General features: G+C 40.2%; 5 protein-coding genes and 1 non-coding gene across 9 annotated transcripts in view; 3 read left to right on the forward strand and 3 right to left on the reverse strand.

The window, feature by feature from the left end:
• Positions 1–865, forward strand: part of LOC134207913 (IWS1-like protein) — a 3,232-nt gene extending 2,367 nt beyond the window's left edge. Inside the window, exons 5-7 of the mRNA XM_062683980.1 lie at positions 1–157; positions 224–338; positions 404–865. The exon at positions 1–157 is cut by the window's left edge and continues 136 nt beyond it. Of these exons, the coding sequence (XP_062539964.1) occupies positions 1–157; positions 224–338; positions 404–526 (395 nt within the window). The 3' untranslated portion in view covers positions 527–865. The remainder of the gene's footprint in view (positions 158–223; positions 339–403) is intronic.
• Positions 866–7,770: 6,905 nt separating this feature from the next.
• Positions 7,771–9,345, forward strand: LOC134217752 (uncharacterized protein K02A2.6-like). The gene is made up of 2 exons (XM_062696563.1): positions 7,771–8,034; positions 8,421–9,345. The coding sequence occupies exons 1-2, from the start codon at positions 7,998–8,000 to the stop codon at positions 9,107–9,109; spliced, it is 726 nt and encodes a 241-aa protein (XP_062552547.1). The 5' UTR covers positions 7,771–7,997; the 3' UTR covers positions 9,110–9,345.
• Positions 9,346–24,145: 14,800 nt separating this feature from the next.
• Positions 24,146–65,983, forward strand: LOC134207919 (carbonic anhydrase 2). Its single transcript, XM_062683990.1, has 5 exons — positions 24,146–24,922; positions 49,481–49,698; positions 65,011–65,350; positions 65,416–65,471; positions 65,534–65,983. The coding sequence occupies exons 2-5, from the start codon at positions 49,549–49,551 to the stop codon at positions 65,759–65,761; spliced, it is 774 nt and encodes a 257-aa protein (XP_062539974.1). The 5' UTR covers positions 24,146–24,922; positions 49,481–49,548; the 3' UTR covers positions 65,762–65,983.
• A 3,220-nt stretch (positions 65,984–69,203) lies between these two features.
• LOC134207565 (uncharacterized) lies at positions 69,204–71,454 on the reverse strand. Its single transcript, XM_062683273.1, has 2 exons — positions 69,374–71,454; positions 69,204–69,321 (listed from the first exon to the last, which is right to left on the reverse strand). Exons 1-2 carry the CDS (start codon positions 71,452–71,454, stop codon positions 69,204–69,206), a joined length of 2,199 nt encoding a protein of 732 aa, XP_062539257.1.
• Positions 71,455–77,805: 6,351 nt separating this feature from the next.
• On the reverse strand, positions 77,806–105,893 carry LOC134207922 (RNA-binding protein squid). 4 transcript variants are annotated; one of them, XM_062683992.1, is made up of 7 exons: positions 105,486–105,893; positions 102,017–102,057; positions 101,476–101,750; positions 101,001–101,265; positions 90,884–90,952; positions 79,482–79,556; positions 77,806–78,597 (listed from the first exon to the last, which is right to left on the reverse strand). In XM_062683992.1, exons 1-7 carry the CDS (start codon positions 105,590–105,592, stop codon positions 78,506–78,508), a joined length of 924 nt encoding a protein of 307 aa, XP_062539976.1. In that variant the 5' UTR covers positions 105,593–105,893; the 3' UTR covers positions 77,806–78,505. The 4 variants fall into 4 exon arrangements, with proteins under 4 accessions (XP_062539976.1, XP_062539975.1, XP_062539978.1 ...); XM_062683991.1 differs by having other exon boundaries at positions 90,824–90,952; XM_062683994.1 differs by lacking the exon at positions 79,482–79,556 and having other exon boundaries at positions 105,486–105,891.
• Positions 101,340–101,423, reverse strand: LOC134208448 (small nucleolar RNA snR61/Z1/Z11). The gene has a single exon (XR_009978675.1). It is a non-coding gene; the product is annotated as a small nucleolar RNA snR61/Z1/Z11 (small nucleolar RNA).
• Positions 105,894–121,084: the final 15,191 nt, after the last annotated feature.

The following is a 121,084-nucleotide window of genomic DNA, read 5'->3' on the forward strand; positions in this document are numbered from 1 at the left end:
TCTTCAACTTGAGTACCGACTTTAAGGCAATGACTCGCGAGGAACGCCGAGAGCGAGAAATGAAGCAAATGCCCAAGAAGCGTAAGTCGGCGCCGGAGCAGCCCAGCCAGGGCAGTTCCACATCCAAAAAGGGGCTGCCGTTCACCGAAGCGGATAAGTGAGTTTCCGATGCATAATGTCGCGATAACGGAATGAATCTAACTGCAGATTTGATTTCTTTTAGGGGAGCCCTCCGACCGGGAGACAAAGGTTGGGTACAGCGAGCACGTGTCCCCATGCCCTCCGATAAGGAGTACTTTGTAAGGCCGCAATCGACCAGCGATGTCGACATGAGTAGGGTAGGTTGCAAAATTGTCGGGTTACAAATCAAATTGAATTTAATCGCTCTTTCGCTCCACCGTAGATCACCAAGAAGAAAATGAATCGGTACGAGCAACATCTGAAGAAGTTCATCGATGCTAAACGACTGAAGCAAAGTCGACGAGCCGTGGAAATATCGATCGAAGGTCGTAGAATGGCACTATAGGTGCCTGTCCTTCTTTTGATTCAGTTTTGTGTAGGTAATTTTTAACTACTCTAGTTGAGCAACAAGCCAGGTATGTACAGTTGAATTCGCTATTCTCCTTTATTGCCCATAATTGTATGCAACTGTCTTAAAAAATCATAACAACTACTGGAACTACTGCAATCATCGAGAAAAATTCAGAAATCCTAATTTAAATCGATTATTTACTGTTTTGAATGGACACTCAGATTCATTGAATACATGGTTTTATGTTTTCGAACCGGACAAACTCCATGGTGGAATACGAATAAATGCAATAAACTAGCAAGTGCTGTTCGTTGATTGTGTTTTGAAAACAAACGCGATGCAAAGTTATTGATCCGAAATGTGCCCAGTGCCGTCTTTAAAATAACAAATTGATAAAATATCATGATTTATAACAAAAATTGATCATCTTATTCTTATAATTATATTCGGCATTTTCACCTTTTTTTTTCTTTTTTTTTAACTAATTTTATTTGCTAATTATCTAATACATGCATTCATCTCTTAGACTAGGTGTTCCGTGTTTTCTTAACACTATCATCCTTATTTGCTATGTTATATTTTTAGTTATTATTAATACATTTCAACTGCCTCTGGCAGTTAGAATTTTTCCTCTGGTTGAATTGAACCATGTAGGAATTACAATGTTTTCAACTTAAACTAATCTTAACTTATTTTATACTAAGGGTACAAGGAGTTAATCGTTGCAATAGAAGATTGCAACGATTTTTGTCTAAAATTGGAAATTATTTTGTTGGACATTTGTTGCAATGTCTCAATATTAAAAATTCTATGAAGTTCATTGGTACTATACCACGGAGGCAACTTCAGAATCATTTTCAGAATTTTATTTTGAATCCTCTGAAGTGCCTTCTTTCTGGTATTGCAGCAACTAGTCCATATTGGCACAGCATACAACATGGCAGGTCTAAAAATTTGTTTGTAAATCAAAAGTTTGTTCTTAAGACAAAGTTTTGATTTTCTGTTTATAAGTGGATATAGACACCTAATATATTTGTTACATTTGGCTTGAACGCCTTCAATGTGATTTTTAAAAGTTAATTTTTGATCTAGCAGAAGTCCTAAATATTTAGCTTCGCTAGACCAGTTAATTGGAACCCCATTCATAGTGACAATATGTCTGCTAGAAGGTTTCAAATAAGAAGCTCTCGGCTTATGTGGGAAAATTATAAGCTGAGTTTTGGAAGCATTCGGGGAAATTTTCCATTTTTGCAAGTAAGTGGAGAAAATATCCAATTTTTTTTGCAATCTACTACAAATGACACGAAGGCTACGCCCTTTGGCTGAGAGACCTGTGTCATCTGCAAACAAAGATTTTTGACACCCTGGTAATAAATCAGGTAAGTCAGAAGTAAAAATGTTATACAAAATGGGCCCCAGTATGCTGCCTTGGGGAACACCAGCTCTTACAGGTAATCTATCAGATTTAGAATTCTGATAGTTTACCTGCAGCGAGCGATCTGATAAATAATTTTGGATCAGTTTAATGATGTACAGAGGAAAATTAAAATTCATCAATTTTACAATCAAACCTTCATGCCAAACACTGTCAAATGCTTTCTCTATATCAAGAAGAGCAACTCCAGTCGAATATCCTTCAGATTTGTTGAGCCGAATTAAGTTCGTAACTCTTAATAACTGATGAGTGGTTGAGTGCCCATGGCGAAAACCAAATTGCTCATCATCAAAAATAGAATTGTCATTAATATGAACCATCATTCTATTTAAAATAATCTTTTCAAACAGTTTGCTTATAGAAGAAAGCAAACTGATTGGGCGATAACTACAAGCCTCAGCTGGATTTTTGTCCGGCTTCAAAATTGGAGCAACTTTGGCGTTTTTCCATTTATCTGGGAAGTATGCCAATTGAAAACATTTGTTAAATAAATTAACCAAAAAGGATAAAGAGCTCTCAGGAAGTTTTTTGATAAGTATGTAGAAAATACCATCATCACCTGGGGCTTTCATATTTTTAAATTTTCTAGTAATAGATCTCACTTCATCCAAATTAGTTCCCAACGAAGGGTCAAAAACATTATCTTGGTTGAGAATGTCTTCGAAGCTTCGTGTAACCTGATCCTCAATTGGACTAGTGAGACCTAGACTAAAATTATGGGCACTCTCGAACTGCTGAGCAAGTTTTTGAGCCTTTTCGCCATTTGTTAATAAAATTTTATTTCCCTCTTTAAGCGCTGGAATTGGCTTTTGAGGTTTTTTAAGAATTTTCGTTAATTTCCAAAAGGGTTTCGAACTGGGATCCAACTTTGAGACATTATTCTCAAAGTTGGTATTTCTCAGAATAGCGAAACGTTTTTTAATTTCATTTTGCAAATCTCGCCAAATAACTTTCAACGCGGGATCGCGAGTTCTTTGGTATTGCCTTCGCCTCACATTTTTAAGACGGATCAGTAGCTGAAGATCGTCGTCAATAATAATGGAGTTGAATTTAATTTCACATTTAGGAATTGCAATGCCTCTGGCTTCGACAATTAAATTTGTCAAAGATACGAGCGCATTATCAATATCACTTTTGGTATCCAAAGGAATATTAACATCAAAATTCCTATCGATATATATAAATTATATAAATTATTGCGATTTATATAAATCCCAATCAGCTCTTTGATAATTAAAAGTAGAGCTGATTGGATTAAAAATGGCTTCTTGAGAGATTTCAAATGTCACAGGAAGGTGATCAGAGTCAAAGTCAGCATGAGTTACCAATTGGCCACACAGCTGACTGGAATCCGTTAAAACTAAATCAATTGTAGAAGGATTTCGACTGGAAGAAAAACAAGTAGGGCCATTGGGATATTGAATAGTATAATATCCCGCAGAACAATCTTCAAATAAAATTTTGCCATTGGAATTGCTTTGAGCATTATTCCATGAACGGTGTTTGGCATTTAAGTCACCAATTACGAAGAATTTTGATTTGTTGCGAGTCAGAATTTGAAGATCAGCTTTCAACAAATTCTTTTGCTGCCCATAGACTAACGCAAAATGAACTCCCCCAAGAAATTATGACGTTTGAGCGGGTCGCATAATGAACGCAAAATGAACTTTTGTTCTAGAAGACGACCCGCTCAAATGTCAAAATCCATCGAGTGAGTGAATTTGATGAACTCCTGCACAGGTCTATTGCATTGAAAAGGCAAATAGGCTGCAATGAAGGAAAATTGACCAAAATTTGTTTCAACAGAAACTCCCAAGGTTTCAAAAACTTTGGTTTCAAACGAAGAAAATAATTTATGTTTGATACGTCTATTAATGACGATGGCGACCCCACCACAGGCGCTGTCAAGACGATCATTTCTGTAGATAAAATAGTTTGGATCTCTTTTAATGGAGAGTGTTGGTTTTAAATACGTTTCATTTATAATGGCAATATGCACATTATGAACTGAAAGGAAGTTGAATAATTCATCTTCCTTACCCTTTAGAGAGCGGGCATTCCAATTTAGAACTTTCACACAATTATTTGGATCCCTTGAAACGGAGTTGTATCGGTTATTTATATGTTAGTGTGACAACATAAGCGGTATATTCGGGTTACACATGTGTTGGTTTCAGTGAACGGTAAGTGCTGGACGATATATACCGAACCATGGTTTAACACGGGGTCAGTCGAGATGTAGCGCCTACCGGAGAAGGTTGTCCCACAGAGTTTAGTGATACGCAGTGATAAGTTCGGCCGGTGCGGAAAGACAGTCGATACAAATGGCGACGAGGATCAAAATCGGTGAGTATCAAGAGCGAAACGATATAAAAAATAGCGATAGCGTTTTCGAAAGAATATTTTTATGACCTGCACAAAAAAAGTGAGGAGTTTGAAATTTAGTAGTCTGGAAAAAACAAAATGGTTGACATCAGAGGAAGTGTGCTTGGAAATATGGGATGAAACTAAAAGTGCCGCCATTTTTTTTCTTTGGAGCAACCTTAACCGAGCAAACCGCATAGAGAACGAAAAGAAAGAAAAAGTTCAACATTTAAGTGTTGTGGTGAAATGAGTTGAGCTACGTGCCTCGCTGCGTGTTAGTGGAATACTTTTGTATGTTATATTGTTGCATCGTTCGAATGCTATGGAAGTACTCATGAGATGAACATGCATTGGTGTGGTGGTGATCGTGTCACTAAACGAAAGAGAAAGAAAGAGTTTCTTCGTGATGTTGATAAGTCGTTGTTCCGTACTAAGGAACCATTATCAGCGTTAAACAAAGGCTGTTGCTTCGTGCTAGGCTACATACTGCACGATGTTGATTGTGTACGCTCTCTTCGTGTAAGGAACACATTCGTGTGTTGTAGATATCGATGCGCGACATATACGAGATCAAATTCGGTGTATGAGTGTAGGTTATATGTAATTAGGAATATTACTGAAAACATCTTGAACCGTGCCTTCGTGTGAAACGAAATGATTTTTTTTTAATTTAGGTTTACTATGCGTGGGTGGATTGTCTAGTTTCGTACCATCTATCAGAAGTTTGTTAGTAAGCTAACCACTTTTCATGCATTTTTCTCTCTTCGTGAAAAACAAAAAAACAGATGCGGCTGCTCTGCCGGCGTTCAAAACCGGATCGGATCCAAGAAATGATTGGTTGAAATGGCGTAAAGCATTTGAACGTTTTATGGTGGCGAACGGCATAGAAGACGATGACGAGAAATACAATTTGTTGCTTGTGTTAGGTGGTATCGAACTACAAACATACTATGATAAAATCGAAAAACTTCATGTTGGTGTCCCAACAACAGAAGAGGGTTCGGACGTGATAATACTTAAATATGAGTCAGCGGCCCTATCGTTAGAGAAATACTTTGCACCACAGTTGAACAAGCGTTTCGAGAGGCATTTATTTCGAGCTCTGAAACAGGAAGTAGGGGAAAGTTTTGAGGATTTCGTTTTCAAGCTGAAAGAACAGTGCAACTCGCTTGAACTTAGAAAGAAGTTATTAACGGAGGAGAAAGACTTTTCCGAAGCACTTATGATAGGTCGAACTATCGAAAACGTGCAGAAACAAGCGAAACAGTACAGCAATCCTTTGCCATCCGGACTGGAAGGAACCTCGTTGGTTCAGAGAGTTGCTGATCGACAAATGCCTTCCACATCTACCAAGCCTTGCTCGAGCAATGCAAGAAAATGTTATAATTGTAGCCGATATGGTCACATCGCAAAGGACATTCACAAATGTGCCGCAAAAGATGCAAAATGTCACAACTGCGGAACTAAAGGCCACTTCAAAATCTGCTGTAATAAAAGGAAGTCGACGGAGCCACGAGAATTTACGAATCCCAAACGTAAAGTTCACGCAGTTCTGGATGGGAAATCGGAGGAGGTACTGGAAAAAGGAATTTTTCTTGTAACCTCAGAAACCAAGGACGACGTATCCGAGATCTTAACTTTCTATGTCGGGGGTGTGTCTACTAACATGGTTGTGGATTCCGGATCGCCAGCTAATATCATGCAAGAGTCTACATACAAGCGGCTCAAGAAATCAGGGGCACAGTTTTTGAACGAGAGAGATGTGACTGACTTCAACCCTCAGTTCGAAGCATTTGCGTCAACGGAGAAAATTTGTTTTTCTATTGCATTTGAAGCAGAGATCAAGACACCACAAGATAAAAACAGAGTATGGGCCCATTTTCTTGTAGCGCCCGGAGGACAAACTGATCTGTTGAGTAAGTCGACGGCATTTGCGCTCGGAGTTCTCAAGATTGGATACAATGTGAACAGAATCGAGGAAGCTGGTCTGGGAGCCATTGAAGAATTCCCGAAAATTAACGACGTACAACTGAAGATCCAAATTGATTCATCCGTCCCTCCCGTAGCACAGGCTACTAGACGTCTACCTATTGCTATGGAGGCTGAGGTAGAGAAGGTAAGTGTTCTATAACATCAACGATGTATCGATTGTATTAATAAAAAAAAATCAATCAAATAGGCCATCCAAGATTTACTTGAAAGGGGTATAATTGAACGAATGGACGGTCCGCTGACATGGGTTTCCCCATTAGTTCCAATTCGAAAAAGTAACGGGAAAATTAGACTTTGTGTCGATATGCGAGAAGCCAATCGTGCTGTGCTGAGAGAGAACTACCCTATGCCAAATATTGATGCGGCCATTGCTTCAATTCACAAGGTTTCTAAACTTTCCAAGATTGATTTAGAATCAGCCTATTATCATTTCGAATTAGAACCTCGTAGTCGGCAGATAACGACTTTTACGTCAAGGAGTGGAATTTACAGATTCCGTCGACTTATGTTTGGAATTAAGTCAGCTCCTGAATTATTCCAAAGAGAAAGAGCTATGGAAAATTTGTTTCGAGGCATTAAAGGGTTGGTTATATTCATGGACGATTTTCTTATTCACGGAGAGACAGACGAAGAACATGATCGAACGTTACAAAAAGTTTTAAAACGACTTAATGACTTGAACTTGAAGATCAATAATGAAAAATCATTGTTTGGCGTAGGCGAATTGACGTTTCTAGGTCATATACGACCTCCCAACAACTTGACAGAACTAAAATCTCTTATGGGTATGATCAACTTTGTTGGTAAATTTATACCTAATCTGTCCACTTTGACAGCAAACATTCGAAAACTTATGATCAAAGATACCCAATTTGCTTGGCAACAAGTACACAATGACGAACTAAACGCAATCAAAGCAATACTGGGTAAAGTTGGATCTCTGGGGTTTTACGATCCTACGGACAAAACTTTCTTAGTCACGGATGCTAGTCCGGTCGGAGTTGGGGCCATCTTGTTGCAAGTGGAAAATGGTGCTTCTCGACCTGTATATTGTGCATCAAAAAGTCTCGCATCATACGAAAGGAAATATTGCCAAACAGAAAAGGAATGTTTCGCAATAGTATGGGCGATGGAGAAGTTTTATATGTATTTATTTGGACAAAGATTTACTTTGATCACAGATTGTAAACCATTACAATATCTGTTCAACCGAGTTCGTGCGAAACAATCAGCAAGGATTGAAAGGTGGTGGATACTGCGTCTACAGGTGTTTGATTTCGAAGTAATGTATGAACCCGGAGACAAGAATTTGGCTGATGCTTTTTCTCGAATGGCAGTTGTTGATTCCGGACATGATGGAGAAAATGATGTGATTGGTTGGTTGATTAATGAAATGATGCCATCATCGTTGACCATAGGGGATTTAGAAAAAGAGAGTCTTAAGGATGAACATTTAAGTTTGGTTCGTGAAGCTATTTTATCAGGAACGTGGGATAATGTCCCAATACAGTACAGAACAGCCACAATCAAAGATGATTTAAGTGAATACGGTAATATGATATTGAGAGGAGATAGAATAGTCATTCCACGGAGCCTACAGGAGAAGACAGTTCAGTTAGCTCATCTAGGACATCAGGGTACTACAGGAATAAAAGCTCACCTTAGATCAAAAGTATGGTTCCCGGAAATGGACAAGCTGATCGAAAAAGTGGTAAATAATTGCAAACCCTGTAAAATGACGTCGCTACCGGATAAACCAAACCCAACCATTCGACGAATTCCAACGCAGCCTTGGCAAGATCTGGCAATGGATTTCAAAGAAGGGTTACCTTCCGGCAAATCTTTGTTAGTTGTAGTGTGTGTCGTGAATTCAGCTTGGACAATGTCCAAGCCGAATTCATTTTAACCGAGCGCAATTAATTGCCCACCACTTTTCTACGAATCCATTATAAGACTGCCTAAAAGAAAACAATCATTTTGACATTTTGCAAATCCATACACGTTCTAAGCAATTCGATCATATTCGAGTATTGTACACATCTAACAAAATATCACAAATATATTTAATTTGTTACCTACTATTCTTATTCTCTACAGTGTGTTATACTAGCCGATTCATTCAAATCGAGGCAATGAAACCAGCAACGTCACAGCGGGTGATTAGTGCATTACTTAAAATGTTTGCCAGTTTCGGTGTACCACGCTCTATAACTGCAGACAATGGCCCGCAATTCAGGTCGACAGAAATGAAGCAATTCTGCAAAAGTTACGGCATCCATTTGAATCTATCTACTCCTTACTGGCCGGAACAGAATGGAGCAGTAGAGCGCCAGATGAGGAATTTGGGGAAACGTGTGAAAATTAGTGTGATCCAGGACACAGACTGGGAAGCTGATTTGCTGGATTATTTACTAATGTACCACTCTACACCTCAGGAAACAACGGGTGTCTCACCAGGCCAAATGATGTTTGGCCGAGAGTTGAGAAATGCAATTCCCACTGTGGAAAAATCCGATGTTTTGAAATGGGAGGAGGCGAAGGACCGTGATATGATTACGAAGGAGCGAATCAAACAATATAGTGATGAACGTCGTGCCGTTAAACACCATTCACTACTGCAGGGAGATACTGTCATCATGAAGAATTGTAAACTGGGGGCGCTAGAGCCTCGATTTAGAGCAGAAGAGTTTGATGTAATTAGTGTAAATGGAGGTGAAGTGAAAGTAAAATCTAAGGACAGTGGATGTATATATGTACAGTGGTCACTTGAAAAAGCTAGGAAGTGATGAGGTAGGATCAGGCCAGCAGGGTGGTAAGAGATCAGATGTGGAGGAGGAAGAGAAGCGGAAGAAGACGAAAAAGCGAAAGGTACAGCTACCCAAGCGTTCTGACGGTTTTTTACTGTGAGGAAAATTTCACAAAGTAATAGTCAATATCCAGACAGTTATAAATAAATGTCAAGTAATAAAAAGTGGACATGCTTTTCATTTTCTTAAAACAAGGAGAGATGTATCGGTTATCTATATGTTAGTGTGACAACATAAGCGGTATATTCGGGTTACACATGTGTTGGTTTCAGTGAACGGTAAGTGCTGGACGATATATACCGAACCATGGTTTAACACGGGGTCAGTCGAGATGTAGCGCCTACCGGAGAAGGTTGTCCCACAGAGTTTAGTGATACGCAGTGATAAGTTCGGCCGGTGCGGAAAGACAGTCGATACAGGAGTCCGATAACAATTTTTTGTGTGTACTTTATACCAACCTGAACAGCTTCAGGAATGGTATCTGCTTTGAACATTGCATCAATCATGTGGTGCAATTGTTCAGTTAAAAAATCAAAATCGGAAGCAGTCATGCTACCTGAATCGGCAACATGACCGTTATTTTCCGTTGGGACATGGGTATAAACCTCATTTTGAGAAGAGAAATTTTGTCTACCAGCAGCGATGTTTGCATACGTAGGTACATTGGAAAAATTGGAATTTACTGAAGTGCTTGCTACCCGTTGACGAGCGGCAAAATTTGTTTGTGAATTGTGGTGGGTATGAATTGCTCGACCGGTAACTGGTTTCGAAATTTGAGCGTTTGAAAAATTTCTACCCGTCGAATCTGGGATCCGATTGGAATTTCCGTCATCAATTTTGCACGGGAATTCAAAACTTTTGCGTGAAGGGCATTCCCAGAAATTGGATTTATGATTGCCCCACAATTAGCACATTTAAATTTATTGGAATCTTCTCTCACAGGACATGCGTCCTTTGCGTGAGAGGTTCCACCACAAATCATGCATTTAGCATCCATGTGACAATGTTTGGTTCCATGACCCCACTTTTGGCACTTACGGCACTGGGTGGGGTTTTGGAAATTTCCCCCAGGCCTGCGGAAATGTTCCCATGTAACACGGACATGGAACATAATACAGGCCTTTTCCAAACTTTTCATATTATTTAGTTCACTTTTGTTAAAATGAACTAAATAGAATTCTTGAGAAATGCCCCTCTGGGAAGTACCAGAGTGGGATTTCTTTTTCATCTTAATTACTTGGACTGGTGAAAATCCAAGTAATTGAGAAATTTCAATTTTAATCTCACCCAGTGATTCATCATCACTGGGGAGACCTTTCAAGACGACTTTGAACAATCGCTCAGTTTTGTCGTCGTATGTGAAGAATTTATGGCGCTTCTCAGTTAAATACTGAAGAAGACGTTTGCGATCGTCAAAGGATCCCGGCAAAACGCGGCAGTCACCCTTCTTAGCAATCTGAAATGAAACCTTGATCCCCTGAAGGTTACTCAAAATCTCATTCCGGAAGCCAGAAAACTCGGCAACAGATACCACAATTGGCGGAATCCTTTGCTTTTCGCATGAATCGAATCACCTGGGCTAGAGGTATATTCGATTTGCTCAATTTCATCATTAATCAAATCGAACTGATTGCTCAGTTCGATTGGAGAAGAATTATTTCCGATATTAGAGTTAGAAGGAATATCTGAATTCTCCAGCTTCCTTCTATTTTTCCGCGCTTAGGCAGGACGGTCTTGAAACCTTGTTTCTTTGAAGGAAGTGGAGAATTCAGAGACTCCCCCTTCCTCTTGTTTTTATTAATGCTCATGGCTGAGCGTGGAGACGTGACCTTCTAAGAGGTTTTTTCCCAGAACGGTGTCCCTGCAGGATTACCACCGCTTGTCGGAATTTTACTTCCGCAAACGGGTCCAACGTAAAACGAAGGCACGAGTCCTTGCAAAGATCGTAACGGGATCAGTGGGTACAATTTTCACTTTTTTCCGGCCTGCATTCACCGTTCTTCAATTCTTTTTAAATACCTATTTATAAATCTACACGATTCGAAATTTTTCGATCGAATCTACTCAATTCGAAGACCACAGTTGTTGGAAGATCAAATGGATACGACACAGAAGAATGCTCAGGAAAAGAAAGTGGTGCAGCAGAACCTTCAAGAAGCGCGTTGCAAGTTGTGGTTGTTGGAAACGATCGCAGAAATGGATCTGGACAACTTGACAGAACATGGTCATGAACATAATGAAGAAAGGAATTTTCGGACGGTTTTACTTGCTGAAGCAACTGCCCGATATGAATTACAATGAACCGGATTCGATGGAAGAGCTGATACGTTTCGAAATGATCATATGGAAGTTGGCTTCAGCGGACACAGTCGTAGATCAGGTGATAAATTTCAAACGATTCTTGAAATGGGAACATCTCAAAGCATAGTGGCATTCGTGCGTCGTCTCTACGATAAATGTATGCGAAAAGAAACAAAGAGAATCAATGCGTCTTACACCAACTTTGTGTCGTAAATATCTGAGAACTGCGGAATTCACTATTTGGAGGCTCGCTCAACAATAGGCTTAACCGGATGAGTTCCCGATACTACTGAAGAACTTACATGGACAAAAGTAGCAGAATTTACGACAAATCTCAGACTATTGGCAAAGGTGGGTACGACGTTCTGCGACGTTTCACGCAGTACAGAATCCGAATGGATTTCCAAAGATGTTTTTTTATTTTTTTTATAGAGGGATGAAGGCAAATCTGCATACAGACACCTGAAATTATCACTCAGGGAGTGGGGTTGGCGCGGAAGGCAGAAGGCCAGCCCGCCGGACCCACTAAACCCACCCAAGCAACAGAAGGTTACTTGAGTTACCCTCTCTACTAATACCCTGGTTCCCCCAGGAACTGCCTCCCAGCATTACTTCTGGGGGATAGGCAGTACTTAATGTACTCGCTCATTCACACTCACACAGGTACTCATCCCGTATGAGTCTTACTTGGGTGCTCTCTCTAACACACCCTCTGACACACCCTGACACTCTTTCTGACGCACCATATGAGCCTTACTTGGATGCTCACCACTGACATACCATGTGAGTCTAACTTGGATGCTCACCCAACCACCTGATTCACGCTCTAGCACACAAATCTGAGCCTTATTTGGGTGCTCACTCTAGCACACCCTGCCACTCCTCCTGACACATGCTCTGACACACCATGTGGGACTTACTTAGGTTCTCACTTCTGACATGCCATGTGAGTCTGACTTGGGTGCTCACCTCTAACATGCCACGCGAGTCTGACTTGGATGCTCACTCTACTCATCTTTGCCATGCCTTGAGGTGTCGATAGCGATAGGTACCAACAGTTCTACGCTACGACCCTCCTACCTCGGCATATGCAGTCCATACTAACACCTATGCGGTCACTCTTCTGCCATGCCTCGTGGTGCGACACTCTTACCTCGACATGTGCAAACCTCTCATTCACTTCCCCGCGCTCAGCCTGTTTTCGCTCTAACTAACCAGGCAATCTGAGTGAGTGGTTGCAGTCGAAACTGCGTTCCACTTCTCTACCGCTTGGTACATCCTCTGGATAAGGGTATCCGGGGTTGTGTCCTGACCGCAAACGTCTAGCATAGCTCTTCTTTCGACGGCGAAACGAGGACATACGAACAGTATGTGCTCTGCAGTTTCGTCAAAACCTGGGCAGTCAGGGCAGACCGGGCTCTCCGCGTGCCCAAACCTGTGGAGGTACTGCCGGAAGCAGCCATGGCCTGACAGGAATTGTGTCAGATAGAAGTGAACTTCTCTCCACCCAGCTCGATATGTTAGATATCAGCCGGTGGGTCCACCTACCTTTAGAAGAGTTATCCCACTCGCGCTGCCATATGGCAACCGAAGTCACCCTGATGCGTTCGCGGGGTCCTCTGGTGCCACGTAGCTCAAAACACTCCTCGTCTTCCCGGATGACCAGCCCGACTGGCATCATGCTCGCAATCACGCAAGCTGCATCGTGTGATATCGTGCGGTAGGCAGATTTTTACTGTTTCATGGTTTGCATACGTTTTTGAAGCAGAATGTCCAAAATTTATGTTGAAACACAACGAAAAAAAAATCCGTTTTGAATCGGTTAAGCGGTACATGCTCTCCAGCTTCCGCAGGTAACTGGTTACCCCCAGAGCTCTCGCCCAGGACGGGTAATTGTACCTAAGAATAGATACGGCAACGCCTGCCAGTAGCCTACGTCTACTGGTACACACCTTGGAACTGTTGGACATCATCCTCGATAATGCCGCAACAGCAGTCGAAGCCCTCTTGCACGCGTAGTCGACATGGCTGGCGAAGGTCAGTTGTCGTCTATTACGACCCCGAGGAGATTCAAACTCCGCTTTGATGCGATCGCGACTTCCAAAGATGTGAAGAATATTAAGTGCCTCTTTGCCAATAGATTTTCATCATTGTTTACACCACTTTGCAAATGCAGAAATCGTATTAAACGAAATAGTAGGTCCAAAAGTATTCTATTTCTGCCTAAAGAATGCTCGTTCGTAAAATAGCTGCTCGCTGTTATCAATGTTAAGTCTACAAATCGAAGGGTCAAATACCACGAATAGGACCGCTTCCAACGGTCCGTCTGTCTCGGCAGAAGCCCATATGGCATAAAGCCGTTTGACATAATACCATGTGGCACAAGGACTTAAATGTCATAAGGAGCTTACACAACCTCACTTGATCAGTACAGTTGCTGATGAAGAATGTGTATAGCCGCCAGACATTCTAAATACTCACGCTCCTCTAATGTGGACGTGTACTATACAGATGTGGAAGTATTGGCTTGAGAAATGGATTGCGAGTGATTTGACTATGCGTCCAATATGGGAATCTCGAGCTCGTTCAGTAGCCTCTAGGTTGCGAAGGCCGACGGAGGTCCTTCGTAGCTTAGTTGGTTAAAGCACCAGTCTAGCGTACTGTAGGGTTATGGGTTCGAGTCCCATTGAAGGGAAAGTGGTTACCTCCAATACATTTTCCAAATCAATATCTTCCACATAACGTACATATTTACATATGAGTTTCATAACATTGTAAATTAACGTCCAAGTCGGGTGGTTTAATCCCCGGAAATAGGCAATTAACTTTGATTGAACTGTCATAAGGACTTTAGCATAACGACCATTTGGCATAATTACCACAACAAAAAAAAAGAATCTTATAAATATACACACTTAGTTTTTATTTATGCAGCTCGGCAAAAATCCGCACAGCCGTGCGCCAGCAAAATGAAAAACTGATATTCCGACAAAAATGACGTTTGTTAGTAAAACGTTTTAACTCTGGTGGTCAAAAGCCTAAAGAGGCTCATCGTTTATTCACTCGTTCTATTATCTTCTAACAGAGATTTACAATATAGTTTCTTCGATGTTGGTAATAGACACATTGGTTCGAAAGGGCTAACTTTGTAGACCCGAATGATATAACAGAAAATAACAGTTAGCTGAATTTCGCAAATTATTTGCTGATTTTCAGCAATTTTGACAGAAATCTCGGCAAAAAACATGTTTGCTGGGGCACGGCTGTGCGAATCTCGGTAAAAGTTCAACATTTTGCTGAGATCCCGGTTAAAAATATTAAGTGTGTATGATTTCCATCTTTAGAAGTATTTTTCATTTAATTTATTTAGTTTAAATCTAAACAGATAACACTGAATCAACAATCTGACGCCACAATACACGGTTCGAGGCCGCATCTCTCCATCCTCGAGTACGCTCCACGCTCGCCAAGTCGTTTTGCACCTGGTCTGCCCATCTTGCTCGCTGCGCTACACGCCGTCTCGTACCTGCCGGATCGGAAGCGAACACCATCTTTGTAGGGTTGCTGTCCGGCATTCTTGCAACATGTCCTGCCCATCGTACCCTTCCGGCTTTAGCTACCTTCTGGATACTGGCTTCGCCGTAGAGCTGGGCGAGCTCGTGGTTCATTCTTCGCCGCCACACATCGTCTTCTTGCACCCCGCCAAAGATGGTCCTAAGCACCAGTCGCTCGAATACTCCTTGCATACCACTTGCAAGTCCTCCTCGAGCGTTGTCCATTTTTTGTGTCCGTAGAGGACTACCGGTCTTATCAGCGTCTTGTACATAACACATTTGGTGCGGTGGCGAATTCTTTTTCACCGCAGTTTCTTCTGGAGCCCCTAGTAGACTTCCACAAATGATGCGCCTTCGTATTTCATGAATAACATTGTTATCAGACGAATTCCTCGACCACCTCGAAGGTATTCCCGTCTATCGTAACACTGCTTCCCAGGCGTCCCTGTCGCGCTCGGTTCCGCCCACTTTGTCTTTGACGCATTCACCGCCAGTCCAACTTTTGTTGCTTCGCGTTTTATTCGGGTGTACAGCTCTGCCACCTTTGCAAATGTTCAGCCGAGAATGTCTGTTGAAAATCGTACCCGGCTGTTACACCCGGCTCTCCGCATGACATCTTCTAGCGCAATGTTGAACAACAGGCACGAAAGTCCATCACCTTGTCTTAGTCCCGGCGCGATTCGAACGAACTGGAGTGTTCGCCCGAAATCTTCACACAGTTTTGCACACCATCCACCGTTGCTTTGATCAGTCTGGTAAGCTTCCCAGGGAAGCTGTTCTCGTCCATGATTTTCCATAGCCTCACACGGTCTATACTGTCGTATGCCGCCTTGAAATCAACGAACAGATGGTGCATTTGGGACCTGGTATTCACGGCATTTTTGAAGGATTTGCCGTACAGTAAAGATCTCGTTCGTTGTCGAGCGGCCGTCAACGAAGCCGGCTTGATAACTTCCCACGAACTCATTCACTAATGGTGACAGACGACGGAAGATAATCTGGGATATCACTTTGTAGGCGGCATTAAGGATGGTGATCGCTCGAAAGTTCTCACACTCCTCACACTTCTCACACTCACACTCTCACACTCCAGCTTGTAGATGGGGCATATAAATCCTTTTGACTATCATCTGCATTTCGAATGAAGATCGTTAAAGGGCGTGTGCAAATCAATATTCAGTCGATATCATGATGAGGTTTGGGTTCAGTGTACCAATGATATGCTTTACCCAGCATTTGTCGTGCCATTATCTATTGCCGTGTTCGTTATCTTTTTTTTATTATTTAGTTCGTTTATTTGAAGGCTCACTCGCCGTACCGTATTCAGCATTACAGAGCCAATAACATTTTCACTCTTTTACTAGTGATTATTAAAAACTATTTACTATTTAATTTTACTACGAAAACATTTTTGCGCAGACGGTTTTTCAACAATCATTGCAGAATCTGTTTTCCGGGAACACTAGTCAGAGCACACTTTTTTGATTGCATTCTCCTGTTGCCTTGACCGCCGTCGTTTGTTTGCCACTTCGATGTAGTCAATAGAGGTAATAAACTATAGAGGACGCTTGGCGCTGTCGTCTCTGGCGAAACATCTTTTGCTGGCGAGGATAGGGCACTAAATGTCAACAAAGGAAAAATCAGTACGTTTTGACAGATAGGTACCCAACATGTTTGGGGACGATAACAAAGGGAACTGCAGCGACAATCGTCCTCTATAGTTTATTACCTCTATTATGTAGTCAGATGATGTATTATGGAATGTACACACGGTCGAGCAGTTTGACCAACATTGACTCCACCTCTCGTTCATTCAATCATCCATCAAGTTTTACCAACAGCGGCACGAACAACCAACAATATCACACACGAAAGACCGAAGCGCCAACTTGAGCACCGACCATCAAAAAATATATGGGGGTTTGTGCAACTTCACTCCAAATGCTCAAACATGTTCGGCGAACCTTGACTCCACCCCCGACAACTCAAACCAAAATCAAACAGTTTTAATTTTTTCCAACCGAGCCGCCAACTGTCAAATGGTTGTTCGAACAACTTCACACACGTTCAAACAAAGCAGCAACCGAAGCGTTTTCTTGGGGGCGGAGTCAAACTGCTTGACTGGTGTGTACGCTGCATAAGAAGGCCTGCCTGTCGAGTTTCTGCCTTTTGTGATTCCGCCTTACGTTAGGGACCGTAAACAAGGGAACAAAGCGCCAATCATACTTCAATCCTTTTTCCCAACATGCGTGATCACTGATGAGTCTAGCAAATAAATTAAATGGTCGTGCAATCCTTTTTATTTATTTTTTTTAATCTTTCGTTTATTTTAGAGGCTCAATTGTCGTGAAGCGTTACGGAGCCGAAATCAAGTTTAACAATTAATTTCTTAAATCTTATACATAATGTTAGTTTTGGGGAACCGAAAGACTCGCGGTTTGGTCGAGGTTAATGAATACAATAATAAAGTAGGAAATGAAAGGAATTTAGGGTGCTTCAGGCCTAGTAGCGGGTCAGTTTTTAGTGACTTGGTCACTTTTTTCGGGCAAGTCACTAAAAAGTCTCTTTTTTCGACCTCAAGTCATTAAAGTCACTTTTTCTCACAAAAAGTCACTATTTTCAACTATTTTGAAACTATTGACTATTTTTGAATGAAGCTTTATATGGTCGGGGTTCAGCCAAACCGCACCAAGCGGCTTTTCGACTGGCTTATGATATTTTATTTGTTCAAAGACAACGGAATTAGTTTCATACAAAATTAAGCGTACACTTGCAGTAGGATATCCTCAGTTATGGGGTTGAGGGATATCCGATACGATTTGCGACTAATTAAATCTGCTAAACGAAAGTTTGAGCAGAAAAATGGATAATTTTTCGTTGGCGCTTGTTGTGATTTGGCTGAACCCCGACCATATATAAGTCGGATGATGCTTTGTTCATGGCGGAAATGAAATTACGGATCTTGGAAAAATGATCGCTTTGAAACTTCGCTAGCCATTTTACTCGCTGCTCTTATTGGCATTTCACCAGTAGCTAATTGACCTATCCCGTCAAAAATTTGCTCAATTAATTCTTTATTTTATTTAAAGTCAACTTTCCCAAAGAACCCATATATTTTGACGCCTCTCTTTAAAAATTTGAAGCAAAATATTTTAAAAGTGTTGTTTTTCAAGATTGGGCTAAAATTCGCCTGATTTTAAACGAACAGCGGGTGAATTTTTCAGACCGGTTTACACGTGCAGCATTTTTTCAACTTTTGTTTTGGATTTTTGAAATATTTAGAAGCTTGAGAGAGAGTTGAAAGAAAAAGAAAGTTGACCTTAAATAAGCCAAAGAATCGATTGAGACAATAAAACGAAATGCAATATTTGACGGGAAAGGATATAGATATTATATCAAGGGGATAAAGTCTCCCCTATTTTGAAGATTGCATGCGCTGAGAAACATCGAATCATTGTAGCGAATTGCGGTAGTTTGCCGAAGATTGAATGGTTTGGTGTGATTAAGAATGATTGTAGGGGAAAGTGGGGCAAGATGGCCATCCTAAGCGGTATCCCTTGTAAAATAGTGACACTCCTTCAAATTCTTTTGATTTGTCCATGAAACACCTTTATGGTGACCCGTCTTTGACATAAGTATCAATAAACACTGATTATTAACGTTTCAGTATCTTATAAACTGGTTTTAAAAAAGGTGTTTTATGATGCTTATATTTACCATATGGGGCAATATGACCACCCCGTCGGGGCAAGACGAGCATGGACCAAAAACTACATCAAAAGTGTGGTAAATTTATTTAGAATAGGGGACACATTTCTTGCACTTCTATGGATTATGTTCAAATGATGCTTCGTTCAAAAATGGCGTATTTCATCTTGTCTTGATTTCTTGACAACTGGCACTACGACAATATCAGAATTTGCCTAAAACTAAATTACTGTTAAAACCATATCCTTTGTTTTAAATCATCTCTGATTCATGCAGAAACTATTTTGATCATTTTTTAAATGCATTTAAGGGTTAGGCGACTCTTAATCATGGAGATGACCTTGTTCCTATATAGTTGGCAATACCGCCCCAGGCCGACGTATATCCAAAGATTTATATCCTATCGAACCTAATTACTGTGAATCTCCTCAAATTATTATTGTATATAGGCTATAGTTATATAAAAGCTTCGGTAAATATCAATTTGTCCTGAAAAATGATTAATTTAGGCTTCAATTGTTAAATTATGGAACTAGAAAATTATAAGAAAATTCGAATTTCAACTAAACCATCTTCAAATCAATATTACAAGAACAAGTGAGTTTGTCAAAGTGCATTTTTCAGTTGTATAGCCCTTTTACATTATTGTGAACCATCCCTTGTAATAATAATGTGAATATAATGCTAACTTAAGGCATAATTAACGTTGGCTGTCTTGGCCCCATATGGCCATCTTACCCCACTTTCCCCTATCTTGCACCAGACGCAACAATCACGGTTGTGTTGTAACTATTGAGTTATTAACGAAGTTATGATTCTCAGCGCGTGATATTTTGGTAAAATAAAAATATTTACATATTTTCAAATCGAAATAATGATAATTGCATCTATGATTGTACTGCAATCGAATTGAAAGGCGATAATTTAAATATGTGAGGGATCCCCAAAGTAAGAACATGAAAAAAAAACCCGACTTTATCCACCTACAGTGAACGCAACCCTTCTTACACTTTTGAATGGTTGTGTGTGCCCAGTGCATATTACAATTTCTATGCATATGACCTTCAATTGAATATAAAATAACTGATATTATCATGCTTTTATCGATTTCAAAATAAAAAACCCAAATTAATCCACCTAGCGGTGACGATGCCTTTCTCGATTAAATCAAGATATACTGAAAGTGGTAACTTCGTTTTTTTCCAATTCCTATCCACCAAAAATGTTGGCAATTTTGTTTTTTTGTAAAATAAGCATAATACATTATGTCATAATCAAGTTATGACGATCGTGAAATTTTCTTTCATCCATTTTTGACAGAGAATTTATAACAAAATTATTTCAAGTACTTCTATAAAAGTGAAATTTCGGAGTGAAATGTACACGAACATTTTGAAAATTGAGCCAATAATTCTCAAGGCCGACATAAATATGACGTCAAATACATTTCAAGCAAAATTTTTCATAACGACGTATGTAACAAAAGTAAACAAAACGGGGTTTTTAATACAACGTGACAATCACACGCGGCTTTATATAATACGCATCGATTTTACTGATTTCAAATCTTAAAATTCTTTAATTCGATCTTTTTTCGAATCGACGTATGTAAAAATTTCTATTTTTGAAGTCTCACTGTTACATACGTCGCTTTAACATATGGGAACTGAGAGCGACCTATGTAACAAAAAAAGCAAAACAAAACAAAACTGCAGTTGCGTCAATCGTGCAACTATGGAAAACCGACCAATGTACACCGACGTACGTGTAGCATACCGGTGTATGTATAATTTTATCGTTTTTCACAGTGAATTTGAATGAACTGAGCTTTGCTGTGAAGCACGCTTATTACGTGTCATGTAATGATGCATGCCAGCGGAAAAAAGTATTGAAAAAAGATTTAGTTTTAAAACAGTTTTAGAAAAAGTTTTGCCAACTTTCTGCAAAGGATTTCTCGAATCCTCATAATTGTTACATACGTCGTTATGAAAAATTATGCTTGATTTAAGATTATTCAACCAACGACACCCCCACCCCCCTTCGCCAAGGCCCCGATGCCATTTTTAAACGATTCCTAAATATAAATAGAAGACAAACAAAATAAAAATAAGGAAATGTATAAAACGAAAACTATATTCAAATTTGCTCTTGAAATCACCCAAACTTCACCATAACTCCACACCACCCAAACCAAACAGCATGTTGAAGCATCAATGAAACCCCTCTTTTCCCCTTACAATGTATGGCACAAAACAAACGCAAACACCACCATGGCCACGAGCGTACGAACCAGCAGTTAATCGTACCGTTATCGAGTGCAATTTCTGTTGCCAACGATGAAACTTACAACTGTGTTGGTGCGAATGCTCCGATAAAGTATAATGGCAATAAACATCATCGAGTCGGCTCTCAGCCTAAAAGCGCGTGCGTTGTTCGTCGATTAGTTTTCGTGTTGAACACGTTCCACATTGCAAGCTTTGAAAAGCTTTGCTCGTTGCGTTAGCGTTATCGATATTGCCGTAGCGAGGATTCTAACCCATCGTGCGAACGTAATTTATATTATTGCATGGTCGCTGCTCAATGCTCGTAGTCCCGATTATATGGGAAAACCCAGATTAATCAACCTAGCGGTGATGGCGCCTTTCTCGCGTAAAAAGGTAATAAATGTAGCCTTTACGCTTACACCTCGATGATGTACAAGAAAGGAAAAACAGTTACACCGTCTAATGTTATGATAGAAAATTTACACTAGTAGACGACAGATGGCGCTGCCAAAAGTTTCTCGAATTTCCTATGTTCGAATTTTGACTTTCGGACAATTTCATGGTACTATGAAACTGAACGAAGAGCATACTTACGCCTAAATGCGTGCAACACGAGCATCTTTATAGTACGATGAAACGCTTAATGGGAGCAAGCCACGGATAAACTGTAAAAATATTCATAGATGCACACACTTATTCTCGACTTTATTGTTCGGTAATTTTTTTTACGGTTTTGCACCGTAAACCATAAAAATTACCGAGAAAATCAGCAATTCCACTGGAAATTACTGATTTTCTGTAATTGTTTTCATAAACTATAGTAAACAGTAATTTTTAGTACTGAGTTTTCGGTAATGCCCGATGTTTACAGGCGCTGCGCCATAAGTCAGTAAAAATAATTACTGAGTTTTCTTCAAAAAAGAATGACAACTGAAATATGTCAAATCACTTTCCGCACATTTTCAAGTTTATCGCGACGACATCATGCAAGGCATTTTTCATAACACATTATTGTTCTATGTGACTATGTCTCATCACTATTTTAATATTATCTATTTTTTGCAATTTGCAATTATTATGAAATTCAATAGTGATCAACAGCGTTTTAGTATCTGTCGGATGCAACTTGTTGCAAGAAAATCGGTTAAGAGTTTCTATGTGAAAATTTGGCTAATGTTTTTTATGGCATTTTGTGCACACACACACGCACACACATACACACACTCACACGCACACACGGACAGACAGACATTTGTTCAGCTCATCGAGCTGAGTCGAATGGTATATAACACTATGGGTCTCCGGGACTTCTATCAAAAGTTCGAATTTGGAGTGAAATGATAGCCTTTCGGTACAACTTTGTTGTACGAGAAAGGCAAAAATGGAAAACTGCCTAAACCATTTTCCTTGTCAGCTGCGAACGCATTAATCAATCTTGATGAAATTAAATAGTATGTAATTAGAAGAGTGGCTCTACGGAATGCACCTTGTTGCGATAAAATCAGTTAAGTCTAAGTACATGAAAATCGTGTGAGTTTTTGAGGTTGAAAAAGTGACCATACAGACATACAAACATACACACACACATACATACACACATACAGGCATCATCTCGATTCATAAAACTGAGTCGAATGGTATAAGAAACTTTACTATCAGATGTTCCTGTAAAAAGTTCGTTTTCAGCGTGAAATGATAGCCTTTCGGTACAACTTTGTTGTACGAGAAAGGCAAAAAGGATATTTCTGGAAATTTAACAATTTTTAAAAAATACAAAAAGACTGCAGATTTGAGTTGCCGCCTTAAATGGCAATATTACAGCTTCTGATTAAGCCCAAAAGAGTTCAAATCGGGTCATAGACGGCTGAGATATTGGTGTGACAATTCTTCATTAGTAGTCTGAAAATATGTCTCATATTCGTATTTCACAGATATCTCTGAAACCGAATTTCCGATTGCAGAAAAAAAATTAATGGGTCCAATGACAAAAACATAGCTTTCGTTTAAAGATAAAATCGCACAAATCGGTCCAAGGACGACTGAGATCTTGATGGGACATATTTTACCAATGTGTGAAGTTGATACGTCTAATGCTTTATGTTCGTATTTCAAAGATATCTCCAGAACCCAATGTCTAATTGCAAAATCAAAATACAATGGGTTCAATGGCAAAGTCATAGCTTTCGTTTAAAGATAAAATCATGCAAATTGGTTTACAGATGGCTGAGATATTCATGTGACATTATTTTGTTAATTTTCTGAAAATGGAGACAACAATGAGAGGAAGACATACGAAAGGGGTTAACGACAGACATTGAAATGGACAACAAGAGGAAGACATTCGAAATGGGGTACGACAGACAAGGGGGTGGACAGACTAAGATTACAATCGTACATCAGCAACATTCACGAATTGGTGAACAAGGGACATGTATTCGAGATCAAGGCCCGCCAACACTTCTCTAATAGGCTTTGGTTGTTTTCCTCGGACCCGGAGATGTGCAGTTAATGCAGATCTGGGACCGCGATTCTCCTCGCACGCTCACACGACATGATCAATGTCCTGATAATCCTCGCCGCAAACACAGAGATTGCTTTCCGAGAGCCCCACTCTGAAAAGATGTGCGTTTAAAGTGTAGTGATTGGACATTAGACGACACATGGTTCGAATGAAGTCTCGTCCTATATTCAATAATCCTTTTTATTTAATAGGATACAATATGAAGAACCGTCACAGTAAAACATAGTTTTTTAAATCCCCAACATTACTTATCTTAATTAATTTTTCATTTCAGACTAGCACCACCCTGGTGAACATGCTGTTTCGAGCACAAAACCATGCAACGCATAAAGTGTATGAGACACACAACTATCTGGATAGATTGCAAACTCAAGCATACATTACGTACCATTGCCAAAATTGGAAATTTTAGGCCTTTTGGATAACACATTTAATCATTCATATGGATTCTATCGCTTCGACAGATCTGCTCCTATTTAAAACGGTGGCGTAATTTGAGGACGGCATTTAACAGCGATATAGAGCTGTTGTAGCCATGTGCAGCACCGAACGCACTGACGGCTACATTACCTCGCATGGCTGAAGTTATTGATGATGGGCCGGCAGTATCCCCAACCAAAAAGGGCAGAGACGAATACTGCAGTCGCAACGATCGATACATCGTCAACAACATCCACAGAAGGCGGAATTCTATTTTTCAACATTTCAACTGTCTGCGTTTGCAAACTTTAATAGTGCCGGACCGGAGCAAAAGTGTATGGATGCCGCAGACTAAAACTATCGCACACACAACCAAAGCATCTTCATTAACTGTTGCTGTTGTTGTCGTTCAGGCGGTCGGTCATTCTGCACTGTATTGACATCAGACAACATCCCATCTTATCGGAGGGTATCAGTAGTCTAGCAGACGACTACACCAAGAAGGAAGTGCACGGTTGATCGGTCGCTACGGTGACATCAATAGTTTCGAAAGCCAAACATTGAACTCGATTGATACGACGTGTATCATGCAATAAGGATAGTGAGGAAGTCGATAGAGATCTTTGTTCAATTGGTGAAGTGATTCCTCCATCCTTGAACTTGATCTGCCAGTGTGTTAGCGAACCGAACGCATCGGAGCAGTGCACTGCAATGCAAGAAAGTAGCACGGAACGCATCATCATTTCTTCTGTTCGCAAAAGATTTCTCGTTCATGCTGTGTAGGATTTTCGCCAGGTGAATGGCTGCCAATCGTGCGCAAAATTCGGTCATTATCATCGTTTTGCGAATGTTGTGTACAATCGGCAATAAATAAATAATCTTCATTGAGGCTGCCCGACTGCTAATGCGACCTTTAATATTCTGTGATTGTACGTCGAAACGTGAGCAAGGTTCTCTACACGGGCTGCTGATTTCTTGCTTATTCGGTTTGATAATGGCTCCCTGTTAATCATTTATAATAGAGGTAAGTGCTATTCACTTTTTTATTCACTCAGCCATGTTTTTTGTTGATATCTACGTATTGATGTTTAGTTTTATTGTTATGTGTGAATGGAAATATTTGGTCGTGGCAGAGTTACTGATGGAACATCATCCGTAGCTTATGACGTCATTTACGTAAACAGGTATGTGAGCACGTGACTCTACACTATAATAAAGTAGTCAAAACCGGCACAATAAAAGATATCTCACAGTACCGTCCATGAGCCATACTTGGTAAAGTTGGATAATCTGGAGTTATTTTTCACTTAACATAGCAAATGTATCTAATGTTAGTCCCTCCTTGGGATAGTGATAGTCAATGTACATCGCTTGTGGCGATGGTTATTAATAGAGGCCAACAGAAAATCAAAAATCCATCGCCAGAATGAAGTGCGCAACAGCTGATTGAAGATTATGGATTAATAATGAGTTTACTTAGAAAATTGTGTACATAGTAAATTCTTTTTTACTCGATATTGAAGGAATTATCGATTGAGGAAGGCTTTCGCATAGGCGTCGCGTGATCGTTTCTCCAACCTGTGTACTGTTGTGAGACATTTTTTTTGTTCGCCATACAAAGGTAAAAACAACCTGCTTAATGCCCCTAGCGGTGTTGGTGCCTTTTTCGTGCAAAAAAAAACTGAAAAATATGAATGAATGTTTTTAGCGTGTTTTGCGCATAAAAATAGTGTATTGGTCATAACTTTTGATCCCATAGTCCGATCTGGCCAATTTTCAATAGCAATAAATGAGACGGGATTCCCCGTCGAATGAATACTTCCAGGGAATCGAACAACGCAAGTTCCCAAAAGTATGTTTAAAAAATGTGTACACATACATACATACATCACCTTAGTTCGTCCAGCTGAGTCGATTGGTATATAACACTATGGGTCTTCGGACCTCCTATCAAAAATTCGTTTTTGAAGTGATCATATAGCCTTTCGGTGCAACTTTGGTGTACGAGTAAGGCTTTTGCCTTGTATCCTGTACTCGGTTTTAACGAATAAAAACTTTACAATGTTCTGAAAACTCATATGTGAATATAAATATTATGTGGAGGATTTTGATTTGAAAAATGTATTGGAGGTGACCACTTTCCTTTCGATGGGACTCGAACCCACGAGTCCCACGACCCTCAGTACGCTAGACTGGTGCTTCAACCAACTAAGTAACGAAGGACCTCCGTCGGCCTACGCAACTACTAAATGAGCCCGAGATTCCCAAATTGGACGCATAGTCGAATCACTAAAAATCCATTAAAGCACCAGTCTAGCGTACTGACGTCCTGAGGGTCGTGGGTTAGAGTCCCATCGAATGGAAAGTGGTTACCTCTAATCTCTTCGTCTTCTTCATTGGCATTACATCCCCCACTGGGACATGACCGTCTCGCAGCTTAGTGTTCATTAAGCACTTCCACAGTTATTAACTGCGAGGTTTCTAAGCCAAGTATAATTTTTGCATTCGTATATCATGAGGCTAACACGATGATACTTTCATGCCCAGGGAAGTCGAGACAAGTTCCAATCCGAAAATTGTCTAGACCGGCACCCGGAATCAAGCCCGGCCACCAGCATGGTCTTGCTTTGTAGCCGCGCATCTTACCGCACGGCTAAGGAAGGCCCCCAATACATTTTTCAAATCAAAATCTTCCACATAATGTACATATTCACATCTGAGTTTTCAGAACATTGTAAATTAATATCCAAGTCCCCGGAACATAGGCAATTAACTTTGATTGAACTGAACAAAATCTGTTCATCGAATCTGTTCAGATAGAGTGGTCTCTGCATAACAGTCGTCTCCATGTACGTCGCCAGGCGCGCATTGTACGGAAGGGTCCAGAAATCGTCCTCCACCTAATCGATCCACCTTGCTTGCTGCGCATCTCGCCTTCTTGTGCCCGTCGGATCGTTCTCGAGAATCATTTTCACCGGGTTATTATTCAACATTCAGGCTACGTGCCCACTGCAGTCTTCCGATTATCGCGGTGTGAACGATGGCTGGTTTTCCCAACAAGTGCGCGTTGCTTCTACACATTGGTACCGATCTAATGAGCGTTTTGTGGATAGTCAGTTTGGTACGGTGGCGATCGGAGCGTTTTTTGGAGTCAAAAGTATGTTTGATTTCCTGCAACGATGCTTCTCCGAATTTCTCTGTTTAAGTACACGAATTCTTCAACCGATACAAACTCATGATGGGTGGCTTATGTTGTCTTCTCTTGAACCTCTTCCTATCATGTAGTTTGTATCCGACATGTTAATGACTAGTCCAATCAGGTTCCCTCTTTAGTCTAGTGTAAGCTTCCTCCATCTTTGAATGTTACGTGTCATAATAGCAGTGGGCCCTCCTTAGCCGTACGGTAAAATGCGCGGCTACAAAGCAATACCATGCTGAAGGTGGCTGGGTTCGATTATCAGTCTAGGTAATTTTCGGCTTAAAAAGTATCATAAAAGTATCATCGTGTTAGCCTCATGATACACGAATGCAGAAATGGTAATTTGCCTTAGAAACCTCGCAGTTAATAACTGTTGAAGTGCTTAATGAACACTAAGCTGCGAGACGGCAATGTGCCAAATGGGGGATGTAATGTAACAGGCCCCACGTTGGGCGCCAGTGTAACAAGCCCCACGTTACAATTATTTTATAAGAACATAAAAATACTCAATCAACATATAACAAATACCAAATTAAAATAATGCACGTTCTTTCTTGGTGCCCTGAGAGAGATGGCTAGGTGGTGCCCACTACGGGAAATGACGAGGTTTCATATAAGATTTTGGTCCATCAGCCAAATCCCGCAGATATATTTTTATTGCGCATCGCGCTTTTTGTCTACAGCAATTAGTTTGCTGTATTCATAGCTGAGCTTTTCGGTGTAGGATTCAGATCCTATTTGGGCACCCCGAATCAATTAATGCCATTTGGCATTAACGATTCGATGTCTGTGTCTGGAACGAACTTGGGATAAATCACAACTAAACATTTTATTGCCTACTTTCAGACTTACCTCTCGAGTCCAGACACAGACTCAACAAATAAAACAGACACAATATAGCACAAACGATACAGACTCGATCGAATATTTACAACCAGAGCTTTAATATCAGTGGCGTCGCGTAACCTCACTTTTTACCTGTGCACTGACCCAAAAAATGAAATTTTTGATATTTTGACAGCCCAAAAGGAAAATAAAATTATCAGAGTCGTTTAAACTAATCAAAATCTTGTTATTGTATGCATTTCCGCACACTTATTCCTTAAATTTAAGTCCAGTGCACAGGTAGATTGAGGTTAGGGAAACGCCACTGTTAAATATTCGATTATTTTTTATGAAGCCCACCGGTCTTCTTTGTCACTTCACTTCTACACATATTCATATTCGGCTCTGTACCGTCAATTTTCAGAATGAATATGGGTCAGTGAATATTTATTTGAATATGACAAATTATTAAATAATCGTAAAACTGAAAACATGTTTGATGATTTAAATAAATACACGCATAGATCTAATCCCGACGTTCAATTGAGGGGCATTTTTAGCGCCAAATGTCAATATAATCAAGGCTAATTTTGTTTTTTTTCGCGCGCAGTTACCATACTCAGTGGGAATCAATGAATTATTGGCAGTGGCTGATTTTCTACTCGCCGCTTCCACATCCAGGCGCTATCGTATATGCGCAAATAGCCAGCATGAGTTAACCGCCAGAAATTTGTATGGCGAAAGACATCTAACGCGGGTTTTCTCAAAATTAGGAACTTTTCATGAAAAAATATTTGGTACAGGTTATGTAGGAAGGTGTCCGCTACTACGCCTACCAAATATTTTTTCGATGGAGGTGCTTAATTTTGAGAAATCGAGCCTTAGATGCCTTTCGCCATACTGATTTCAGAAAGTTAACTCCTAGTGTGCCGCTGTAATTACGCTCAAAGCAGGCGATTCATTAAATGAATTTATGAAGAAGTAAACTGAGTAAGTCATTCTATGTTTTGAATAATCAAAACACGAATGTCAAAAGTCGGAGTGAATGTGCTTCATGAAAGTGAATATTTTATGCTCTGTTTACAACTATTCGAACAACATAAAACCAACTGTAACAGTAATGCCAATGAAGAAGAAGAAGTGTCATAATAGCAACGCCGTCAGCGAATCGTACCTGCCGACCCTAAACGTTCCGAGGAACTGGAGGAATATCGCTCAAGACCTATTGACACCCCAAAGAAAGTTAATAGCAACGATATTATCAAAACAAGTATGTCTTCAGCTGTGGTTCGATAGGAAGTAATTTTATTAAGGCTAATTAAACATTAACTGACATTCGAGCAATGGTTGCTTCAATGCTTCTGCATTATGCTACGTACACACCAGTCAAGCAGTTCGACGAACATTGACTCCACCCCCAAGAAAACGCTTCGGTTGCTGCTTTGTTGGAACGTGTGTGAAGTTGTTCGAACAACCATTTGACAGTTGGCGGCTCGGTTGGAAAAAATTAAAACGGTTTGATTTTGGTTTGAGTTGTCGGGGGTGGAGTCAAGGTTCGCCGAACATGTTTGAGCATTTGTAGTGAAGTTGCACAAACCCCCATATATTTTTTGATGGTTGGTGCTCGAGTTGGTGCTTCGGTCGTTCGTGTGTGATATTGTTGGTCGAATAAATTGATTGTTCGTCTCGGTGTTGATAAAAATTGATGAATGTTTGAATAAACGGGAGGTGGAGTCAATGTTGGTCGAACTGCTTGACCGTGTGTACGTTCCATTACGGAGCTGCGTTGCAACTCAATTACTCATCCTAACCGCTGCTCTTCTACAACACACTGCATCCGTAGTTTCTCAAGACGAACTCGAGAGAGTGGTATAGTCAGCAGGTCGGCCAGGCGTCAGCATCTCTTCGGTCGGACAATACAGATAATTGATGGTTTCAGTTGGCGAAGTGGAATTTTGTCGCAATATGTTTGGTGCGATTGCTGAACTTCTCCGAATCCAACATTTTGAGGCAGCTTTGATTGTCTTCATGCATGGTAACGGTTGGCTCTTCTTCTCCTAGATCTTTCAGTAACCGCTGCAGCCAGAGTGCTTTTTTATTATTTTATTTGGCTTTACTTATATACAAATAGCTTGCCAAGTGAAGTGTGAATGGATCAATAAGAGCCGATGCCCACGTAGCGTTTTTTCAACGCTGCGTGCACGTGGCGTTGAAAAAACGCAGGTGTGCATCGGTGCGGCGACGCTGCGTTACCGCTTTTTCCCGATGCACACATACGGCCTTTTAACGCCGTGTGCACGCAGCGTTGAAAAACCGCTACGTGGGCATCGGCCCTAAAGGTAACTCATTTAGCACTCACCACATCTAAACAACGGCGGCACTGTATACGCATATTTCTATTCGTGTGCTTTTGACAGAACATATATACGGTGGCACAATCTGTTCATTTCTTAGCGGCTTATTGACTGATACATTACAACCTATTACATATCAATATCAAACTAAATTATAAAATTTGTTAAAGTAGTAAAAGAATGTCAATGTCTTTTCCTTAAGCATTATTTGCAAATCTGGTATTACATGTTTCCTAGTTAGAATTGCCCAAAGTTTAGGCCTCTGGTTTGCAAATATGATCAACACGGGCTTAGCCACAAGAACCCGTATCGTCATCTATAATTTTGTTACGTGTGAGATGCGCCGGGTGGCGAGAATGATTGTTGATAAGCTTATTGAACGGATCGTCTTTAAACTTTAAACTATAATTGCTGAAAGACAACGGGCAGTATACTATTGCCGAAACCACTTTTTTTTTGGGAAATCGGCAAACAGACATCTCAAATGATCACTCAGGGAGTGTGGTTGACAGGTGGCCTACCCACTAAACCCACCAAAGTAGCGGAAGGTTACTTGAGTTACCCTCTCTGCTAATACTCTGATCCCCTCAGGAGCTGCCTTCCAGCATTACTTCTGGGGGATAGGCAGTACTTAATGTACTCGCTCATTCACGCTCACACAGACACTCATCCCGTATGAGGCTTACTTGGGTGCAGGGATTGAATCCTAAAGAGAATGAACAAGTCTCTCACTTATCATCTCTGTATACATATACGATATGTCATACCACGAGATACTTTTTTCGCAGGCTGTCATGATAGAGAACTGATTCGGGAGGCTATACCCCATGATAAATTTATTTTAGAAAGCTCCAAATGCGGGGAGCACTGGCTCTGATGATGTATTTCAACTTGTTCTACACAGATGTGCGGTTCCCAACAAAAACTGAGCGAAAACAAAGCTAAAATCACCATTTTTCTGTGGGGGCTGCCTATCCGATTCTGTTTGTTTGCACTTGTATACTGCCGTCATACGCATATTTGTCCCATGTTTGCCGGGATTTCCTATGTAAATGGGGCAAATATGCGTAGAACGGCAGTATACAAGATTGATAAATTTGTTATCATGGCTTGTTATGATTCGGAACAGTTTTTGCCTCTCTTTTATCGTTGTTCGTTATCTATTGAGAGCGATTTCTGCAAACCCTGCTTGGGTGCTCTCTCTCGCTAACATACCCTATGACACACCCTGACACTCTTTCTAACGCACCATGTTAGTCTAACTTGGGTGCTTACACTTAACGCACCATGTGAGACTAACTTGAATATTGGTGAAACTTCATAGTGGGTGAAAATTCAACACGGGAGTAAAGGCAGAGTACTCACCGGATTTTTTCGCATTTTACTTATTTTTGGCTTCTTCCACGCAAGGTCGGATTTGAGTGAAAGGAACCGTCAAGTGAGTTGTTTCGCGGTTCCGTGTAGAGTGCAAGGACGGAAATCTTCGTTTTACTATCAGTTGCATCGACGCTCAGTAGGCAGCTTCGTCATTGATTCGTGTTTGCTTTGATCAGACGCTCGGCAATGCAGGCACGAACATCTCGCAGCATGCTGTCAAATTTCTATACCTTTTTTACCGCCTGATCCTCAATAGCCGATTGATAATCGAGCGTAAAAAATGAATATCTACCGGGGCTGAAATGAATATTTTGAATTGCGGTTGATTTGCACCGATAAATGATGATTATTTTACTTTATATACTAAACAGATGGATGTATTTTAGGAATCTGACTTCAAAATGTTGAATCCATGTACCGCAGTATGAAATGATATTCATATTTTGAGATTTCAAATTGAATATCAATGTGCCAAGCTGAAGATTCATTTTGACACCGCACAAAACAACGCTGACACCGAGAGTCGACGCTTGCTGCTGTTCGTGCACATGCCGTCCTATCCATTCGCACATTCAAATTCGGAAAGGACTAGCAACTTGATTGTGTGTTGGATGTCAGCTATTTGAGTGTACTTTTTCTGTCCCTGCTAGAGTGATTCCAATTTTGAACTTTTTGTCCCCCGATGCTTAAACGATTGCATTTGTCATTTTAATAATCCTCCTAAAATTTGAGCTAATTTGAGTGAGCACGCGCAGTTTGAAGTTTGTATAAAAATTACTATGGTACAGTAACTTTTATGCAAAACCGTTCTCCAACGATAAGGGAATGAATCGTGGGAGATTTAATTTAACACGTGAGGGGGTCAAAAATTTTCGTTTCATACAAATTGTATGAAGGTTCAAAAAAATACTAATTTTCTGTGAATGTTTCACATTTATTATAAACATCGTCCAAACTATATCAGCATATTGGCGCAAAGCTCTAGAACCAAAGAATTTTTTGTTATAGTCAACTCAATTTTGACAAAAATGTCACTTATACCCCTCTGCTTCTAACCCCCTCACGTAAAAGAATAACATCAATATCAATAATGAGCATTTTTGTTTTCTTCGTAACTTTGCTTCTTATCGACAAATCGCTTCGCCATTCAGCTTAAGAAAGTGCTCTATGTAGTCAATGTGTTGATTATATATAAATAGTTAATGCGCCATTTCACGTAATGGTATTTTACATAAGGGTCGATTTTCACAGTAATTTCCATACAAACTTTAAATGACGTGTGCACAATCAAAATACATCCAAATTTGTTTAAAATTTACGAGGATGATTAAAATGGCAAATGCAATCGTTTAAGCATCGGGGGGCAAGAAAGTCAATATTTGAATCGCTCTAATACTCACCCTACCACCTGATTCACGCTCTAGCACACCCTGCCACTCCTCCTGACACATGCTCTTACACACAATGTGGAACTTACTTAGGTTCTCACTTCTGACATGCCATGCAAGGCTGGCTTGGGTGCTCATGCCTCGAGGTGTCGATAGCGATAGGTACCAATAGTTCTACGCTACGACCCTCCTACCTCGGCATGTGCAGTCCATACTAACACCTGTGCGCTCACTCTTCTGCCACGCTTCGTGGTAGCGACTGCGGTTGCCACCCGCTGCGCCACTCTTACCTCGTCATTCACTTACCCGCGCTCAACCTGCTTTCGCTCTAACTAACCAATCACAAGTTAGTCATGCTTGTCGACTGCTGTTCGGCGCGCCAGATTCTCTACAAGCTGCAGGCAATCTGAGTGGTTGCAGTCGAAACTGCATTCCATTTCTCCACCGCTTGGCACATCCTCTGGATAAGCGTATCCGGGGTTGTGTCCCGACCGCAAACGTCTAGCATAGCTCTTCTTTCGACGTCACACGAAACGAGGACATACGAATACCCTGGCAGTCAGTGCAGACGGGGCTCTCCGTGTGCCCAAACCTGTGGAGGTAATGCCGGAAGCAGCCAGCGCTGTTCGGAACTCCATCTCTGGAGCTTTGTTCGCTACCAGCCATTTAGCCACCGCGAGTAACTCTTCATTCGTTACCGAAGCCACCATTTCGGCCGCACCCATATTGCCTTGCGGTGCAGGAGGCCAGGGACTTGTGGCTCGGGACGGGAAGAGTACCTCGGTAATCCTCGCCAACCTATCCGGGGACTGTGAGGGGGGGGGGGGTGAAGAGCTCCCTTTGTGCTTGGGCATCACTATCCTGTAGACGTCACCCCACGTATTCGCGTTGGCTTCTTCGCATAGGTTGTCGAAACACGCTCTCTTACTGTTCTTTATGCCCTTGTTAAAGGCCAGTTTCGTAGTTCGAAACACTTCACGGCGGTCCGCGCTTTCATCCACGGTACGAGCACGTTGCATCCTTCGTCTAGCCTTGAGGCAGGTGATCAAAGGGCCGCAATCTCGGGACTCCACCAGTATACCGGGCGTCTGCCATTTCTCGGTAGGGCTTTCCTCGGCATGGTGACGTCGCACGCGCGTGGTAGGACAGCTACCAACGCATCCCCGCTTAGACCTTCAGCGTTGGCTTCCAGTCCCAGTGTCGCGGTGAAAACATCGCTGTCGAAGTGATTGGCTCTCCACCCACAGACCTGACATGGATCCGCGGATCTCGGATGTTGCACGCCATAGTTGATCTTAAAGCGAATTGCTAGATGATCACTATGGGTGTAACCCTCGTCCACCCTCCAGTCCAAGTCTGGTGCCAGACCAGGACTGACAAACGTTACGTCAATCCATGACTCGACCCCGTTCCATCTGAACGTGCTAGCGGAACCATCATTGACTACCACTGCGTCGAGCTTTCCTAGCGCCTCTAGTAACGCTTGACTGCTTCGATTGGTGCAGGGGCTGCCCCACTCCACTGGCCAAGCGTTAAAATCTCCTGCTGTGACGACCGGCTTACGACCCACTAGGCCTATCGATCATCTATCGACTTGTGCTCCAACTTTAAGCACCGATAGTACCTGTCCACTGAAGGCGGCTGGAGTTTCCTCAGCCGATCTTCAACTTCCCTCGCTCCATCAACCGGTGACCTAAGGTAGGCTACGCCACGCCAAAGGGATCGCCTCTTAGGCCTACAGAGGTCTTCTTGACATCTGTACCGCACTGGTCTCTAATGGCAGAGATGACGTCGTCCGCGTTCGTGACCTCATCTAGTCGCTTGCACTGGAGGGTAACCGACCCCCCCCCCTCCACGACATCACCTCGGCGTCGTCACCCAAGACCTCTTGGGCCAGCTTCCTGTAGTCAACCCTACTAGCCTGCGCTCCGCGTTTCAGAACCAAGATCATTTCACCGGTCTTGGTGCGTTTGACGCTCCGCTCGTCCTGACCCAGCGCCGAAAGCTTTTCGGCCGCCCGCATCGATTTAAGGACTTCAGCGTACTTTGCCTTATCAGTTTTCACCAACAATGCCTCGCCTCTGTCATTAGCTTTCTTTGCGAGTCGAGATACGTTCGACTTCCGCTTTGCCCTACTGATCAGCTGCCAGGGATTTCCCACGTCGTTTGGCTTTGCTCTGAGCGCGCCTTCGCCGGATTGCTGCCTGAGCCGTTTCTGGTAAGGCGCAGACTTTTCTTCATTGGCCGTCAGGGCGAAATCAATCGCCTTTTGGGCCATGGTCGCTCCTCCAAGGAGTAAGAAGGTATCAGTTTGAGCACATTTGTCAGACTTCTTTCTTCCCACCACCTTGATGGTGTATGTAGCTGGATACAACCGTGATAACGCCGATACTAGTTCGAAGTTGATAGGAAATATGCTGTATGTCCACGTGGGAGTTCAGTTGAAAAGCTAAAGGGTTTAATACTTCTCGAACCGTGCAACGAACAGTGCAACGCCCATTGAGTTCCTAAAATGATCTTTACGAAATATAACATGATGGGGGATTACTTGTCATAAGACGAGTTTATACAATCCCATTGAATGCCACCACTTAATAGTATCTTGACAGATACGTATTTCGACCTCAACAGTAAGGCCGTCTTCAGGCCGTCTGTTGAGGTCGAAATACGTATCTGTCAAGATACTATTAAGTGGTGGAATTCAATGGGATTATATAAACTCGTCTTATGACAAGTTAAGACATTCCACTAAAAAGCTCCAAACTATTTTTCTTAGCATGATGGGGGATGTTTAGATAGGTTGTTCGATCGAGACGAGTCTCACTTAAGAAGACGATGCTAGATTGAACTTCGTTTGCTGAGCAACCCTCGGCAGTTTCATTGCAGACAACGTATTGATTCAACCGCCATTGTGTCAACTAGCGTGTATTATTATCGTAAGCGTAACGTATTGAGGTATTGCTTGACGTGATCGTTGACCATCTCGGATTTTTTTGCACGAATTTTGATTCTGGATTCCACATCTCCAGGTGCGACCTCCAGGACTGGAGTTAGGGCGTGACGGAATTGTTGTTTGAAGTAGGTGGTGAGACGGTTATCGACGACGGTTACTCCAGAGATCGAGTACGTTGATCGTTGTTTCTCTGATGAATAGTAGTTTCGGTTTCTTCCGGTATCACGGAACAGAACCAGTAAATGCATCCTTGGGAATGAGTGTGTTGACATTCAGCATCCTGCTTCTTCTTTGTTTATCACATTGTTTATCTCGATATGGGATGGGAGAACTAGGCTATCGAATGTAAATATCACAGTATACAACGATTTAGTTGAGCCACCATTCGCTTTTTTGGTTTGATACATTTTAGTTCTATCGAATGACACACCCGTACCCAATTCCTCCGTATGAACTTCAGGCTTGATGTAAGCCACACCGAGGCATTCCACTAAACGTTGCGGTAATGAAAATTTCACGTTTTCTTGCTCTATTGCCACCAGAAGGTTAGCGGCCCGAGCGCATCAAGGTGCTTGTCTTCTTTATTGAAATGGGAAAACTTTTGGATCAACATTTTTCCTATTTTTGTAGTAACAATGTTGACTCTGCGATTATCAGAAACGGAATTTGCCTCGTTGTATTTTCTTATTCGAGCATCCGGGTCCGGGGTCCGGCATTTGCCGCACAATTGTTGTGAGCGTAGGTAGAGGAAAAGATACGTCATTCACTTGCTTCACAGAGCGAACGATATCGGTGTGATACGAACCAGTGCCTAAACAAGACGGCAGAGTGCTTCCTGTAAAGCTACTGAGAGCGCGACAAACTCTGCCTCGGCTGTGGAGAGTGAGACACACGTCTGCTTACGACACGCCCAGGAAATTGTTCCACCGTTGTACTTGAACACCAATCTGCTGTTCGATCTGCTCAGCTCAATCTGAGTCCGCAAATCCGATTAGTACTGAATCTTCTCCACGGTGGCTCAGTCGCTGCTACAGATTGATTGTTGCCTTCAGATACCGATTCATACGTTTCAGCTCCGTTAAATCTTACTGGGTGGGACAGGAAACCTTTCGAGACATCAATGTTGGACATCATTTGGAAATCGCTGCAGCTATATCTGGGCGAGTGTTTTGCGATATACAGTATTTGTCCTACCACTTTCTGATGTACTGCTCCTTGTCCGGAAGAGGAATGGAATGTTTGTTTTGCTTACCGTATGCAGTGTCCAAAGAAATGTTCGGCGGCTTTGCATCTTCCAACCCATCAGATTTCACCACTTCGTCGATGTACATGCGTTGACTTAGGTAAAAGTCTCCAGCTTCATCTCGCACCACTTCAATGTGCAAGTAATGTCGGACAATCCCAAGGTAACTTGCTTCCAAGGTTTTGATGTTCGAGGTTGCCATGGAGAAAGGCCATCTTTACATCGTGCTGCTTGAAGATCATTTTTTGTTTCGCCGCAACACCAGGGTCCGGAACGTAGTTTGACGGACCACCGGCGCGAACATCTCGTCGTAGTGGGTATCTTAGCGTTGTCTAAAATCTTGAGCTACCAACCGCGCCTTGTGCCGGATTACTTCGCCGTTCTGGTCCCGTGTCATCTTGAAAAGTTATTCACAGCCAATAGCACGCCTTTCTTCAGGAAGGTCAATCAGATCCCATGTGTCTAGAATTGATTGTGTCCTTCTCCTCCAACATCGCTTTACTCCACTGGTTGCTTTAAGAACAGGACATTGCTTCTTTGAAGCTCTTCGTCTCCTCCAAAATCAGCGGTCCAGCAACGCACACACACCGGTTCGGTGGCTTATCTCGATTATTCTTTCAGACCTTTGGATTGGCATCATCTGGTTGATCGTTATCCGATAGCACTTCATCCACTGGTTCCTTTCATTCATTGTCGTCATCGGATTAGACTTCGTCTGGTTCGATGGATTCATCATGCACTTCAATGTTCGCTGGATGCTTGAAGAAATTACCAACTCATTTATTTTAGCTTCGTATAACTGTTGGCAGGTATCCAGGAACTTGTCATCACGACTCTCGAGTCACGACTATTTTTCCGCTTCTTGGATCCAGAAAACGATAAGCCTTCGAAACATCACTGTATCCAACGGACTTGAACTTAATTGTTCTGCTCTCCAGCTTGGGTTCCTCACCAAATCACAATTCATACGATGTACCGGAGCTTGAAGGCAGGCGATTTTGAAGGTAGTTTACTGTAACTACCGCCTCTCCCCAGAATCGATGATCCATGTTGGTGCCAATCAGCATACAACGGGCCATTTCCACCAAGTTCCAATTTTTGCGCTCGACCACACCTTTTAGCTGCAGAGTATATGGAGCAGTGAATTTGGCTAACAATCCGGTTCCACTTTAGATACGATCTCACACGTTTGTCAGTATACTCACCCCCATGCCAGGGTCCAATAAGATGGTTTCTGATTGAACTGAGTTTTCGCCATCTCCACATACTCTTCCAACTTCTCCAGTGCATCGGATTTATTCCGCAAAATGTAAACGACCGTATATTTGCTGTAGTCGTCGACAAACGTCGGGAAATATATCCGCCCTCCAATGATTTTCGTCCACATGGGTCTACAGATATCGGTGTGAACGAGGTCCATCACTAGCGAAGTCTTAGAATCGGACGCTTTCGGGAACCGCTTTTGCTGCATTTTACCATTTTACCTTGAGCACATGCTTCACACACCTTCTTGAAACTGAATCCCTTCACGTGCACTCCTTAGGCCACATCTTCATGACAGCTTCATGATAGCATCACAACCTCTCTGGCCAAACCACTGATGCCAAATATTTCTTCTCCAACCGCTTGACCGAAAAGAGGTTGGATTTCCTTTCAGGAACATTCTTCTTCTTCTTCTTATTGGCATTACATCTCCACACTGGGACAAAGCCACTTCGCAGCTTAGTGTTCATTGAGCACTTCCACAGTTATTAACTGCGAGGTTTCTAAGCCAAGTTACCATTTTTGCATTCGTATATCATGAGGCTAACACGATGATACTTTTATGCCCAGGGAAGTCGAGACAATTTCCAATCCCAAAATTGCCTAGACCGGCACCGGGAATCGAACCCAGCCACCCTCAGCATGGTCTTGCTTTGTAGCCGGGCGTCTTACCGCATGGCTAAGGAGGGCCTCATCACCGTGTCTAACGTAATCACCCGGCGGTTGCCGGCACAATCCTGTACTACCATCTTATCAGTTCCGCGGGCGACCTTTTGAATGCATCCTCAAGCCATTGGCAATACTTTGGCTTCCAGAACAGTCTCATCCAGGTGGTCGAAAAACTCGCATCGATTAGAGATGTGGCACGTTGCTCCGGAATCCAAGATCCATTGATCCGCACGTTGTAGCGCATTTCCCGTACAGAACGCCTTGTTCCCCGGCTCGTTGATATTTTTCACCACACTGTTGACTTTCGCTTGCTTGGTCACTGTTGTGGGAGGGTTGTTCGTGGGTTGAGTTTCCCTTGTAGCATGCATACGTTGTGTAGTCCCCAAAGAATCGAGGTAAAGTTTTTTCTCGTCTCCAGATCAATGTTTGTCCACCTTTAAAGTGATCTCCGTCCACTAGCACAGTCCCTGTCTTCCAACTAAGCACAACACACTGATCAACAATTCAACTTCACTTTTATTAAACCCCGTTTAAATGTACGTAAAGCAAAACAATTTTGTTCTCCAATAAGAAACCTTACGCGAGTACACTAACCCAAGTAACAATTGAGGTTGTATCTGAGTTTTATAGCGTTCTTAAAAACCTAATGTATCGTCTTTATTGGCTATATCGATTGGCTACTGGTTGTGCGGTTCGTACTGACCGATGTACGTATAATATGTGGTCAGTGTTCATTTGATACATTGTGTTTGTGACTTTGTGAGTGTCTTTTTGGTGGGATGTATAATAGTCAATTATTAGGGTGACCGTTTTAAAAATATAAGATTAGCAACATAGGATTAATTATTTCAAGCTAATTTCTTAGATCATAAACAGTCACCTTTTTTGCTTATCCACCCTCCATGCCTTGAATTTTCCGCAATTGATCTTTATATGGCCTGGTTTCTTGCAAAAGACGCAACCGTCTGAATCCGCCTTCGATCTTACCTGCAATACGGTTTCCGATTCGTCGTCCATCTTGATCCGATTCATTCGTTTCTGCATCTCATCGATCGGCTTTCCCTTCACCAGGTTCAGCGTCAGATCTTCCTCCGCCCTGGCCTCCAGAGCGGTAACGAGGGTCTAGCATTCCTCCGGTAGGCTGCTCAGCAGAATGCTTGGACTACAGATGGTTCAGCTTCGTGAGAGCCGAATAGTGGGTTTCCATGTTCCCATTCTTGTCCAAATGTAATCAACAAATCTTGTACCGTTATCTTTATGGTGTCTTCCTGACGTGGATTTTTTCAAGGTTTTCTTAAGCTTCGGCAGCAGATTTAGCCTTCTTAATGTCTACCACCTGATTGCCTTCCACGGCCATACCAATAGTCGCCAGCACTTGTTCATCCTTTGTCTTCCAGGCAGCGGTTTTCGGTTCAGGCTTCTTATCCTTTACGGTGGTCCAAGATCCTTCCTTGACCAGATGCAGCTTCATACGGAAATTCCAGTTGTCGTAATCGTCGCAAACGACTTCTTCATTTATCAGCAGCTTGTTCGATTCTTCAATAAAAAAAAAATATCTTCAAACATCACCGGTCTTGATTCGAATACTGAGCCCATAACCTATTTGCACCTCAAGAGAAGTTAATCGTACCGGTATAATGAAAACACGTCTGCCTGCATCTGTGGTTTGATAGGAAGTAATTTTTGTTAAGGCTACCCGGATAAAAAATATGATTAAAATATCATAAATTTTACTGTTACATCACCAATTAAAACATAGTAATTACCATTGAATATAATGGTATTTTAACAACTAAATCACATCAGAGACAATGGTTTTCCACGATAACGTGAATGGTAAATGGGACTTTTACAATAAAAAAGGGGGGTTGTTATGTATCTTTACAATAAAAAAATCGAAAATTTTTCATACAAAATTCAGAGCAAAACAATTGATTTAACGGTTCTTTAATGGGATGATTTCGAAGGCCAAAACAATAGAAAACAATGTGTTTCAAATGTTTTTCTCGCATTTTTTCTATTGTTTTACAGTAAAAATACAATGGGATTTTAAATACATTTCACTTCAATCTCGACTTCAATATTACAATAAAAATACAATTCAATTTAATGTTGTTAATGGTACTAATTTATTTAGTTTTAATTAAGTTTAAACTTTATTTGTAATCAGCCAATTTAAATTTCGTTTCATTTTTAATATATTTTTAAGATAAGTCTATTTCAATTTTAATTAAGTTCAATTTAACTTTAATTTAATTTCAATTTGATTTTAAATTGATTTCAATTTAATGTAAGTTAAATTTATTTGAAATTTAGTTTCAATTTATCTTCTTCTTCTTCTTCTATATATATAAAAACCAATCTATGTATGTATGTTCGCTAACTACTTCTGAACCACTTGGCCGATTTCAACCAAATTTGGTACAGACATTCTCTATCCTCAGAGGAAGTTAACAAAGGTGGGATGGTCATGTAGAAAAGGGGAGGGTGGTGGGAGGGTTTTGTTCAGAAAACGAACAATTCTGTGTAACTTTCAACTCCCAGGACCGATTTCAACCAAATTTGGTACAGACATTCTCTATCCTCAGAGGAAGTTAACAAAGGGGTGGGATGGTCATGTAGAAAAGGGGGAGGGGTGGTGGGAGGGGTTTTGTTCAGAAAACGAACAATTCTGTGTAACTTTCAACTCCCAGGACCGATTTCAACCAAATTTGGTACAGACATTCTCTATCCTCAGAGGAAGTTAACAAAGGGGTGGGATGGTCATGTAGAAAAGGGGGAGGGGTTTTGTTCAGAAAACGAACAATTCTGTGTAACTTTCAACTCCCAGGACCGATTTCAACCAAATTTTGTACACATATTCACTACGAGGAGGTAATCATATGGGAGGGGATTTGGGAAAGGGGGAGGGGTCTGGAGGGAGGGGTTTTGTTTAGAAAACGGGCAATTCAAAGTAAATTATGAGCCCCTGTACCGATTTCAACCAAATTTGGTACACACATTATACATCATAAGGAAAAAGATAACAAAGGGGATGGGATGGTCATTGGAAAAAGGGAGGGTATAGGGGAGGTGTTGTCTTTGGAAAACGAGCAACTCAGTGTAACTCCCAACCCTCAGGACCGATTTCAATCAAATTTTGTACACATATTCACTATGAGGAGCCGATCGTACGGGAGGGAAATTTGGATAAGGGGTAGGGGTCTGAAGGAGGGTATTGTTCAGAAAACGGGCAATTTAGTGTAACTTCTGAACCCCTGTACCGATTTCAACCAAATTTGGTACACATTTTCTATCCCTAGGAGAAGATAACAAAGGGGGTGAAATGGCCGTTGAGAAAAGAGGAAGGGTAAAGGGAAAGCGGTTGTCTTTAGAAAACGGGCAATTCAGTGTAACTCCTGACCCCCAGGACCAATTCTAAGCAGATTAAATGATTAAATCATTCAACTCTATGATTAAAGATTATGATTAATGAATTATAATTTTTGAAAATGATGACTGATAATGATTAATGATTAAATTCATTTTGACAATAATTAACGATTATGAATAATAGATGAAAAAACCGTTGGATTATGATTAACGATTACCGATCGTGATTAAATGTTGACACACTATGTGTATGGTTAATGATTAACGATCGATATGATTAATGATTGATGATTATGAATGATCAAATTGCATAGTGATCCATAATCGAGTAACCTTTATTCCAAATTTTAAAAGGTATGATAATTATATGATAATGATTCAAGATTAATAAATAAAAGCAAGGTATGCAATGATCCAATGTTCCAGCATAACTTCTGTACCCCTTGCCCGATTTCAACCAAATTTGGAACAAACATTCTTTTTTCTTAAGAAGGCGAAGATGACAGGGATCGATCAACTCAACACTTCATCGAAATCATGGTTTGCCCAGAGAAAAGCAATGATTAAAGTGTTTCCTTCTGGACGGTAAATGTGATCATTTCTTTAAAAATAGACGTTTTTCCGGAATAAGGCATCGGTGTATGTTTTTCCTTCTTTAGAAATAGACGTTTGCCCGGAATAAAGCGATTTTGGGTTTGATCCCATTTTCAAAATCAGTCAATATTTTCAAATGTAATCTACCTTCTTTTAATCAAATGATGAAATATCAATAAGAAAACACAATTATCCTTTTGACCTATTCCAATTCCGATGGTGAAAAAAACTGCGAATTAAACTGGCAACTCCGAGCAAGGCCGGGTACATAAAGCTAGTTTATAATAAAATTTGATTTTAGTTTCAAAATTATTTCAATTTGATTTTAGTTCATTTTTTGTTCGAATTTAAATTAGATTCCATTTAATTTAAATTTGAATTATTAGTGGTATTGTTCAGTGCGTTTACTGCTATTCAGACCGGGATGCATAAACGTAGATTTCAGTCGCCCACGATGCAACCGGCAATACTCACTGAAGACGCAACTAATGTAACTAATGCTGCTCGCATTTGTTTTTCTGTGGAAGACGGAAATTATAAAATCATGTCAGGTTTCTTACAAAAAGTATCAGCCACAAAGAAAAAGAAAAGTCACCTGTTTAATTTTTTTATTGTATCCCGTTGGTGATATAGCTCGATGATAGTCGCCGAACGATATTGAGTCATCAGTGATGGTGGCAAGCTGCAGTGTTTTATCATTAATTCAATTTCTGAAAAGGAACAAGGATACATGCTAACAAAAATTTTGCGAACTTCTTCGGCGGTGTAAATCAAGGGACCCCTTCCTAAAGGTCTTTCACGTGAAAAAAAATAATGTTATTAAGATTTCTAATACTTTTTTGTGCTTAATGATATGTTTAAGAAAAAACTTATACATTGCACTAGGCACATACATTCCAAACTTAAACTTTTCATTAACTTATGAATCTTATTAGCTTTTTGGTATGGGATCATTCATTAGATGACATAATGAAGTGTATTGATATTTTCGAAAATGTTGTTGCTTATGAGGTTTTTATTTATAAGTTTTTTTCTTTACGTGTTGAAAGATTTCTCCCACTTCAAAATGGTCCGGTATCATGATAATAACACTATAAATACTTACCACGGTACAGCGGCCAGTGATCCGCCGTCGCTTGCTCGCAGAATCAGTATTTAAATAAATAAAAGGAACACTTCGTTTACTTCGTCTTTCCACTAATCACAAACAAAATTGTACACGCTCATCTAAATCCAGTCATTCTCCAAGTAAAATTATAAGTGAAAGATTTTGTTCCTTTGAATTTTTTAAATTTAAATTGATCAGAACATGAATATTTCAAGACCTGCAATTAAAATATATATTTGAAAATCGGTAGAACGTTTTTTCATGTAATAATGAAAGTTATTGTTATTTTATTGTTTTCAATTGTTATTTCATCAACATAATGGATCAATGAAATATTCTAAAAAAAAATTTTATTTCCCTTAAAACGGATTATCTGATCACCGAGATGGAATACCTTTAAAGTTTGTTTAATTTTTAGATGTGCAATATAAAACATAAGCGAACAATTAAAATATTATAGAATGTATCGGTCACATTTAAATGTATTGTACTTTTAAAGTAAGTACAATACAAGATTTTTACACCCGTTGAAAATCTACAATAAAAGTACAATTGATTGTATTATTTACCACAAAACCAATTGTATTCCAATGGAACATACCATACAAGGTACTGTAAATTTTTATCCGGGTAATTAAACATTAATTGACGTAGGTGTATCGACGCTGTTGCCAATCAGTTATTCAGGTAGGTACATGATGTGTGCCTGGCAGGGATTGAATCCAAAAGAGAACGGAGAAATCTCGCTTAACTTTTCAAAAGGACCTAAGTAACATTTTTTTCATGAATTAATTTGAGTACTGCAATCAAAAACTTTCATGTTTTTCTGTTGATTGCGCTATTGTTACTTAGGTCCTTTTGAAAAGTTTAACGAGAAATCTTTAACTTATCATCATACGATATGTAGATACCGTGAGAAACTTTTTTCGCAAGCTGTCATGATAAAGAACGGATTCGGGAGGCTAATACCCCATGATCATTTTTGTTTAAAAAAGTTCGCGGGGAGGGACGGGTTCTGAGGATGTGTTTCAACCAACCCCCCCACAAGATGACAGAAAGGTTTAGTTTCGCGTACCCACTTGGAAAATAGCAGATGGCGCCACACAACGTAAGCAACGGGCCATCCTGCATCGCCGACACGGTTTTGTTGTAAGGGAAAATATATTTTTGTTTCGTCTTTTGTTGATGCCAAACCACGGACAAGAGTTGCAGTACAAAAAGGCGTAGAGATAATTGGAACCATTAATTTAAAACAAAACAAAACTAATTTGATTTCATAATTTTTTTTCTTGTGTTGAGTTTTTGAAGCGCAGAGTATAATATACAAAATAAAAGTGGGTGATAATCCAGTTGCGACAAAAATACTACTCGACTACGATAGAAGATAAAAACGATACCGATGTTCCGGTTATTGAAACGCTTGCGTACACGCCACTGTGGTTGATGACTTTTCGCTTCAATCATTGATTTATTCAGCAGTCCACGTTCAAAACTGTTTATTGGAAAAATAAAATGTGAGCATTGTAAACATGAGCTTGTTCAGACTTCAGAACATATTGAGGCCAACAAATATGATCTTTTAATTTGCAAGATCTCGGAGACGGATAAATACTTATTAACGATTAACCGAAACACGAACTTCAACGTCGGGAAACATTATGCGCAGCTTGGCTATCGCATCGTTATGAACATCTACAACACACACCAACATGTTTTCTTAACAAGTTAGCTTAACACATTTTAGCACAGGAACCATTAATAATCATCGAAGTATTTTGATGAACTTAGGCATCGATTTTAACCTGAAATATTGGCTTGAACAATATGTCTAACATTTCGAAGGCATAAAAAAATTTATCCGTCTTAAAACTCATAAATCTGATTCTTTTCCGCGCCGAAAAAAGCCCCAAATACAATGTTAGCGGAACAGCAACGGAAAGGGCAAGTTTGACAGAAAATATATGGGCTAACTGTTGTTACACGTTGTCCTATTTCGATAAAAATATAATGACTTAAATGAGACAAATATAACCATTTCTACTAGTGTCAATATTTGCTATTTAAAGTGAAAAACTGAATTCATTTCGAAGTTCACAAAAATAAAGAAAAAAAATATTGCTGTTTGCTTTTATCACACCCATCTGAAATCAAACGAACAACAACTTTCTCAACAACAACACAGTAACCACCGAACTGTCAAATTGTAACTAAAAGTTAAACGAATCGGTGGAATGGTTCACAGTCTAAGTACTCCTTTAATTGTTTCCATTATTCCAGCGCCAAACCAGGTTGTGATGATATCTACATAACTCATCACCCAGCTCCGTAGAGCTTGTGTATATACGAGCCTTTATCAAAATAACTAATGAGTAATGTAATTGTGTGATAAATAAATAAAAAAAAATATATAATTAAAATTTGGGGTTTATTTTTAATTTTTTACGCCATATTCAGGAAATGCTCACGAAATAATCGAGTTTGACAGAACCACCTGAACCAATTTTTCGGGGTACACTGACAATGTACTGGAGCTGTCAAGTTGCTCACGGGTTGGTTTCAACTTATTTTACACACCCCCATGAAACGGCTGTCATCCACGAACAACTTGCCTGAAGCCGAAAACATGGTGCTGCAACATGGTGCTGGATGTAAACATTGCCGATTAAGCAATAAACACACGAAGTCAGTATGTCAAAGTCGGATGCGTAAGCGGCATGTGTTGTATTGTTAAATTATATTCAACGAGATGTATTACATTGTTGCGTGATTCTCGACGTGATTAATTGGCGCTTTGATGTTGCATGAAGAAGAAGAAGCAGAAAGATGATATTTAAAAATTTTCGCACGGGAAAACATACGAAGATATCTCTGAAATTCTAGAGGCAATCTAATTAAAAACGGTAAACAGTACGGGGTTGGACTTTTCTTATACTATGTATTAAGTATGATATCACAGCGTAAAAATTGAAATTGAAAAATTGTGTTTATTGTGCAGTTGAAAACAAGTCTAACCCCGTACTGCTTACCGTTTTCAATTAAATTGCTTCTAGAATTTTAAAGAAGAGTTTCAAAAATTTCTTCGTATGTTTTCCCGTGCGAATATTTTTGATTATCATCTTTCTGCTTCTTCTTCTTCATGCAACATCAAAGCTCCAATCGCAAATTCTCTCGCGGCAGTATGAACAGAGCTTAAAATAGGAAAGGCAACACTAGCGCCACCCAATCGGTAGACGGCTTCAAGAACTACATCTCATTTCAGGGGGGTGATTTTACACAGCTATGTGGTCACCAAAACAAAAAGTGCATGACCACATGTCTTTCTGTTATCGTTGTTTGTTATCTATTGAGAGCGATTTCTGCAAACCTTGGTGCCTGGTGTCCTAACAATTGGATCTTAAACATTGTCCTCCATCTTCGTTGTCACCAGCAGGCATTGAAAAAAATCAGATCATGAGTAAAAATCGGCTAAATTCATGCCAACTTGATGCTCTACTTCGGCCTAATCGCTGATGCTTTCTAGATCGTTGAAATTTGGCGTTCGTTGATTCAATGTTTAGAGATCTTCATCGCTCACCAATGGGAAACAACTGAGTGAGGCAAATCACTTGGTAACCTAACAATGAGTGTTGTTACCACACGCTGTTAGAAAAATCTTTTCAGACTTTAGGAAAATTAGGTCCGATATAAGAATATAACTCTGATACACTGCATGGGAGGCTTTGATACTTTCTCTCGTGCATCCCAGCTACTTATTAGGGTCTGTTTCAATTGGATAATTAAACTGAAATTAAACTTAAAAGTGACATTTCAATAATTATCAAATAACCCTGCTCGCAGAGCAAGATTACTTTTGACAGATATCGAATCATTTTCTATCGATGTCCTGTTGGAATTGCTGGGTAGCATCAGCCATTCTTATAACGGGGTGATTTTTTAATTTTCGAACTGTCACTTTTAAGTTTAATTCTCCAAATGAGACAAACCCTTAAAAGCAGAGTGAATATAGCAGAACACTTGATGTATTTTGGTTTTATTCTAGTAGAGCGAGCGTAAAACAAATGCTCCAATCGTAGCTTCCCTGGATACCATACCAAGTTTGGCTTGACGAACTCTGTTGCTCGTTGTTTACGCAGCAACGATTGCTCATAATCATTGTTTGGTAACCATCTGAGCAAGGCTGTTCACTCACTAGCATAGGATGCTATGATTCAATTAGATCAATGCTCGTCTACTTCACTCACGCTTTCAATGTCTGGTCACCAGAAGCCGAAAGAAACTGAAGTTCGGGAATTGAACTATGGCTGGGTCGGCCACGTGGGGTGAAAATGAAATCTGTTTGTATTCCGGTAAAATACGGCAGTCTCCACTCCTGGCAATCTGGAATTCTATTATGATCCGGCGAAGATTACTTTAAATCTCATTTCGAAGGCCAATAAACTCGGAGACATAAGACGAACCTTCTGAGCTAAAGAGGCAGATTCGATTCGCTCAACTTGGTTATCAATAAATTCGAACTGATAGCTCAGTTCGATAGAGAAATAATTAGTTTCAGTATTGCTATTAGGGTTATGAGGAATATCTGAAGTCTCCAGCTTCCTTCTATTCTTTCTGCACTAGGGCAGGACGGTCTTGAAATTATTGCTGAGCGAGGAAACGTAATTTTCTAAGAGTTTTTTTTTCCTCAGAATGGTGTGCTTGCAAGATTAGGTGTTAGAATTTTACTTCCACAAACGGGCCCAACGTAAGAACGAAAGCACGGGTCCAGACAAAGATCGTAACGGGATTAATAGATATAAATAGTTCTGAGAGTACAGTGCGGTCTGGGTGGATAGCTTCTTATCAGTTATAATAAGAAATACTCAATGTTAGGTGCACATACGGTAATTATCTTTAGCCGAAAAAAAGATGTTTTGCGTACATAAGCTACAAGTAGCTATTTTTGAACGTAGCCGTGACGAGAATTTGGAATTTCTTTTATTGATAAAAATAACGCTCGTAGAAACCGTCACTCTGATCTAAATCTTTTTATTTTCATCCGTTTCTATTCTAAATCCCAAGATAACGATAATTTCTATAAAAGCGATAACGAAACTCCTTCCGTTCGAAGTCTGGCATTGATAAGATTGACAGTGGGCAGTGCGCCAGGCCTCGATATCTTCATTTGGAAATCAATTTTACAGTCTCTCTACAGCATTCGATCAGTTAGTAACCAGTTCACGTATCAATTTTACTTACAGTCGATTATCGAGTCCTGATTGCATACAATTGGTTCAATTGACGGAAAACATCAATCATCACAGATATCATGCCGACCACAAGGGCCCCAGTTCAGTCACCAATTGTGCTTAGCCAGCGAGAGACTAGTTTCAAGGACTGCGTTCAACCCCTGGAATACCACGGTCACTGGGACGGTCAGGGAAATGCCAAAATACTCAACAATGGAGCGTCTGCTATGGTGAGTACATTTGCGTATCTTGCGCGTGGGGTGTGTGTAGTCTTGGCGAATGGGCATGAATATCCTCAATAAGGAGAGAACGTGTGAATAGACATCACTAGGTGTACCTTATGGATGTGATATGTAAAGCACAGAAACAGAAGTAGATTCCGAAAGTTTCGTATCCTTTTTTACATCAGTGCTGCAGTCAAAACAAATAATCGGTGGGTACTGTTCACGTGATCGCGGCAGCGCTTTCATATTTTTGGCTTTGTTACGCGCTTGTAGGGGCAACACAAACTTTTAAGTCAAATTTTAACATATCCTAATACATGATTACATTTAGAGAATGCTTCGAAAACCGTATTGAAATTTGATTCTGAGATGCAAATAAACCAAAAATATACTAAAACTTGTATATATTTGCAACTTTTGCAAAGCTTTTTTAAGGTTTTAAAAGAAATTTTATGGATAAATGTTCCTTCAACTGACCACGATAGAAGGTGCTGCTTGCACCCATTCATCATCGGGTTAAATCATGTGCCGGCTAAATGGCTAAAACCGAAACGCAAAGCATTACATTACATACACTACATTTTGCGCGTTCGAGTTTCAACCTAAATTGCTCAAACTGAAAACGCTCATCGAATATCAATGAAAAGGTCGTGCGTGTTCAGCGAATCACTAGGAACGAAAGCATAAAGAGATTGAACACGTCGGTGCTGATCCTTACATTTCGTAAGATCACTTACCCGTAATTAATGAACGTGCGCCACTTCCGTACTTCCCAAACCCCATACTTTGATAATAATGCTTCTGCTATGGCCACACTTAAATCCGATTAGGACCTAAACTGCAACTTTGCTTCAACGGCTCTGATGATTTCTACGAATAAGAATGTGATAATGCAATCCGTCAATTTTAATCTTCCTCCCTATCTTTCGTAAAACTTTTTGTATGGATGATTTGATTTATTTATATGAATCGTAACGTTTGAGCTAATGCCCTCCTCCACCTAAAGGGTTACATAATTTTTGATTGTTCAATAGAACGTGATCGAGAAAATGCGCATGAAATTGGAAGTAGCCACTAGGAAAGAAGATAAAAAATCGCGCTATTGCAGGAAGAGCGTAGGCGGTAAAAAGATAAAAAGCCGTCAGTAAGCCAGATAAGTAAAACCGAGCCATGATAGCAAAACCGTCACCGTCTGAAGGCAACCGGAAGTCCATTCGGCATTCCACCTGGAACTACTCGATATGTGAAGCTACCGTCAAGTACCCATCAGGATACCGGATAAACCAACCAGAACGTTTTTTGTGCCGAAAAGGATTACCCAGCAACGATCGCTAAGCGTGGGCAGTGTTGTGGATCGAGAATTTTTTTAAGCAACAAATGTTAACTGGAACAGAAATTTTATAGGAAGAACATTTTGAACTGAGACTGAATAGTAAAATAAAATCCGAAGAACTTTTCGTGTGAAAAAGTGAGTAAAATTCCTATTGATTTTGATTCAGATCCAATAAAATCATCTGTGGATCCCGAGCAGGAGAAAGTTCATCCACCAACAACTTCTTCTTCTTCTTCTTCTTTCTGTTTGGGGTGGTGCTTTTCTTTTGCGCACACACCCCACCTAACTGGACCGGCATCGCAGGCCATATGTCCAACCTATTTCTATTTATACTCCGTGGAGTTTACAATCGTGATCTGCTTTATCGACCTGTATATATTTCATTTGAAAATGTGCCATAGAGACTTATTGTTATGTTTCTTTTTTTTTTACGTCCGGAGACTTAGCTTTCTTTTAAAGTCATGTTGACTTTCCCTCTATAAAGGGATGTGGAGGGGGTGGGAATCGAACCCATGACCATCTGATTCAGAGTCAGATGTGTAGACAACTACTCTACGGACCCCCCCCATCCACCAACAACGAGGCAAAGTAAAGGAAAAAGTGACAAAGAACAACAACCAACTGGAAAGAGATGCCTGTGGTTAGTGTATTACACTATAAAAAAAATACACAAGAGGACCGTGTGTTCTACACATACATGTGCGCAAATTGTCAAAACAAATCAATGTCATGTGTAAAACTTACGACTTCGCTCAATCAAAACTCATCATCCGTTCATGAACCATCCACACGGTATTAACGTGTAAAACAAATCGATTTGGATTGAATGGCTTGACATGTTCGCTTGTTTTCTAAATGAATTTGATGTATAATCGTGTTGAATTTTATTTGTTAATGAATGTATTTCGTGTTTTCTTTCATATGTTTACAATGATACAGGAATGCAATTTCCGCCCGGAGTCCGATTTCCCTCATCGGATCGAAACCCAATTCAAAAAGCATTGTTTTGCGATAACTTCCAACGAATCAACGGTGGAGGTATATAAAAAACAATCTTTCATTGGTTTTCAATTCTCTAACGTAAATCGAATTCCGGACGGATAAAATGAAATAAAAACAAATTTTGTACAAATGTATAAAATGTCTTCGCCATCGCTAAATAAAGTTCCTAATTAATGAAGTTGAATCATTTGGTTGTATAGCAGCGGCTGTCGTTGTCGTTGGCATATTTACACTCGACACTCGAACAGATCCTTGCCGTCTCCATCTCCAGTGGACCAAAAAGCTCCATTACTGTCCTACGACCGATTCCATTGTCATCCACAATGTCAAGAATAGTATGTGCTGGCCATGATATGTTGATTCCAGCTTGCCGGTATGCATGTCTCTTCGAAGGAATTAAACGTTCTGATGAGGCATTCTGTTACACGAATGTTAAGGGAAGAAAAATATTTGTTATTGATTTTATTATTATTATAGAGTTTTGGCACTTCCTCAGCAAGCGTGCTGGGAATTTTCACCTACCCCGGGCAATCTGAATGCCAAAGGGGATTAGGCTCTGTGGATTTAATTCGCCGGTTGACTTAAAATCCTATAATAAACGTTTGCACCGGATGTATTAGTTATGGTGGTTCAGGAATCTTCTTACGATGCTGCAAGTTCCAAGAACCACTGTCTTTTGGATGCTATGGAGGTTATGAGATAGTTCCAGCTCTCCTAAGGATCTCAGAAGAGATTTCGGGACGATTCCGGTTGCTGAGATAACAACCGGAATTATACGCACGTCCTCCAGGTGCCACATCTGCTTCAACTCCTCCGCCAAGTCGTGGTACTTCGTTATCTTGTTGGAGAATGTTGTTTGGACATTATGGTCTAGCGGTACAGCAATGTCGATGAGGGTTACCCGCTTCATCCTTTTGTCGTAGACCACAATATCGGGCCGATTGGCACGAAAGAGGACATCCGTTATGATCTCGCGATCCCAGTACAGCTTCACGAAACTATTTTCCAGAACCGGGACAGGCACATATTTGTAGTAGGCGACAAACTGGTTAACCAAGTTGTGCTTTAAAGCAAGCTGTTGGTGCACAATCTTGGCTACTTCGTTATGACGACCGAGATAGGCTGAATCAGCTAAGGCTGAACACCCGGACACGATATGTTCGATCGTCTCTCCTACTGAATTCCTGCAGCGGTCCTCCACGTTTTCGTGCAATATATAGTGCCGATAGTTCTTCGTCGCAATTACCCGGTCCTGGATGGCTACCATGAATCCTTCTGTTTCCGAGAAGAGTTCACCCCGCACCAGCCACGTATTCGACGCCGCTTTGTCGATATATACCAGCTCCAGTTGATGGGGGTGCGTCCCATGCAACTCCTTCTGTTTCCACGATGCGATTATCTCGTCGACAGATTTGATGTCGCAATTCAGCTGATAGTCCTCCTGCGCCAGATGCAGGGCACTGAATCCGTAGATAGATAGATTTCGTGGCGGTTCTGGCTTTCCACGAAGTATCTTCGCAACTGCTGGATCTGGGAAACACATAGTGTTTGTATATCGGTGACGCCTCTTCCTCCTACTGTACGTGGCAGGGTGACTCTCTCAATGGACGATTTTGGATGGCGCATGCGATGCTTAGTGAACGCCACTCGTACTGCTCGTTCTAACGCCTCCAAGTCAGTCTTGGTCCACTTCACCACCCCGAAACTGTATGTCAACAAGGGCACAGCAAACGTGTTTATCGCCTTCACCTTGTTGCCGGCCGACAAGAGGCTCTTCAAAATACCGTTGACACGATGCAAGAACTTTTCCTGCAGCTCTTTCTTGATCGTCGTATGGCGAATTCCTTTCAGTTGCAGGAAACCTAGGAACTTGTACGTTTCGCCTTCAACCATGTTTCGAATCTCCTTCTGTTCGTTGACGCGGAAACTGTCGGCATCCACCAGGTGACCCCGGTGTAGATGTATAGATCGACATTTATCGATACCAAACTCCATCCGGATGTCGTTGCTGAATACCGTTACAAGCCGCAGAAATTGGTGCAGCTTCTCCACAGATTCCGCAAACAGCTTCAAGTCGTCCATAAAGAAGGTGTGGGTAATGTTTGTACTCCTTTCCCCACCCTTCAAATGATAGCCATAGTTGTGTTGGTTGAGTGCTCTGCTAAGAGGGTTCATGGCAAGGCAAAACCATAGAGGACTAAAGGTATCGCCTTGGAATATGCCCCTCCTGATGCTGAGAGTCCTGGACCGTAACACCTTTTCTCCGTCGGTAATGTGTAGGGATGTGCTCCACATCCCCATAGCGTGCTGCATTAGCCTGATGACGTTACCGTCTATCTTATACAACTGCAGTACCTTAAGAAGGTACGAGTGAGGTACTGAGTCGTATGCCTTTTTATAGTCGATATACGCCATGCTCAGGTTTCTTTGCTTGTGGGTGGCCTGCCCAACAACGACTGCATCAATGATGACCTGATCCTTGCAGCCTCGTGTGTTACGTCGACAACCTTTTGTTCCTCGGTCATCAGGTTGTTGACGTCGCAATGGTTCTGCACCCTCCTCGCTATTACCGATTACAGCACTTTGTACAGACTCGAAAGGCACGTTATTGGTCTGTACTTGGCTGGGTTCAAAGTGTTCCGATCCTTCGGCAGAAGATAAGTGACACCTAGTGATGAATTCCGGTAGCTGCTCGGGGTTAGCTAGTACCGTGTTGAAGCATTCCGCCATCCGCCCGTGGACCGTTGTGAGTTTTTTATACCAGAAATTATGCACAAAATCGGGTCCTGGTGCAGCCCAATTCCTGGTATACCGAGTAGCCTCACATATGTCTTGGGCGGTCACGTTGATAGCGGTCATGTCTCCAATTCCACCACAATATTGCTCTTCTTCTGCCATCCACACCCCATCGCCGTTGTGTATGACGGGGTTCTCCCATAGATTGGACCAAAACTGCGTGACTTCTCCAATCTCCGGAAGGCCCTCGCCAAAGTCGGCTTTGTCGTTTCGGATGTGGTTGTAGAACTCCCTTTCGCTGATGTTGAACATTCGATTTTGCTCCTTCCTCTTCGAACATTCTCCATAACGTGGCAGTCGTTTAGCAAGAGCACTCAACCGCTGTACATGGGTGTCGAGGATCTCAGTTATGTTCGCCTCGGTGAGATCACGGAGTTCTGTGGGTTTCACAATTTCAGCAACATTCCGAATTAGCCTGGTTGATCGATTCCCCTGCTTGTACTGTGTTAATCGACCAACCTTTGACCGTAGTGTGGCGATGCGGGTCTCCAGACGTCGCATCCACGCGGGTTTTCGTGCTTTGGGGCGTGCGCGTCCATCACTCTCACCTTGTGGGCGTGTTCGCAATCCCAACGTTCTTACAACAGCCACTGCAGCCGAATACACGATAAATTGCAGCTCCTCAAGGTTCTCCACGGTTTCCAAGTACTGTGGCAAAATATCCTGGTTAAGGATGCTTACTGTACTCGTCAACCGATAGGAGTACTGCAACTTGGGTATCCGGTGTCGGGACATGGGGTCTGTCCCACGGAACTGTGTAACTGCTGTGCCCATATGATTAGCTAGTTCGTCCTTCAATTGCTGTCGTTGCAATTCCACTGTTGGTCCTGGAGCGGCGGGTGCAATCGAATCGCGACGGTTACTTGCGATTGATGCATCCAACCCAACAGAACTGCTTCTCGACGTATCGTTCGATCTTGCCTCCTACTCCAGTCCTTGTTCCCTTTGCCCTTCCCGCTTGTTGTACTCTACGTCTTCTGGAGTCAGCATATTATGTGACATAATAGCTCTCTGGCGTGTGTACAACTTGTTCTGGTCAAGCTGGGGTGCAAACCGAGGGAACCTCTCATTGAACATCTCCAGCATCGCCGGTCTGCCGGACATATCCGTCTCCATCCTGGTGCAAACGTAGTAGCAACGGATCACGTACTGATTCATCTCCCTTGTCCACATGATCCGTTGCCGTCGGCGGCCCGCTAACGTGAGTGATTGACGTCGATCAACCACAGCAACATCAGCAGGTGCAGCATTGCCTTGGTGATTTCTTCTGCTGCCGTTTCTGTTTTGCCTTGTCGGCACGGGCTGAGCCCGATGACTAGAGGGTCGCTGTTGCACTTGCACCTCTCCTTCCTCTAGCCGCTGGCCGCTCGCTCTGTCCCCCGTTCCAGGACCAGCTCCAGTAGGGGCTCCCTCCTCGGGCAATCGCATGGGTGGTATTGTTCTTGAGCGTAACTCCATATTTGGGTGTGCTTTCATTCCCGGAAGCTACGGGTTCTGTAAAGTTATTTAATTCTTTACAGTGCTAAATAGCTAGGTTCAAGCGCCAGTGCTCGCCCGAGGGTGGTTTTTCATTGGTGCTTAGGAATTGGGCCTTCAGCTCCCACCTACTCGAAATGGTGGTTTTTCATGGACGCCCAGGGTATTTCACCTGAGCTCCCACCTACAAATTTATTATTATTATTATTAAAATAGAAGTATGGTATTTTCTAAAGTCGTGTTTCATTAATAACTTACCTGGTAATAAGATGGTGGTTATTGTATCAGTGAGCTTCTGACCATTGAATTTTTTGATGTTCCGAGATCTCGAGTCCTCTGATAAAAATTGTTGGATTGCTGCGATATTGGTGTACTCTCCTTGCAGAACTCGGGCTGTTTATACGGAAAGGAGAATATTTTTCATAAGCACGGTTTTAAATTATTTTTCATGGGGAAAGTCTTGGGGAAAGTAGAATCAGCTTACCTCTGTCAATAGGAACACATTTTCTAATCCGATGCTTCTCCCTATGGGCTACCAGATAGACATATGCTAAATATAAAGATTTTTTCATAAAGAATCAAGTACCTCGATTATTCTTTATAAGAATGTAATTTGGATCTTTTTAGTTAAATGGCTTTACTTATTGTCATAACATAATTTAGTACTAATCCATCAAATTCAACCACCGCAACCAATATGTATTTCGTTGTCTACAGTGTCTCGACTTAATTCAAATATTTTTCTTGTTTTTAACCAGAATTTTAGCAAAACATTGAATTACTTCAAAATACCAGCTGAAAAAAAGTTAGTTTATACGAAACATGTGCTTTCTCTTCAAAAGAGTGACACAATTAGATGGTTCGAATGCCTACTCAAGTTTGTTTGAATCAATTAATAACATTTGTTAGATAAATATATGAGATCGCGGTGTATCAAGTATGGAATTGGCTATAAACATTGTCATTTGAACTGAGTTTGTGAAGAACATCTCAGTGATATGAAATGCATGGTGTAAGTGGAATTGAAATTCATACATTTTGAAACACATGGGTCATAGTTGTATTTGTTTTGAGTATCCATTGGTATGCACATCAATTCGTGGTGTAACAAGTATGGAATACGACATAAACATTGGCATTTGAACTGCGTGTGTGAAGAACATCTCAGCGATGTGAAATCCACTAGAGTTGATGGTGTAAGCCGATTGAAATCATCCATATTCCGAAACACATGAATCGAACGTGTATATTTTTATCAGTGTAGGGGTAATGAAGGTTGCCAACACACCACTACATAAATCCGTATTTTTTGAATGAGTGTTTGTGATATTAACAAGCCAACACTTCCACATGTGTATTTGAGAAACTGATTGCGAGTGATTTGACTATGCGTCCAATTTGGGAATCTCGAGCTCATTCAGTAGCCGCTAGGTTGCGAAGACCGACGTAACTTAGTTGGATAAAGCACCAGTCTAGCGTACTGAGGGTCGTGGGTTCGAGTCCCATCAAAGGGAAAGTGGTTACCTCCAATACATTTTTCAAATCAATATCTTCCACATAATGTCTCGAGTCTCGAGTGCGTAAGTACTGACGTCGTGTACACTGTACATATTCACATATGAGTTTTCAGAACATTGTAAATTAATGTCCAAGTCGGGTGGTTTAATTCCCGGAATACAGGCAATTAACTTTGATTGAACTGATTATTGCATGGTTTATTGAATGTTATCAAAACACTGATACGGACACTTAGAGATACAACTGCAGAGATTTCAAGTGTCCTTTCAAGCTGCGTACTATACAATTTCTGTCTTGAGCATTAAAATTTACGATTGTAATTGGACAAATTAGGGAAAAACTTTTCCAAAAAACCCTAGATCTGATGATTAACTTTATCTAATATCACAGTGTCTGAGCATGGAGGGATTCGATTAGAGGATTTGCTGATATCTGACGAACTCGTCGATAGTTACTACTCCAATGAAACGGTGTAGTTCTTCACTTGGGTAGAATGGGTGAAAGTTGTATATCATTTTTAAGAACTTATTTTGTTCCACCTGAAGGCGTTTCCGATGGGACTTTGCACAATCACCCCATACAGGTGAGCCATAAACCATAGATAATGGGTCGAAGTATACATTTGAAAATAAGTATTTTGTTTTTTGAGCTTGGAGCGACGATTGATGAGCGAGAACAGAGAGCGAGTTGCTTTATCCAGTTTTTTGGTAGCATAATTCCTAGGTAATATTGGCTTCATTCGTCCAGGGTGATGATAAACCATTTGTAGATATGGTGGTTCTCGGACATTTTTTTTGGTAAAAAAGACAGTCTGGGTTTTGGTGGCATTGATCCTCCACTTGTTCAAAGCAGTTTTGTGCATTCTGTAGTTTGGTCACGATTATTTCGGGATCTTTATCCGAAGCAGAATAAGCACAAATGCTTCAGTTTTCTGTGCAAGTGTTACTAGCAGGCTGCCATCAACTTTCAAGGGAGGGCTGTGTTTCACTTTATTGCGGAGATTTTTGCTCAGCTTCCAGAATTTTTGGCAACCGTTGTCCAACGTTCGCAGCATGTCTTAAAATTTTTTGAATCGATGCTTCGCGCATTTGGTATTGTTGAGCTGAGAAACAATTGTCTCGAGTGCGTAAGTACTGACGTCGTCTTACGTTTCTCAGACGGATCAGCAGCTTTATTGATTCGGGAAGAACAGTTTTCCGAGGAACGATTGTTATTTCCGGTACGCTTGCGTCTTCAGCACGTAGGAGGATATTTTCAAACAGATTGATGGCTCCGTCTATTTTGTCGTGGGTATCTAGGTTGTTGATAAGCAGAGAATTCAGGTTTATATTCTCGTTGATCGTCCTGGAGAAAAGACTCCAATTTGCTTGGTTGTAGCACCGAGAACTGCAACCTGAAGGCACCATTGAAGTTTCAATGGTTATGTTGAAGGTAACTGGAAAATGATCCGACGACAGTTCAGTATGAACGATCAGGACAGACATTTGGATTAGATTGTTTGACAGGGTGATATCTAGTGTTGATGACCTGCACAACAATAATCGTTGTAGGCTACGATACCATCGTTTAAAGTTAAAAAGGAGAAGTGGTCAAATGCTATGTTTTCGGATGTGATGTGCAGCAGCAGTGATAGGGATGCGTTCATCATTTAAACAAGTTTTTTTTTATATAATTTATTTGACAGGCACTAGACGCCACTAGAGGCTTAACGGAGCCGAATCTGTTTAATTGAATACATTGTTCATACCCTGGGGGCAGCAGGGACTATGTCCAAGGGCTTGACGATCCTGCCTAGGGATATGGTGGGGTTTGACAGTGGGCTCTATTAAACCTTTATTAAAAGCTGCATGTATCCGCAAGTAGGCTCCGCCAAAGCGACCGTGTGCCACTCAAAGCGCACAAGCCCAAGTCCTGGGGACTCATTGCGCATCTCCTTTCGACAGCGCTTTCGTATGACAGTTTGCATGGTTTGCTCGTTTCGAGTCGAGGTGCGCAATGCCACCCCTGGTGTGAGGTGGGACGCTAAACAGACCTGATACGACGACCCTCCGACGAGACAGGAGGTTTGCGCAGGCCCAATAAGCCGCCTTTAAAAACAACCATTACGTACGACATAGAAGATAATACGACTCGATACAATCGGCAACGACCTAGGCGACGAATAAAGGATCACGATTGGAAGCTTGGAACATGGAACTGCTAGTCGCTAGGCTTCGCAGGTTCTGACAGGATAATCTACGATGAATTACATCCCCGCAACTTCGACGTCGTAGCGCTGCAGGAAACCTGCTGGACAAGACAGAAAGTGTGGAAAAGCGGGCATCGAGCGGCTACCTTCTACCAAAGCAGTGGCACCACCAACGAGCTGGGAACCGGCTTCATAGTGCTGGAAAAGATGCGCCAACGCGTGATCGGGTGGCAGCCAATCAACGCAACTATAGCATCATCAACGTGCACAGCCCACACGAAGGGAGACCCGACGACGAGAAAGAAGCGTTCTACGCACAGCTGGAGCAGACATACGATGGATGCCCACTGCGGGACGTCAAAATCGTCATCGGTGACATGAACGTGCAGGTAGGAAGGGAGGAAATGTATAGACCGGTCATCGGACCGGATAGTCTGCATACCGTATCAAACGACAACGGCCAACGATGCACTTTGTAGCCTCCCGCGGAATGGTAGTCAGAAGCATTTTATTCCCCCGCAAGAATATCCACAAGGCCACATGGAAATCACATAATCAAGTAGCGGAAAACCAAATCGACCACTTCATAATCGACGGTAAATTCTTCTCCGACATAATGAAAGTACGCACTTACCGCAGTGCGAATATTGAATCCGACCACTACCTCGTTGCAGTATGTCTGCGCTCAAAACTCTCGACGGTGTACAACACGCATCGGAGTCGTCCACTGGGGCTAAACATTGGGCGGCTACAAGACGGTAGACTAGCCCAAGACTACGCGCAGCTGCTGTAAGTGGCACTCACAACGGGTGCAGCGTCTCGTGAAGATGGCTGGAGAGATATTCGAGTCGCCATTGGAAGTACCGCAACCGCTGCACTAGGCACGGTGGCCTCGGATCAGATAAACGACTGGTATGACGGTGAATGTGAGCAGTTAGTGGAGGAGAAGAATGAAGCATGGGCGAGATTTCTGCAACACCGCACGAGGGCGAACGAGGCACGATACAAACGGAAGCGGAACAGACAAAACTCGATTTTTTGGGGGAAAAAGCGTCAGCAGGAAGATCGAGACTGTGAAGAGCCGGAGCAACTGTACCGCGCTAATAACGCACGAAAGTTCTATGAGAAGTTAAACCGTACACGTAAGGGCCACGTGCCACAGCCTGATATGTGTAAGGACATAAACGGGAACCTTTTTACAAACGAGCGTGAGGTGATCCAAAGGTGGCGGCAGCACTGCGAAGAACACCTGAATGGCGATGTGGCAGACGAAGATGGCGGTATGGTGATGGACCTAGGAGAACGCGCACAGGACATAATTTTACCGGCTCCGGATCTCCAGGAAATCCAGGAGGAGATTGGCCGGCTGAAGAACAACAAAGCTCCTGGGATTGACCAACTACCAAGAGAGCTATTTAAACACGGTGGTGAGACACTTGCTAGAGTGCTGCACTGGGTCATTACCAAGATTTGAGAGGAGGAAGTTTTGCCGCAGGAGTGGATGGAAGGTGTCGTGTGTCCCATCTACGAAAAGGGCGATAAGCTGGATTGTAGCCAGAGCTGACATTAGTCATCGTCATAGCACGAAATGCCACAGTAGCGACGAGTTGCAGTGTATTCATTGCTACTCTACACATCGTCAATGACGCGCACGACGTTAGCTTTCGACGTGTAACCAAATCGACATAACGACATCGAAGAACGAAGACTTCATACCGTTATTCTTCAAGCGGCAGCTGCCATGCGAAGATTTTTACTAATCCTTTGTAATAATTAATTTGAAGCAACGTATGAAAGCGTTATTAATGTTATCGATACATTTATGTTACCTAAGTTCCTACTATTTGTTTATTTGAGACGCTATTATGTGTTTAATCAGTCCGTCTATAATGACGTTCAATCAATTGTGTGAAGAAGAGACGACGAAAATCGTCATAACTTTTGGCTGCGCGACAATCTTCATGGTACGCATGCGGCGCGAAAAAAACGAATAGGTGTTGCGTCGTGCAATATTATGACGAAGACTAATTTTGTTTCGCTTTCTTCATATGACGAGAATGACTATTGTCATCCCTGATTGTAGCAACTACCGCGCCATCACATTGCTGAACGCCGCCTACAAGATACTCTCCCAAATTTTATGCCGTCGACTAGCACCAATTGCAAGGGAGTTCGTGGGGCAGTACCAGGCGGGTTTTATGGACGAACGCTCCACCACGGACCAGGTGTTCGCCATTAGACAATCTACAAAACGCTCATTAGACCGGTAGTCTTCTACGGACACGAGACCTGTACGATGCTCGTGGAAAACCAACGCGCACTTGGAGTTTTCGAAAGAAAAGTGCTGCGTACCATCTATGGTGGGGTGCAGATGGCGGACGGTACGTGGAGGAGGCGAATGAACCACGAGTTGCATGAGCTGCATCCATCGTTCACACCGCGAAAATCGGACGACTGCAGTGGGCCGGGCACGTAGCCAGAATGTCGGACAGTAACCCGGTGAAAATGGTTCTCGACAACGATCCGACGGGCACAAGAAGGTGAGGTGTGCAGCGGGCAAGGTGGATCGATCAGGTGGAAGATGACTTGCGGACCCTCCGTAGACTGCGTGGTTGGCGACGTGTAGCCATGGACCGAGCCAAATGGAGAAGACTCTGAATGTGCATAAATATTCAATGACTAATATTCAATCGAATATTGAAAGTCCAGAGCCGACTATGAATGTGTCTGGAAGTGAGCTGGCAAGTGAAGAATGGTGGACTTCACCAACAAATTTCGATTATTTTACACTCTGGATGGGAGATTTCAAAAAGTGAAATGAATTGGAACTGATCTCGCTCAGTTGTACTTAATTCAACATATTACCGTGATGTGGGTCTTCCACGAAAGGCTGAAAGGCTGAAAAAGTAAAAATCTCACATAAGGCTGAAACTCGAAAGGCGGAAAAATCGTGAGAAACCAATTTTAGTGGAAGAATTCACATTTGACGTTAATAGGGGCTCAAACTAAAATGATCCGCAACCTTCTTGCGACTTCAATTTTTATACGGAATTCGTATTTTTTTAGTCTATACAGGTCAAAAAAATTGAGGTGACATAGGAAGGAACAAAACTTTATTGTTCTTGGTTCTTGGTTATTGATCCTTGCCAAGATTACTTTCTTATTTTTTTATTCTTTATTTTTCTCTTCTTCCTTCTTTCTTTCTTTCTACTTTCTTCTATATTTTTTCTTCCTCCTTCTTTTTTGTTGATTTTTTTGTGCATTTTTACTTCTTTCTTATTCAACCCTTCCTAGTTCCTTCTTCCTGTTTCTTTCTTCCTTCTTCGTTCTACCTTCTTTCTTCTTGGTTCTTCTTCCATAGTTCTTCCTTCTTAATTCCTCCTTCCTTGTTTCTATTTTGTTCCTATTTTAAACATTGTTCCTATTTTAAACTTTATTTGTGTTTTTTCCTTGTTCCTATTTATTTCTTCCTTCTTCTACCTTTCTTGTTCCTGCTTTCTTCTTCCTACTTCTTTTTTTCTGGTTTCTTCTTCCTTCATTTTTCTTTGTTCTTCTTCCTTTCCCATTCTTTTCTTTTGTTTTCTTACTTCGTTTTCCTTCTTCTATCTTCTTTTATTTCCTTATTTTTTCTTCCTTTCTGTCTTCTTTCTTCTACCTTCTCCATTTTCCTAGTTTCTTCTTCCTTTTTCTAGGCTATATGATCGCTCCAAAAACAAACTTTTTATACCACGTACCAAAATGTAGCAAAAGTGTCACTCATTTTTCGGGCACTTATCCTTAAACGATTTGCGCAACCGACATTCGACGCAGACCCATTGTTTCCTATTGAAAATTGGCCGAATCGGACCATGGGATCGGAAGTTATGGCCAAAATACTTTTTTTACGGAATAATTGCGTAAAAAAGTGTCACTCATTTTTCGGGCACTTATTCTCAACAGATTTGCTCGCAATAAGTTGCATTCGCCGCAGAATACTCTTCCATTGTTTCCTATTGAAAATTGGCCACATCGGACTATGGGCTCAAAAGAAATGGCCAAACTACTATTTTTTATAATGCACGAGAAAGGCACCATCACCGCTAGGTGGATTAATCAGGGTTTTTCTTCTTCCTTCTTCTATGTTCTTTCTTCATTCTTTCTTTTCTTCCCTCCTCCCTTCTTCCGTCTTCTTCCTTCTTTTTTCTCCCTTCCTTCTTTGTGCAATTTTTATTCTTTATTATTTATTCTTAGTTCTTTATTCTTTATTTTGTATTCTTCATTCTTTATTCTCCATTCTTTATTTTTTATTCTTCATCATTCACTATTCTTGATTCATTATTCACTATCAATCCACTCAACATAGTTGGTACAACTTATCGTATGGTTGGTTTTCGCTTCATCTCATCAATTTCAGCCTTGCGATACATTTCAGCCTTTTGAGTTCAGCCTTATGAGTATTCAGCCTTATGTGTCTTAGCCTTTCGTAGGACACCCGATTTTCATAGGGGCAAAAAAACTAACAAGAGAGAGACACGTGCTAATGATAGGTCTAACTTGTTATGACAATTCCCATTTCATTCGAAACGCATCACCCCTCATACGAGACGCAGAATTACCACAACAGTGTCGTGAGAGACACTAAGAAGGACCTTTCTGATAAGGTCGAAATAAGTATCTATAAAGCTACAATAACGTGGTGATTGTAGTAACTCGTCTAATGGCAAGTGAAGACATTCCACTAAAAACCTATCAATAATTTTCTATTCGGAATATGTAGGGGAACAGACGGCTTTGGCAGGTTTTGTTCTAATATTGGCAGGGGGGTTTTTGTCGACCGAATTATATGAAATTTGGCCACAATATTCTTTGATATGCAAAGAATGTTTGGGCCAAATTTGAGCATAATCAGTCATAAAAAAAACCCCTGCCAATAATAGAACAAAACCTGCCAAAGCCGTCATTACCCCTACTGCCGCAGTACGATTTATGTTTGGAGGAGAGACTAACCATCATGCATTTCTTCTAGATTACATTCTCGGACCGCTCGTTCCGGCCATTCATCATCGGAGGTCCCCTAGAAGACAACAAGTACATTTTCGAGCAATTGCACTTCCATTGGGGTGTCGAGGATGACTCTGGTTGTGAGCACATCCTGGAGGGTAATACCTACTCCATGGAGGCGCACGCCGTTCACTACAACACCAAGTACGCAAGCTTTGCGGAGGCGGTTGACAAACCCGACGGGCTGGCGGTGATCGGATTCTTTGTGCACGCTTACGGCGACATTGACTGTCCTGAGTTTGACAAAATCGTAAACGGTATCAAGTACGTCACGAAGCCCAACTCTGAGTCGAAGATAGATGCCGGTATGTATATTGCAATCACTGATAAGCGTTATCGATTTCAAAGCTGTTGTTAATTCTGTTTTCAGATTGTCTTTCATGGATGGGACTGCAAGACTTAAGTCGCCATTATTATACATACAAGGTGATTGTGTTCATTATTTTAAGAGTCAGAGTCGATTTAACCCAAAACAAATAATTTTGCAGGGTTCCTTAACAACCCCACCGTACTACGAGAGCGTCACCTGGATCGTTTACAAAACGCCAGTGTACGTTTCTAGCCGACAGATAGATGCTTTCCGGCAGTTACAGTCCTGCCCGAAGGATTCCAATAAAAAGATTGTCAACAACTACCGCGAGGTGCAGGTGCACAAGGTCAGTCCCGAGGTCGTGTTTGTTCGGAACAGCAACGGACGACTACGATCGAAGCTGTAAGCTTCGAGTCATAAAGGATATTGGACGAACTAAATTTAATAGATGAGCTTGCCTTTCCTTGGATAATAGTTCTAAGTAGGGTTAGACGGGTGTTTGTTGATTAAGATTTGTAAATTGTTGATACATACATTTTTTTTGTATATTAACCTGTGTGTTATTTAGCCGATCGGAGATGCTTATCTGATGTTTGGGCCAATCGCATATAAATTACTATCAACTCTACTTTTCGATGTTCTTTATCTCTCCCTATGACGATAGTTTTCGCGGTCCTCGTAATCCACATATATTTTTGCATTCTACTTCTCGATAACCTCCCCATCTCGATATCTCTCTATCTCAATGTGTTCTGGTCATATTTTGTTCAGAATTTACTCTCCCTATGTTGATATACCTATTCAAACTTCTTTAATTGTAGTTGTTCCGTTGAACAGGTGCGCATCCATGAAGTGAAGTATCACAAATCATAGAGTTCGTTTAAATTACGTAAAATCGGTATCAATCCATGAATTTGCGTTAAAAATCACATAAATTCCTTTTGCGTAGAAACATTGAGTGAATCGCCAAGCGATATTTTTTTTGAAGAAATTCTTCTCATTTTTTTTCAATAAATGTTTATTTTTCAGTTTTGTTCTAATCCTAATATTAACATTTCAAGTGTTCGGCCACATGGCCTCCATCTTTAATTTTGATTTTGTTTGTTTACAAAAATTGAAAATGTATCTAATATATCATGATAGCTTTATAGAGGCGTTAATTAAATATTAAATTTGATAATATAACTACTATGTACACTAATATTTACATTAAAAATTTGATAACCTAGATTCGAACTAGCGCCCTAATTGGAGCCTGATCCGAATGTAAGCAACGGACCGTAAACTTTTCTTTACACTCACCAAAGCGTTCATGTACGGTTTTTATCCCGGCCAGACGGTGGACGACCTTGGATGTTCTTGTCCTGGGAGGGTGTTGAGGATCATCCTCAGGAATTTGTTTTGAACCCGTTGAAGTTTGAGGTGGTGGGTTTCCTCCCAGATCGGCATGCCGTATTCGATCACAGGGGGGATGATTGGCTTATAGACAGCAACCTTTTCAGGGACAATGACGACCGACGGTTGATCAAAGGGTACAGTAGTTTCAACAAGACGTTACACTTTGTTACCGTTTTGTCAACCTGTTGCCTGAAAATAAATTTGCTGTCGAGAGTCAAGCCAAGGTAGTCAGCCTCATTGGCCCATTCCACATTCGTGCCATTAAGCATGATTCTATAGTCCCCAGGCGGAACATGTTTAGGAGATTTAGAGTGGGAGAAAATGATGACCTGGGTCTTCGCCGCGTTGATACAGATCTTCCAACTTTTGAGGTACTCTGTCAGGGCATCCAGGCCTCGTTGGAGTTTTGCCACTAGCGCTCTGATCACTATACCGTTGTAGACGATGGAGGTGTCATCTGCGAACAGAGACAGAATGCCGCCTTCTGGAGGTTCTGGCATGCCGGAGGTGAACAGATTGAAAAGCAGGGGCCCGAGGATACTGCCATGGGGGACGCCTGCGACGATATTGTGCGCATTGGAATTCGCTCCGCTGATTAAGACCCGGAATGTCCTTGCCGACAGGTAATTGTTGATGATTTTCATTTTCAGGTAATTGTTGATGATTTGTTGAAGGATCCTTCCCAGGCTTCCGGATGGGGATGACTTTCGCTGACTTCCAGGACGATGGGAAGTAGCTGAGCCGAAGACACTGATTAAAGATCAGCGAGAGGTGCTCAAATAACGGAGCACTCATGTGTTTGAGCTCGAGATTCAGGATGCTGTCGAAGCATGAGGCCTTCATGTTCTTCGATGATTAAATATAGGCCGTCAATTCGCCAGCTGAGATCTCCAACTCCTCCGAGAAGTCGTTGGGAATCAAATGGATGTTGTTAGCATGCTCGTTGACGGCTGCTTCGTGTGAACTGACGATGTTCTGCCCAAGATTGTGTGAGCTGACGCAGTGACGACCTATTTCAGCGACCTTCTCTGCAGGAGTTATCAAACGATCCTTAGAGCCATTATTGTCTAGTGGGACCAAAGGTGAAGTAGGCCGAGGCTTGGATTTTAGTATTTTGGTCATTTTTCAGAACGGCTTAGCATAATCTGGGAGAGTGCGGATCTTATTCGAGTTATCGTTATTTTTGATATCCACCATTCTGGCCTTGATAATTTTTGTAATTCGATTGTAAGGCACGCTGCAAGGCAGGCAGTCCAGTACGTTGAAACTGCCTGCGAGTGACATTCCGTAATCGAACCAAATCTTTGGCAAGTGTATCGATGTTTAGGAAGTTGCTTACTTGCCAAGCCGTCGGTACATGTTACTCTCGGGCCACCGAGATCGCCTCCTCGATGGAACGCAGCTGCCGATCGTAGTCGACGTTGTTGTCCACGCACCTTTGGAACCGGCCCCAGTCGACTCGGTGGTAGTTTCGCCGGAACTGCTGATGCCGATTGACTGAAGAGCCACTTCCGCCACCACCAGATAGTGATCCGAACTGAGCTCCTGGTAGACGACCGACTGCGAGATGTGGTCGTTCATGTTCATTATGTATAGGTCGAGAGTTGCGTGGACACCGAACCGAAGGGGGTGTTGGATTATATCCAACGGGGGGAATATTTCCGTAATTATGATTCTCCGACGCGGAAATGACAAACACTTGATCCGTTGTTTGAGGGAGAATATAATTTTCCTATCGGGAATATATAATAATAATTCATAATGATTCATAATTCTAAAACAAATTTATAACTATATGTACATAATTTACAATGCTCCGCGAGATGGGTTTGGTGAACCCCTGAAGCCATGTACGCATATTGCTTCTATTAGTTTTTAATAGTGAAATCGAACATTTAATCTACTCACGTTTAGTTCCCGTTTGTATTGTGTTCGTATCAGTAGAGCAAAAAATAGTGGCAGTCCGTATTCTGGTAATAGTTCAAGAGAGACGTGACGAGATTTAGGTTACCTAGTATATAAGGATAGTTTTTTACACCAAATATTATAGTTTTATGTAAATATTCTCACCAATCCAGCATGTAGATAGTAGGCACTAATTTAATATTCCAGTTCACTAGACTTAAGTTTAATTTTAGATAATTTTACACTATTTTTAAGGCTTTTTTAGGATATAATTAGTACTGCGTTTTCGTTCGTCAGCTATATCAAAGATTTTCCCTTTTGTTTGTTCTGTTTTGTCCACTCACCCGGTGACAGGCCGAAGGCCTGTCACTCCCTGTCATCCGTTCCGTCATCGCCGCGTCTTGCTTGCAGGATTGCAAGCAATATAGGACCCACAGTCATAGGTGTGCGCGCTGGCCTAATGGGGTAGGCCAACAGTCCCCCAGGGTACGACGACTTCCGGTTGGCTTACTGCTCCACGCGCTGAACGTCTAGGACCGCCAGCTTCACAACGGGGCGCTCGTATACTCCGACGGATGTCTGCACTGTCGCTGATCGCGTTTGCCCGTCTCGGCTAGTAGTCGTAGCGATGACTCTACCTTTCGGCCAACAGTTACGCGGTAACTTCGGGTCAACAATCACTACAATGTCTCCGGTCTCGATGGGTTTGACAGACTGGAACCACTTGGACCGGCGGGTAATCTCCGGAAGATAGTCTGTTAGCCAGCGTTTCCAGTAGCAGTTCGCCAGAATTTGCGAAGTACACATGTTCTGCCTGAGGGCGATGCCGGTGTCGTCGATGCTGATTAAAGGTTTCGAACCATTGGATGAGCCAACCAGAAAATGATTTGGAGTTAGCGCTGGACCAGAATCGTCATCTACTGGAACGTGTGTTAAGGGCCGAGAGTTGACGACGCTCTCGATCTCAATCAGTAGATTTCGTAACACTTCATCCGAGAGGGTTTTGGTGGTGCAAACAGCCATCAGATTACCTTTGACGGTTCGTATAAGCCGCTCCCAACTACCGCCCATGTGTGGTGCCAACGGTGGGTTAAATACCCACTCGGTCTCTGTGGTCGTGAACTCCCTCATCATGGCATCATGATTGATAATTGTCAATAGCTTCTTCAACTCTGCATTGGCGCCGACGAAGTTGGTGCCACGGTCGCTGTAGATCTTCCGGGGTTGACCACGACGAGCGATGAAGTTACGGATAGCCATTATACAAGAATCGGTGCTAAGGGAATTGACAAGCTCGATATGTACTGCACGAACGGTCAAGCACGTTGCCAACATTCCCCAGCGCTTCTCGCGCCTTCTTCCTACAGCAACTTCAATGGGCCCAAAGTAGTCGATGCCCACGTGAGTAAACGGTAGACAAAACGCTGCTAGGCGACCGGGTGGTAGGTTAGCCATAATCGGAGTGTTTGGTACTGAATGATCATTCTTGCACCGTTGACAATCACGGCGAACTTGACTGTAGCATGAACGTAAGCGAGAGATTTGATACTTTTGGCGTATTTCGTTTATCACTGTCTCGTGATTTTGGTGATGGTATCGGTTGTGGTAGTGGTGAATTATTAGTGTGGTAATGTGGTGATATCTTGGAAGGATGATGGGATTCTTAGCGTCGTCGGTGGCATATTGGCACGCTGCGATACGGGTCTTCATACGCATTATGCCAAGGTCATCGATCCACGGAAGAAGCTTGTACAGCGGACTGGATTCGGGAAGAAGCTTCGTAGTTTTTTCCGGATGTTGAGCTGCGTTTCGTAGAGTACGTAGTTCTTCCGGGAAGCCTTCCTGCTGCGCTATACGGATTAGATGCGCTTCGACTGTACGGAGTTCGGCTGCGTTCAGAGGTCCTACTTCGATAGGCTTCTGTTCCATCTTCAGGCGACAATTCTTTATGAACCGTTGCACCAGCGCCAAAACGCGTTGCAGTCTCTTCCAGCTTGAAAAGTTTTGTACACGAATGACTGGTTCTGGAGGAGTGTAATGAACTTGCAGATTTTGCAGCAGTTCGGTGTCTGTTGGTTTGCCGCGGGTAAAAGATTGCGGCCAAGCTTCCTCATTTTCTTTGAGAAAGCTAGGACCTCGGAACCATCTGTTTCCTGCGGACAGGTCGGAACTTTCTTTCCATTTGGTACCGTCGTCGGCTACGTTCAGCTTGCTAGGTACGTATCGCCATTCGTGAGCTTCGGTGGATTCGAGAATCTCGGTGACGCGGAATCCAACGAACTGGCTGTCGACGCGTCGGTGGTCGGAGTTTATCCAGCATAGAACATCTCGGGAGTCTGACCAGTAGAACTTCTTCACATTGCGGATCGGCAGTGTATCACACACGGTTTTAGAGAGTCGTGTTCCAATTATCGCCGCTTGTAATTCCAGTCGAGGGATCGATGTCAACTTTAGCGGAGATACTCTAGTTTTTGCTGCGACTATTGAACAATGGATCTCTTCGTTCTTCCTGAACCGTAGATAGCACACGGCGGCCATTCCATTCTTGCCAGCATCTACGAACGAATGGAGCTGCACTTCGTCGACTTGGTTGATGGAGTAGTCAGGCCAGAAGCATGTAGGTATTTGGAGTTCTTCAACCTGCGGCAAGGCGCTCAGCCAAATCTTCCACTTATCGTACTCCTCGTCCCCGATTTCTTCGTCCCAGGTGACACTAGATCGCCAGATGTCCTGTAGCAAGAACTTCAAATCGGCAAGGAAGTGAGCGATGAGCCCGAGCGGGTCGAATATGGTCATGAGGACACGCAGTACTTCTCGCTTCGTGGGATGACGATCGCCCTTGAGTAGTTCGGCCCCGTAGCGATTCCATCCGATTTTGTAGGTGAAAGCATCAGCTGCCGTATTTCACCACATGCCTAAGACCTTCTCGGTGGCCAATTCCGTTGTCAGGTCCAGCCTCTTCTCCTCATCCACGTTCTCTTCTTGCAGCGCCTCTACGACATTCCTTGAATTGCTGATCCAGTTGCGGATTTCGAAGCCCCCTTGTGCGTGTACATGGCGAACGTCTTTGGCTACCTGAATAGCTTCTTCCTCCGTGGCTACGCTAAGCAGCATGTCATCGACATAATGCGAGTCAGTGATCGCTTCACACGCCGCTGGATATTTACTCTTGAACCGCTCCGCGTTGATATTCTTTGCGAATTGTGCACTGCTAGGAGAGCAGCACGCCCCGAACGTCATCACGGTCATGGCATAAACCTCAAGCTCTCTATTCTTGCCCGTCCAGTAGAAGCACTGGTATTGCTGGTCTTCTTGGCGGATTTTCACCTGGTGGAACATCTCGCGAATATCTCCAGTCACCGCCACCGGATGTAGTCGGAATCGTAGCAGAATATTCAGCAGCGAACGTAGCAAATCGGGCCCTTTCAAGAGAACTGAATTCAGGGAAATTCCATGGGCCTTTGCAGCTGCATCCCATACTATTCGGACTTTCCCGGGCTTATTCGGGTTGGTTACTGGGAAGACAGGCAGGAACCAATGGTTGGTGGATTGTTGCTGAATTTCTTCTTCGGACTGTTTCCGAATGTAACCTTATCGGTGTAATCGGCTATCTTCTGATGCAATACTTCCGCGAGCTGAGGATCATTCTCCATGCGTTTCTCCAGGCATCGGTGACGGCGCAGGGCCATTGTTCGGCTATCGGGCAGACGGACGTTGTCATAGCGCCACAGTAAACCGGTCTCGTAGCGGTCACCTGAGAAGTGTGTGAGAGATTTCAGCAGTGTCTCTGCTCGCCCATCTTCAGCTGATAAAAGTGGCTTTGTCGGACTTATGACTCCCAAGCTGTCAATCGAAAAGTAGTCTTTCATCGCTTGATGCAGTTCATCGTCGGACTGTCCGTTCAGCGAACAGACATGGAAACTGTAGTGGAACATGCTCGGCGCGTTTCCGGATCTCAGATTGCCACAAACGGTCCAGCCAAGGCGTGTTTTGGTGGCAATTGGTTCTCCGAATTTTCCCTCTCGACTCTTGAGAGTTAAACCGAGTTGCGCATGCTTCGTTCCTATCAGGATGCGAGGACGTGCATCGTGGTACGAGGAGATAGGCAATCCTTCCAAGTAACGGTACTTTTTCTTCAGTTCAGCGAAATCTAAGGTTTGCCGCGGCAGCAGCAACTCCCTGACAGTTTGCACCTCCTCTAGAGTGAACTTCTCTGCTCCTTCAGATTGTCCAGTGACTTGTAGGCGAACGATACACGAGTTCTTCTCGCATCGCTCAGTTCCGCCCGTCCAGCGAAGGCATATTGGACTAGGAGTACCACTTAGTTGAAGCTCATCGGCGAGATCTTGATCTAACAGTGTTGCTCCCGATCCTTCGTCTAGGAACGCGAAGGTATGGATCGCCTTTTCTGGTCCGGATAGGACCACTGGAAGGTAGCGGAATAAAACAGTGCTTGAACCCGTTTGGTGCGTGTTGCAACCCAGATCAGCCCCGCTCGTTGATGGTTGCGGAGGATTCGGATTTCCAGCCGTCGGGCCAGTAGGTTGCTGTTGAGGCTTCTGCTCGTTATGCAGCGACTCGTGGTGTCTGAGAGTGCATCCATTTTTGCCACACGGTTTAGCTTTGCATAGTCCTTTATGTTGGCGAAGACAGGTTCGGCAAAGTCCGAACTCTCGGATGACTGCCCATTTGGAATCCCTCGAAAATTCGATGAAACGCTTGCATTTGTCCACGGATTTGCAAATTCCTTTGCAGACTGGACAGACTTCTTTCGCCGGTTTAGCTGTGGACGATGGTGTCCATTTAGAAGTCGACTCGATACTCGTGTCAGAATTCGCGGGTGTTTCGGCGTGTGCGTTGAGGTACGCTTCCCCTTTTCCTTTCCGACGACCGTCGTTCTGCGTCGGCTTTGTATGCAGCGATTCTACCGGAAACGTTACTGAACTTGCTGCTTCGGCCAGCGAATAGACCCACTCGCTAAAGGTCACCAGGTTGACCACTGCCTGCGTCTTCCGGTGTTGTGCCCAGTTCAGCTTGATCGATGGTGGTAGCTTAGCAACCAACTGGTGCAGGAGTGTAACGTTGTACATGTATTCCTCCAGTCCACACGAATCGACCGTTGCACAGAAATTCTGGACGTTTACGGCGAAGTTTATCAACGTTTCAAGCCGATCTTCCCGGACCGGCGGTAGAGCGGTGATCTTCCCGATAAGCGTGTGAACGATGATCTCCGGTTGACCGTACAGCATTTTCAGGGTGTTGATTATGCCTTCGACATTGCCGGGATACATCAGTCGGCACTTCACTGCTTCGTAGGCTTTTCCCTTTAGGCTCCTCTGCAATCGAACAAGGTTTTCCTCCTCCGTGAATCCACACATAGCGGTCGTACTATTTAGCATGGATAAGAAGATCGGCCATTCCTCCGGGTTGCCGAAAAATGTTGGCAAGTCCTTGGAAACCGCTTGTCTTGCAGCGTAACGGTGTATACGTAACGGTGTTATTGCAGTGATGCCGAATTCTTCAATGTTTTGTATTCGAGTTTAAATCAGGGTGTCTACTCATCTGTAAAAATAAAATTCCCTGATTTTTCCAGGTGTTTTACATCAATTTCCAGGTAAAAACAAACGTGCCATATATAGATTTTAGCAGCAAAATAATCAATTCAAAAACATAAATATTGCGAAAAATATTTTTTTAAGGAATTTTTTAATAGCCTCACATAAACAATGTTGTAAATTACTTAAGAAATTCCTCCAGGAATTCCTTCGCAGGTTCACCCAGAAATTACTTCACCCATTCAACCAAAATTACTTCAGTCATTCAATCAAAATTCCTTCAGGAATCACATAGGAAATTCCTCCAGGTATTCCCTTGAAAATTTCTCCATAGATTCCATAAGAAAATCTTCCGGATTTCAAGAATTGCTCCAGGATTTAATTTGAAAATTTCTTTGCTAAAACTTTAGAAAATATCTCAAGGAATTGTTCCGGAAATTCCTTTAGAGAAGCATTTGGCGTTTCCTTTACGATTTATTTTCCTTTAGGTGTTTGTTCGAAAATGTCTTGTGAAAATCGCTCGGAAGTATGTACCTTTATAAAACACTTTGCAGATTTCTTTAGACATTCTTCTAATTTTTTTTATGAATTTCTTAGGAAATTTGATTAAGAATTCTTTCGGAAATTTCTTTGAATTTAAAGAAACTTAAGAAAACTTCTTAAGGAAATGTTCCGGAAATATGTTTGGGAATTTCTTCAGGAAATTCTTCAGAACTTTTTACGAAAACTCCTTCAGGATGTTGATGCAAAAATATGAGATTGCTGGGTCCATGACGTTAGGAATAATACCTTTTTTATGTCGTGGACTGTTTTTGGGGCATTTTATGCTTAACATCCTTTATGCCTAAGGTACTCATGCCTAACGTCCTTATACCTGTTCGCGTGACCAACATCCAACATCTAATTTCAATAGTTGCAACGCCACTAGCGTTATATTACTGTTTTACTGTAAAAACCTTCGAAAAATGCTTCGGATATTCTTTTGAAATTCCATAGGATTTTTTAGGAACTCATTCAGAAAAAAAAGGAAAGGAAAACTAGAAAACACCTGGAGGAGTTTTTCGGGATATTTTGCTTTTAAGAATTCTTTCGAAATTCTTCGAGGATACCTTTAGGGACTCCTTTGGAAAATCCATTCGGGATTTCAAGGATTTCAAGAATTCCTTTAGCAAAAACCCTTCACAAATCACTTTAATTTTTTTTTAAATCCCTCCAGGTTCCCTTTGGGAATTTCTTAAAGGAACCATACGAAAAATCGTCCGGAAATTCTAAGTCATTGAGTTAGATTTTAAAGGTGTGTATAGATCGCTTTCTGCGGGAATTAGCCTTACTTTTGAGCTGGGATAGTCCCTTGGGACATCTATTCGTTATTATAAACATGCCCCAATAAGATGTGTACCGTACAGCAAACTATTCTTGAGTAAAGATGTTAAAGGCCTGTACCGGTTACATATGAAATTAGATTTACAGCAATGCCCTGCTATATATCGTTATTCTGAAAAAGGTTCTCTAGAAAAGGGAAATAATTTCTTTTCAAGCCGCTGTGAAATGTTTGCCTCAAGTTGCAGTTGTTCCATTTTGATAAGAAAATTATTTTGAGCTTTTTAGTGGAATGTTTTCACCTGTCATAAGACGAGTTTAAACAATCCATTGAATTCCACCACTTAATTGTATCCTGACAGATACGTATTTCGACCTCAACAGTAAGGCCGTCTTCAGTGTCTTGTACTTGACTCGACTGTCTGTCAGGATACAATTAAGTGGTGGAATTCAATGGGATTGTTTAAACTCGTCTTATGACAGGTTGTTCCATTGTTAGGGCGCATATTAAACGAAATACGTCCCAGCCATGATTCTGAAAGCATAAATATTATTTTTGTGGCTTTTTAAAACGTTGAGTAACTAAAATTACATCGTGGAATCGTTGATTATTTGTTGCATAGCACATTTTTGCTATCTAAAATCAAAATGTTAGAATAAATATTATTTCTGAGCTTTGTATTAATTATCGGATATCGGACCCGATATCGATATCCAAAACTCGATATCGAAACGATATCGATATCAATCCGATATCGATATTATCGATAAATGGTACATCGTCACAGCCCTACATTCTAGATAAGGATCTCAAAAGTAAAACATGAGTATCACTAGTTTCCAATCTACGAATTACACCGTAACAATGCTAATGCTAATGCTACAGTGAATGGAACCCTTCTTACACTTTTGAAAGGTTATATTACATATTTTGAAAGGCATATTACAATTTCTATGCATAAACATGAACTTTAATTGAAGTTGAAGTTTTTATGCTCGAAAAAGGTTCGAATCTTTAGTTGGTAATTTTTTTTTTCGGATTTCATAGATATCAGCAGGATTCAATATCCGATTGAAAAAAAATGCATGTCATGGAAATATTTCAGCTTCCGCTTATAGTTAAGAAAGGAGGAGATTGTGGATTTACTTGACCAATAGATTCGAAGGTCGATTCACTTGCATACTTCAAACGTTCCCTTTTCCTGCAAGGTTTGCTAACTCAAGAAATTTTTGGTAGATTACCTTGTTTTTTGCTCCTTGTCTATCAAAACAGATGTCAAAACATCGGAAAAAGAAAGAGAAGTTCCAGAGAAACAGCAAAAACCACATGGCAGACTTGTCAGTTTTGACAGATTTTACTATGAAGACGGGTGTGAACGTGAAAACGGCGATTTCAACGACCGTTCAAGGAGCGACTATTTCGAACGATCGGGTCCAATAGGGAAATCCACGTACAATACGACGTTTCAAATGGGTTAACTTTAATATTGGGCGAATGGATAAACTAAAATACGCTTGTCTTTGTTTGGCGACTGAGATTGTTTTATTCAGTGTGTGTGATTTAAAAATATAATACATTACAAAGATGCTGTCATTAGGATCCTTCAATCTACATAAAATATATGTAAATAGATAATAATTTGTTGAATTTATCTGTCCTCTTACTAGCTAGGGGGAGGGGGGATGCGAATATATAAATTAGTGTGACAATATAAACTATTTTCTGTCGATCCCTATTATTAAAGGTAGGTTGTTCTCATTATACCTACACTTGTGTGGATGAGTCGATACGGAAAATGAAACGAACGCCTCCATTAAATGCCACGATGAAAAAAATGTTCAACAGTAAATAGTGTTTTATGTTTATAATTTCCACAATCTTCTAATTGAACGTCTATCAGTGGACGTTTATTAAGTATCCAATTTTGCTTATTTTTACCGTGCATTTTACATGCACATTAAATACGTAATATACGAATTATGACAAGGTGGTATGAGCGGCCAAGCCAACTAAATGTAGTTATCAGTCATTTTTTTTTATTCGTTTTGGGGTTAAGAGGGGATTAACTCGAGTCCGAAAGGTGAAGTCTCAAAATCTGATTTATGTTTTCGCGCAGAGCTCGATAGTAATAAGGTAACTGGAATCCTAGAGGAAATGCTAGATTTAAACAATAATCAAAACGGATCTTATCGGTTACTGGGAAGTGATACCAAGCGAGGAGGATACGCAATACATGAGTGCTCCACGATAGAAAACAGAAACCGCTCGATACATGTTTAAAATGTTTTTTATTCGTACTTTTGCCTTCAGAAATTTCATGAGGTACACACATAAAATGTAATACTGCATCTTGTTCCTATGCAACTTTCGCAATGCAGTAGAGTTTGTTCTATGAGAATGAACATTAAGTCTATTTTGTAATTGTATTATCTTTGTTCATTTTATTCAAAAAACTGAAAAATGACACCAAATTAATCTCTAATATTTTGTTGTTTATTCAAAAATGAGACTTAAGTAATATACTGGTTCTATATTTTCGGTATGTGCCTTACTACTGGAAAAGTACCGTAAACATGAGATGAAAATGATGGAAATGGGACGTTCTCCTCGATTGGCATCATTCTCCCTCAGGGATGAAACCAATATTACCCTGGAAGGAGGGCAATTGTTGCCACTATCTTCCTGCTCCTCCTCTAGTGTGTACTCGGTGTGTGAATGTGTGTGGCGGAAGAATTCAATCCTTCGGCCGGTTTTTTATTCAGTTCAATCACACGCTCCACCTATGCTCTTGCATACTCGATCGATCGCTCTCGCTGTCTTCATGGATCTCGAATAGGAATTATTATGGGGGGACTTATCTTGCTAGTAAACAGGCTGTTTCTGTGTTTTTTTTTTGGAGGGCGCTAAACTACTAATCTATAGTAATTAAAAGTTGGAAAAGGACACGGTATATCCACTGTCTCGCGATTGTTTAGTACGGTGTGTGCCTTGGCTGGCGGTTGCCACCGCCTCCGCCTCGCTGCTTTCCACCCTGATAGCCGCCACCGCCGCCACCACCGGCACCTGTGTTTGGAAACAATTCCAAAAAAATAATGGAAAAAAATCAAATAAAATCATCATTAGTAAACGTGTCAATTCTGCGAAAGAGAAAAATAAAGAAAGGGGGAACACTGAGGGTCAAATTTTGTGCAACTATTCTAGGATTCGAACATTATGAAATCTGTGGTTACATTTAAAAAGGGCTGATAATCAATAATTAATATTCCGATAATTGATAAATTTCCGACTTAAATACAAGACACTGTCCCAAATTTAAGATATAAGCCACTTCTCAATCAATGCGATTAATGAGTTGTTGCTCCTTCAATTTTACATTCTGTTTATAAGCCCGTTTACAATGACAAACTTCAAATAATGTATACTTCATTTCCAGTATGAGCTAGCTGATCAGCCAACGAGATTCAGATTAATTTTGTTTCGATCGAAGACATATTTTCGAACCTATTTTCGTGTTATTCATCAGAAGGAACATCGAGTACGGATAGGTCCGCTTCTTTATTATGTGAAACATTTGTTTTAAAGGTGTCCTATTCTATTCTAAAGACCACTTTTCATTAAGGAAATATTAGTTCAAATCCACAGGAAGTAATTATGCATAATTTTGAATGGACATAACTGGAATAAGTCACCATTAAAACGAAAAATAGTAAACCTTATTTCACAATGTATAAATGGACATTTTGGAATCGACGACAAATCCCAGTTATGCGATTTATATAGCCAATGCGAATAAAACTCTTGAGTTGTAGTAAGTGGGTGAGTTAACATAAGGGAGGCGAAATGGGGACAGCAGCAGAACGCAGGCAAAGGAAGAAAACACAAGCACAAACGCAACGAGCTAGGTACTACTACAAAAGTGTGTGTTTAATATGTCCAACTCTATCTACCTTTGCCCCCGCGGGGGCCACCAGGTCGACCACCGCTGTTGCCGTAGCCGTCGTTGTAGCCTCCATAGTAGTCGTCTGGTTTACATTAAGAAAAAAAAAGAACGGAGGAAGGAAGCGAGAAATTCGTTCAAGTTTGTGTTGACACGGAAGTGGAGTTTGTGAGTTAGTTGTGAGAGATTCAGATAGGAAGAGGACAACGTCAGACAAATGGGAAATAACATTGAAATTTGCTTCAAAAAATGTTTTTTTGATCAATGAGACTCTGACAAACGATCATGAGACTCTTGCTTGATAATATCAAAATTTACTTCTCAGGTTTAGATTTCTAGACCAACATTTAAAAAGGGCATTGGAGCAAAAATGTATCTCATACATTGTTATTTACTTGGACGAAGAACTGAAATGTTTTCATTTTGGCTGTTAGGTCCTTTTGAAATATTGGTCTATTCATTATAAATCAAACAAGTCCAGTCGAATTTCTACAGGTACTACGTCCTAAGCCCCACACCTTGCTAGCAAATTCTCAAATCTCATCCACGAATCTTTCATCATTGCAAGATTTTTGCGTGTTTTTCTTGTTTGAATGCTCGAATTTGGTTTCATCGTTTAAAGCAATGGATTGGGTTGTTTTAACGATTTGTGGAACGAAATCCTTATTTTTGTCTAATGAGCGAAACGATGCGATTCTGCGTGAGTATAGCTTGAGCGCGATGTTCTTTCTAGAATAGAATATAGTAGAATCGCAAGCAATTTTTTAGCAACCAACTGCATTTGCGTTTGGCAGAGGAAATATTACAGCAGCTTTTGGCATCCCAATCATTTTGTCCACACAGAAGCTAATTGCTCTTTCTCGTCATTTTTTTTTATTAGCTCAATTATTACATTACTGATTTTTTAGATTGGCCCGATTTTGAAACATCGTCGATTTTAATAATATGGGTTCTTTGGATAAGTTGACCTTAAATAAGACAAAGAATTGACTGAGACAATAAAACGAGATACAATTTTTGACGGGAAAGGTCAATTGAGGTCAGGTTATGAAAAATTTAAAAACTGGAAGTGATATCTACGCTCTCTTATGAATTCTACTGTTTGCAATTAAATGGGGTTCACATATTAAAAAATGGTTTTTCCCATATCATCAGAAGAAAAGTTCCTTAAGATACGTAAATCACCTTCGTTTTTGATCACACTTGTTGTGAAAATGTTGTCGGCTGCTCATGGGTCAAGGCACACCCATTCTTTTGGACAGATTCGGGCATTCTAATGTGCACTGTTAGGAAAAACTCAATAGTCATCACCCCCCTCCCCCCTGATGTATTGCTTGGTAGCAAACCGGGGGATACGAACTAGCGAAAGGGTTTTGGTTTTAGTGGGTCGGGTAAAATAATATAGAATACTGAACCCCATTTACCTGAGAGCCTCCTCAGGTGTCTGATAGCAGATTTCCGTTTACTTTTGCTCAGGAAAAAATAACATCTCAGAATATGACACTCCTGCAAACGTAATATCCAGGGAAATGATGCCATAAAAGTGGCAAACCATCACACCTGATGGTACGGACCAGAATAAGGAATTCACGTTACCTTTGGCCAAAAACAAAAATAATACAGCTGATGCAGTTGAGACAGGATCAAGGATCAAAAACCTGCTGTAGTCGTTCTCGTAACTGTCAAGTTCGCAATGAGTTCTTCAAACTGCAGTTGTTCGGATTTCAGCTTCATGCCGAAGGTTATAAATGTAACCCAGCAAGCAGAAAGATAGATAACTTATCGTTTCAAGAACGCAGGCTCTCGTGGCGTACGAATTGTTTAGAACGAAGCTATCCGTCGACAGTCGAAGAAGTTGTAGTTGGCAACCGGCTTGCAAATGAGTGAGTCTCTCCAAGAAGAAATCATCCAATTCTTCCGGAAGATCTCTCCCCGTTGGCGTTCTTGATTATGAAACGCTACCTCCGCAATCTCCTGCACACTAGACGAAGCAAAAATTTATTGCCGCTGTTCAGATAAAATCACCGAAGAATTTATCTCCCCTCTCAACGTTTAGTTGGGCTTATTGGCTCATCATGATATCCCTTCAACTCGCAAGCTTTCACAGGATCGACTCTTGGAAACATAACGTTACGCCAAACGCTAAGAGAAGCTTGCCCAGGTCAGTAAGCAATGATCAAACAAATATGCAAATACCCTACAGTATTGGATAAAACATATGCAACTAACCGAACACGGTCATTGATCTGGGAAAATACTTACATCCTTATTCTCGTTTACGGACGAACGTGCTTTCGACGAAAGCTGATGCGCATTCTGGTTTACGTCAGCAAAGTCAATGGCGAAACGATTCGAACGAATCGCATTCGTTCGAAAGTTACGTTCATCCGTAATCAAAAACAGGGGATCCATTTGAATATGCTCAAACAATTGATCCTCATTAATGACTCCATTGCTATTTATTCTTCGATTCACTATCTGCTAGGATGTCTTCAAAGTAATTAAGATCAGGTGATTGAGGTATTCCATAACCGACAGATTTTTACTATGAATTCTTTGATCAACGTTTTTCGCAGTGTTTAGGGTCGTAACATTTAATTAAATATCAAATCGCGTTCAGTCTAAGGAATTACAACATCTTCAAGTGTGTAGTTGGACACGAATCGATCCATAATTCCACAATTTGATGAATTGAGCCAAGGCCGGCCGTTAGTGAAAAAACATCCTCAGACCATGTAATGGGGCTAACCCGTTTCGCATAAAGTCATTTGGCATAAAGCCGTTTGACATAACGCAATGAAAATGATCTTATTTTCAATAATCGCAACTTAAAGCTGGACTTCAAACATAGACTTCTTGATATTGATAATAAGGAAGACGCATGCTTTCAAAGAAGGCATCATCAACTCTTTTGTATTATTCCGAGCAATCGCGTAATATAAAAGAAGAAATGATCTCCCTTTTTGCATAGCACCGAGCAAATGCGTTCTTCAAATAGAGAAGGCATCATCAACTCTTTTGCATTATCTTGAGCAATCGCATTTATTAAAAGAAGGAATGATCTTCCCTTTTGCATTGCTCCGAACAAACGCATGCTTTGAAAGAAGGCATCATCGCAAGCATCATGAACTCTTTTGTATTATCCTGAGCAATCGCGTAGTTTAAAAGAAGGAATGATTTCCTTTTTTGCATTGCTCCGAACAATCGCGTGCTTTAAAAGAAGGCTTTATCAACTCTTTTGCATTATAAAAGGAGGCATCATCAACTCTTTTGTATGGGTCCGCGACGTTAGGCATAACGGACGTTAGGCAAAAGGTACGTTAGGCATAATGGACGTTTGGCATAATTCTGCCTTCTTTATGTAATGGGCTGTTCTTTGGGTCATTTTATGCCTAACATCCTTTATGCCTAACGTCCATTATGCCAATCGTACTTATGCCTAACATCTTTTGCCTAACGTACTTATGCCTAACGGGGTATAACCCTTTTGTATTATCGTGAGCAATCTTGTAAATTAAAAGAAGGAACCCAAGTAACCAAAAGTTCCTTTAAGAGTACGTTTGGCGCTCAAGCAGCTCAGTGAAGCTGATTAAGCGAAAAACGTACTCTTAAAGGAACTTTTGGTTACTTGGGAATGATCTCCCCTCTCGCATTGCACCGAGCAAACGCGTGTTTTAAAAGAAGGGACCATCAACTCTTTCGCATTATCACGAGCAATCGCGTAGATTAAGCTTAAAGACGCAAGGCGATTTTTTTTAGAAATCTTCAGAAATATTTTTAAGGTAAATAACCATTGAAATCATTAACATTAAATGTATTTTCAGTTCGTTGATTTAAAACAACATTGCGCATTTAAGGATCAAGCGAAGAAATGATCTTCTCCCTTTTTGCATTGCACCGAACAAATGCGAGCTTTAAAAGAAGGCAGCATGAATTATTTTACATCATCGCGAACAATCGCGTAATTTGAATGAAGAAATAGGGTAAAACGACCTATTATGGAGGGCTTAAGCGCCGCATCGAAACAAAATTATTTCGTAAATTCATTACAAACGACTGTTTATTTTTTTTTTCATATTGCAGTAGTCGAATAGGAAGCAGGTTAACTCTAGTTTCATAAATATTACGTCAATTGTGTTAAACTCATGTTGTTTTGATTTTATCGCAATAAAACAAAATACCGCAATAATAGGACGCAGTTGCCTATTGTTGCGGTATTTTTTGAAGGTCGGTCCTATTGTTGCGGCATTGCTTGTATTTCTTATGGAGAGCGAAACCACAACAATAGGACCTCTAGCACTACCGCAATAATAGGAAAGCAAAGGAAGCAATTTTTTAATGGAAAACGTTGATTTTACATAATTTTAAACGAAATTTTGTCAAACAAAAGGTGTTCTAGAGGTTGATTCGAAGAGTTTTAGCGGATCCATAATTGTTTTTGATGCTATTATATCCAGGATGGACTATTTAAACACTACCGCAACATTAGGACATACAACAACGATAGGACGTTTTACCTAATCTTTTTTTGCATTGCTCCGTACAAACGCGTGCTTTAAAAAAAGGCATCATCAACTCTTGCATTATCCCAAGCTATTGCGTAATATAAAAGAAAGGCCACATCACGTGTTTTACTTTTTATTTTTGGGGAATACGTTCTGAGGAATGGTCTCCTCGAAATTAGTAAATATATTATGGGAAAAAATTTCAAATAGTACGGTTTTCGACAGTTCTGGAAAATTTAAAAAAAAACCTGAATCGTTGATAAGAATATCAATTATTAAAGTGTAGCTATTTAAACTGAAAGAACAGCCTATGTGCAAATGAAGGGAAAATCATATTGAAATTATAACTTATATAGGGGAACTGTTCCGTTTTCCATCTCACTGAACATATATTTGTCTCATTGCGAAACAAACTAATACGGCACCAATTTCGTCGCTTCTTTCATGCGTGCTCACTGCTGAAAAAATCACAAAAATAAGAGACGAATCAAACTCCTTCTCATTGCTTTGTTTTTCGTGGGATGAATATCGGAGCTATGAGATGAAGTCCAGGAGCAGTAACCCTAAATGCCAATTATATCTACACAGGATTTTGTTTTTACACGATTTTTTTTCACTCGTATTTTTGATCGTGTGACTTCAATTTATCACCAAACTCTTCGCAATATGTTTCAAAAAATTCAGAATAAATCAAAGAAAAATCACATGATAATTAATATACGTTAAACATTTAGGATGAGTGGAAAATTGAGAAAATGTAAATCGCGTAAAAACAAAATCCAGTGTATTCTGAAAGAATTGTTTACCCCCTCCGTTGATACAATATCGACCGATATCGATAATCATACGAATGTTCGGAATTTAAAATATCGATAATACTTGCCATAAACTATCAGAATTGCAAAGTTTTTCAAAGCTTAAAGCCTTTTCCTAAAAAAAATACTATTTTAGAAGTGCGTCAAAATTGTAAGTAGACGTGTGCGCTTTCTAAATAGAAGTTTTTAACTTTATATTATCGGATATCGATGTTGAAAAAGATTGATAACACAATGATAACGATAAATGACTAATCTACACAGCCCTATTACCATGTGCTGGGCAATCTTTTGACAGTATTGTTAAGTTCAATTAAAGTGAATTGCCTATTTTCCGAAGCTTGGACATAATTTACAATGTTTTGAAAACTCAGATGTAAATATGTTATGTGGACGATTTTGATTTGAAAAATGTATTCGAAGTAACCACTTTCCTTCGATGGAACTCGACCCCACAACCCTCTCAGTACGTTAGACTGGTGATTTTAACCAACTAAAGTACGAGGAACCTCCGCAACTTAGCGGCTACTGAATGAGCCCGAGATTCCCAAATCGGACAACCATGCGTCATGCACTCACAATAAATTTCCCAAGCCAACACTTCCACATGTGTATAGTACACGTTCACATTGATTATTTAGATTGTCTGGCGGCTGCACACATTCTTCATCAGCAAATGCACTGATCAAGATTCTTTACCAAAACTACCTAACTGGTGACATGCACGATGGAATCCACTAAATTTCTACCACAAATGAATCCGATTTGGGGTTGATATGCAAGTAGGGACAGTTTTTTATATAGCAGAAAATGAGACATTCGATTCGTTTCTGGAATGGAAATATTGTCAGATTCTCTGGATTGGATGTGATACACCAAGCGACTGTAGTAATGCTCCCAAATGGTACGCTGCGTTTCACTGAAGATAGGAACGACCGCGTCAGAGCAAACATATTGCGGTGTTCTGTTCATCACTTGAGGAGGAAGAGATCCTAACAAAATGTAAGATCAATCAAAAAGCTATGGACGAAGGTGTTGGTAAAATCATTTACAAATCTCAATCATTGAACACTCCGGCGCGATCCAACTCATTTGTGAATGTAAAGGAATGCTTCACCGCCTGAGTTTTTTTTATGCAAAATCACATTACTTCACTCATTTGCCAAAGAAAATCATTTTGCTCCGAAAAGTATTGAAAATCAATTTGTGGACAATTTATTGTTCATACACGCAAGAGTATGGTTTATGCGACGAATGTCAAAATTCACTTCAAGAAAGGAAAACAAAAGCAAACCTACGATGATTTAAAAGAATCATTCACAACTCATTCATGATTTTTTAGGTGCTGAGTTGGTTGCCTTTCAACTAACGATTGATTTGAATCGTCGATGAGTTTTGAATCTCTCCCAACACTAGCTGGACCAACTGGACGAAATTCTGATATTTTTTTATCATTTCCTGCAAAATATGTGAACATCACCTAAAATTTAAGTACGATCATGAAACGGTCGAAAAATGACTGCTACAATGGCCGTCCTAGCTCTCGTTTCGGCACAAATATCAATTAGATGGGATCATCACATTTGAAAATCATTTGATCTTGCTTCATCTTGCTCAATGGACCAAGAAAAAAACGTTTTTCCTGTTCCCTGAAATCAGATTCTAATAGCCTATTCAGGTTACGCTACTTATGATAATAGACATTATGATAAAGAATAACTTAATGCCAATCCCAATACCTGCAATTTTCTTTCTCACTTTAACACGATATTTATTATGATAAATGGCGTAATCTGAATAGGCTATAAAGCAATTAACCTTAAATGAAGATGGTTTTGCTTCACTATTATGTGAAAGCCGAATTTTTGCTTTTTTTGTGAAACTAAGTTATTTTATAGTGATTATAACGACAATGTCAATCATACAATGTTATGAAATTTCAATTTTGTTTGTCCTCGTTAAAGTGACTTGTTTTTAAAACAAGTTTGCTACCTATTTCGATATTGAATTCCATTACACAATCTTTAAAAATATTTTAAAGATGCGATGTTAGAGTTTTGCGTGATAAAATCGCACGCTTATCAAAACGTCTATCTTGGATGCGTTTCTAATAGTTCAGACTGTGTTACAATAAGATCTCACGATGAGTATTTAGTTAGGAATTCAGCGATTTAAAAATGTCTTACAATACTACATTATCAATTACCGTTCGTCGGGTGGAAAAGTGGATTTTCAGCTACAGAAACTGACGGGGGAAAATAAGTTCAATTGCAGGCCTCTCTCTTTGTTTTCACGCAAAGACAAAACATGTTCGTTTTTCGTTTCACAGATTTTCACGTCTGCTCTGTTTTATTCGTCTTCTTCTCTCTCTGTCTCTTGTTTACATTTTCCGTGCACTTTCTTCTTCTCTTCTGCGCCTCAATGGTGACGATCTTCTTACAAGTGTACTTTTTTTTCCATGTTCTTCTGTTCATTCGTCATGAGACTTTATTATTATCGTGTTTACACTGTTCAAGAATCTTTATAGGTTCTACAAAAAATGATGATCAATCTGGCGATCCGTTTCGGAAAACTTTGCTGATCACTCATGCTCTGTGTCAATGTCTGTGCTGCATTTTTTTTAAAGATATTTTTCTTCTACATTCTCTACATTTGTTTATAGGACGCATAAGGCACCTGCTCTTATTGCCTTATTTTCCCCCACTTCTGTTTTCCACTTTTTCCACCCGAGAACGTTCTGTTAGTAGATGATTTTCTCCACTCTTTTGCGATAGATATTGCTTCTCTCTCATATGCCTTGCTCGCGTTAGAATATCGAAAATCGAGCTATAATTAGTCACTAGAGGAAATATTACACTGAACGTTATTTGAATTAATTCTGTTTAAAATTAAGTTTGTTTCGATTATAAGCTAATAAAAACATTAAAATCTACCATCTATACTTATATTTACGGAAACCATTACCAAAAAGAAAAGATATAAAAAAGCATTTCAAAAAATATATAAGCAATTTGTTATATGATTGAACCAATCGTAATTTAAATCTAAGGAAAAAAGCATTAACTTTTATTCAAACTAAGCTACAAATCGCAGCTAGGGTGTAGAGAGAGAAGAACACGCGTCTGTTATATATTCGCATCAATTTTTTGTTTGCCTATAGTCGATTTTACGAAACCATGGAACGGACATAAACCAATGGTCGAGTTTAAGGAAGATCGAAATAACCATTCATCACCCTTCACTTGCGTAAGGCGAATGTGCTTCGTATTAGCAATAAGGTAGAAACTCATATGGCATATTTTGTTGAGCGAGCTTTCCGCAGTATAGTAACATTCCCCAAAGAATCACTAAGCCTTGTATTGAAATCGCTTGCTCTGTTAGATGACTATATGGCCCGCCAACAGGCGAATAGTAAATGTTAGCGATAAATTAAATTTGGGCAGAGTCGTCTGAGTAACAAAACGCTGGGCCCCCAAACTAAACGCATTGGTATGTGTAGGCATGTAAGTGTACTGCATCGTGAGTTGCAAAAATTGAACCAATGAAACTTTGAAAAGAAAAACTTCTATCGTTTGCGGTGGTGGTGGTAACAAACGTGATAGGGAAGATAGGGCATTTATGTGAATAACGAAATTGTTACAAATAGTAAATTAATTCTCTTACTGAATAACTGAAAAGATGTGGTGTCTGATTGTTGTTCTGTTTTTTTTACATGTGATACAACAGTTATTTTCTGACTTTTCTGATGTTTGACAAAAAATTAAACAAAATCTGCATGCATGCAAAGTAAATAATCATATTTGTTCTCTAAAAAAGAAAGCATTATCGAACGTAGGAAAAGAAACCGAAGGAATCAAATAGAATTTTTTCCCTCACGGTCTCACAGCTGCGAAGGATTACGCTTCCTTTATTATCAAGTTCAAGTCAGATTTACGAATGGAGAAGCATGAGTGCGTTTCTTTATCTATTCACTATGATGGACGATTTGATCACTTCGATTAATGAAATGGCATTTTAGCAAACAAAAGTTGTTGGGTACGTTAATTTCCTGAATTTCTACTTGACTCTACCGTTTCTCTGAATGTTATCAGAAGATCAAATTAGAATGTGTCGAAATTTCGATAATTTTGCCACAAAAAAAATACTTGTCGTTTATCTCTGTCTCTCACACAAAGGACACTTGTCGAGAAGAGGAACCGGGCACCAAAAAGGATTGCGCGCCTGCGGTTGAATCGCTCTATGACTCGCTCTCTCTCTTTTATCTTATCGTTGATCTTATTGCTAAAGAACTTAAACAATAACAATGTCCTTTTCGTATAAAAAAATAAAGACTCATTGTGTGTATGTGGTTTTGTTGCAAACTTCTTCCTAAATATTCCCCATTTGATTGTATGTCTATCACAGGCAATTTTTACAGTCAGTTCGCTTCCTCTCAGCGTCACAGTTAGCCCTACCCGGGAGGCAGCCCCCGGATGCGACCCACTGTGCAGCGAGATGGCTTAGCTTATTCTTGTTTAAAAATAAGGGAAAATATTCGCACCAGAGTCTCGCTTCTAATAGTAAAATCGAAAATAGATTCAAAACGATTTCTTCAAAGCATCGATCTCGAAATCTCATGTTGTTTGTTCCTCCTTCTTCTCGAAACTTTCTGCAATTCTTTCGTTTCATTTCTTTCGCCTCCCTTTTTCCATCGTTCGACGGAAAGGGGATACAATCCCAACCAACAATTTTAGGTTCATGTCGGTTTTATAGATTGTGATTTGCTTTTGGCTTAAAAACCCACAATAAAACCTTCATTGTTACTAGAGATCGCCCTTTCCTACTACTACTGTTCAGAAATAAACATTTTGTCGCACGAACCCCCACATGTCGACTTATAATATTACTTGAATCAGGAAATAAAAGAAAGACAAAAAGATGATGGAAAAAGGCAGAAAAAACAACAACCATTTACATTAACAACTCTATTTCTTAATGTAAGAAAACAGTTGACCAGAAAACAAAACCGTTTCTACGAATATTTTCGATTTTTACTTTAGCGTTAATATTTTGTTTTCTAACGACAAACGTAATAAAAAATATTTGCACTTTGAGGTATTTCGGTGTTCTTTGATCTTTAGAAAATGCGTCAAGCAAAAGTTATCGTTTGAGAATTTGCAAAATTGTGGCAACGCGCGTCTCTCGCAATTCAAACACAACTGTTTGAAGCAAAAATTTCGACAAGTTTGATAGCAAATTGATTGATGTCTAATTGAGGAAATTTACGTGTTGGTGTTACAAAGTGTGGCAATTATTCGAAAAGTGACTGGAATGGAAAAACGAACGCGCGCGCATTAAAAACGTTAAAAAGTTATTTCCAGCTAAATGAAAACAATAGGCACAATGCATAAAGAGACTTTGCTCCGCTCTGATTTGTTCTCTAAAACAACAAAACATGGACTGAATATCGAAACAGGACTTGTGCTCCTGTATCACGTTGCGAATTTAAAAAAATAAAATAAACTGCAGTAGCTTTACTGATTCGGTAAGCGCAACTTTGATTCTCTATGAGGTATTTTTTGAGATGCTACCGAAATTAAACGTTTGAATCAATGTACAGCTAAACGTTATTAGAACGTTCCAAGAGAGGTGTTTTCTGCTTTTACTTTACTGTTACTCTTGCTCAAAAAAGGAAAAAAATACGTGTGTACCAATAAGATTCGAAAATTAACTCATGCTATAAGGACTAACTTTTGTTTACTTTTATCCCACGTGTTCTTAGTTAAATGCTTTACTCTTTTGTATCAAATACGTTAATAAACACACCTCCATTCGAAAATTTGTATCGTAAGAAGAACGAGCGAATTGTCAACGGACAAGTGAAAAAATCAATCTTAAAGGTAGTCAAATTGTTAACTGGATAGGCAAAAAGACAAAAAAAAACTTATGTTGGTTGGTTGGTTGGTGGTGGTTTAGAAAAAAGACAATAAAAAGTTATTCAAGAAGAAAAGTCTCTCAATGGTAGTGTTTCTGTGAATGGTTGTTGAATTTACCGTAGTGGGAGTAATCATAACCGTTGTAGCCCCATCCCGCCCAATCGCCATAATAGTCACCGTATCCATATCCGCCCTGGTTGCCGTAGCCGCCGCCGTAGCCCTGTCCGCCCCAGCCTTGTCCGTAGCCTGGAAGAGAGTCATGGAAAAGAAGCGAGAAAAAGCGAAAATTAGTAACAGTAAGAGATGGTCTCGTTGGCAAAGATTTATCCGGGTTCGAATCCCATCCAAAATTCAAGTTTTTTGCTACGCCTAGACGATTCTATGAGAAGTATGGTTTAGATGTTTGTCACATTTCACGTCACTTTTTAGCTGTTTTTCTTTAGATTTGTCTTCCTGACTGGTTAAATAAAACTACGATTGGTCTTGAGCTTGCAGATCACGAAGGTCATTAGTAGTTTGTAAGTGACTTGATAACAACTAGTGAATAATCTTTGATTTACGAATCGCATTAATCATTTGTGTCTTGTATGTGTAACTTGTGAATAACTACTAAAGCAGCGAGTAGCTCATAAATCGTAATTGATTTGTAAATAACTCGTAATTAACATGAATATTCCCCACTGCTGCTCACTTGTACGCAATTAACTTGATTGGGTTTCGTATGGCAATTTTTCGATTATTTTATCCGTTATCAACGGTAATAAATAACCTTGCACGACTGGAGACAAGCCAGTCTAGGGCTGAAAGTCTCCTTAATAAAGATACAAAAAAAGCCTTGCACGACTCGAAGTCGAAGTTGTATCTTACATATAAAAATATGTTTATGATGATAGAAAGAACGGACGAGTGATTTTGTGCTGTGTATTGAGCTTGCTGACGTCTAATCCAATCATCTTTTTCAAGGGCATAAGAAGTTAGGATTTGTTTTCATCGGGAAACGTTCCCCAATGAAAACAAATCCTATCCTGAGACTAGACGTTAACGAACTCTATACGGAAATGAAAATTTCTTTTTTCTCAGGTATGACAAAATTTAAGTAATATCTGAGCTCTGGTTAAATTTTCAGTAAAATCGGTTTACGGTCTAGGGCTCCAAAGTTGACCATTTTGTATAAAAAAAGTAAGTGAAGGTCAGCGTAAATTCATCGGGAAATAACTAGGTCTGACATGAGAAAACCAGTCTATTATATTAAGAGTTGGAAAAAGGGCAAATAGCCAAATCTACCTATTGAACTGTCAAACCGTCTATCTATTGACCAAAGTAAACAAAATGCTTGTTGGCAAGGCGGGAGTATTTTTATCTTCCGCATCTTATTATGGCGAATAAAAACACAATAATTAAAATATATTTAGATTAGTTTTAGAAGCAGCGTAAAAACACTTCAATACTCCCCCCAATAGGGTAGCAACAAGAAACTAACTTGTTGCACGCTGTAGATAGACTGGGGCCTTATTGCGCATCTCCTTTCGACAGCTCTTTCGAATGACAGTTTGCATGGTTTGCTCGCTTCGAGTCGAGGTGCGCAATGCCACCCCTTTTTATCGAATTTGAAAACTTTAGAAGTGAACACTCTCGTGAAGTCACTTGGAGGGTTAAACAAAAATGCAAGTTGCCAACATAATAACATGACTGTAACCAGATCCTCTTTACGTAGCTTTACTAGCAGAAACTTTGGAGTTCTACTCCTTTAGTCAAGCAAGAGACTAGAGTACCGTGGAGGCACCATATTTGACGCAGTTAAGAAAATTTTAAAAAGAATCATTATTTAAAAAATAATTCCAATATGGATTCGCTTAATATTCTGCATAACGAGCTTACTACTATTATAGAATGTGTAGAAATAACGAAACTTCGAAATATAAGTTTATTTCTTAGTTTTTTAATCTGTTTTTATGTAGTACTTGAGGAGCCCAACTTGACGCACTAATTTTACTATGTTCCTTATTTGACGCAAAGTTGTTCCTAATTTGACGCACTTTGTTAAAACTCAATCAATTAAATGCCTTATTTTTTTATTATATAAAAACAGTGACAGACAGTGTAATAGAACTTGGTACGATATAAAATAAAAAGTTAATTAATTATACAAAGAGGCATTTTTTTAATTGTTCAGTTGTTCTGCAAGTTATATGCTCTGTGGTAAGTGTTTTTAGTTTCATGAACCCTGCACATCATTCAAAATGCTTCTTATTTAGGTGTTAATTTTTAATTAACTTTTACATTTCATTACATAACCAGCCTACCATGGTCTGTTGTATTTGTAATAAAAACATAACTTTCTTTGGTAATCTGCAATTTTGAATCTATAAACTGAGAAGTTCATATAGCTTCTGTCTAAACTGAGAACGATACAGAAAACGCAACTTGTATATGAACGCTTTCAGAACCACATTGAAGCTACCAATCTGCAAGTGTTACGTGACCGGCAGATATATCTAAAAACATATGAGCTGCCCATCTATATACATTTTTTCAATAAACTATTAACATAAAGTGTAGCTTATATGAGAAAGGCAGCCATATTTTGTTTGATTTCATATTCAGGGTTGCACGACTAGCAGCGACAGGAAAGCGACAGAGTAACAAATTGAAAATGTGTTCATTGTTTTGGTTTGTTAGAATTTCGTACAAAGAAAGTAAATTGAATTATATGATACTAATTTATATTAAAATATTGTTTTCCCGCAAGAATTCTAGCACTAGCATATAAAAACAGCATAATTACCAAATACCTGTAAGAAACGCGTCAAATAAACGCATCAAAATCGAAGGCAGCATAAGGCATAGTATCATGGGCTGGACACTTAGTGGAATGATCCAATGTTGACTAATATTTAAAGTAGTTGAGAGTTAGTTAAAACTTAATGAATACATATTGCTTTTCCTAATACTATTATTGAGGTTTATTAGCACTGCCTTGTCTATTCGTATGATAAGATTAATTAGGAACATCACAATGCATTGTGAGCCTAATTTGACGCAGAACATTTTAGGATGAAAAATGCGTTCGAATGTTGCAATGTTCAACGTAAAAGGTAAAGCTTACTCATAATGCTCAGCTGTTTGTAGGTAGGGGTAAAAGATTCTCACAAAAGTTATTTTGCGTGAAAAAATGAACATTCGATCCTTAGCATTGTGGCTAAGAAAGAAAAAAAATGACGCGTTATGAGTATGACTTCCATATATTTTATTCGGGTACGTTGATTCTTCATCAATAATATGCTTTTTATGCCATATATGCAAAGAAGAAGAGCAAATAAAGCAATCTAGCTTGATTCATTGATATATTTTTGGCGAAAATAGGTTTTCTGCATCGTTTGATTTGAGAGTGCGCCAAGTTTGGACCTGCGTCAAATATGGTGCTTCCACGGTACAATCGTAGAGGTCACCAACCTGGAGCCAAAATGGGGCATTTGTGTTCGAAGGAAAACCTTACAAGCTGCAATTGTAATTGAAGATGTAACAGTAAAGAAGTCGACTACGACCTGTCCAACAACGTCATTAAAGAACAGAACCTCAAGTTTCTCTCCGAGTATGTGGACATCATCAACGTTCGGGATCTGGTGCTTCACAAAAAAGAACGTGAAAATAAGCAGAACAACTTTCCGTCAAAAATTTCAGCACGTGTACGGAACGTTAAAATTCTGCCGGACTGAAAGGGGCCCGAGCTCACATCACATTACCCTGAGCGGAGTGATTCGACAATGCGATTGTAACTGCGAGAATATGCTTGTCCCTATTAGATAGAGCCCATTAAAGCGTATCTCCGTCCTCACCTTGTCATTATTGCCGAAAACATCTTCTTCTTATTGGCATTACATTTACATCCCCACACTAAGACAGAGCCACCTCGCAGCTTAGTGTTCATTAAGCACTTCCACAGTTATTAACTACGAGGTTTCTAAGCCAAGTTACCATTTTTGCATTCGTATATCATGAGGCTAACACGATGATACTTTTATGCTCAGGGAAGTCGAGACAATTTCCAATCCGAAAATTGTCTAGACCGGCACCGGGAATCGAACCCAGCCACCCTCAGCATGGTCTTGCTTTGTAGCCGCGCGTCTTACCGCACGGCTAAGGAGGGCCGTGCCGAAAACATCAACGAACTGCAAATACGATGGCAGTGTTGTAGTTGACAACGTTGCAGCTTTCCTTGATGGATGGTCTGGGTGCTGCTTTACTACAAGCCGAAAATGTAGTCGTTCTTGCAATGGAAAGCAAAAACAGTATCTTCGATTGTGCATTCCCGGCGAACACATTTGGCGATACCAACTGCTTAGGCATGCATATGATCGGTATCACAACTGCATCTACTTCAGCGTCGTTTTTCGTTATCCGTTAGGAGAGCGAACAAGACGAAAATTACAATACACTCAGGATTTTTTTTATGTGGTTGGAATTCATTAATTTCATGGCCATGTTGGGGAATATTTACATGCATTCAATTAACAAGAGACGGTTGATGAATAACCGGAAGAAGGCACTTTTCTATGGGAAAAAAACATCCCGTCAAAGAAAGACGACGTAAATGCAACCTGTATGAAAGACTCCACAACGAGCAATAATTCTGCTAGCCTTCAAAATAAGCGCATCTTAAGAATTTTCCTAGTCCAGACGGCCTACCAAAGTAGCGCTACCTGTGAATGTTCCATTTTGTCTGTGGTTCCATGGTCGATTCGCCAAGGAGATCCTCTTTCAATGCACTTTTTTGTTCTCTGTTCTCAGCCTCTATCATGCAGAAGTTAGAACCAGAGCATAAAATTCATATTCATATTGCATAAATATTCAATGACTAATATTCAACTGAATATTGACTGTCCAGAGCCGACTATGAATGTGTCGGAAGTGAACTGACAAATGAAGAAAAATGGACTTCACTAAAAAATTTCGATTATTTTACACTCTGGTTAGAAAAAGGTGTGCGTTGGCGACCCCATAGTTCCTTACGTAGACATCACTATTGATGAGTAACGTTAATGCAATTATTTTCAAGACTAGTGAAAAGCTTGAAATGAGTCACAAGCCGTAAAGTACTCTGAGGCAAATGGACGTGAGAATTTCAACCAAACGCCTTATGAAGGATAAATTGGCACCAACATTTCAAAAGGGCGTAGGTGCTTTTGTAAGCAAAAACTTCTCCCGTCGCTGGTGGCCTATTTTGAGATCACCCACGCAATCCAACCCCACTGATGGAAGCATCGACTTCTCTTCTTTCTCACAATGGTGCTGGATTGCGTTACTGGGCACAAAAAATAAGCCCATCAGCGACGGAAGAAGCTTCTGTTTACAATGCAAAAGCAGTTTTGCCCTTTTGAAATGTTGATGCCGAAATGTTGCCTTATGAAGGATAAATTTATTGTGGCAGACTGGGTTCGAACCATATGCGTCTGAATCTGGAGACCTACATGTAAACCTAATGCCCATTGACGCTTGGATATGGACACCCCCTGAGACAACTGCGTATATGAAGCGTTGTTCGTGAGATAATCGGTCATAGGGATCCTATAATGAGAGATACCGCCATCGGGGGTGAGAATGGGTCATCGCTCTCACCGGCAGCCTGGAGGTCGGATAGCAAAATCGTTCAAAAAGGTCTCTTAAAAGAGTAATATAAATTATCTAAACACGATACATAAACTAAATTACTTCTTCTCCTTTTCTTAAAACCAATCTCAATACTTCTCAATTTGCAACTAAAACAACGTTTATTTGGCTCACGTTTTGACAGTTCTCAATGATCGATTGGCTCACAATGGCCGCTTTCGCATATCTCTCATTATACGATCCCTAATCGGTCAAATGGGGCATAAGTCCGCTTGGCATAACGAGTTGAATAGCCAGGGGCCATTTGGCAGAACGACCGTTTGCAATACAGAAATAGTCATAATGATTTAGGGCCATTTGGCATACAAATTAAAATAATTAAAGGAAGAAGCTCAATTTACATCTGCATTATTGCCTTATTCTGGGCATATGCATATGTTTTAAGGAGTGATTTATTTTTTCGCCTAATTCCGAGTAATTTTCAATTTAAATGCATTTAAATGAAGAAACAATGTGCTAATTTGCATTATTCCTGGAAAATCTGATCTTTTAAGATTTTTTTTCAAATGCGTGCTTCGAATGGAGGAATGATCTACTCATTAGAATTCTTGCAACCAAATGCATGCATGCTTTCTCGTTATAGGGAGAAATCGAGTGCATTAATAGATGGAATCATCAGCTCATTTATCTTATTCCGATCGTATGCGTAGAAAAAAAATCATATACGCTTCGACTTTGGCGTTCTTTAGAAACTAGGGTCATCTGAACTGCTAAAATACACACAAAAGACTTTGAAGTATGCTCTTTTGACTAATAAGTCAAGACAAAATTTTCAAAACGACTTATCTGCTTTTGTAAACAAAGATTCAAACGACGATTTGACGAATCTGATAGCTATCCCACGCAAACCAACACCACCGTTTCCGCTACATGTTGATGGTGTTGGTTTGCGTGGGAGAGCTATCAGATTCGTCAAATCGTCGTTTGAATCTTTGTTTAAAAAAGCAGATAAGTCGTTTTGAAAATTTTGTCTTGAAGTATTCAATTATGACTTTAAAGTATGCTCTTTCGTGGGAGAATGGGACTACACACAAAAAAAAAAAAAAATATTATGCACAATTATGACTATCTTTTATTCATAAGTGATTAACATTTATGCATAAAAACAGGAAAAGTGTGTAAAACGTATTCTTTTGTGCATCAAATTTTACTCCTTTTGTGGGTAGTCCCATACTCCCGCAAAAGAGTATTTCTGCTCAAAAGAGCATACTTTCAGCTGGGCGTGTAGTATTGTCAGGAAATGTCTACTTTTGAAGAAGTGGTCATTTGCCCTTTGGCCTTTTTTCCGGGCAAATGCGTACTTTAAAAAAAGGGATCATCTACTTTTTTACCTTATTCCGGGCAAATGCGTACTTTTAAAGGAGTCATCTACTATTTTGCCTTTTTCCGGGAAAATGCATACTTTTAAAGAAGGAGTCATCTACTCTTTTGCCTTATTCTGGGCAAATGCGTACTTTTAAAGAAGGAGTCATCTACTCTTTTGCTTCATTCCGGGCAAATGCGTACTTTTAAAGAAGGAGCAATCTACTCTTCCGCCTTATTTCGAGCAAATCCGTACTTTTAAAGAAGGAGCATGAGGGTAATATGTGGTGCATCGCGCCTCCTCAGCATGTAGTATGCTGCCGTCGGACGCATAAATGTCACATGTTACAAACGAGAAAAATGAGAAAAACGCATTTGAAGTTTCAAAATGCATTCATCCGATTATCGCATAATTTCGCTTTTTTATTGACTTTAACGCAATAAACTATAAAAGAATATTCATATTCGTTGGGCCGGACTGAAACATTGCCAAAAATAACTATTTTTTCCACGTTTTTCTATCAAACCCCGAATGTGACACTTATGCCGCGAAATTCACTGGTCAGGCGAAAAATGTACGCATATTTGTCACACCGTGAACTGAGAAATAGTTGTTAATTTGTTTTTACATTTCGCGAGCGACGATTGTATTTCTTTGGTGTGATTTTTTGCTGTCGGTAGAAGTGGAACCGGAAATGGATTATCCAATACAGACAATCCAGTGGCGCGGGATCGGAAGTGGACTTCCTCGGGTTCGATTTAAAAAAGAAACAGGTGATCGTTTTCTGTTTGCGGAGCCGGCAAACGTTCCATTACCGGTCCAAAAGGTTGAACACCCGGTTTTTAGCGGCAGTGGCGTAGTTTCCTTGCCCGGGAAAAGGACATGCACTTCATCTTCAACGTCCAAAGGAATCACGATTGTCTTATCGAGATGATTTTGACAAAGTGCTACCAGGTGAAGCAGTTTTTTTCTGTGGATTTGCAAAAAGTTCTCAATTATTTGTAAGTTAAGAACTTATTTTCTAGGTCATATGGCTTCCACGGTTGGATTGCTTCAAGAGCATTATTTTCTCGTAAAGGCTGCTGGTCTTTAATGAAAACTTTGAGCCTGTTTGTCCCTACATACGAGCATTCCCATGGTCTGCGTGCATTTGGTCCGAGTCAGTCGCACAGCCAACGAAATCCTTAGCTGTTTCTTCAAAGTTAATATGAAGTACGCTGTCCTGAAGACAATTATATTTTGGTTGGATAATTGTTGTTCGCAAAATAAGAACTGAAATTTATTCCATCACATTACCCTACTCATAAACAGTAATGAAATTCAAGTCGAGCGCTGGAGAACTTTGAATCGGGGCATACGTTAAAGGCCGCTGACTTTTTCCATGCGGCGTTTGATTCCAAAATGCGCCATGAACGTGTCGTCAGTTATGAAAAGTTCAAGTCTATGGTTGGCAATGCAAAGAAACCATGTTGACGTACGATAAACCACTGCAAGCCACGCCCGTACGTGGATTCCATGCGAAAAGTGGTGTTTGAAAAAAAGTCGTTATGAACTTGGATACGCAAACAATATCAACAGTAAAGACCTTAAATACTGCTAGTTGTTTTCCAAGAAGGAATTAATGTTGGTTGTAAAGGATTCATCCTCTTTTGATTTGATACAAATGTACGTTGGCAAAATGCTCCTCAAGGAATTGAAGAAGAAAAGAAAACTTCTTTAATGAAAGTGGTTCAACCTGTTGTTACCGAAGAGGAAAAATCGTTTTTCATTGATCGTCCGACGAAGCAAGAAGGTCCTGATTAATTTTTGTTCTTGTTTCATACTTTGAATAAATTTTATCGCCATAACATGTCACAATAATTGACTTTAACAGAACAAGAAAACGGGTTTGCTAAAGGGTTCCCCTTTATCACATTTTTATAGTCCTTGAATATTTTAATTATGTCACAGTTTCATTCTCTTATTCACGTTATATTTGGAGAGGTTCTGGACAATATAATACCTCCCCTCTTCTTTCATGGACAACCGTCCATATACATTCTGAAAGTAGGGAAAGACCTTGCATACTTACCAGCCATCCTTCTAAATTATTTACGTGGATTGTAGATGACCCTAAAAGCATGGTATATTTTATGGACGGACCTCAGGAAACATTACGCAGTGCTATGTGTCTTTTTATGTGATTGTTATATCTCTTTTTTTTGTGTGACAAATATGCGTCCATTTATCCCGGTGTGACAAGTATGCGTCCATTTGTTCGAATGTGACAAATTGACTTCAGATTTTTTTCGAGTTTTCTAGAATAAAACCTATGTTTTGACAAAATATTTCAAAAACACGTATCAAATTATGACGTTAGACATCAAAACCTCAAAAATGTTAAAATGTAACATGTGACATTTATGCGTCCAACGGCAGTATGAAGCAAATGTAAATAAACAATCCCACATTTTTTTCGTTAGTCATCAATTAGAACAATGTTACACTTGCCAAGCGGGGTGGCCCGCCTTTTCCAAGCGGCGAGGCCCGGATAATACATGTTAGGTAGGCTTGATTTGTTCGTGGATGACAGGCTTACTCCCCCCTGAGAAGGAGTCATCTACTCAATTGCCTTATTCCGGGAAAATGGGTACTTTTAAAGGAGTCATCTACTCTTTTGCCTTATTTCGGGCAAATGCGTACTTTTAAAGTAGTCATCTACTCTTTTGCATTGTTCAGGGCAAATGCGTACTTTAAAAAAATGAGTCATTTCATTTACTCTTTTGCCTTTTCCGGGCAAATGCGTACTTTTAAAGGAGTCATCTACTCTTTTGCCTTATTCCAGGCAAATGCGTACTTTTAAAGAAAGGGTCATCTACTCTTTTGGCTTATTCCGGGCAAATGCGTGCTTTTTAATAAGAAGTCATCTACTGTTTTGTCTTCCAACGTACTTCTAAAACGGAAATCATATATTCCTACGATTAACCTTTGTTGTGCCAAATGATCATTCTGCCAAACGGCCCATTGTATTTAATGGTCGTTATGCCAAATGGCCTTTAGACATTTAAATCGTTATGCCAAACGGCATTATGCCATATGTGGTTCCCCCGGTCAAACATACAAAAATTGACATTTGTGAATTTCGATAGTCCTGTTCGCTGAGTCAATTATGTCTTGAAAACATCTAACGAAGAGCAGCAGTGTTTGGATTGAGTATTTTCAAAGTTAATTGCCTATCTTCCGAGTATTAGCCATCCGGCACACACGTCACGTTGCCCAACGTTTTACATACGGTCTTGTCTTGTACACAACCCTTCTGATTTTTTTTTTTCTCAACACACTCACCTTTGGGTCCTCCCGGTCCCCCGCGTCCACCCCGCATGCCACCTCGTGGTGGTCCCCGCATGCCACCGCGACCACCCATCGGGCCACCCATGTGCATGTTGTCGGGCTTGGGAGTGGCCTTCTTCACGTCCACCTCCTTGCCGGAGATGGTCTGCTTTGGCGTCTTGAGCAGTTCGTTCACCACCTGCTCGGAATCGAACGTGATGAAGCAGAAACCTTTGCGTTGGTTCTTCTGCTTGTCGAATGGCATCTCGACCTCAACGATCTGCAAACAACAATTTGTATTCGTTTAGTAAATGCTCTCAAGCTCAAGGTGATGGTTGATGTTTTGGAAAAAATGCATCAGAAAAATTGTGCTTAGGTAAATTGTTTTAATCACGGTGCTCATAAGCAGAACTGAATAAAGGGTAATCATCATGAAGGGGAACTTAATTCAACATCAACGAAACAATATCTCTGCTATTCGGAAACTCACATTGCCAAACTGTCCGAAGAAGGTCTTGATTTCCTCGTCGCTGATCTCTGTGGTCAGTCCACCGACGAAGATTTTGCCGTGGCGTGCCTTCGCCTTTTTGGGGTCGACTTTCTTGTTGTTGATGACATGGTCGCCGGCGGCCACCACCTTGTCGATCGAGTCCGCACTCTTGTACACGATGAAGGCGAATCCTCGCGAGCGGCCCGTGTTGGGGTCTGTCTTGACGTTTATGCTCTCGATTTCACCGTACTGGCCAAAGTGTTCCTTCAGTTCCTCTGTGTGGTGGGGAGCGGAGAAGTGGGAATTAGTCAAAATTGCTCGCATCGCTCAAATGGTGTGATTTGAAAAACATATGTAAAACTGAATGGGAAACCAAAAATTCGAGAACATAAAAGGTATAAAGGGGAAGGACAGAAAGAATGGAAGAATGATGACTTTAGGAAGTAGTCAAACAGAACCGAAAAGTGGGAAAACTAAAGATTTTTTCGTGAATAGGAGTTTGCTTAATATTTATAATATAAAAAGGAAAAATGTATATTACTGTCTGATGTTTCCCAACTAAGTCCACCAACGAATAATTTTCTGGAATGTGACGAAAATTTACGAATTAGAATTGATCCTGGCAACTTGATTCTTGCGTTCGTTAACTCTACACTCTAGAAAAAATAGTTAAAATTGTTTATTAATGATTAAGTAATAGTACAAAGTTTAAAATCTGGTTTGCTGTAGAAAAAGCTAAATCGCACAAAAGTAAAAATAAGAAACAATACAACCATTCATTGGTATCATGTGATAAGTTTTATTTGGAATCGTTACATTACGAATTTGGAAAATACTTTACAGACTAAATGCTAGTAATAATAGGTAGACGAGGAACAATTTCTTTTAGTTCTAGAAGTTACGTTACCGCTAAAGTTAGGGAGATCAATAACAACAATATCATCTGTCTTGGAAAGGCCACCAAAAATCAACGGACTCGAAGAGCTGACTCGCTATAACACGCCTATGTTCAAAAATCGCACTATGCGTTATTGTATTTCAACTGTTTATATAAATAGGTTGATTTGGGAAAAGAAAACAATAACTGAACGGGGATATCTTCGAAGGAAAATAAAAGGAAATCATAAAGGGGGAAGAACTGAAAACGTGAGTGTGTAAACAACGTGTAAGTTTTTTCTTCATATAAATTAATAGGTAGCTGGGCACAATTCGATTCTCTGAGGGAGATTAAGTATTAATCTTTATCTGTTTTAGAGATTGTTTTCCAATTAGTTTAGTTTTACTAAAACTGAGATCGACTTTGATTTTATAATGGTTTTGAGTATTATTTGGTGTTTATAGCATAATAAATACCATCGTGCTTCTTCTTCGAGTGTCCCACGCACTCGCCTGGTGCAGAATCATCCCACTTCCTGTGTCTCTCTCCCAGCCGTCTCAGCTCTCCTGTCTTGTCTCACAGAGGCTCTCTCTCACAGGGTCTCTGTCACACTCAACACAACCTGCCGGAGAGGAACTGGGTTAGTCGTTCGCTCTAGACGCAACAGGAGAATCGGATCGTCGGATCCATCGCGGAGGTGTTATTTTTATTCTGATTTAACTGTTCTTTTCTCGTTAAAATTTGGCTTTGACAAGATTTGCTTCTTTTTGTGCAACTATTTTTAGATGTTTTTGGAAGCTCTCGAGAGATCTGACCAGTGGTGAAACGATTCGACGGAATGAAGTTACGCTATTGGCATCCTATTTCGTTTTTTTTTTTCTTTGGAAATCGTAATCAGATACTTACTAAAAACGTTACAATGACGGTTTGAGAATCTTACAAATATACTTTATAAAACTGTATAAGCTAGATAGAAAACAGGATCAGGTTAATATCGAACGTATTTTAGTGTAAAAATCACTAAACATTATTTTCTGTTGTTGAACTACGGACAATTATATTAAGATTATACCAAATATGGTCATATAGAAGCAGTTTCATTTTTTCCTATATTGCATTACACTTATTACAAAACAATTCGTGTCCAATGATTTAATTGACTTCTTTACACATATCAATTGCGTATTTGATTTTAATATTATTGACCATTCATACCCTCAAACAAAAAGAAATGCTATACGTATACAAGCAACTAGAACGAGTTTCCCTAAAATAAAATACATTCTTATTATTATTCGCTACAAAACTTTCTTACTATGATTATGGATTTTCAATCTTAATCTCCTATTTATTTCCAAATTGGTAAAATACGTTCAATATTAACCACAGACAATTCATAATCTTGATAATAGGCTTTATTTATTTTTAAATACAACATTCTAATAGTTTACGATTTATCTCGAATATGGACCAAGCCAAAGATTGGGCCTTTGGCAAATCGGCATCCTCAAAAGGTAGGTAGGTACTCTTGATCTGGTGACGTTAGTTTCTAGATTTTTTTTCAAACTGCAAACAAGCATTCTAGTGGGAAAACGCACTGGCAGAGCTGAACTGAGCTGATGTCGGATGTGTAGGAATCACGCACAAAATCCTGATGAGCTTCGTCTAGAGAGCGCTTCTTACGTTACGTTAAGCCATCATCATCATTTACTGAGAAACCTGTCTTTGCGTCTATCGTTGGAGAATAACGGTACTAAAGAGGGATGATGCAAATCGATAACGCTGATGCCGGCATTTTCTACCTTCATTGTAGTCGTCGGCGAGATATTACTATAGCATTATTGGAACATTACTCTATGTATGTAGGAATAGGAAGATTGATTCAGTTCTCAAATAACAAATACATATACAAACCCGCGAGGCCCGGAATGGCAACACTGCTCGCTATACTCTTCCTGTCCGTCATCGTCGGTTATTTCGACGGTGGTACAAACTACTTAAGCGCCTTACTATGCCATATAGCAACGAATGTGAAGAGAAGGAACGGTACTTCTGCGCTCCTGTTTGCACTTACCGCGTGATCTTTATTCGGAATTCGTAACTTTCGACGGAGCAGGCTACGAAAACAGCAAAACCGGAATGAAACCGACACAAGCGTGAGAACAAAAAAAAATCGTTACCGTCAGCGCTACCGTAAAGAACCGAAATCCGTACATATGTACAATCAACGAATTTAAATTTGAAATAGAATTCCTACATTCCTTAGGTTTTCACCCATCTAGATATTCATTAGCACATGAAGCTAATAAACCGTGACTATTTTTATGCTAAGTTTAGATTAGATAAGTGAACAATTCAACTTAAATAAGTGAACGTCTGAACAATTTAGTTCAACTTACTTAAAACGAAAAGAAGTAGCTAATTGATTTCAACTGAGTTGATCAATTTACTTGTTCTGATAAAAAAATAGCATAAGGACGACTTTCGGTATGTGAGGAACAACGCGCATAAAACCATTATTACCAGAATGTTGAAGGAAACGTTCAAGAAATATCTACGTAATTATATGACATTTTATTCCTAGTTTTGGTAATTCTGCCTATAGAGCATTTCAATAGGAATAATTTATAATTTTGTTATTTTATTTGGGAGCAATAAGATATGATTGATCATTGTAAGAATGAATAAAATTACAAATTGTATGATTGAAATTTTACTATGTTGATATTCTCCTAGAAATTATTGTTAAGATCATATTGTGAATCATTAAATTCCTAGTTTCCAACAGAACAAAGCAAACATTAATATACAATGACCGAAATTCGGTTCCGCACGGTAGCACCGCTAAAAAGACGCCATTTTGAAACGAATCAACCCGGCCAAGCAAAGCACGCGTCATCCCGGCGACACCGGTTCTCGAACCCGCGCGTAGAAAAAAAACCGACACTCCAAACGAAAGCGAAAATAACCGACCCTCTAGCGTGTATCTTAATGGAACTTATCAGCAAAATTTTCCAACATTTTGTGCCCTATTTTCAAGTACCTCCAAACATCAGGAAAAAGGTTACGGCACCATATGGTACGTGGCAAACCGTAGACTATTCGGTATACGTGCCCTGCAATCCCAACTTACCTGTCGTCATCGCGAACGTTGCTGCTCTCGGCTCCATTCTGGTCGCCACCGTTCTGATCCAGCGATTCCTGGCCGTTTCCGTTCATCTCTTGATCCTGATCGGCCATTTTACTTTTGCTAATTTGCTGGGACTTTTGCACCAACTATACCACTAGAGAGTACTTAGAACTTAAAACAAGCCCTCAACGCGGTTAATTCCGTAAAAATAAACTGCTCTTCACTTTTTGCGGAAGTTTAAAAATCGTCAGGAAAATGTGTTTTTTCCTTCAAACTGGAGAACCGCTTTACAAAATCACTATTCAATTTCCTATGCTAAAATTTTGAAAACGCGACTTCTCAGCGAGCGACGTGTGATCGCGTCTGGCTCCAGCGATAAACCCGAAGAGAAAGAATACTGCGCACTGACCGGGCCGAGCGTCTGCTTCCTCGCACGAGCCCACGACTTCGACACTGATAGGTACTCAAGTCAGCAGATGGGTATGAATGTGTGAGTGCTATTTGTTACGTCATCGACAAATTAAAATCATTTTAAAGCATTATTTTGCATGTTTATGTTAAATTTTTGCCATAGTACTATTTAATTTTCTATCATTTACTTATTACAATGGCATTTTACCCATTTTCCATATAAAAGAACCAATTGAGTGATCCAAGCAACAAGAATAAACACATCTCCACAGATTCACACAAGCTGGACCTTGTTGAATTGTGTATTTTGTTACACGTTTCCGCTTCATGTGAACATGAAAATTTCCAGTATTGACAAAGAGCTCAAGATGCCGGTTTTGACGCGCGCTGCCGCGAAGTCGACAAAACTTTTACGACGGGGGATAACCCGCTTGATGGTGACACAGAGAAAAAAAATCATGTTTAAAACGAGCAATAAAAGACATTTTGAGACAGATCGAATCAGTTCGCAAGTTGAAAACCGGAATAGGGGCCCGGATAAAAATTAACATTAACTTGTATGACATAACTCATTGAAATACAATAGATTGTGTGGTAAACAATACAAACTATTGTACGCTTATTGTAAAATTTTTGCGGTTGTAAAAGATCTTTATTGTACTTACATTAAAAGTACAATAGATTCAAATGTTACCCATACATTCTATTATATTTTTATTGTTCGTTTATGTTTAGTATTTATTGCTCATCCAAAAACTGAATTATAAAAGTATTCTGTCTGGATGATCAGGAAATCAGTCCTTAAAAAAATAATATAATTTTGGAATATTTCATTGATTTATTATATTCATGAAATTACAATTGAAAACAATAAAATAACAATAGCTTTGCTTATCAAATGAAACAAAAAATTATCCCGTTTCTCAAGTATTTATTTTTATATTGCAGGTCTAGAAATGTTATGTAATAAAAATTTGAATTAAAAAATTAAAGGGAACCAAAACTTTTGCTAATCATTTCACTCGGAGAATGGATGGATTCATTTGAGCGTGTACAGTAGAGTGATTCAAATTTTGACTTTTTTGCTCCCCCATGCTTAAACGATTGCATTTGCCTTTTTATTAACCCACCTAAATTTTTAGCTACTTTGGAAGTAAAATGAGTGAGCACGCGCGGTTTGAAGTTTGTATGAAAATTGCTATCAAAACAGTAACTTTCATGGAAAACCGTTCCCCGACGCTTCCCTTTAAGCTCTAAAAACATATGAGTACATCGGCAACATAAGAAATTTTACAAGGAAACAGGCCGTCTTTGTTGCGAAACGATTTGATGATCACAAGAAAAGTTATTAGGGAAATACTGAATCGTGGGAAATTCAATTTAACACGTAAAAGAATAACATGTGGTTTCGTCCTCCATCGCCATTCTTCTTGCACGGCATCGACGACACCGACCCACTGACGACACCGTCCCAACACCTCGGTGAATGGCGCTAGAAACCAAGTGTCCCACAGACACCGATGCTCATCAATCTTGTCGAATACCAGGTCCATGTGACCGCGATTCATCTCCATCCAGTACAGCTTTCGTCCGTTAAACATGTTCCGCCACTTGATGGCTTCTGAGTTCTGACTCTTGAGGTACCCGGGTGCTGTTTTTTTTACTTTGGCATTCCTACGTTTTGGTCGGTTCGGTTCAAGGCACAAATTTCGATGTCTTTCTGCCATTTTTTTATGGCGGATCGTGCGAACAGATTTACCTATACCTATAAAATATTTTTTTCCATGTTTAATGTTCTCTGTCAATATAGTTTTCTACAGAATTACTTACGTTAAAAATATGAATGATTCGCCATAAGTGCGCCACAAATCTATACATCGAAAAAACGTTTTTGATCGTTTCACGTGTTTCAGTATAGAAAACATGTCTCCCTGGCAAGCAATAGTATTACAATATTAAATATTCAAGCAAAAATCTGCCTTAGTATAAATTTTAATGTTTGATAGTATACTTTTTATACAAGGCTATGTTTAAGTGTAACAAATCACAAGAATGATTAAATTTTAAACAGTCTTCGTTTATTCTCAATTTCTGAGTGTGAGCACGCTCGTCCGGCTGAACTCAAATTTGGGTCAGTTTAACTCAAAATCGTAAAAACTGGCTCAAGACAAAATTGAGTTGGCCACCGAACTCATTTTTGAGTAACAGAGGAAGATATTTTATTTTGAGTTGCTTCAACTCAAATTCACAAAATCGGATATATCCAGTTTTCCGCGAGCGGTAATGGCCGCCAGCTTGCCTGCGGGTTAGTCTCTGATTTGACGTCTGTGGAGGTCAACTGCACCGCCTGAGCATTCTGACCAATGTGGCAAATAATAAGGTGCTGAATATGTGAATTCAAGCCTTCTTATATACCACATTGATCAAAATGCTTGAGCGGTGGGTGCAGTTGACCTCCACAGACGTCAAATCAGAGACTAACCCGCAGGCAAACTGGCGGTGTGGAATCGCGTCCGCCCGTCGCTGTAGCTAAACAAGACTGAGCTCTCGCCGTCATATCATCCAACATTAACACTGCCAGTGCTGCCAAAATATATAATAAATACATGCGGTACAAATGACAGCATTAAACAAGATTTGAGACATTGTGCATTCTATCACAAGTCAATATGGAACACACATCCAATATACTACAATCCCCCCTTTGATATAAAAATGCAAACAGTTGTAGGTCAGATATGTTCAATTCCTGTCCACACATAATAAGCCATTTGAATGGTCATTGCATCTACTGCTGCTACCTGGGGAATCTTTCCAGTGTATGTTCATCGTAACTTCTTATCAATTTCGCTTCTAATTCATGTAGACGGAAATGACTTATTCGAAGAATCAATCTGTTTCATCATATTTTTTTGGCAACTTCCAATTCAACAATCTGTACTGCACGCGCACTATGATACAATCCCACAATAAAAACTAGATCTATTTCAGAGTGATAGAAATGTGTCACAGCTTCGTACTTCTTTCAATCCGCACCCTTTTTTGAATGCAAGAACCATCCCAGTCCCAACTCGTCACCGACCAACCTCACTCACAAAATACATACAAACTTTCCAATGTGCTCCTATTCTGGCTCATCGTTTCTTTCTCCTCATGTTGAAACAAAGTAGCCACTCCTTCTACTATTATTTCATTAGTCAACATCAACAATAACATTTAAAAAAAATCGTCGCTCAATTATCTAGCATGATTGCTAACATCAGGTATAAACCTGCTTGCCTCTGTTGAACACCAACTAACATTCATGTATGCGAAACATCCGGATAAATCCAATTCACTGTAATTGTTTGTCCGCTTGTTATGCCCATTGTAAGCGAGGTCTAATCAAGATTCGTTCAACAAGAATACTGATACCCGAATACTCGTTTAGAGGAGTTTACCATAGTTTAAGAAATGTTCATAACGTTATACATCGCTCAGATCAGTCATAGTCCTGAGAATACCCTGATAATATATTTTATTTCAGTTTCCTGTCATTCTATCATCGACTTCCATGGCATTCAAAGCTTTTCAGTAAGTTATCCATTCTTTTAGTGGTTCTGTCTCTTCTATGAACTCAAATGTTTTCTGTTAGATCAGCAACTACAAAATTTTAGCCCCTGCTATCTGGCTTCTATCATGCATTCTCAAGAGACCGAAAGATTCACTGGGATAAACACAACGACACGTTCTACGAATACTTCAGGATAACAAATGTTCGTACACTAAGCTTAGTGAACACCATTCAGCCAAATGAGCATGAGCCATCATAAACGCCATAGTTTGTTTTGTTCAGAAGAATCTAAAACAAGAAGCGTAGAAACATCTCCGCACACTCCTAAGGTAATCCTACTCGAATACACCCTTTCCTAACATGCCAGAGCGTGCCTTCCTTTTCAATGTCTCTACATTCCAACTAGAACCTGGCCTGCCCCTAAACTAAGTGTTCCTCGAACTATCAGTTTCAGTTATTGAATGAACGTCTTTCCGCACCCGTCATTTTATAAACATGCATTCTTTGTGATAAGCCCACCCGCAATCATTGCAGACCGGAGTACCGAATCCGATCTCGAACCTAGGTCAAAAACCCATGCCCCGCTTGCAATATCAATCGGGAACCACAACACTCAAGTGAATGGACTTGTAATAAGAATCAGTCTGCCATTAACAACGCTCAAACAAAGGTTCTATCACTTCAAAATCGATCGCTGCGGGTGAGAAATCCATTTCTAGGAGTACGCATCTGCCAACCAACCCATACACACACCCGAGTGTGGGCCAATGACTCACAGAAATTAGATATGCATGTTCAAACCAAATCCTACTGAACGTGTGCACTTCAATACCGCTAACATATACTGCATAGCATGAAAACTCAATCTTACCCATCAATAGCGTTGGCCTTAACAACACGGTCATAGCACCAAAGGCCAAAAGGCGAATTGTGTAAAACTGCTATCGCAGATTTCAGCAATCCAACAGCGCACAACGAAGGCATAACAACACACTTCAATACTTAATAAAAGCTTCTCTCAACCGTTCAAACTTCTCTATACATCAACCTTTCTCAAAAGGTTGCTCTTCCTTTATATAGGAAAAAGTGTGATAAATGACCAACTGTGGCTAAAAATTACGCAGAATTAGTTCAGCCATTTTTCGAAAATGCTTCCTTAATTGGAAACAGAATCAATTGTTCTTTATAACCATCAATAGGGTTAAATTTCAAAAGAGTTTTATCATTCTTATAACATTACCAAGCTTAAAATCCACACTGGATCGAAAATTATGAAATCCCGCTCCTTGGCCTCTAGATGCCTTTCACAAGAGTAAACGACTTTAAATTTCAAAATAAATGGAATCGGCCTGACAAGCCACATACTTTCCCAATTAAGCAACATACAGGTTGAAAGTAAAACTCCACGCAACGTCACAGAAGTTTTTCATGCTTTTCGATGCCATGAACAATTCTCTACCTTGCAATATTCGACTGAAACAGTTCCGCATCGTAGCCCATTACTCTTCACAGTCTAACTCGATATGCTTCAGTAAAGTAGTAAAGCACATCGAGTCTAACTTATCATATTCGTATACTTCATTGCACACACACTATGGCATTTTTCACCTAGCAAATGTCGAGAAATCCGTTATGACGAAATCTCCTAGAGTGGAACTTAATTCGCACCCAACATCTATCAGCGCGCTTTTAAATTGCAGTCGTACATCTTACGATCCTTATCTACCTATTTCACATACATCTCCCACTGCGGCACCTTCGCCTGTTATATGTTTACAAAGTAGTTCCACTTCCAAACATGTCGAGAAAATTGACAAACCGAACATTTTCTTAACGGCCACGTTCAGCATAATCTTACTTCCTGGCCGCGCATCTTACTGCTAGCCAAAGCAAAGTTATAAAGCTCACAATAGTGGCTAAATACCACACAGCCAAGCAAACACTTGTCGATCTCAATTCCCTTCAGTTCTGAAGTGCATTCTGAAAAATTGTACTTCCAATTATAAAACAGGAACACCGTCTTCGACCATCTCATTTCGCCATAAACGTCAACATCTCTCTTGGTCGTTCCCAGACAGCACTTTACTAAACCAACCAAGTCAAGCAATCTTCTAATAATGACTATACACAGTAAGTGCACCAAACTAGGATTTCAATCTAAAGTTCCAACAATCCTAATTGAGGAAGTACAGTCAGGATTCGCTGGTTGGAATTTTAATACTTGGGTCACTTTTTAGTTGGGCCTCCGCTGGTTAGGTCATGGCCCAACTAAAAAGCAATCGTACGTCAAAATTCAATGTAAACACGGAAAACGGGATTGGGCGTCACTGGATATCATTTGTGATGTTCAAGTCGAAATACACGTTAGTTGAGTCAAGGTCGTGGCCAAACCACCGAATCGCGACTGTATATCAACAATGCTGGTTCAACAAATTTCCTTTATTCCTAGTCTCTCGTTTGTCCCATTTTCTGTAAACACAGCACTTGCAAATCTAGACCAAGCTCATACCAAAGTCAGTCTCAATAAATATTCTGAAAAACCACTGCTCAACTCATACGAGTGCAACTATACACGCAAACATTGCCACACGAGAGGCAGCGTCAAATCAGTATCCAATTATCTTTATTAAATCACTGATTATTCTGATCCTGCAAAAAAAACCAAATTATCAAGCAGGTCTGTTTCAAGCCACTAGAACATCTTTTCTATGAAGTTCTCATCATCCTCATTATTTCAATGCCAAGGGTCTTTTCCAAATGAATACTTGTCAGAATTCATACACTTTGTATGATTTCACCCGTCATTCGTTTTCTCCAGTTCAACACACATTGTTTTCGATATGTATTATTCTGCAAGCCAGTCTATGCTCCAGAATATATCCACGCAAAATCACAATTTCCCGCTCCATGTCTGTCAGAATCCCCTCGATTCTCTGTCTTTGTCATTCTACAAAACAAAAGTTTCAGATTTCCGCATTATCTGAGAAATAATAACGCCCGCAATCAATGAATCATATTTCGACAAAACCACTTCCACTTTCTCTAATTCCTGGGAAATACTACATTTCCGTCTCTTTACAACATATAATCATCAGATTTTGACTGATAATCCATTATCTGGGAAACCCTAAAGATTTCCGCTCACTCCATCCATAAGAATGTCAAACATTCTCTCGAACTTTGCCCCCTGGAGAATTCTAACAATTCTCGCAAATAGTACAGGGGGAATCCTGCAGATTCCCGCCTACTCCATGTGAATCACTCCTGATTCCCGCAAAGTTCGGCCCCACGGAGAATTCTCATCAATTCTCGCGTCTTCTTTTCTCATCTAGCCGGCAGTGAAACTATCATTTTCACTCCGCAAGTCCAACCAAGGTTTCCACTGGTTCCAACTCTTTTCGAGCCGATAGTGATACCATCGCTTCGCTCCACTAAGGCTAACCAGAGAAAAGAATCAACTGGTTCCCACATTTGGTTTCTTTCGAATATAATCTCCAATATTTACCTTTCGCGATCCCATCCTCGTCGCCAATTGTGGAATCGCGTCCGCCCGTCGCTGTAGCTAAACAAGACTGAGCTCTCGCCGTCATATCATCCAACATTAACACTGCCAGTGCTGCCAAAATATATAATAAATACATGCGGTACAAATGACAGCATTAAACAAGATTTGAGACATTGTGCATTCTATCACAAGTCAATATGGAACACACATCCAATATACTACAGGCGGCCATTACCGCTCGCGGAAAACTGGATAAGCTATTTTATAGAAAGCTCATATGACAGGAAAAACAGGAAAAAATTGGAAATTTTGACAGGTCGGTAAAGTAGAACTGTAAAAATAAATAACTTTTTGTTGGTATCAATTGATATCGATATTTTGGAAAAGATCGATAACAATTTTCCGTGTTTTAACTTTTGATTAATTTAAAATTCTTCATGAAATGGCATCGATCGCTATCGACGGTTGATATGAAAACCTTTAACGATCTATATGAAGAATTTTAAAGAAAATTGAAGAAATTGTTGGTCGGGATGCGTCCTGTTAACGCCATGTGCACGCAGCGGTGAAAAGACGCTACGTGGGCATCGGGCCTTATGGAACGTACACACGGTCAAGCAGTTTGACCAACATTGACTCCACCTCTCGTTTATTCAAACATCCATCAAGTTTTACCAACATCTGCACGAACAATCAATTTATTCGACCAACAATATCACACACGAACGACCGAAGCGCCAACTTGAGCACCAACCATCAAACAATATATGGGGGTTTGTGCAACTTCAGTTCAAATGTTCAAACTTGTTCGACGAACCTTGACTCCACCCCCGACAACCGACAAACCAAAATCAAACCGTTTTAATTTTTTCCAACCGAGCCGCCAACTGTCAAATGGTTGTTCGAACAACTTCACACACGTTCAAACAAAACAGCAACCGAAGCGTTTTCTTGGGGGCGGAGTCAATGTTCGTCAAACTGCTTGACTGGTGTGTACGTTGCATTAGAGAAATAAATGTATTTGAGCGGAGCGAGAGATTTGCTTCACATCATAGAGGTAGAAGAGCTTAGTTTTGTGACGATCGTTATGAAGAACGGATGTGAAAAGTGTAAACAAAAAGAAAAGAATTTGAAAAAATAATAAAATATTCTTTCTTCTCCTAAATGGTGTTGTAGTGTTCTTATTAGTGAAGAAAATAAAAATAAAATCCGACAATGGCCAAGTCGGTAGAGCATCTACGCTCCCTAATCATGGCAAGTGTGTTTTCATGAAAAGTGGTTCCGCTCGGGTGCCATTTTATGGTTTTGTTGATAGACGCTTTGATTTGTTTTGTGTTTTGATCGTGGTTTCGATGTTGCCCTATTCATGTAAGTTCCTTTATTTCCTATATTTTACGGTTTCTGCTTCTATATTTTTAAGTTGGTGCCGAGAAAAAAAATGGATGATGTGACAATGCAGGGCTGTTAAAGATTTTGTTATGATTTTTACAATACAGGGCTGTTGGAGAATGATATTTTCAAATGAACTTAATTTCAAATAAACTATTATCGAAATAAATATGTATATTTATTTGCACCGACAAGCAACACAGGGTTGTTGAAGATTTTGTTTTAATTCTGACAAAACAGAGCTGTTGAAGAAATAAACTAATAGTTTCAAATATACTAATAGTTTCAAATATTCAAATGAACATAACAAAATGTGGTAAATTTTAAAGTAATTCAATATTATAAATTAAAAAAAACAAGGACATTGTGAATTGCGTTTTAACGGTTGAGGTAAATTGTTGAAGTATTGCTGCAACCGCATCATTGTTTTAAGTACTCTGTTTTAATTTGTTCAAATTTTGACTTCAGCAGAAAAAAATCCAGATTTCTTGTAACGGTACAGTTGTGATGAAATGCAATCCTTTAGCGTCACTGATGCCTTCTGCATTCAAGTGGACGTTTGATCCGGTTGGATCAGTTGAAAGAAAATCCAATCCTCGATCGGGTTGGTGCGTCACAGATGGCTTGTGGACGTTTGATCCGGTTGGATCAGTTGAGAGAAAATCCAATCCTCGATCGGGTTGGTGCGTCACAGATGGCTTGTGGACGTTTGATCCGGTTGGATCAGTTGAGAGAAAATCCAATCCTCGATCAAGATCAATGAGACCAAGATCAATGAGTGATATGTGTACAGAGTTAAAACTTGTAGACTATGAGATGAAGAGAAGATTTTTGATTTTTTTTTCTAGTTTTGATGCAGGATTGATGTTCTGGGGCCAAGTAAGCTGTATCCATGATTCACATAACATATGTGTAACTCGGGTAGCACCCCGTTGATTCCATAACGCAAATTACATCGGTAAAAGTTTTAAAAACATCGGGAAAATGCGGATTGCTGACTGGTGTCGTTGTAACGGCATTTTCGAAAAAAAAAACGTAGCGTCTCGTTAAAATCAAGGCACACCCAACAAACATTCACTAGTTGAACTAACATCAGTGTGATGATTTAATTCAGCGCTGTGTTGAATTATGTCTGTACTATTTCTTATCACAACTTCTGTTCAAGCACATAACATATGTGTAACTCGGGTAGCAAAAGTGGTACCCTTATAACAGATTGAATGTGTTATACGGAACATCGAAACGTCAAAAGATATGGTATAACAGTATTGAATTAGCAAGGGGTCGCGTGATTTTTACTATTTATGTATCTGATTATTATTCACACCAAAATTAGCCAAATATTTTTTTAGATTACAACGTCGTGGTGGAATAAAATTGAATAGTACTAAACTCGTCTTCTGACAGGTAAAGACATTCCACAAAAATGGCTTATTGTTTTACAGTTATGTAACTCAATTCTTTAATATTGATGGTTTAAAGTGGTGATGTTGGTGTAAATAATATCTCTAAATTTAATCGTATCCACATAACTCGAAAACGGCTGGATGGATTTTCTTTATTCCTTCAGCAGATTCGTTGTCGTTTCCGACGGGCTTATATGATATATCCTCATGCGAAAATAATGAGATTCGTATGGAAATTTCGCATGGGCAGTTAACAACGCGCACTTTTGCCTACTATACAGTAGAACGTCTGCCGGGTCGACTAGTTGGTAATAAAATTTACCGATCTTGAGGAAAGACAGCTCGTTTTGTATTCGTTGATCTTGATGTCACCGTTAATCGGTCACTGTGAATCAGAAATGTGATTCTGTGTCACTGTGAATCAATGCAAGCCCACTAGACACAAAGGAAGAAAAGGAAGACGCATATAGTAAAGAAACTCTCTGTTATTGAGATAAAATCTTTCTTTCTGCATAACCACGCGAAAAATGTCAAATAAAAGAATCGAACTTCATTGCCTCAAATAGTTAACATAGACCATTGATTCATTGAATATAAAAATGATAACAGTCAAATCCCCATGAGTCGATGTTCTATGACTCGATGTCGGCTCATGGAAGCAAATTATGCCACATGAAAACAATATTTTCTTGGTTACTGTGATGGTCCCTCAAAGAGCTTTCCAAGGATTTTCTATTCCACATCTCGATATTTCCATGAATCGACTGTTCCTTTCAATATCGACTCATGAAGGTCAGTCACAATCATTATAAATTAATATGATTATTATATAATTGATTATTAACATAATTATACGATTTATCTTTTGAAACTCTGTAATTAACTATGAAAAATATGGAACATGAAGCTTCGATTTATCATACTACAGTAAGACCAAACTTTTGAATGAAGGATTACAATATTGGTTCACAATATCAGTGTTTTGCTGTTCCAACAATAAATGTAATCAATATTTCCCCTTATCAGTACAAATTTGGAAACGTTATTACCAAAATATTATCAAGCAATTTGTCAAGTTATTCAAATTAACCTAATGCTTAGTTAAAGCGTATTAAGGAAATTAGTGTTGAAACAGCTTTTCAATTCTCAAAATGGTCAGAAACATCGTTAATATAGTTCATTATTATTCTAAACTAAAAACACCTCGCGACGCCGCACTAAGGGGTAACTAGACCAAAATCCTGGCCAAAATTATATTTCGGCGTTTTCTGGTAGGTTTTGCGTCTTTGGTGCAAAAAACATAGTAACAATCGATTTTCGAACATTTTTACAGGTGCAAATTCACCTACCAGTGATAAATTATCTTTCTTGATAAGTTCAAAAATTGAATAAAGTTATTATAAACTGATACAGAAGCGACAGCTCCATGACAGTTCATTTGTTTACTCGCTTTTGTCCTTATTTTGCGTGGGAAACGTGAAAAATGGAACATCACGCGTAGCATTTTATAAGGGCCTATTACAGAAAGGTAAACATTAATCGATGCAAAACAAAACTTTAAATTTTCAACTCCTATTTCACAAGCTTATTATATTTTTAAAGCTTCCCAGAACGTACAACCAACACTTCCCAAGTAACATATTTTGTTTTATGACGCTCTTCAAAACCATAATATTCTCTTCATGGCTACCATAAAACCAGCATAAAACCAAAATGTTACTGGGGTTATTTCTCACGCATAACATCAGTTGCATCGGAAACATCGAAATTGATAAAACAAAAGTCGGGCTATTGTTTTTATACTTACGAAAACATGGGATCGATTATTTTTGGAGAGGAAATGTTTCTTTCTATGGATTCGGGACGATGACAATTCAGTAAATTTCCTGTTTTGGTCCTGATTACAAGGTTGTCTCAAGTGGTTGCTTCACTTAAGACTAGGGTATACAAAACAACAACATTGCCAATGACAACAACATTGTCCTCTCTTGTAAATATTGGGACATACTCAACTCGCAATAAGCATTTGTCCCAAACTGCAACAGAATAGGACAATGATCGCCTGCCGCGCATTTAAAGAAGTAGTCGGTTTTCGGCGTTGTTTTTGGTTAAATAAGTATAAGTTATCAATGTTTAGACATAAACTTAACCTGTTAACGTTATTTGTATAATTCTGAAATATACAAGTTAATTTCCTCTCCATGATTGTTGCAGATAAAATGGAACGCAACATTGTCTTTATCCTCTGCAGATGAGGACAAAGACTTATCGCTATTCTCTTTTGTTGCTTGTTTTTTGCATTTTTTAGTGTTACTATTTAGCTTGAAGCACCTGCCATTTAGCACCTGCCCATTTTATCCCCTACCCCATCTTATGTCCATGCTCCAACTTGTCTACATTATTTCAACTAGTTATCGAGTTATATCGAGATTTACATATGTGTTGTCAATGCAATCGCCTAATTCAATACAATTGTTATTTTGATTTTTCATAAGATTGGTTAGTGGGAAGGAGACGAAAGATAATGGAGCATGCGCAATGCTATGTAGAGATTCAAATGGGCAGCAGATGCCCAAACTAACATTAATATCTGAACGTTAGGTTACAAAATTGTATTAAAAAGTTTTTTTTTAATCGGCTCCGTAACGCTCGACAGCATTTGAGCCTACCAAATGAACGAATGAATAACAAAAAAAGAGTATGTTACTATTGTATTCAATCATGTCTATGTGTCCAATGCTTCGAAAGTCAGTAGAAGTTATCTGTGGAAATTGTCTGCCAATATACTGTTGAAAACAATGGCGGAAAGTTTTTTTTTTTGGTTTGTTTATTTGGTAGGCTCAAATGTCGTAAATACAACTCTACGGAGCCAGAATCATTTATAAGTAATTACAACAAATACATATTATTAATAATAGTTTCTTTTGGGCAGCGTAAAGGAAGGAGTTTTCACCCGGGGTAATTTTTTCTTCCTTTGCTGCAGCATCCATTCTCCTTCCGCTTCATTATCTTTCTGTATCTCCTCCAATTTTTTCTTCCCAATCGGCTGTATTCCCGTGTTTTCATCGCACCTCGGGGTCGGATCGTCCATTTCGAATTCCTTTTTCTCTTTCAGCACCTCCGTTCTTTTTGCAGTATGATTCAAAGACTCCACTACATCAGCGTACGAAGCGTTATTACTGCTTCGCTTTTCGTTTTTCTGTGTCTTATTGAGGTCCTGGTGTTGCTCAATAGATTGTTTTCTTATTTTGCGCTTTGAGCAAGAATCCATTCGATGTCCTTCCATTTTACAAAGGAAACATTTGTCTTTGTTCCCGCTGTAGAATATATTACCCTTCCGATTGAGGAAGTGCAGCGAGGTAGGGATTTCTTTTTTTACATCCATATAAACGCCGCGTACACCTGTGTACACGTCAAAGCACAAATCTGCTGGAAACTTTTCCCGTACTACATTCTTCACTTTGCCATATTTCCCCAATACTGAAACTACCTCACGATCAGTAACCTCTGGTGGCAAATCGTATACACGCACATATTGAATATAATCTCCAACATGTGACATGGATACCGTTGCCTTTTTGCCATTCGCATAGTGAAACATTAGTTCGTCAGAATTGAACGTCAATGCGTGCAGCATTGCTTCTTCTGACTTGTATTTCATGAATACGGACTTTTCTTGAGCTATCCTATATACAGCTTCTATTTGGCCGGAATCTGTATCCAACGACTTCACAAAGTGAACAATTTCACCCATATTCGGCTTCTCACTTCCATTCGGGAAACTAAACTCGATGGTATTTTTAATTTCACACATCGCAACGACAAAAGATACCGAAACGCTAGCAATAAAATTGCACAGTCTATAGCAAAGCTATTCAATAGACAGCTACCGCGTGGTTTGAACCGAAAACAACTACCTGTTGCGCGCTTGAAAGCTGGAAACAAACTGATGGCGGAAAGTATGAAAACAACCTATTTTAAAGATACTCGCAAATTCGTTTGCGGACGAGTGCGGATGATCTTTAACCTGCAATAGAAAGATGGAAGCCTATATTTTGATGTGCATACAATCTCGTAGCGGAATACGAGGGAGTACTCCCACTTTTTTAATAATGAAGTTTGTTAAAAAATTTCAAAAACTCCATGTTATTTTTGTTTATGAAAAATACCTTAATGTTAAATATAATTTATTTCAACTCATGGAAGTCCTGGGGCAGTTCATAAATGATGTTTTGTGTACTATAAACCTAACATTACTTGTAGTATTTGTTTAGGTTTGTCACCAGTAAGTACTATCTTTGTCTCACGGCACGCTAAAAACCATCAAATTAACATGATTTTGATAGGTTGTAATAGGATCAAACTAAAAATTTCAATGACACATAATGAAGATAATATTAAAAATATTCATAAATAAAATATTCATGACAAAAGTTCAAAAACGAGAATGGGGGTTTGGCCAGCCATTCTAGCTACCCCATCGTGCGCGTCCCGCGAGGTTGCTTTCTATATGTACTTGGATAATAATTTAGGTTATACATATGGTATTCAACATTGCAGTCTATATGTAATAAAAGTAAAACAAGAATGACATCTAGTTAATAATAAAACTTTAATTTTGAAAACGGTTTTGTTTTTCTCATTTTATTTCGCAACTCATTTTTGCAACTGTAAACCAACATTGATGTATCCCTCGCCATCCTTTTGAAAAAGCCAAACTGCATATTTAAAGATTAGTTTCTAATGTATAACAGTTTTAAACGACATCTTAATTAACACTTTTGAAAATCTTCAATTTTCTTCAATTCATACACAAACTAATTGAACCGGTTTTGGGATCTTTCATTTTCGATACTAGTAATCGGTAGAAAAAGATATTGTTATAAAATCGCCTGAAAATAGATGTTTTAGATAAAGAAAATATCGATATTGATTTTATATCTTGCCCATTTGTGAGAAGCGCAGAAGAGATTTGTTTTCCGATATTATCTCCCATTTCTCGATAATGTTTAAAATATATGCATGCTAAAACTGAATTTCTCTACATCGGTTGTCTATCCTGACCTTTGTACTCTTTGAAACAAAGTGTTCTAATTTTCTGATCATATGGTATTTGTTTACATTTGAGAATGACAGAACGATGTTCCAAGCTCGTTATAACAGTTTTGGCGCTCGAAAGGAGGTCAACTTTTGATGAGGATTTTGTTCTAAGATCCACTTATGTTATTTGCATCTATCCTTCTGTGTTGTTTTTGTGTACGGAGGGGGTCACCCCAGGGACCCCCAGACCTATGACATCCCTTACTCAAAATTAGCCCAGAGATAGTTCCTTTTCTAG

Source organism: Armigeres subalbatus, chromosome 1 (assembly GCF_024139115.2).
Source record: "Armigeres subalbatus isolate Guangzhou_Male chromosome 1, GZ_Asu_2, whole genome shotgun sequence".
NCBI classification, from domain to species: domain Eukaryota; kingdom Metazoa; phylum Arthropoda; class Insecta; order Diptera; family Culicidae; genus Armigeres; species Armigeres subalbatus.

Bases quoted from the DNA above. Each gene is read 5' to 3' on its own strand.
- LOC134217752 (XM_062696563.1), top strand. From the start codon at position 7,998: ATGGTTCCCGGAAATGGACAAGCTGATCGAAAAAGTG. The intron at 8,035-8,420 runs GTAAATAATTGC...TATTCTCTACAG, and splicing joins ACAAGCTGATCGAAAAAGTG to TGTGTTATACTAGCCGATTC.
- LOC134207919 (XM_062683990.1), top strand. From the start codon at position 49,549: ATGCCGACCACAAGGGCCCCAGTTCAGTCACCAATTGTGCTTAGCCAG. The intron at 49,699-65,010 runs GTGAGTACATTT...CATTTCTTCTAG, and splicing joins ACAATGGAGCGTCTGCTATG to ATTACATTCTCGGACCGCTC. The intron at 65,472-65,533 runs GTGATTGTGTTC...ATAATTTTGCAG, and splicing joins GCCATTATTATACATACAAG to GGTTCCTTAACAACCCCACC.
- LOC134207565 (XM_062683273.1), bottom strand. From the start codon at position 71,454: ATGACCATATTCGACCCGCTCGGGCTCATCGCTCACTTCCTTGCCGAT. The intron at 69,322-69,373 runs GTCTGTCAAACC...GTTGACCCGAAG, and splicing joins CGCCGGTCCAAGTGGTTCCA to TTACCGCGTAACTGTTGGCC.
- LOC134207922 (XM_062683991.1), bottom strand. From the start codon at position 105,592: ATGGCCGATCAGGATCAAGAGATGAACGGAAACGGCCAGGAATCGCTG. The intron at 101,751-102,016 runs GTAATATACATT...CCCACCACACAG, and splicing joins TAGTTGGGAAACATCAGACA to AGGAACTGAAGGAACACTTT. The intron at 78,598-79,481 runs GTAGATAGAGTT...TTCCAAACACAG, and splicing joins TGGCCCCCGCGGGGGCAAAG to GTGCCGGTGGTGGCGGCGGT.